General features: G+C 42.5%; 7 protein-coding genes and 1 long non-coding RNA gene across 10 annotated transcripts in view; 3 read left to right on the top strand and 5 right to left on the bottom strand.

The window, feature by feature from the left end:
• The window catches only part of kntc1 (kinetochore associated 1), a 25,322-nt gene extending 2,625 nt beyond the window's left edge, over window positions 1-22,697 (bottom strand). Inside the window, exons 1-53 of one of the 2 annotated variants that reach the window (XM_070437042.1) lie at window positions 22,499-22,697; window positions 21,969-22,113; window positions 20,916-21,036; window positions 20,702-20,817; window positions 20,483-20,561; window positions 20,304-20,381; window positions 20,169-20,203; window positions 19,959-20,069; window positions 19,643-19,736; window positions 19,432-19,484; window positions 19,199-19,311; window positions 19,018-19,072; window positions 18,746-18,844; window positions 18,399-18,442; window positions 18,192-18,254; window positions 18,019-18,094; window positions 17,796-17,921; window positions 17,274-17,440; window positions 15,163-15,274; window positions 14,884-15,027; window positions 14,707-14,763; window positions 14,496-14,567; window positions 14,176-14,295; window positions 13,904-14,047; window positions 13,637-13,732; window positions 13,397-13,500; window positions 13,180-13,282; window positions 12,965-13,099; window positions 12,724-12,843; window positions 10,909-10,981; window positions 10,649-10,716; window positions 10,234-10,535; window positions 9,837-10,009; window positions 9,532-9,632; window positions 9,227-9,371; window positions 9,033-9,089; window positions 8,780-8,943; window positions 8,132-8,236; window positions 7,849-7,977; window positions 7,623-7,739; window positions 7,328-7,431; window positions 6,934-7,159; window positions 6,733-6,822; window positions 6,432-6,597; window positions 2,781-2,839; window positions 2,378-2,594; window positions 2,201-2,274; window positions 1,776-1,986; window positions 1,461-1,573; window positions 1,269-1,324; window positions 1,098-1,176; window positions 98-222; window positions 1-3 (exon numbers count right to left, since the gene is read on the bottom strand). The exon at window positions 1-3 is cut by the window's left edge and continues 133 nt beyond it. In XM_070437042.1, coding sequence (XP_070293143.1) covers window positions 1-3; window positions 98-222; window positions 1,098-1,176; window positions 1,269-1,324; window positions 1,461-1,573; window positions 1,776-1,986; window positions 2,201-2,274; window positions 2,378-2,594; window positions 2,781-2,839; window positions 6,432-6,597; window positions 6,733-6,822; window positions 6,934-7,159; window positions 7,328-7,431; window positions 7,623-7,739; window positions 7,849-7,977; window positions 8,132-8,236; window positions 8,780-8,943; window positions 9,033-9,089; window positions 9,227-9,371; window positions 9,532-9,632; window positions 9,837-10,009; window positions 10,234-10,535; window positions 10,649-10,716; window positions 10,909-10,981; window positions 12,724-12,843; window positions 12,965-13,099; window positions 13,180-13,282; window positions 13,397-13,500; window positions 13,637-13,732; window positions 13,904-14,047; window positions 14,176-14,295; window positions 14,496-14,567; window positions 14,707-14,763; window positions 14,884-15,027; window positions 15,163-15,274; window positions 17,274-17,440; window positions 17,796-17,921; window positions 18,019-18,094; window positions 18,192-18,254; window positions 18,399-18,442; window positions 18,746-18,844; window positions 19,018-19,072; window positions 19,199-19,311; window positions 19,432-19,484; window positions 19,643-19,736; window positions 19,959-20,069; window positions 20,169-20,203; window positions 20,304-20,381; window positions 20,483-20,561; window positions 20,702-20,817; window positions 20,916-21,036; window positions 21,969-22,094 — 5,720 coding nt within the window. In that variant the 5' untranslated portion in view covers window positions 22,095-22,113; window positions 22,499-22,697. The other variant, XM_070437041.1, reaches the window with a different exon arrangement.
• Window positions 22,698-27,528: 4,831 nt separating this feature from the next.
• LOC111957700 (arginine/serine-rich coiled-coil protein 2) lies at window positions 27,529-46,767 on the top strand. The gene is made up of 10 exons (XM_023978644.2): window positions 27,529-27,655; window positions 36,532-36,688; window positions 36,946-36,986; window positions 41,176-41,345; window positions 41,473-41,589; window positions 41,770-41,892; window positions 45,207-45,283; window positions 45,378-45,646; window positions 45,878-45,967; window positions 46,063-46,767. Exons 1-10 carry the CDS (start codon window positions 27,650-27,652, stop codon window positions 46,246-46,248), a joined length of 1,236 nt encoding a protein of 411 aa, XP_023834412.1. The 5' UTR covers window positions 27,529-27,649; the 3' UTR covers window positions 46,249-46,767.
• A 6,811-nt stretch (window positions 46,768-53,578) lies between these two features.
• LOC139023533 (uncharacterized) lies at window positions 53,579-54,976 on the bottom strand. The gene is made up of 2 exons (XR_011474664.1): window positions 54,892-54,976; window positions 53,579-54,840 (listed from the first exon to the last, which is right to left on the bottom strand). It is a non-coding gene; the product is annotated as an uncharacterized lncRNA (long non-coding RNA).
• Window positions 54,977-58,024: 3,048 nt separating this feature from the next.
• Window positions 58,025-60,104, bottom strand: si:ch211-110p13.9 (uncharacterized). The gene is made up of 4 exons (XM_023978850.2): window positions 59,902-60,104; window positions 59,670-59,799; window positions 59,454-59,587; window positions 58,025-59,316 (listed from the first exon to the last, which is right to left on the bottom strand). Exons 1-4 carry the CDS (start codon window positions 60,013-60,015, stop codon window positions 58,450-58,452), a joined length of 1,245 nt encoding a protein of 414 aa, XP_023834618.1. The 5' UTR covers window positions 60,016-60,104; the 3' UTR covers window positions 58,025-58,449.
• Window positions 60,105-60,157: 53 nt separating this feature from the next.
• Window positions 60,158-65,984, top strand: LOC111957827 (zinc finger CCHC domain-containing protein 8). The gene is made up of 14 exons (XM_070437013.1): window positions 60,158-60,368; window positions 62,382-62,423; window positions 62,501-62,575; window positions 62,679-62,784; window positions 62,876-62,953; window positions 63,042-63,145; window positions 63,426-63,491; window positions 63,582-63,642; window positions 63,773-63,906; window positions 64,059-64,201; window positions 64,321-64,433; window positions 64,548-64,634; window positions 64,725-64,830; window positions 65,051-65,984. The coding sequence occupies exons 1-14, from the start codon at window positions 60,196-60,198 to the stop codon at window positions 65,959-65,961; spliced, it is 2,199 nt and encodes a 732-aa protein (XP_070293114.1). The 5' UTR covers window positions 60,158-60,195; the 3' UTR covers window positions 65,962-65,984.
• A 9,101-nt stretch (window positions 65,985-75,085) lies between these two features.
• clip1a (CAP-GLY domain containing linker protein 1a) lies at window positions 75,086-126,554 on the top strand. Of its 2 annotated transcripts, XM_023979204.2 has the most exons (26): window positions 75,086-75,221; window positions 90,213-90,495; window positions 93,322-93,842; window positions 95,806-95,930; window positions 96,114-96,330; window positions 96,499-96,696; window positions 97,084-97,175; window positions 97,420-97,480; window positions 99,982-100,086; window positions 101,267-102,175; window positions 102,432-102,548; window positions 102,884-102,941; window positions 103,718-103,874; window positions 104,159-104,324; window positions 104,547-104,762; window positions 108,181-110,856; window positions 111,472-111,609; window positions 112,203-112,309; window positions 114,406-114,520; window positions 114,658-114,710; window positions 119,931-120,048; window positions 122,306-122,456; window positions 122,544-122,596; window positions 123,319-123,324; window positions 125,168-125,295; window positions 125,538-126,554. In XM_023979204.2, exons 2-26 carry the CDS (start codon window positions 90,405-90,407, stop codon window positions 125,767-125,769), a joined length of 6,810 nt encoding a protein of 2,269 aa, XP_023834972.1. In that variant the 5' UTR covers window positions 75,086-75,221; window positions 90,213-90,404; the 3' UTR covers window positions 125,770-126,554. The 2 variants fall into 2 exon arrangements, with proteins under 2 accessions (XP_023834972.1, XP_023834973.1); XM_023979205.2 differs by lacking the exon at window positions 123,319-123,324.
• A 9,007-nt stretch (window positions 126,555-135,561) lies between these two features.
• On the bottom strand, window positions 135,562-139,516 carry LOC111958228 (N-acetyllactosaminide beta-1,3-N-acetylglucosaminyltransferase 4). Its single transcript, XM_023979440.2, has 2 exons — window positions 139,232-139,516; window positions 135,562-137,132 (listed from the first exon to the last, which is right to left on the bottom strand). The coding sequence occupies exon 2, from the start codon at window positions 137,126-137,128 to the stop codon at window positions 135,992-135,994; it is 1,137 nt and encodes a 378-aa protein (XP_023835208.1). The 5' UTR covers window positions 137,129-137,132; window positions 139,232-139,516; the 3' UTR covers window positions 135,562-135,991.
• A 253-nt stretch (window positions 139,517-139,769) lies between these two features.
• The window catches only part of LOC111958042 (leucine-rich repeat-containing protein 43), a 15,477-nt gene continuing 12,998 nt past the window's right edge, over window positions 139,770-142,248 (bottom strand). Inside the window, exons 10-12 of the mRNA XM_023979221.2 lie at window positions 142,039-142,248; window positions 140,229-140,334; window positions 139,770-140,015 (exon numbers count right to left, since the gene is read on the bottom strand). The exon at window positions 142,039-142,248 is cut by the window's right edge and continues 21 nt beyond it. Of these exons, the coding sequence (XP_023834989.2) occupies window positions 139,858-140,015; window positions 140,229-140,334; window positions 142,039-142,248 (474 nt within the window). The 3' untranslated portion in view covers window positions 139,770-139,857. The remainder of the gene's footprint in view (window positions 140,016-140,228; window positions 140,335-142,038) is intronic.

Raw genomic sequence — 142,248 nt, 5'->3', positions numbered from 1 at the left:
TACCTGCAGGAGAAAAAACAGCAACAGAACAGCAGCAGTCAGGTAGAGACTGAATCAGTCATGGCTACTGGCCTTTATTAGAGCGAGGAGCGCTTACTGGACTTGTGTCTTGGGGATGTGTAGCTGTGTTTCCAGGGTGGTGGGGTCAGCGATGTGGATGAGACAAAGCAGGGCCCGACTCCGGTGGCAGAAAGTAAGACGTGGCCCGGAACTGCTGAGGGGCTAGGAAGATATCAACAATGGGAATTCAACACTTTGACATACACAATGCTGGGTAACACTTTACGTGACACCGAGCATCATAACAGTCATAAACCATGTCATAACCTGTTATATGGTCATAACACTGTCATGACCTATATAATAGACCTGTTGTAACAGAGTTATTTTATGGCTGGTTATAACACCTACAAGTGTCAAAACCCACAAAACCACACAAGGCAAAACATTCCATTACATCATAGCCTATGTGTCAGTGTGTTCATGATATATATATATATATATTTTTTTTATGTACCATGTTAAATTGTCTTTGTAATTGCACACACATTGATGTCAGACATGCATCTACCCCAATGCTCTGTTGCTGATATGAATGCAGGAGCAGGACAAGACACCCTCTTTTTGACTGATGACTGATATAAGGTCATGTATGTGTGTTAGGCCTATCTGGCTTATATGATTATGATGGTCATAATGCTTCTTGACAGTGTCATAAAGTGTATTTTCTACAAATTATTTAAAATATGAAAAAAAAGAGAATTCATTACAACAAAAGGATTTAAGAAAAACTTTCCATGAAAGGAAAATTCTTGGGAGGGAAAATACACTTATTTGAAACGTATGTGTCAACCAACATTTTTAAGTGTCATAACCAGCCATAAAATAACGCAATATGTCACAACAGGTGTAAAAATATGGGTCACGACAAGTTATGTCTGCTGTTATGACATGGCGTTAAGTAAAGTGTTAGCCAATTCTGTAAAGCCCCCTACTGTTTCCCACCAGCCCACCAATTCCAAACTAAATGTGGAACATGTAATGATTAATATAGGAACTTATCGATCAATTCTGACCCATCCCATCTACCAACTCACCCATGTTTCTGCTGAGAGGATAGGGCTCAACAGACAGACTCCCACATCCATGGAATAGATCTGCAGTAGGTACACCACCCTGAGAGTGGGGGACATGGGAGACATCTCTTGTTAATGGTCTATAGTGAAATGTAAGGCTATGATAGTCAAGTGATGAATGCAGGGAGCTACCTCATAAGATCTGAATCCTCCTGAATGTCATTGACACAATCCTGGTTGTTGATGTCCTTCAAAATAAAGAGCCTTCGGTTAGGATGTATCACATACTCCAAAATGTTGTGCAAAATGACTATTTTCCCACCTAGTGATGAGCCCATCCAGTCTACCTGTGGCAGATCAGAGACAGTGTAAGGTTGGACTTACCTTGGCTGCAGCTGGGCCGGTTTTGCAGATCCATTTCTCCAGCAGCATGCTTCGGATCTTCAGAAAATCCACACTATTGATGGCTGCTATTTCTTTGCATACAGCGTGAATGTCTAGTCATACAAAAAAAGAAACTTTAAAAAAATGTTTAATCTGAAAATAGTCTGGTTCCATTTAGCTCTAAAAGGACTATAGTACATATCATCAATACAGTGATTCTGTAGCTCCACTTTGCCCTCCAGACAGGTATATGGAGCCATATGGCAATAAAAGTGGGCCTGCATGTGGTTGGTCTGGTCATGGTGGATGGCTCACCAGGGTGGGTTTGGCCAGCAGAGCCCCTGAAGCGTTGCTCTACACTGCTGTGTTCGTAAAGGATGACGATGAGGCGGGCGGGCTGCCCTGTCAGCTTTAGGTGCTCTGGGCTGTTCAGCTGGCTGGACATCAGGACGTTCTCTGTGGCCGAGCGCTGGAACTGCAGCTTCAGCTTGGACAGGAAGGTCTCCACCCTGGTCCGCGCTGCCTCCTGCTCAGGGGACAAGATGGAGGGGAGAGACAATTTTTATCCTACAAGAATGGACTAGATATAAGAAAAAAAGCATGAAAGGGAAAACAAGACTGGGTATCCTGAATTCAAGCAGCTGACGCAGACATAACTACATCTGTAATAGTTAAACATGGATGAACATTAAGGACCGCAGAGCATCAACACAATGTAAACACAAAACATGTGGTCTAACCTCAAGTTTTGGGTCCTTCAGCCATGCATCACCAAGGGCTAGGCAGAACTTTAATGACTGGGTCTTCTCAGTGCCTACAGCAGAGACAACAAAAACAGTGAATAGGATGAACATTGATGCAGAGGCCATCTCCTCCATGAACAGTGGCATGGCAGTGTGACTGGCTAACGGTCTGACCTGGAGGCAGCTCCTGAGCGATTTTATGGGCTGTGGCAGCGGCCCACTCTGGGTTCTGGATGCAGTGGATGTACCCCATGATGGTCTTAGCCACCTTGAAGGTCTCCTTGCTGGAGGTGTGTTTTTGCCTCCTCTTATGTTGCTCAAGGAGTAAGGGCTTCATACTCCTCTCAAACACATGATTCACTGCTGACATGTACAGCTTGTCAACGCTCACCTGACAGAAGACAGGAAGAAGTAGGGTCAAATTCACACGTGACCAAATTAAAGTCAATAGAAACAACTAATAATACACCGCTAATATTAGTTCAAATTCTGGTAGGCTTACCACTCATATCTAAAAACAAACATAACAGTAATGTACAGTATAAACCACAGCCACCAGTGGAGCTGAGTACTGTACCTTCATCAGCTTGCTTATCAGAAGCAGAGTAGGAAAGGTCTCTTCACTGAGCTCTGGAGCTAAACACAGAAAGACAATCCGTCAAATCCTTATAGGAGCTAGAGTATGCAAAGAGTCCACTCAATCATTTATTTATGAAGTCTTATTGACCACATGAACATTGTAAGCTTAACTTCAAATCAAATTTTATTAGTCACATACACATGGTTAGCAGATGTTAATGCGAGTGTAGCGAAATGCTTGTGCTTCTAGTTCCGACAATGCAGTAATAACCAACAAGTAATCTAACCTAACAATTCCACAACTACTACCTTATACACACACACACAAGTGTAAAGGGATAAAGAGTATGTACATAAAGATATATGAATGAGTGGTGGTACAGAACGGCATGGCAGATGCAGTAGATGGTATAGAGTACGGNTATGTAAACATAAAGTGGCATAGTTTAAAGTGGCTAGTGGTACATGTATTGCATAAAGATGGCAAGATGCAGTAGATGATATAGAGTACAGTATATACATATGAGATGGGTAATGTAGGGTATGTAAACATTGTATTAAGTGGCATTGCTTAAAGTGGCTAGTGGTAAATTTTTACATAATTTCCATCAATTCCCATTTTTAAAGTGGCTGGAGTTGAGTCAGTATGTATCACTAGGGTAGGGGGTCGAGGTCAACCGATTCAACCGATTAATTGGAATGGACGATTAATTAGGGCCGATTTCAAGTTTTCATAACAATCGGAAATCGGTATTTTTGGACACCGATTTGGCAAATACATTTTTTTTTTTTTTTACACCTTTATTTAACTAGGCAAGTCAGTTAAGAACACATTCTTAATTTCAATGACGGCCTAGTAACGGTGGGTTAACTGCCTTGTTCAGGGGCAGAATGACAGATTTTTACCTTGTCAGCTCGGGGATTCAATCTTACAGTTAACTAGTCCAACGCTCTAACCACCTGCCTCTTATTGCACTCCACGAGGAGCCTGCCTGTTACGCGAATGCAGTAAGAAGCCAAGGTAAGTTGCTAGCTAGCATTAAACTTATCTTATAAAAAACAATCAATCAATCATAATCACTAGTTAACTACACATGGTTGATGATATTACCTGTGTCCTGCGTTGCATATAATCGATGCGGTGCGCATTTGCGGAAAAAGGATTGTCGTTGCTCCAACGTGTACCTAACCATAAACATCAATGCCTTTCTTAAAATCAATACACAGAAGTATATATTTTTAAACCTGCATATTTAGCTAAAAGAAATCCAGGTTAGCAGGCAATATTAACCAGTTGAAATTCTGTCACTTCTCTTGCATTCATTGCACGCAGAGTCAGGGTATATGCGATAATAATAAACATTTTGTTTTCGAAATGATCGTTTCCGGATTCGACCATATTAATGACCAAAGGCTCGTATTTCTGTGTGTTATTATGTTATAATTAAGTCTATGATTTGATATTTGATAGAGCAGTCTAACTGAGCGATGGTAGGCAGCAGCATGCTCATAAGCATTCATTCAAACAGCACTTTCGTGCGTTTTGCCAGCAGCTCTTCACAGTGCTTCAAGCATTGCGCTGTTTATGACTTCAAGCCTATCAACTCCCGAGATTAGGCTGGTGTAACCGATGTGAAATGGCTAGCTAGTTAGTGGGGTGCGCGCTAATAGCGTTTCAAACGTCACTCGCTCTGAGACTTGGAGTAGTTGTTCCCCTTGCTCTGCATGGGGAACGCTGCTTCGAGGGTGGCTGTTGTCGATGTGTTCCTCGTTCGAGCCCAGGTAGGAACGAGGAGCGGGACGGAAGCTATACTGTTACACTGGCAATACTAAAGTGCCTATAAGAACATCCAATAGTCAAAGGTATATGGAATACAAATGGTATAGAGAGAAATTGTTCAAAAAATACTATATTAACTACAACCTAAAACCTCTTACCTTGGAATATTGAAGTCTCATGTTAAAAGGAACCACCAGCTTTCATATGTTCATGTTAAATCATATCAAATATTTATAAAGCCCTTCTTACATCAGCTGATATCTCAAAGTGCTGTACAGAAACCCAGCCTAAAACCCCAAACAGCAAGCAATGCAGGTGTAGAAGCACGGTGGCTAGGAAAAACTCCCTAGAAAGCCCAAAACCTAGGAAGAAACCTAGAGAGGAACCAGGCTATGAGGGGTGGCCAGTCCTCTTCTGGCTGTGCCGGGTGGAGATTATAACAGAACATGGCCGAGATGTTCAAATGTTCATAAATGACCAGCATGGTCAAAAAATAATAATCACAGTAGTTGTCGAGGTTGCAGCAAGGAACTTAAACGTTTGCTTTCTTACATGGCACATTTTGCACTTTTACTTTCTTCCCCAACACTGTTTTTGCATTATTTAAACAAAATTGAACATGTTTCATTATTTATTTGAGGCTAAATAGATTTTTATTGATGTATTACCGGTATATTAAGTTAAAATAAGTGTTCATTCAGTATTGTTGTAATTGTCATTATTACAAAAAAATTAAAATTAAAATCAGCCGATTAATCGATATTGTCCTTTTTTGGTCTTCCAATAAATCGGTATCGGCGTTGAAAAATCATAAATCGGTCGACCTCTAGTAGGGGGCACTATTTTCACTTCCGGATGAAAAGCATGCCCAAAATAAACTGCCTGCTACTCAGGCCCATATAATTGGTAGGTTTGGATAGAAAACACTCTAAAGTTTCCAAAACAGTTCAAATAATGTCTGAGTTTTACAGAACTGATTTGGCAGGCGAAAACCTGAGAACAATCCATCCAGGAAGTGAGATTTTTTTTATGTTTGTAGTTTTCTATTGAATGCCATTACAATATCCATTGACTTAGGACTCAAATTGCACTTCCTATGGCTTCCACTAGATGTCAACAGTCTTTAGAAATTGTGTCAGGCTTGTATTCTGAAAAATGAGGAAGTAAGACCACTGAATGAGTGGACCCTAGTGTCCCAGAGCTTTTTCATGCGCACGACCGAGAGCGCGCCTTTCTTGTTTACCTTTTATATGACAAAGTTATTGTCCGGTTGAAATATTATCGATTATTTAGGCTAAAAACAACCTGAGGATTGATTATAAACATCGTGTGTGTTTATAATCAATGAGTAGTAGTCCAATGTTTCTACGAACTTTACAGATACCATTTGGATTTTTCATCTGCCTGTTGTGACTACGTTTGAGCCTGTGGATTACTGAACAAAACGGAGGTAATTGGATATATACAGGGACTTTATCGAACAAAACAAACATTTATTGAGTGAATGGGAGTCTTGTGAGTGCAACCATATGAAGATCAAAGGTAAGTGATTCATTTTCTCTATTTCTGACTTGTGTAACTCCTCTACTTGGCTGGTAACTGTTTGTAATGATTTGTCTGCTGGGCACTGTTCTCAGATATTCGCATGGTATGCTTTCACCGTAAAGCCTTTTTGAAATCTGACACCGTGGTTGGATTAACAAGAAGTTAATCTTCAAACTGATGTTTAACACTTGTTTGTTTTATGAATTTTTATAATGAGTATTTCTGTTTTTGAATTTGGCGCTCTGCAATTTCACTGGATGTTGGCCAGGTGGGACGCTAGCATCCCACGTACCCTAGTGAGGTTAAACTGAGTATGGTACTCACAGATGATCTTCCAGTAGCTGGTGGTCTGCATGAGCAGGTGGAAGGGCAGTCTGATGTTGGCCAGGGCCGAGGGTTCCAGGCCATTCTCCAGAAGGTGGCTGCTCTCCAGGTCTGTAGGGGGAGAGATGCGCTTGTAGGACTTCAGGTGCTGGAGCAGACCTATTGCCTGGAGATGAGAGGGAAATGTATTGCGTGTGGACGAGACTTGATCGTAATGCCGAAGAAAATCTGACATTGAGGATTACACTTATTTAGCAGAGGTATGTAGCACAAAGACACAGTAGAAATCAAGACGCCACACCTGACTGATTGAGATGCTGGTGATCTGCTCATCAGCTGTCTGTATGATCCTGAGCACCCCCTCAATCCTCTCATAGTTATATGGGCTTAGCTGAGGAGGAAAGGGAACACAAGAGTTAGTTAAACACTGCATTTCCTCTACACATCATTACATCCTACCACCAACCCCTAAACGTAGGCTGAGAGTTGCGTATGCTCAGACCTTGAGTATGGCAGCACTGAGGCTGATGGTGAGGTTTCTTGTGCTGTGCAGCATAGGGATGATCTGCAGAGCTCTCTCCAGGGCGTCTGCATGCCCTAGCGGCTGCTCCTCCCCCTGGCCCGCCCCAGGGTCTCCTGCCGCCCCCTCCTCCTCCTCCTGCAGCAGCAGCAGCGTGGTGATGTACTGGTTTATCACTTCGTCTCTGTTCAGACCAAAGGTGCTGCAGGTAGGAGGAACACACAGGACATACATACACTCATTAATTACAGCGTAACATCACAAGACAGTATTAGGCAACTACAAATCATGCAGTAGTATCAGACCCAAAAACTAAAGATTGACGTAGCATGTTGACTTTCTATCATGTTGACTTTCTATAACAGCTCACCTGCAGTACTGGAGGATAATCTCAGGGGTGGTGTTCTTGTTCTTCACCAGGGTAGGGATGAGGTTACTCTTCATCTCTGGACACTGACGAAACACAGACTGGATGGATATCTGGGGAGAGAGAGACATGGCTTTTAAACCGAGTCCTTTCGCAAGGCAGGGAGGGTAGATAACGTTAATGCACCTAATTAGCAGGTATTAACGCAAAGTTTAACATTGTGATTTCTTCAGAAAACCAGCCATATCTGAAAGACTGCAAATGTTAAATAGATAGGGGAAAAAAACATTGAAGATCAACACACCCCTAATTTGCCCAGCTCGATTCCCCACTCTGCGTCGGTGATGACCGAGAGAAACTTCTTCCGCTCCTCCTGCTCGCTGTACAAGTTACAGAGATGGGCCCCCACCATAGCCACAGCCTGAAAATCATGGATATACCGACTTTGTCACATACAACATGAATCAAAACAATGACAAACAATTCAAGAGGGAACAGATAATGACAGTATATAAGTATAATGATCTTACCAAGATCTTATCATAGTTTTGCCAAGTATTGTCGATCACCTTCCACAGTATCTTAAACACCTCGGTTTTGGACAGGAGAGTGCAGAGTCCAATAGCCAGGTCACAATCCACCACTCTCCAGTTAAACACCTTTTGCACAGAGTAAAAACACCAGTTGTTATAGTAATCATGTTAGGTCTATTGTAAATTACACATACAGCATTGCCAAATACAATGTAATTTTATTGAAGAGAAGAATGTCAGACATCCTCCCCTGAAATCCAGGACAATAGTCTCAAATCACCTTGTGCAGGAGGGCAACTGCAACAGCATTGATAGAGGACAGAGTAGTTGTTCTCAAATCACTCAAGCACGCCTTATATTTTTGCAGGGCCTGCGGGCCATAGAGCTGAAAAGGGAACAGGTAAAATGTAAATACTTCCCCTCACAATATAGAGTAGTGGTCCAGAGAACAGACAGAGCTACAGTGAGACAAGTGTAAATCTAGACAGAGATATGTAGGAACATCAACAGAAATGCAAAGACTGATCAAGGGACTGCTTGCTCATGGTTCCAGGTGAGACGCTACAGTACACCCCTCACTTTCCTTAGTTTCATGTGTTAGTGAAGTAGACTATCTGTACAAAACACCAGGCGGGGAGGCATACAGGGGTACCACACTGGATTTTTTCCTGTTTTCTTGAGTCTGGTTTTTTCCTTTACATTTCATACAGTTTTTTTCCCTATTTTGTTCAAATGTGGTAAAACTCTTGCACTGATATCCTACTGTTATACTTCAGGTGTCATTTTTTGTATGTTTGTGATTTACGCAACAAAAAATTGCTCACTCAACAAATGCACATTAGTATACATTTATACCTCTGCTATACAAAACACTTAAAAACACCTGAAAAACAATCTTGACGTTGGTACTGTACTGTAGTCATCATACCTGAATGCCGAGCTTGATGTTCATGATGTTGGAGGTGACGTGCTGCAGACAGCTGCCAAAGGAGTTGACCAGCAGTCTGAGGGCCAGCTCCAATTGACTACACTCCTGCAGCATCTGATGCATGGAGGCCAGGGGCACCAGTAGCGGGTTCAGGAAGTTGGCATCTGCATGTGGACAAGGACACATGAGGGTAAGGCTGCATAAAAACGGCATTTATATCCATCTATTAATTGGAGGAAACTGCAGTAGCTACCTTGTTGGAAAGAGCAGTGAGAAAGACAGGAGCAGTCCAGTGGGTAAAGCTTTCTATCTGCAACATGAATTAACATGAGTTAAATTCAATTCAAATCAATAACTTAATGCTTGGGCATTATAAAGTAGTATAACATCACACGTGATACAATGTTAAAAAGATACCAGACACCTAGTCTGCAGGATTTTAGGTACCTGAGGAGAAGGGCAGCAGACAGTTGGTGATCTCATACTGGACTGGCAGGACAGACACGGGGTCCAGGATAATGCAGTCCTCTTTAAAGACATCCTGGAAGCTCCACTGGGAGTACGGGTCTCTTTCAGCCGCCAGGGACAAATCCTGAACACATGGCAGTGACATTAAAGCCTGATGACCTAACATGAACAAAGACTAAGTGAATGTCTAATATTATAATCTATTGATTAGGGTTGTAATTGAAGACTCTGGTAGGAATCTGGTAGCCTGATGGGGCAAAGTGAAGTGTAGTACTGGCACTCACCTTTGCTATGAAGCCATAGTTGTCTGACAGCTGACACTGGTGGTAGACATCCATGGCAGCCCGTGTGCTCTTACAAAGCTCCACACAGTCCAGGAGCAGGTCTGAGAGAAACAAGAAACAATAGGGAGCACATACTCAAGTCAGAGGTATCACTTACCAGGGTGCTAAAGTCATACAGTGTCACTTTATATGAACTACTTACACTTAAACCATTGGAGGACAAGCTCCTTCTAAAATGAAATGTGTGAGTTCCCATAAAGACTTGGGTTAGCCTCCAGGCTCAGGGTGTTAGTGCTATACAGTACCTGAGTGGCAGACAGTGACGGCCTGGCAGGCCAGCTTGTGGATGACTGCTGGGAGGTCCACGCCTTCAGGGAGGATCATGGGCACATCTGCCTCCAGCATCTGGCACAGCTTCTGGGCAGCACTGAAAAGCACCTTCCCTGTGCTGGTGGTACCATGGTGCTTATACAGCTCACTATGGGGAACAGGGTCATGGGTTTGAAAGGAGTGAGAGACAAAGTTAGGAAGGTACCCAGAGTTCATTTAGTGCAAAGGCCCACACTACCATCAAACACTTCAATGTTGTGGATGAGATATTCAGATTATGGCAAGCCTTCATAAAAATAAAAACAAACTGAGGAACATGGGCATTGCTTTCCTTTATTACCCCCCCTAAACTTGGTTCCCCTTCCCCCTGACCTGAGGATCTTGAGGGCCTTGTCGACCTTGCCGACCCCCAGGGCACGCAGGGCCAAGTCAGCCCACAGCTCCTGCTCCGTGCGCTGGAGCTGCCGTGCCAAGCGGCGGAGGCCAGCCTCAGTGGAGATGTTCTTGGTCTTGCCGTCAGGGTCGTTGGCCACCATAGGGGTGGCTGTGACCTTGCTCTTGGAGGGACCTCGAGCACGGGTGTTCTCATAGGCTGTGATGTGATACTCCTGGAACTGCTTTCGCACCTTGGGGTCCTCATAGTTGTTAGGGGTGAGGAAGATGTCAAAGTCCTCCTGTAAATGTAGATTAGGATCCTTTCAGCACAGGAGGTCAAAGACCAGAAACAGTGAGTCAGGTGAGACCTTCATCTCTCATACTGCAAAATCATTCCATGATTGAACCTTACCTGTAGGTGAGCAATTGCCTTAAACATCATCAGATTGTTCTCGCAATCCACACTTTTAAAGGCATCCCCTAAACGGGAGAGAATTAACATTAACGGGTAAAAGTTTCTTAGCACATCCACACAAACTCTGGTACATTAACAGTTTATCAATACCTCAGACACTGAATGTTAATTTCTTCGAGAGATTATGTCAATATTGGGAGGTTTAGCAATCAGTCTTTTCAAGTACTACATTGATAGAGTTTAAAAGCTGCCACAACCTTTCTGGATCCTCTGTAAGAACGTCAGTGCCTCCACCATCACTTGTGCTATGACCATCTGGTGCTTCTTGTGCTGTTAGAAATTGGCCACAATAAGAACCCAAGTGACTCTGCATGAAGAGTATACTCCTATTGAGAAATGGCATGTACAGAACCTCACTACTAAACACTGTATTTCTAAATGATGTCAAACCTATTAAAAGCAGATGTCAACGCAAATACACTGCTCAAAAAAATAAAGGGAACACTTAAACAACACAATGTAACTCCAAGTCAATCACACTTCTGTGAAATCAAACTGTCCACTTAGGAAGCACCAACTGATGAAATACATTTCACATGCTGTTGTGCAAATGGAATAGACAAAAGGTGGAATTATAGGCAATTAGCAAGACCACAATAAAGTAGTGATTCTGCAGGTGGTGACCACAGACCACTTCTCAGTTCCTATGCTTCCTGGCTGGTGTTTTGGTCACTTTTGAATGCTGGCGGTGCTTTCACTCTAGTGGTAGCATGAGACGGAGTCTACAACCCACACAAGTGGCTCAGGTAGTGCAGCTCATCCAGGATGGCACATCAATGCGAGCTGTGGCAAGAAGGTTTGCTGTGTCTGTCAGCGTAGTGTCCAGAGCATGGAGGCGCTACCAGGAGACAGGCCAGTACATCAGGAGACGTGGAGGAGGCCGTAGGAGGGCAACAACCCAGCAGCAGGACCGCTACCTCCGCTTTGTGCAAGGAGGAGCACTGCCAGAGCCTGCAAAATCACCTCCAGCAGGCACAAATGTGCATGTGTCTGCTCAAACGGTCAGAAACAGACTCCATGAGGGTGGTATGAGGGCCCGACGTCCACAGGTGGGGGTTGTGCTTACAGCCCAACACCGTGCAGGACGTTTGGCATTTGCCAGAGAACACCAAGATTGGCAAATTCGCCACTGGCGCCCTGTGCTCTTCACAGATGAAAGAAGGTTCACACTGAGCACATGTGACAGAGTCTGGAGACGCCGTGGAGAACGTTCTGCTGCCTGCAACATCCTCCAGATGACCGGTTTGGCGGTGGGTCAGTCATGGTGTGGGGTGGCATTTCTTTGTGGGGCCGCACAGCCTCCATGTGCTCGCCAGAGGTAGCCTGACTGCCATTAGGTACCGAGATGAGATCCTCAGACCCTTGTGAGACCATATGCTGACACATGCACATTTGTGGCCTGCTGGAGGTCATTTTGCAGGGCTCTGGCAGTGCTCCTCCTGCTCCTCCTTGCACAAGGCGGGGTAGCGGTCCTGCTGCTGGGTTGTTGCCCTCCTACGGCCTCCTCCACGTCTCTTGATGTACTGGCCTGTCTCTGGTAGCGCCTCCATGCTCTGGACACTACGCTGACAGACACAGCAAACCTTCTTGCCACAGCTCGCATTGATGTGCCATCCTGGTGAGCTGCACTACCTGAGCACTTGTGTGGGTTAGACTCCGTCTCATGCTACCACTAGAGTGAAAGCACCGCAGCCATTCAAAAGTGACCAAAACATCAGCCAGGAAGCATAGGAACTGAGAAGTGGTCTGTGGTCACCACCTGCAGAATCACTCCTTTATTGGGGGTGTCTTGCTAATTGCACAACAGCATGTGAAATGTATTGTCAATCAGTGGTGCTTCCTAAGTGGACAGTTTGATTTCACAGAAGTGTGATTGACTTGGAGTTACATTGTGTTGTTTAAGTGTTCCCTTTATTTTTTTGAGCAGTGTATAAACGTACCATGATAGAACTGGAATAGTCTTAAATCTGCTGAATGCAAATACACCCCTACTGCTCCTGAAAGAGGCTCACCTCCTCAGACACATGGTCTTTGTCCTGCAGCTCCAGTCGTGCCCAGTTAGCCAGCCTCTCGATCACACACTCTGCCTCCTCGGGGGCGAGCTTTTTCAGGAGTGTCACACATGGCTCGCTCTGCAATTACGAAGCAACACACAGACATTACACACATGAAACACACAGAACAAAAGATATTCCCCATCAGAAAGCAACAGCCACCATGGGAGGAGCTATAGGCTGGGCTCACATACTGTACCTTGCTCTGGCTAATCAGCTGGATGAGGTATAAGATGTGTATCTGGGAGGTGGGGAGTTTGTAGGCCCCAGCCAGCTTCAGAGAGTCCTCCAGGGAGGTGGGGAGGTCCTGCTTGAGGATGTACCTCACCAGTGTCTACAAGGGGAGAATCAACATGGATCAGAAATTACATAAATATACACATCTACATACTGTACACACCATGAAACTCCTACCATGATTTGAGTGTTGTTGGAGAGGTTGAAGTTGCGGATCCCGTAGCCTCTGAGCAGCTTCCTCATCTCCATCAGACGGAAGCTTTCCTTCAGAAGCTCCTGCCTGTGGGATGGGATATGGAAGATTAGAACCCAAGCAGTCCACAAGCCTACAACTGTGACAAGTGAGAGTCAGGGCTCTCTGTTACCAGAGGAGGATCAGATCAGTAAGTCTTACTTGGGTCCCACCATCTCCAGGTGCTGTTGGACCAGCCTCTCCACTACCTCAGTCCAGGGCACCACGGCCTTCTGCATGATCTCCAGCACAGCGTCTACCACCAGCTGTACACGGTACAGCACAGATGAATACTATGTGCGCTGTATGTCAATCAAAACGTGTACATAAATCTACAATCCCATTTGGTGGCCAAGCCTTGAAGGGCAAGAAGTGGTTATTAATGAGTGTGTATGAACTCACGTCAGTGTCCGTGATGCAGCCTAGCACAGCCACAGCTTTGGCCTCCCACTCTGTGAACAACGTAGTGGTCTGGGAGCTGCAGCGCTCCAGCAGATCCTAGTGGGATAGAGAAAAATAAGCCAAAAATCACACGCAATGACTCAAATCAGATTATGTCTGACAATCAACAATCCAGAGTGACAACCATTTACAATATGAGCAGCTAAGTTAATTTGCAGCCAAGGAGAATGCATAGTAAAGTGTGTTTCCTGGTAGATAGGTAGACACCTTGATATACTGAAGCAGCAGCTCATCCAGGGGCAGCTGGTGCTCCAGGCTGTAGGGCCTGACACTGCCCTCCACCGTGGCAGGGATCAGCTCTGGGGCAGGCACCTTATCCAGCATGAGGAATGCTACGCTGCGGATACTTGCCTAAACATACCCACAGGCCAGATAAAGAGAGATACCATGTACAATAACATATAGAATTTCAACAAGATATAAAACGACAAGATAAGAACCCAAACCAGACAATCCCCAGATGGCTTTCACACACAGACCTTCTCAAAGACTGACAGGGAGAGCCTGCAGTTGTACTTGTTGTAGAGGTCCAGCAGCTGGCGGAGATTAGAGACCAGGGACTTGAGGTGCTCCACTTCCTCTGAACCATAGTCATCCTCCTGAGACCACCAATCACATTTACAGGAGGATAGGTTACTTCCTGCTAATCAATGACTAAGCATATACATTTTGACATCCAGTGTTTGAAAGTGAGCATGAATTGAGAGCGCAGAGGGGAATAGGAAGTGAGGGGGATGACAGTGAAAGTAACCAAGGGAAAGAGCTGATAAAATGAAGCTGGGGAGAAAATGCAGCTTACAGAAGGTATCCACATCCATAACGAGGGCAACCCAAGTTCTGCCAAGTTCAGTCCATTCTGGGGCCAGTCTCCCTACAGGAACAGAATTGGGTGAAGGGGCAGAAGAAATGTGGAAATGTTTAAGTGTGTAATCACCTACATTAGTCAAGTTATTGACTAGAGCACTCAGAATTATTCCTCAAGTCTAGCAATGAAAAGGTGTTGGCTTTACCTTTTCTGTTAACTCCAGAATCCTGGCCCTCTGCTCCAACCACCTCGCAAGGATTTTCTACAAACACATCATTCAAAAGCCTTGTCAACAAAGATACTGGAAATACAAACTGTTAAAAACATTTGTCATCATGATCTGTTTTCTGCCCTGACAGAATATGGTGAGTGCCCACTGTACCTGTCCTCTAGGTACCACTCTCCTTACAAAGGGAACAATGACACTCCTAAGCCAGAGACAGAGGTCCTGAGATGGAAGGTCTTCTGGAATGGAGCTGAGCAGAGCATCAAGACCTCTCTCATCAAACTGCACTGCAATCTCTCCCTACAGGACAACCACAAAAACAGCAGACAAAGATCCATTATCCTCCAGTAAAAGCCACATATTACAAGAGCAAAATATGAAACTCCATTAGATGTCTTATGGTGCAACAGTTGATTGTGTGATAATTTGTGTTACCTCGTGTCTAAGCCAAAGGTGCTGGGCCCCCTTCAGGTCTCCATCTCTCAAGTGGGACAGCATGTCCCCAACGTAGTCTGTGATGTTCAGAAACTCAATCCAGGAGATCCCACTGGAGGGAAACAACCAGGAGAGGCAATTAAACAGTGTATTATTTGGAAAGTATTCAGACCCCTTTGAATAAATTGCTTTTTTTACTTAATCTACACACAATACCCCATAATGACAAAGCAAAAACTGGTTTTCTGGAAATTTTGCAAAACGTATTAAAAATAACACTGAAATATCACATTAGCATAACTAAGTACTCAGACCCTTCACTCAGTACTTTGTTGATGCACCTTTGGCAGCGATTACAGCCTCGAGTCTTCTTGGGTATGACGCTACAAGTCTGGCACACCTGCATTTGGGGAGTTTCTCCCATTCTTCTCTGTAGAGCTTCTAAAGCTCCGTCAGGTTCGATGGGGAGCGTCGCTGCACAGATATTTTCAGGTCTCTCCAGAGATGTTCGATCGGGTTCAAGTCCGGGCTCTGGCTGGGCCACTCGAGGACATTCCTGCTGGAAGATTAACCTTTGCCCCAGTCGGAGGTCCTGAGCGCTCTGGAACAGGTTTTCATCAAGGATCTCTCTGTACTTTACTCCGTTCATCTTTCCCTCGATCCTGACTAGACCCCTCTTCATCAGACCAGAGAATCTTGTTTCTCAAGATTTTGCCTAAAGGACTTGTCTGAGTCCTTTAGGCAAACTCCAAGCAGGCTGTCATGTACCTTTTACTGAGGAGCAGCTTCCATCTAGCCACTCTACCATAAAGGCCTGATTGGTAGAGTGCTGCAAAGATGGTTGTCCTTCTGGAAGGTTTTCCCATCTCCACAGAGGAACTCTGGAGCTCTGTCAGAGTGACCATTGGGTTCTTAGTCACCTCCCTGACCATGTCCCTTCTCAACCGATTGCACAGTTTGGCCGGGCGACCAGCTCTAGGAAGAGTCTTGTTGGTTCCAAACCTCTTACATTTAAGGATGATGGAGGCCACTATGTTCTTGCTGCAGAAATATTTTGGTACCCTTCCCCAGATCTGTGGCTCGACACAATCCTGTCTCAGAGCTCTAAAGACAATTCCTTCAACCTGCTCTGACATCCACTGTTAACTGTGGGACCTTATATAGACAGGTGTGTGCCTTTCCAAATCATGTCCAATCAATTGAATTTACCACAGGTGGACTACAATCAAGTTGTAGAAACATCTCAAGGACAATCAATGGAAACAGGATGCATCAGAGCTCAATTTCGAGTCTCATAGCAAAGGTTCTGAATACTTATTGTTAGGTGAAAATTATCTGTTAATTGAATGATTAGAATATTCCGCCCTGAAACATATAATTGTATGGAATTGATTGGAATGTATAAAATCATAATCATAATCAATAAATGTGTAGTCCTAGTCAGAATTAGGGTAAAGACAATATGTCTTTATGGTATTATAAACACAGACTGACTGAGCTTGGTGCCGACCTGACTAGAGATTTGGGAGAGAACGGGGAGTACGGCTCAAGGACAAGGTCACTAATCTCTGTCGGCTGGGTAGCAGGACATGTGTGTGCGTATGGTTGTGTGTGTTTGTGCGTGTGCGTATGGTTGTGTGAATGTGTGGGCGTGAGAAGTCAGTATAAAATATATTGTTTTGTATTCTTGACTTTAGAACGTTCCCGTGAATAAACCTTTTTGACTATTTTAGCTGGGCCTCCGTCTGTTTCATTCGACCAGGATCTTACAAATTCTTGTTTGCAGACTGAGGAATAATTAAATTGGGTTATATACCTTGAGAACTAAATTCTCTTATCACTTATGTAAATAAGGTATCAGTTTATTTTTAACACATTTGCAAAACGTATAAAAACTTGTTTTCGCTTTGTCATTGTGGGTTAAATTGTTTTTTCCTCATTTTAGAATAAGGCTGTAATGTAACAAAATTTTGAAAAAGTCAAGGTGTCTGAATACTTTCCGAATGTAAGTACAGGCATGGCACTAATTTACACAGTTACAATACATATACTCTACATACTCAATACCCTTTAGCAAGCAAGGCATAGAATTACAGTCAAATTGAACATACTTGAACTTGTCCAGGCTGTGGAGACAGCAGAAGGTGGCGAGTCTGGCCAGAGCCTCCTGGATCTGTGAGGAGGGGCAGCGGGAGGCAGCATGGTTCAGCATCTTCTCTGCAGTGTCAAAGGTCGGCCACGGAGCCTTGAGGCAGTACTCCACCACATACTGCACATCCTGACACACAAACACACTCGTCAATGAGCACAGTGTACTTATTTGATCTCAACCTTTCAGGAAATGTTTACATTTGAAAATGTAGATGGCTTGTTTAAGAGCACTGGTATAGAACAATTAGGCCTGCACACTGTTAAATAGCACATCTAGCACATCTACTGTAGGTTTGCCAGCTTGTGATTCAAACGTATACCCTTCTCTCCACACCAGTCAGAGTTTGAGAATTATACCATCTCCATTTTCAAGTCTATTTGTTTATAGATTCAATGTTTATGTTCCAGAATATTAAGGAAAGTTAGCTGGCTGACTTATCTTGCTTTGTTATATACACCCCCCCCCCCCCGAAAACACTCACCATGATCTTCATCAGGTTGGTCTTGGCCTCCTCCACCAGGTCAGACCATACGTCCTGCCCATAGCCACCCACAGAGGCTGACGCCAGCTGCTCCAGCACAAAATCCAGCTTCACCTTATAGACAAGCTGGGTGGACAGGGAGGGAGGGTGGCTGGTCAGTCAGGTACATTTATTATTCATTTTAGTTAGAATACATTTTCAATGCCAGAAAAATTACACCAACCTCAACATCAAGCTCAAATGCTATGGCAAACTTTTCTGCCTCCTCAAATTTGTGTTTGTAGAGAAGTCTGCTGAGTCTGGGGACAATAAAGTGCGTTTACTGATACTGACATCTTGTACGTAACTAGTGCAAGGATATGTAAATATGCAGTGTGTGTGATGACACTACTGTACCTGTTCTCAGGCAAAGCCTCTGTGAAGCATCTCATGACGACAGAGGATATATGCTCCTCAGAGCTAGTTGTCAGAAAAAAGAAAGAAAAAAGAATTGGATTTACACACGTCAAATCACTGTTATTCAAAGTTATTTGTGAAACTCCACCACCTGAGTATTTACTCAGGGAAACTCTAGTGTCCTTAAACAACCAAAGAAACACCTACTTTTGTGAATTCTCGTAAATCCCCTCCAGTAAATATATAGTGTCCTGAAATTCAGAAAGATAAAAACAAATGTACTGAGGTTGGATAGTCTGTCAGAGCTTCAGCATCCTTTCATAATCTAAAGTAAAATAACAATGACTTATTGTTCCATTATCCTTCGCTACGTGGGTATTGTAATATGGTGTGATATCTGACGGGGTTGGGAAAGTCAATTCCATTTAAATTCAGGAAGTACACTGAAATTCCATTCATATGCTCTACAATCAGGATTTTTTTTTAAATTTGGTGTACTTTCTGAACCTGATATCTGATGCAATCAGAGTGGATTATAATTGTTTATGGTTTACCGTGCTTATTCTTGTCTGGACCAGGCAGGCTGTAGAGGAGACCTCCAGAGAATAGAGGACAGTCATGGAGGGAAGAGAGCGCACCTGCAGGCTCCTCATCTAAGGATAACAAAACAGGGTGTTGCCATCAACAAACAGACAAACAAACAGTCAGAGAGGACCTCAGATGATTCTTACAACTATTTCAACCAGAGGAGCATTAATGTATGTACATAATGGGACTACTACTAACAAGTAGCTGTCTAGAAACCATAGAGACAGACTGGAGTTACCTGGCTTTTGTCTTGCATGGTCAATGTAATGATTTTTGTGCTGGCACTTTCTTGCCTATGAAGAGGGGAGGTTTTGTTTTCAAAATCATTACAGCACAAGCATTTAAAAATGAAACATTACATTATGTTAATAGAAATAGTATATTTCTAACAATAGTATAGGATTGAAGTGAATACATACGTGGCTATTGAAGCAGAGTCACACTCTGTGATGAGTAGGAAGTCATGGATGGAGAGGTCAGGCCAGCAGCACACCATCACCAGGAAATGCAGGTCCCAAAGACTCAGAATGTTCTAAGACCAATTGAAAGGTAGAGAAAGATTAATGTCCAACTTTACCATTTTGGAATGACCAAAACAGCTAAAGAATAAAATTATAAACTGATTGATGGAGATTCATACAGCTGGACTCACCTCTGCGCTAAGAACATACATGAGATTGTCCACCACCAGAATCTTTCTCACCCCTACAATACAGATAAGGGCAAAATTTGACTGCAACATTACTACACAACAATTCAAAATAATGCTATAGCCTAACTATTGATAACATACATAAGCAATTCAGGGAGAAAAGTAGTGTAGCTTTAACCAAAGCCAGACAGTTAAATGTTATTAAAGCTACCTGGTATTAGGCTGGAGTCCAGGGACTGACAGAGAGACATTGTGCCCTGACTATGATCCAATCTCCAGTGGGTTAGAACAGCTTCCCCGTCCGCCTACGCAAAAAGAATGCATAACCACATCAGTTATGCGAGAAGCTATACAGTTCAAATGTTACAATTGAATAAATATTGTATGAATAGCCTACTTGATGAATAAAAGTCTAACTTCCTATTATCGGCAGCAGTTCTCTCATTATGCTTTCAAGGATTTATCTTTGCATTTTACATACAAATCTTTCGTAACAAAGCAGTGCAGTTACTTGCGCACAACCATACCCCAATCATGAGGTGGATTTCATTGCCAAGGTTACACATCACTGCTGTGTTACATCCCCCTCCATGGATCTCCTTGGTGGAACAGAAGTCTGTCTTAATTAGAGACTGGAGCTGGAGAGAAACAATGTGATGGTTAGGGGTTGATTATTCTGACTTCATATCATTTTAAATCATTATTTTACCATCTCCAACATAGTTAAAGCCAAATACCTCTTTCAAAGCCCCAATGTCCATTTTCTCAATAGCTACAGAGATGAGAGAATATGGTTTAAAATAATTTAAAGTTAAATATAACAGGTCTCAAGTAAAAGAAAACTATCTGAAAACCTAATTAAAATGAAATACCTCTTTGAATCTTCTCCAGGGCAAGGTTTGTGATGTGAAAAAATCCATCTTGAGTAAGAAGGAACAGGTGGTACATCCCTGGCAACAAAGATAAGGATTAACCTTTCACCTCAACACACTGTGCTACAGTATCATGTATCATTTTATTCCAAAGTAATGACAAACTATGAACAACTCACCTAAAGATGTCTTATCCTCCTGTAGGATAAGATGTCGATATGTTTTCTCATTTCCAGAGGGGACATTCTTCAGCATAGCCTAGAAGAGTAAAAAAAAAAGAAGAAGAAAAAGAAAAGTATTGTAGACTCAGCATTCAAGCACTTTTGGGACACTTATGACACCGACACATTTAATCGCTGAAATATCATGGGGGATATGAGATCAGCCCCATCTCTTACTCTGGTGAGAAGAGTGCTCTTTTGAGGCACATAGATAAGATGGAGGTTTCCGTTTCTCTCGCAAACCACCAGAAACTGTCCGTCCAGACAATCATCCACAGTATCCACATCAGAGTCTGAAATAAACATGCTTTTAATTAACATCATCATTCACCATAATGCAACACATCATTCGATTAGACATCTACATACAGAACACAAAAGAGATACTAACCAAAGTCGAGATGCAGCAAGATAGTCTGATAGCTGAGGTCGAACAGGATAACAGTTGAATCAGCAACAACAATGCTGCAGTTTGAACTGCTGGAGGAGTAAAGCTGAGGATCTGACAACACCTGCAGGAAAACAATAATGTGAACAACTTGCACTGAAGAGTCAAGAGCATTAATACCGGTGTTGTGCCGAAAATCTCCCCCCTGACAGAATCCCCCCCTTTCGCGTTCTTCATTGCTGCGACTTGAAAGCTAGTTGAAATTTCTGCTCTTCACTCAGTTGTCAGTTTAGCCTACATTTCACTGATCTTAGTAGCAGAAAGCATTTTTGTCTGCCATTTTCGGTTTTTGTATTTGTTTCAAGTGTATGTGGCGGTTCTAGCTTGTATGGCACCCTGGGCGAATCCCCCCTTCAGCGCCCGCCCGCCCGCACCCGGGGGCGCCCCGAGCCACCTCCGGCAAGATTCCGCCCTGGGCGGCTGTTCATGTCACACGTACCTAAATCTGCTACTGATTTTTTGTATTAGTCTCTAAATAAATCTCTTTGCCAGAATTCGTCATCTCTCCCATGTCTTATTCGACTAGTATTTTTATAAGTGTAAGGATAATAATTCAGCCATAGTTGTTCTGAAATGTTTATTGTGTGCCACAGAAAGTATTTGACTCTAGCCCCAAAAATAAGGAAATTAGAAGGGGGAGATGTTCGGCCCAACACCGGCACTGTATACTGTGTTCACGTAGAAGGTGTTCATAACTGTATAGGTAATCAATCATGTGGTTAGAGAGTCGTTCACTTTTCGTCCTGACGATTAAACTCAACTCCCTACATACGATGGAGTTGAGCGACGACTACTGTGGGTGGAGGTGGACTAGACGTCTGACAGCATATAAAATTACGTTTTTATCAAAAACTATTGATTTCAGGACCGTACAAAATATCGCGCACGGTAGTTTCTATGTGACGTCTGAGCTCCAGCCCGCTACTCTAAAGTAGTTGCCGCTCAACTCCAACGTAAATCGTGGAGCTGAGTTTAATCGGCTACTTTTGGTCTTACCTTTTCAGGTGAGGCAATTTTGACCAAAGTATCCACTTGGTACAAACCACTATTCTCCTCTCGAACATTGCAAAGGCGACCTGTGTTGGTATCCTCATTGGTTAGAAGTTCAACGTCGTTCCACATTGTTTCTCCGTCCACCTACCTAGATGAAAATCGGGACACTAACAGGTCAGTTATAGCTAGGAAGCTAGCTAGATAGTTAGTTACTTAGCGTATACCTATTTACTTGGTATGCTAGTACTATACTGCAGAGCTGTCACCACTCTTTGCTGTCACGTCAGTTAACTACTGAGTACCGTAGCTAACATTAGCTAGGTAAAAATATGTATATACAAAAAGTACTACATACAGGTAAATAGACATGTTATAAAATAATTTTGACTATATTGAGGTAACAAACTCACCAGTTACAGGTACCCTGACAACGGTTTACTGGTAAACTGAGCACAACACCACCCTACTATGCGGGTTCAGAATTTGGCGGTTTAAAACAAAGACCCTAACGAGAGAAGCACAACTCTACTTACTTCCTGTGTAGTTACAGGAGCATAGTTGAACTCAAACTGATAAAGTTCATTTGAAGCATTCAATCAAAATGATAATAGGTTATTATAAAATAGTTAACTGATAGTGTTCTTGTATATTTATTTGCACTCCCCAGATTGAGTTGGTGGAATGGAAGTCGTTCTAAAGCCAAGAGGAAGCTGATTCAAATAGCTATCTTTTTCCTTTCCAACTATCTTTAGTAGGCGTGCGGAATCAGTGATTGGTCATCCGAGTTCTCGCGTGTAACCAAATATTGTCTATTAGGGGTGCGTTCCTAAATTCACACGGGAGTGCCAGAGTGCGCTCGTAAATTCAGAGCAGTGTCAGATTGTCCGTTCGTAAATTCGGAGTGTTCCAAGCTCACACTGGACACTCTGACAGAGAAGTATGGTTGATCCGAGCGTTCCGTCCTCACCATCACAATCAAGCTAACTTGCTAAAGTTGGCTAGCTTGCTAGCTACTACCAGACACACATTAGAGAACACCTCACTCTGACCAATTTACTTGCCCTAGTAGAGCTGGTTAGGCTGTTTTCATATATTGAGCATTGGTGACTGTAATTGTGCAGCTGGCAAAATTTTTTTTTTTAAATCCGACTTTACTGACGCCGGTCATATACAACAGGTGTTGCGAGTTCGTAAAGTCATTAGTTATTCTGCGCTCTAGCAAGCTAGCCAATTTTAGCCAGTTAGCTTGAGTTCCTTTGAGGTCAGAAAGTTCGGATTAACCCTACTCGGCCAGAGCGTCCAGTGACAGTACGCTCTGAATTTAGGAAAGACACAGAGCGATCTCTGACACTGGAGGCAATTTATGAACACACCCTTAATGTTCTGGTCGGTGGATACCTAGCACTCACTCAGTGTTTGCTAGCATTGTAATGAAAAAGGGCATGAGTGAAGCCCTAAAATGTAGTTTTTCTAAGTTGTGCGAACGATAGGGAGCAGGCAATGTTGAAAAGTAATCTTTAGACATTTCTTAAATGTAGTTTTATAATTGACTAAAACAAGCAGACAAGAAAATTGTTTGAAAAATGTCACGTTTTTGCTGTGAGCCAATGGGGTAACCACAGGTTGTTTGTTTCCCCACAGGCCTGCAGGGTCGTGACGTTCTAATACCTACTGTGTCTATAGCGATGAGTCCTCTACTGTATCTATACGATAACAAGCACAACAAAAGTTAAGTTTTAATGTCACATGCACAAGTAGAATGAAATGCCTTTCTTGCAAACTCAAAACCCAACAATGGAATAATAACAATGTATTATTAGAATAAAACACACGATAAATAAAAATAGGAAATATTAAATACACAATAAAGTAAGTAAGTCTACTATATACAGAAAATATTTAAAAAGTCGGTTCCAATACCATATTTACATGTGCAAGGATACTGGAATGATGGTGGTAGATATGTATAGGGATAAGGGGACTAAGCAACAGGATATAAGATAAACAGTGTAGCAGCAGCTTGCATGTGAGTGGGTGTGCAGGTGTATAGAGTCAGTATAAATGTAAAGTGCATTTGGAAAGTATTCAGACCCATTGAATGTATTAAAAAAAACAGAAATATCACATTTACATAAGTATTCAGACCCTTTACTCAATACTTTGTTGAAGCACCTTTGGCAGTGGTTAGAGCCTCGAGTCTTCTTGGGTATGACACTAAAAGCTTGGCACACCTGTATTTGGGGAGTTCCCCCCATTCTTCTCTGCAGATCCTCTCAAGCTCTGTCAGGATGAATGAATGCGTCACTGAACAGCTATTTTCAGAGACTTGTCTCTCTAGAAATGTTCGATCGGGCTGGGCCACTCAAGGACATTCAGAGACTTGTCCCAAAACCACTCCTGCGTTGTCTTGGCTTGTGTGCTTAGGGTTGTTGTCCTGTTGGAAGGTGAAACTTCGCCACAGTATGAGGTCCTGAGCACTCTGGAGCAGATCCTTCTGTACTTTGCTCCGTACATCTTTCCCTCGAACCTGATTAGTGTCACAGTCCCTGCCGCTGAAAAACATCCCCACAGCATAATGCTGCCACCACCATGCTTCACCGTAGAGATGGTGCCACGTTTCCTCCAGACGTTACACTTGGAATTCAGGCCAAAGATTTCAATCTTGGTTTCATCAGACCACAGAATCTGTTTTCTCATGGTATGAGAGTCCTTTAGGTGCCTTTTGGCAAACTCCAAGCGGGCTGTCATGTGCCTTTTACTGAGGAATCGCTTCCGTCTGGCCACTACCATAAAGGCCTGATTGGTGGAGTGCTGCAGAGATGGTTGTCCTTCTGGTTGTCCTTCTGGAAGGTTCTCCCATCTCCACAGAGGAACTCTGGAGCTCTGTCAGAGTGACCGTTGGGTTCTTAGTCACCTCCCTGACCAAGGCCCTTCTCAACCGATTGCTCAATTTTGCCGGGTGGCCAGCTCTAGGAAGAGTCTTGGTGGTTCCAAACTTCTTCCATTAAGGAATGATGGAGGCCACTTTATTATTGGGGACCTTCAATGCTGCAGACATTTTTTGGTACCCTTCCCCAGATCTGTACCTCGACACAATCCTGTCTCGGAGCTCTACGGACAATTCCTTCGACCTCATGGCTTGGTTTTTGCTCTGACATCCACTGTCAACTGTGGGACCTTTTATATAGACCGTTGTGTGCTTTTCCAAATCATGTCCAATCAATTGAATTTACCACAAGTGGACTCCAATAAAGCTGTAGAAACATCTCAAGGATGATCAATGGGAACAGGATGCACCTGAGCTCAATTTCGAGTCTCATAGTGTAACCGGTGTGAAATGGTTTGCGGGGTGAGTGCTAATAGCGTTTCAATCGGTAACGTCACTCGCTCTGAGACCTTGAAGTAGTTGATCCCCTTGCTCTGCAAGAGCCGCGGCTTTTGTGGAGCGATTGGTAATGATACTTTGTGGGAGGCAGTTGTTGATGTGTGCAGAGGGTCCCTGGTTCAAGCCCAGGTAGGGGCGAGGAGAGGGACGGAAGCTATACTGTTACATTGATGCTGTTGAACTGGATCACTGGTTGCTGCGGAAAAAGAGGAGGTCAAAGGGGGGTGAGTGTAACCGGTGTGAAATGGATTGCGGGGTGCGTGCTAATAGCGTTTTAATCGGTGACGTCACTCGCTCTGAGACCTTGAAGTAGTTGATCCCCTTGCTCTGCAAGAGCCGCGGCTTTTTTTGGGACGATGGGTAATGATGCTTCGAGGGTGGCTGTTGTCGATGTGTGCAGAGGGTCCCTGGTTCGAGCCCAGGTAGAGGCGAGGAGAGGGGCGGAAGCAAAACTGTTACAATAGCAAAGGGTCTTAATAGTTAAGTAAATAAGGTATTTCTGTTGTTTTTTATACATTTGGTACAATTTCTAAAAACCTGTTTTCGCTTTGTCATTATAGGATATTGTGTGTAAATTGATGAGGAATTGTTTTTATTTAATCAATTTTAGAATAAGGCTGTAACGTAACAAAATGTGGAAAAAGTCAAGGGGTCTGAATACTTTCCAAATGCACTGTATGTGCATATTATGTGTGAGTAAACAAACAATGGAGTGGGTGTTTGTGTGTGTGTTGGAGTGACAGTGCATAGAGACAGTGCAAATATTGAAATAAAAGATCAATAAAGATACAGGGTAAACAGTTCGTGTATCTATTTTGTTAGTTATTTATCAGTCATATTGCTTGGGGATAGAAGCTGTTCAAGAGCCTGTTGGTTTCAGACTTGATGCACCGGTACCTCTTGCTGTGTGGCAGCAGAGAAAATAGTCTATGACTTGGGTAGTTGGAGTCTTTGACGATTTTCTGGGCCTTCTTTTCACACCGCCTGATATAGAGGTCCTGGATGGCAGGGTGCTCGGCCCCAGTGATGTACTGGGCTATCCGCAAAACCCTTTGTAGCACCATGTGATCGAGGGTGGTGCTATTGCCATACCAAGCAGTAATGCAGCCAGTCAATATGCTGTCAATGGTACAGCTATAGAACCTTTTCAGGATTTAAGAGCCCATGCCCAACTTTGTCAACCTCCTGAGAGGGAAGAGTCACTGTCGCACCTTCTTCACGACTGTGCGTGTGTGTTTGGATCATCTTTAGTGATTTGGTCACCGAGGAACTTGAAGCTGTCTATCTGCTCAACTGCCGCCCTGTTGATGTGGATGGGGCATGCTCGACCCCACCCCACCACACACAATAAACTCCTTGGTCTTGCTGATGTTGAGGGAGAGATTGTTGCTCCGGCACCACACTGCCAGGTCACTGACCTCCTCGCTGTAGGCTGACTCATCATCGCCGGTGATCAAGCCTACCACCATTTTGTCGTTAGCAAACTTGATAATGGTGGTGGAGTCATGTGTGGCCACACGGTCGTGGGTGAACAGGGAGTACAGGAGGGGACTAAGAACACACCCCGGTGGGGACCCTATGTTAAAGGTCAGCGTGGTGGAGGTGATGTTGCCTACCCTCACCACCTGGAGTCAGATCGTCAGGAAGTCCAGGATTCAGTTGCAGAGGGAGGTGTTCAGACCCAGAGTCTTAAGCTTGGTGACGAGCTTGGAGGGGATAATGGTGATGAACAGCATTCTCACATAGGTATTCCTTTTATCTGGGTGGGTGAGGGCCGTGTGGAGAGCAGGAATGATTGTGGTCATCATAAAATATGTGGGGATTACAGAGAGGTTGAAAATTACCAAGAATATGCCTGCCAGTTGATCTGCACATGTGCTGAGATTGCGCCTTGGAATACTGTCAGGGCCCCAGGCCTTGCTGGTGTTGACCTAATTAACTCCAATATAAAGTAGTTTTTCCAAGTGCGTCCACTTATATCTGTGCATTCGTAACAAACTAACCATTACGAAACTTATATTCTATCAAATAAGATTCATCCAGAAAATGTGCAATTATTGTTTGTTGACCAAATTCGACACTCTCATTGACCACCATACAAAAATTACTCACTTCATGGGTTTATTGTCGTGGACAAATTGTGATCGGAGTAAAACCTCTTACTCCGCCACTTCCGCTCTCTGTTGTAACAGAACGGCCTGGAAGTGGGAGGAATTTGCTGGAACACCGAACGAAGCTCAACGACAGCACAGAAAGAACAACTCACATTTATTTTTTACGGGGGTTCTTCAAGTGACTCATGGCGGTAAGTGTTCACCAAATACATTACCATCGAGTTCATATAATCATTTATGCTAGCTGTTTCTATTTTAAAGATGTTTTGTTTAATCAAGATGGCGTCTTTGCCGTGGCAGCCATGTCGACAACCTAGCGAGTTAACGTCAGTAGCTAGTTGCTGTAGTAGTTGGTAGCTTTGTCTTGTTGATTTTGGAAATATATGGAAATTCTACTTTATCGGATTATGTTAGTGTTAACTAGTTACCTAACTAGGTATATCATTTAACGTTCGCTAGTTAACTATGTACCTTGAGTTGCAGGAGTCTTTTGCAAACTAGCAACGTCGTTAGGTAGCAAACGTTTGTGGGTGTTTTTACACTCAGTCCCTTTCAGCCAATTTTTGTGAACTCAGTGCGGTTCTCTTAATTGTTTGTGCAGTGAAAACACTCCAAATGAACTCAGACCCCTCGAGTCCCGAACCGATCTGAAACCATTTCGAGAGGTGATCTGAGTTAGGTTCGGTTCCCTTTTTTTAGGATAATGTAAACACTCAACGCCCTAGATTCGCTTGTCATTATTCCCGCACCACACACTAGATTACTGCAACACCGTTTCCCCTGCCATAGCCCCTCACATTGGTGCTAAAAAAGAGAGACAATTATGATGTGCAGGGTCGCGGAAAAAACGTGTGTTGTTTTGGATATTTTTTAGGGATTGTCAGCAATTCCCCCAAAAAGGTAGGACGCATAGCAATTACAAAATGTGTCGAGTTTTTAGTTCAGATTATTTGTTTGCAATTTTGTGATCTAAAGGCTGAGAGCTTCGTAAAATGTTTATTTGATTGTGGGGTTTGAATAGGAGACAAAGTATTTTATGAATCGCAACAGGGTACAAAATCTATTCTAGCTCTTTTTATTTTTTTATTTAACCAGGTAGGCTAGTCCTCATTTACAACTGCGACCTGGCCAAGATAAAGCAAAGCAGTGTTACACAAGGAATAAACAAGCCAATAACAAACAAGTCAATGACACAGTAGAAAAAAATAAAGTCTATATACAGTGTGTGCAAAAGGCATGAGGAGGTAGGCAATAAATAGGCCATAGGAGCGAATAATTACAATTTAGCAGATTAACACTGGAGTGATAAATGAGCAGATGATGATGTGCAAGTAGAGATACTGGTGTGCAAAAGAGCAGGAAAGAAAATAAAAACAGTATGGGGATGAGGTAGGTAGATTGGGTGGGCTATTTACAGATGGACTGCAGCGATCGGTTAGCTGCTCAAATAGCTGATGTTTTAAAGTTGTTGAGGGAAATAAGTCTCCAACTTCAGCAATTTTTGCAGTTCGTTCCAGTCACTGGCAGCAGAGAACTGGAAGGAAAGCAGGCCAAATGAGGTGTTGGCTTTGGGGATGATCAGTACCTGCTAGAACTTGTGCTACGGGTGGGTGTTGTTATTGTGAAATGAGATAAGGCGGAGCTTTACCTAGCATAGACTTTTATAGATGACCTGGAGCCAGTGGGTCGGGCGACGAATATGTAGCGCGGGCCAGCTGACTAGAGCATACAGGTCGCAGTGGTGGGTGGCATAAGGGGCTTTGGTAACAAAATGGTTGGCCCTGTGATAGACTGCATCCAGTTTGCTGAGTAGAGTATTGGAAGCTATTTTGTAGATGACATCGCCGAAGTCGAGGATCGGTAGGATAGTCAGTTTTACTAGGGTAAGTTTGGCGGCRTGAGTGAAGGAGGCTTTGTTGCGAAATAGAAAGCCGATTCTAGATTTGATTTTGGATTGGAGATGTTTRATATGAGTCTGGAAGGAGAGTTTACAGTCTARCCAGACACCTAGGTATTTRTAGTTGTCCACATATTCTAGGTCRGAACCRTCCAKRGTRGTGATGCTAGTYGGGCGGGCGGGTGYGGGYAGCGAACGGTTGAAAAGCATGCATTTGGTTTTACTAGCGTTTAAGAGCAGTTGGAGGCCACGGAAGGAGAGTTGTATGGCATTGAAGCTCGTTTGGAGGTTAGTTAGCACAGTGTCCAAGGAAGGGCCAGAAGTATACAGAATGGTGTCGTCTGCATAGAGGTGGATCAGGGAATCGCCCGCAGCAAGAGTGACATCATTGATATCTACAGAGAAAAGAGTCGGCCTGAGAATTGAACCCTGTGGTACCCCCATAGAGACTGCCAGAGGTCCGGACAACATGCCCTCCGATTTGACACACTGAACTCTGTCTGCGAAGTAGTTGGTGAACCAGGCGAGGCAGTCATTAGAAAAACCAAGGCTATTGAGTCTGCCGATAAGAATACGGTGATTGACAGAGTCAAAAGGGCCGTAGCCTACATTGGGTGTTCAATTTAAAATTACAGCATGATTTAATCTGCAGTTATTCTTCTGCAATTTATTGTTACTAATAATATTTCATTTTATTAGTATCTTCTGATTACAATTATGTCTCACCATTTAACTAAATGCAATCTATTTGCTTCCAAAATGTAAGTAGGCACACTACATTACCAAAAGTATGTGAACACCTGCTTGTCGAAAAGCTAATTCCAAAATCATGGGCATTAATATGGAGTTGGTCCTACCTTTGCTTCTATAACAGCCTCCACTCTTCTGGGAAGGCTTTCCACTATATGTTGGAATATTGCTGCGGGGATTTGCTTCCATTCAGCCACTAGCATTAGTGAGGTCGGGCATTGATGTTGGGCGATTAGGCCTGGCTCGCAGTCGGCGTTCCAATTCATCCCAAAGGTGTTCACTGGTCAGGGCACTACATTGAGTGAATATTGGAAAAACATCTTGGTTCCTTTCTAATAGCAATGTGAATGCAAAGAGGACTCGGACCAAGAAATAGGTGAAGTGAACTGGCAAAAGAGTTGAGTCCTCATTCAAATTCAAGGGCAGTGTGAATACAAAGAGAACAGAGTTCTTTAGCTTTTTTTTTTTTACCGCGGAGTTCACTTTAAAGAGGACTGAGATCGATTATTTTAAAGAGGACTGACTGTAAAAACACCCGTAGTTAACTTAGCTAGCTAACGTTAGCAATTATGTTGATTTGCCACTTGCAGCCTCCATTTGTATCTAACTAAATGCCCATCGGGTACTTTAATAGGTGTTGGTTTGGTTGACTTAGCGCAAACGCCTGCATACCCAGTAGCTGTCCAGGAGGAGGGTTGGTAACTTTGGAGACAATTAGCTAACGTTAGCGATATAGCTACGACCAGCATTTTATGTTGGGCAATCTGAAGCAAATCAAAGTCTGTAAGGGCCCAGTTGATGTGACTGATGAGTAACCTTGCCTGAGACCTGAAAACTAGTGTTTGCCCTCTGAATTAATGTCTTTAGCTCAGTGGGATAACACAGCCGGTTGAGTCATCGTTCATCTTCCCTAGAACGTAGTGGTGCCGGTCAGTGGTGGAAAAAGTACTCAATTCTCATACTTGAGTAAAAGTAAAGATACCTTAATAGAAAATTACTCAAGTGAAGGTCACCCAGTAAAATACCACTTGACTAAAAGTATTTGATTTTTAAATATACTTAAGTATCAATAGTAAATGTAGTTCAAATATATTTAAGTATCAAAAGTAAAAGTACAAATAATTTAAAAAATCCTTATTAAGCAAACAAGACGGCACAATTTTTTACATTTTTACATCAAATCAAATTTTATTAGTCACATACACATGGTTAGCAGATGTTAATGCGAGTGTAGCGAAATGCTTGAGCTTCTAGTTCCGACAATGCAGTAATAACCAACAGTAATCTAACCTAACAATTCCACACTACTACCTTACACACACACACACAAGTGTAAAGGGATAAAGAATATGTACATAAAGATATATGAATGAGTGGTGGTACAGAACGGCATGGCAGATGCAGTAGATGGTATAGACGGTATATACGTATGAGATGAGTACTGTAGGGTATGTAAACATAAAGTGGCATAGTTTAAAGTGGCTAGTGGTACATGTATTGCATAAAGATGGCAGATGCAGTAGATGATATAGAGTCAGTATATACATATGAGATGGGTAATGTAGGGTATGTAAACTTGTATTAAGTGGCATTGCTTAAAGTGGTAGTGGTACATTTTTTATAATTTCCATCAATTCCATTTTTAAAGTGGCTGGAGTTGAGTCAGTATGTTGCAGCGGCCGCTAATGTTAGTGGTGGCTGTTTAACAGTCTGTGGCCTTGAGATAGAAGCTGTTTTTCAGTCTCTCGGTCCTGCTTTGATGCACTGTACTGACCTCGCTCTGGATGATAGCGGGGTGAACAGGCAGTGGCTTGGGTGGTTGTTGTCCTTGATGATCTTTATGGTTCCTTTTGACATCGGTGGTGTAGGTTCTGGAGGGCAGGTAGTTTGCCCCTGGTGATGCGTTCTGCAGACTCACTACCTCTGGAGAGCCTTACGGTTGTGGCGGAGCAGTTGCCGTACCAGGCGGTGATACAGCCCGACAGGTGCTCTCGATTGTGCATCTGTAGAAGTTTGTGAGTGCTTTTGTGACAAGCGAATTTCTTCAGCTCTGAGGTTGAAGAGGCGCTGCTGCGCCTTCTTCACAACGCTGTCTGTGTGGGTGGACCAATTCAGTTTGTCCGTGATGTGTCACCGAGGAACTTAAATTCACCACTTCTCCACTACTGACCGTCGATGTGGATAGGGGGGTGCTCCCTCTTGCTGTTTCCTGAAGTCCACAATCATCTCCTTGTTTTGTTGACGTTGAGTATAGGTTATTTTCCTTGACACCACACTCCGAGGCCCTCACTCCTCCCTGTAGGCGTCTCGTCGTTTGTTGGTAATCAAGCCTACCACTGTAGTGTCATCCGCAAACTTGATGATTGAGTTGGAGGCGTGCATGGCACGCAGTCGTGGGTGAACAGGGAGTACAGGAGAGGCTCAGAACGCACCTTTGGGGCCCAGTGTTGAGGACAGCGGGTGATGATGTTGTTACCTACCCTCACCACCTGGGGCGGCCCGTCAGGAAGTCCAGGACCCAGTTGCACGAGCGGGGTCGAGACCCAGGGTCTCGAGCTTGATGACGAGTTTGGAGGGTACTATGGTGTTAAATGCTGAGCTGTAATCGATGAACAGCATTCTCACATGGGTATTCCTCTTGTCCAGATGGGTTAGGGCAGTGTGCAGTGTGGTTGCGATTGCGTCGTCTGTGGACCTATTGGGTCGGTAAGCAAATTGGAGTGGGTCTAGCGGTGTCCGGTAGGGTGGAGGTGATATGGTCCTTGACTAGTCTCTCAAAGCACTTCATGATGACGGAAGTGAGTGCTACGGGGCGGTAGTCGTTTAGCTCAGTTACCTTAGCTTTCTTGGGAACAGGAACAACATACAGCCAGGGTCACACTCCAACACTCCAACATTATTTACAAGCAAAGCATTTGTGTTTAGTGAGTCCGCCAGATCAGAGGCAGTAGAGATGACCAGGGATTTTCTCTTCATAAGTGTGTGAATTGGACCACTTTCTGTCCTGCTAAGCATTCAAAATGTAACAAGTACTTTTGTGTCAGGAAAAATGTATGGAGTAAAAAGTTAATAATTTTCTTTAGGAATGTAGTTTAGTAAAAGTTGTCAAATATAAATAGTAAAGTACAGCTACCCCAAAAAACGACTTAAGTAGTACTTTAAAGTAGGGATGCATGATATATCAGCGAACATATCGGAATCGGCCGATATTAGCTAAAAATGCCAACAGCGGTATCGGCCGATGTTAAAAACCGATGTCAAGCTACCATGCATACCTATATAACGTATGTACATGATGTAATAACGGCATGTAAAATTTTGCGCTACAGGTGCAACACAGTATTCCTGACCTAGCCCACACAATGTCTGCTGTGTGGATCGAGCAGTCATTTGGAAGAGTAAGAAAATTCAAAGACAACTCAAAGGCAAAGTCCATTATAGCCAAGATAATGGAATTCATTGTCCTTGACAATCAACCGTTCTCCGTCGTGGGTGATGTTGGCTTTCGCCAACCGGTCGAGCACCGGTACACACTGCCAAGTGCGCTATTTTTCAGATGTTGCCCTACCGGAGTTACACAGTAATAGCGTCACTGCTATTAGCTTCACGACATACATACTAGGGAACGCCGTTTGGGTCTTTGCGTGTATAAAAAGATACAGTAGCACTGTCAAAGCTTTACAATAAAGTCAGCAAACAAGCAAGCACCGGCAACGAACGATGTGTTTACAATACCGCGTTGGTAATAAAGCATCAGTTGTTCGACCGCAACTTCTGGGGGTAGCTAGCTTTAGCTTGGTACCTAGCTATCACCAATACAACCAGCCTGAAAACAATGACCATAGAAACTGCAATCATTTTCATTATTCTTAGCAAGGTTGTAAGTATTGTTGTTCGCCTTTTGAAATTGATCTTCAGTTCATGAAAATAAATAGCTAGCCAGCTACCTAACCCTGTTGCCCAAGCTAATGTTATAAGCAGCCAGCTGGCTTCATCTGGCTAGTGAGTCTCGACCGGACCGGGTTATGTGTTGTGAAGCTAGCCACAATGAGGATTAGGCACAATAGTGGAATTTGCGGTTAGCCTTCAAAATAAAAGTATGTCATTGACAGTGATGCAAATGAATACAAATAGTAGAATTATGCCATTTATTTTGAAGGCTAACCACAAATTCCACTGTTTTGCCTTATCCTTATTGTGGATAGCTTCACATAGATGGGTCCAACCACCATTAAAACTTCTTATGGCTGAGATCCCGTTAACGGGATCGATATGACAACAGCCAGTGAAACTGCAGGGCGCCAAATTCAAAACAACAGAAATCCCATAATAAAAATTCCTCAAACATACAAGTATTTTACACCATTTTAAAGATAAACTTGTAAATCCAGCCACAGTGTCCGATTTTTCAAAAAGGCTTTACGACGAAGCACACCAAACGATTATGTTAGGTCAGTACCTAGTCACAGAAAAACACAGCCATTTTTCCAGCCAAAGAGAGGAGTCACAAAAAGCAGAAATAGAGATAAAATTAATCACTAACCTTTGATGATCTTCATCAGATGACACTCATAGGACTTTGTGTTACACAATACATGTATGTTTTGTTTGATAAAGTTCATATTTATATCCAAAAATCTCAGTTTACATTGGCGCGTTATGTTCAGTAATGTTTTGCCTCAAACATCCGGTGATTTAGCAGAGGGCCACATCAATTTACAGAAATAATCATAATAAACATTGATAAAAGATACAAGTATTATACATGGAACTTTAGATAAACTTCTCCTTAATGCAACCGCTGTGTCAGATTTTGAAAAAGCTTTACCGAAAAAGCACACCATGCTATAATCTGAGTATAGCGCTCAGAGCCCAAACAAGCCATTCAGATATCCGCAATGTTGTGGAGTCAACAGAAGTCAGAAATAGTATTATAAATATTCACTTACCTTTGATCTTCATCAGAATGCACTCCCAGGAATCCCAGTTCCACAATAAATGTCTGTTTTGTTCGATAACGCCCACAATTTGTCCAAATACCTCCCTTTGTTCGCGCGTTTAGTTCCAAAATCCAAATTGATGACGCGCATGTCAGACGAAAAGTCAAAAAATTCCATTGCAGTTCGTAGAAACATGTCAAACAATGTATAGAATCAATCTTTAGGATGTTTTTAACATAACTCTTCAATAATGTTTCAACCGGAGAATTCCTTTGTCTTTAGAAATGCGATGGAACGCAGGTCACTCTCACAGGAGAGCGCGTGGTCAGCTCATGCCAGACACCTGACTCAAAGAGCTCTCCTTCACTCATTCTTCACAGTAGAAGCAGCAAACAAGGTTTTAAAGACTGTTGACATCTAGTGGAAGCCGTAGGAAGTGCAATATGACCCCAAAGACACTGTATATTGGATAGGAAAACCTACAAACCTCAGATTTCCCACTTCCTGGTTGGATTTCTTCTCAGGTTTTTGCCTGCCATATGAGTTCTGTTATACTCACAGACATCATTCAAACAGTTTTAGAAACTTCAGAGTGTTTTCTATCCAAATCTACTAATAATATGCATATCTTAGCTTCTGGGACTGAGTAGCAGGCAGTTTACTCTGGGCATCTTATTCATCCAAGCTACTCAATACTGCCTCCATCCATAAGAAGTTAATCAAATAAGAACTGTCTTATAAAGTAGGGTTATTTTAGAAGATGACACCTAGCTATATAGTTAGCTAGCTAACTATAGCTACTGAAACAGATTATGTCGATTATTATTTGGCATGTATCACACGCAAAGACCCAACGGCGTTCCATAGAAATCCTGGTTGAGAATGAAACGACTGATCAAATGAACAACGAAACAGCACAGCAAGTGAAATAAATGGGTTTTGATTATGTTTTACTGGTAATGGGGACATGTGTAAATGCCAACAAAATAACTTTTTAGTCAGTGTGGTGTGTGTGTGTAACCTTTAACTAGGCAAGACAGTTAAGAACAAATTATTATTTACAATGACGACCTACCCCAGCCAGACCCGGACGACGCTGGGCCAATTGTGTGCCGCCCAATGGGACTCCCAATCACTGCCAGATGTGATACAGCCTGGATTCGAACCAGGGACTGTAGTGACGCCTCTTGCACTGAGATGCAGTGCCTTAGACCGCTGTGTGTAACTATTTAACTGTACTAGAATTCTTAAAAGGCTGCTAAAACTTTGAATTTCGGTTACTGGTATCGTTTTTTTTGGCAAGGAATATATTGGATATTGGTATTGGCCAAAAATGTCATATGGGTACATTTTTACTCATGTACTTTACACCACTGGTCCTGGTTGGGATGCTGTTTTGTGCTGAAACATTGTCTTCCCGAAGTGCTGCTTAAAGAACAAATAAACCGTAAGGTTGATCAGTGTGTTTACTTTAATTTAGGCAAGTGATGCCGACTCGACCAACCTGCTACCCTTGATGGGCTCTCTTTACACGGACAGAAGAAAACACACTATGGAATCATCCAAATCCCCCAGAAGCTCCAAATACCATCCTTCACGATCAAGGTCACACTCCAGGGACCGGAAACGCAAATCAAGTGAGTTAAATGCACTAAATTTGATAACTCGGAATGATGTTTGTAGTTTTGGTAATACATTTTTGTTATGTTCACTTGGTAGGTCACATCCCAGAAACTGGTCATGTTATTTGGATTTGACATAAGCTTAGAGCAGCTGTACCTTGTTGATAGAACAGTCCAAAATAGTCAAGCACTACAGGTGACTCATCGGAGTCAATCCTAATTTAATAGTGCAGTAGAATTTCGTCACTGTTCTCATCGTTTTACTTTTACAGGTGACAAAAAGCACAGACGAAGTCGGAGCAGGAGCAAAGAGGTAACTAATCTTAGTTAATTTTAGTGAACTAAAAGTAGGCTGGAGTACTGTCACCATCTTGAATGTCAATAGTGTCTTTTTTGTTTTTTGTTGACCATGGTAAGTACCAAACAACACTGTAGGCAATGAAACCTGAATCAAAGCATACTAAGAGACTTAATGGAATTATTAAATGGAAAAACTGACATGTTTTAAAACATTTATTTTGATATGTCTCATTAACTTATCCTTGGTCACTTGAGTGTAGCCATAGTAGATGGTGAAGAATATATACAGTACCAGTCAAAAGTTTGGACACCTACTCATTCAAGGTTTTTTATTTTTTATTATTTTCTACATTGTAGAATAATAGTGAAGACATCAAAACTATGACATTTCACATGGAATCATGTAGTAACCAAAAAAGTTTTGAACAAATCAAAATATAATTGAGATTCTTAAAAGTAGCCACCTTTTGCCTTGATGACAGCTTTGCACACACTTCGCATTTTCTCAACCAGCTTCACCTGGAATGCTTTTCCAATAGTCTTGAAGGAGTTCCCAAATATGCTGAGCACTTGTTGGCTGCTTTTCCTTCACTCTGCGGTCCAGCTCATCCCAAGCCATCTCAATTGGGTAGAGGTCGGGTGATTGTGGAGGCCAGGTCATCTGATGCAGCACTCCATCCCTCTCATTCACACATGCGGAGATCATCCGTTCACCTACTCTGCTTCTCACAAAGACACGGCGGTTGGAACCAAACATTTCAAATTTGAATTAATCAGACCAAAGGACAGATTTCCACCGGTCTAATGTCCATTGTTTGTGTTTCCTGGCCCAAGCAAGTCTCTTCTTATTATTGGTGTCCTTTAGTAGTGGTTTCTTTGCAGCAATTTGATCATGAATGCCTGATTCACGCACTCTCTGAAAAGTTGATGTTGAGATGTGTTTGTTACTTGAACTCTGTGAAGCATTTATTTGGGCTGAATTCTGAGGTGCAGTTAACTCTAATTAACTTATCCTCTGCAGCAGAGGTAACACTGGGTCTTCCTTTCCTTTGGGGCTGCAGGTAGCCTAGTGGTTAGAGCGTTGGGTCAGTAACCAGAAGGTTACTGGATCGAATCCCTGAGGTAAAAATCTGTCATTCTGCCCCTGAACAAGGCAGTTACCCCACTGTTCCCCGGTAGACCGTCATTGTAAATAAGAATTTGTTCTTAAACACTTCTTAGGGATAGGCGTCCCGTCAACGGGACAGTTGTAAATCATGCAGCGAAACAACAAATGTCGGTACAAATAAGTGTCTTATATTGGCTGAAAGCTTAAATTCTTGTTAATATAACTGCGCTGTCCAATTTACAGTAGCTATTACTGCGAAAAAATGCCATGCTATTGTATGAGGAGAGCTCTTAACAACAAAACACTTTTTTTTCACCGTGATAAGTTTGATAAATTCACCTCTGAAGGTGAAATGTGTACTTACATTCTGAAATCTTGCTCTGATTTATCATCCAAAGTGTCGTTTTGTTAAATAAAATCATTTTTCATATCCTTAAAAAGGTCCATCTAGCATGCACGATCGATTTTTGTATTTCCACTCGTTCAATTTTCAAAGAAAGGAATCTGAAAATATCACCCTAAATGTTGGTTCAACCAGTCAGATCACGTTTGTATGTATTCCTCAGAGATCCTAGAACGTAACCAGACTTCACTATGTCATTAGGGGTGTAGAAAATTCTATAGGACACTGTATTTGGTCAGAGAGCGATGCCTTCATAGCACGCCGATGACGCGGGCGGTCTTCACTTGATCGACTCTAACTTTGTCAAATAAGCATCAATTGGGGTCATACAAAGCTAGCTAGATAGCCAATGAGCTGGGCTTCGCGGGAACCCTGTGTCTGTCGTAAAATGTAGCTGCTAACCTTGTGCGACAGCATGCCTTTTCTTTTTGGACAAAAATTATAAGAATATTCAGAGTTATGAAAACTGGTTCTTTTGCAAATGTTGAACTTATAATATGGCTACTAATACTGGAAAAGCTGAATCAGTCCAAGTATACAGATTTGACAATATTCTTGCAGAAAAATGTAATATGAATACAAATGTCTCTCACGATTTGCCCAAATGTACCTGGGTGACTGCACACTAAATGTCATGTAGTTCGCTCATACTTCAAGTTATCCGTCAAACTTTGCACATACACTGCTGCCATCTTGTGGACACCATCGGAATTACAACCAGAGTGATGACTAGAACTGGGACCTTTCTGTTGCATTTCAAAGATGGTTGGATTTTCTTCTACCAGATCTATTGTGTTTTTCTCCAACGCTCAATTCACATTTCCACAAACTTCAAAGTGTTTCCTTTCAAATGGTACCAAGAATATGCATATCCTTGCTTCAAGGCCTGAGCTACAGGCTGTTAGATTTGGGTATGTCATTTTAGGCACAAAAAAATTGGAAAAAGGGGGCTATCCCTAAGAAGTTTAACTGGCGTGCCTAGTTAAGTAAAGGTTACATTTTAAAATAAAAATCCTGTGGTGGTCCTCATGAGCCAGTTACATCATAGCGCTTGATGTTTTTTGCGACTTCACTTGAAGAAACTTTAAAAGTTCTTGAAATGTTCCGGATTGACTGACCTTCATGTGTTAAAGAAATTATGGACTGTCGTTTCTCTTTGCTTATTTGAGCTGTTCTTGCCATAATATGGACTTGGTCTTTTACCAATAAGGGCTATCTTCTGTATACCCCCCTACCTTGTCACAACACAACTGATTGGCTCAAACAAATTAACTTTTAACAAGGCACACCTGTTAATTGAAATGCATTCCAGGTGACTACCTCATGAAGCTGGTTGAGACAATGCCAAGAGTGTGCAAAGCTGTCATCAAGGGAACGGGTGGTTACTTTGAAGAATCTCAAATATATATTTTGAATTGTTTAACACTTGGTTACTTTTTTTGGTTACTACATGACTCCATATGTGTTATTTCATAGTTTTGATGTCTTCACTATTATTCTACAATGTAGACAATAGTACAAATAAAGAAAAACCCTTGAATGAGTAGGTGTCCAAACTTTGTACTGGTACTGTATATGAGATTATTTTTTAAATAAATCCTGTGTGTAGATCACATGATAACATTTCTACAATAAATCATACTCAGCGTGCTAAAGCACGAAGAGACACTGAACTGAAGACGCTGCTGACATAGCAAAATTATATGCCTACTACTCGGACAGGTAACTATCAGCCATTCAAACTTATACTTGCCTCCTAGAAAATAATTGCAAATAAAGGAAATTAACATTAGCCTTTTCCTGGGTTCAATTGCCTATTACTGGGTTCAATTCAAGCTCAAGTCAAAGAAGTCTGCTGGCTGTAACCTTATTAATCCAAATTCATTCTGAGCCCACCATTGAAATCTTCCTGGCTGCATGCACTTGTAGATTGGGGAGGGAATAAAGTGCTGAATTAAAACGTATGTATTAAAGCTGTCTCAGAGGTGATGATCCACGATAATCTACATTGAGTTTTGGGTACTATATAAGGTGTTTAATTTATGTGCCTTCCATAATATGATTGAAACAAAACTAAGAAGTGACTGTACTTGGTGCACTTGAGTAGGTGGTAGATTTGACAAAACCTACGTGCTACAAGTTCGAGTATGTGTCTTGGTACATTGGAGGGCATTTCATTATCAAATTTATCTCCAGCTGTCTAAGGCACTGCATCTGTGCTAGAGGTGTCACTACAGACCCTGGTTCGATTCCAGGCTGTATTACAACTGGCCGTGATTGTGCGCCACCCTATGGGACTCCCAATTGGCCCAGCGTCGTCTGGGTTAGGGTTTGGCTGGGGTAGGCCGCCATTGTAAATAAGAATTTGTTCTTAACTGACTTGTTAAATAAGATGAATAAAAAAGTTGCACTCACAAAGTGGGGAAAAACAACATTTAAACAAGCAGTTAAAAAGTGGACTGACAGTGTAGCTCCGTCAAGCTATTTACCCTTCTTACATATCCGGTCATGGTCGGTCATGTTGTAAAGAAATGTTTGGTTTCTGGTGTTCAGTCGTTCTAAATATGAGGGGGATGTATGTCTGAAGTGAGCATGAGTTCTCAACATGCTTTGGTATCTTCTGTATCAAACAGTTGTACTAACTCTTTGTTGCACTATTTTCCTGAAAGAGACACCTTCTTCTTAAAACAGGCACAAAGGAGGGACTCTGAGAAGCCATCAAAATCTCACAGCAAGCAGGATGATCTGCCGGAGCAGACTGAGAGGGGCAGGGAGAGACTTTCTGCAGAGAACGGGGAGGAGCGACACCGGCGCAAAGACAAGAAGGGACGGAGCCACTCCAGGTCACACTCATGCGACAGGTGGGTCTAGGCTCAGTGAGATGCTACATGATGACTTGATGTATTGAGATTGGTCACAGTAAACTGGGTAGAGTGAGTTGCATGTTTTCTTTTATAAGAATAAAACTTGCATTTTGTCTGGTTTTAGGCGTCATCGCAGCAGAAGTCGGGACAAACTGAGATCGCGTTCCCCGCGGGAGAAGAAGAAGAGGGCCAGGTCCCGGTCGGGCTCAAAGACCAAACACCGCCGCAGGAGCAACAGCAGGTGCGTTTCGTTTGCTTCTTTCCCTACCATTTTCTGTGTTTGTCTTTAGTAACCACTCCTGTGTCCCTCACATTTGCCACTCTTCGTCAGTTAGTCACCATGTGTCTCTTAAATTGTGTTGTGTGTGTGACTGAATGCAGATCTTTCTGTGGATCTTGAAATGCTATAATGTCTCTTTAGAGGGCGGAAGAAGAAGAATGAGAAAGTGCACAGAAAAGAGAAGAGTCGTAGCAGGTCTGTGAGCCCCCAGGCTTTTCGGGGCAGAAACACTGCCATGGACGCACAAGAGGCCCTGGCCAGAAGGTACCGCAGCATCTTAGGGTGTTTTCACACTTGGTCCCTTTCAGACAATTTTTGTTAACTCAGTGTGGTTTTGCTTAATATTTTGTGCAGTGTGCTCACCCCAAAGGAACTCGTACCTCTCAAAAGAGCCCCCCCTCCCCCCGATTCAAACCGAACAGAGACCATCTCGAGAGTTGGTCTGAGTTCGGCTTGTTTGAATTCCGTGTTCCGGTTCCATTGTGAACACAAAGCTCCCTAGGTTCGCTTGTCAGTATTCCGGCACCACACTAGACTACTGCAACACCGTTTCCCCTGCCATAAACCCTCACATTGGTGCCAGAAAAGAAAGCTGGTGATGTGCAGCTTCGCAGGAAAAAGTGTCCTGTTTTTGGATATTGATTAGCGATTGTCAAAGATGCACAGAAATTCCAAAATGTCTAGAATTTTTAGTTCAGTTTATTTGTTTGCAATATGTGATCTATAGGCTAAGAGAGCTGTTTATTTATTGTGGGGTTTTAATAGTGTGAGAAGACAACATATTTCGTGAGAATCGCAACATAGGGTACAAATCTATTCTAGCTCTTAAAGGTGCAGTAGTAACAATTTAGGTAACATCATTATTTAGTCTGCAGTTGTTCTCTTGCTATTTATTCTCTCACCAATAATATTTGCATGTTAACCCTTAGCCTACAACTTCTGCGACCCCGTGGAAATCAAATTAACGTAATAGAAAATCCCCATCAAAATCCGTCTGTTTAAGCTAGAGCGATGTTTTTTTGCATGGTCTGTGTCTCAATCAACCGCAACCGCTGATATCGCCCTTCCGCATCTGCGGTGAAAGGTGGCAGAGCTAGAGCGGTGTTTGTCAGACCATAAGACATCTCAAATCGGTCTTGTCACAAAAACGTCTGTAGCGTCCGAACGGTTATGACCACTCTATTGAAAGATGACTCTCACGAACACGATGGCATTCATTTTGCTCTAGGATGTCCACAACCCTCACAGGACTTGTCTGAAGTCAGTACAGCCTCCTCTGCCAATTTCTGTCTGTAGCATCCGAACTGTTTGGGCTACACACTAATCTGCTAATATGACCACTCTGACAGCCAAGACTCAAGAACACAATGGTGTTCTCCGTTTAGCTCTAGGACACTCACAAGATCTGATGGTCCCCGGTACCAGTTTACATAGATATTCAGACCCTTTACTCAGTACTTTGTTCGGGCACCTTTGGCAGGAAATTACAGTGTTGAGTCGTTTTTGTTATGACACTACAAACTTGGCACACCTGTATTTGGCGATTTTTCTCCTTTTCTTCTCTGCAGATCCTCTCAAGCTCTGTCTTGTTGGATGGGACTCTCCAGTGATTTACAATCAGGTTTAAGTCCGGACTCTGGCTGGGCCATTCAAGGACATTCAGAGACTTGTCCCTGAAGCCACTCCTGTGTTGCCCTTTTGGAAGGTGAACCTTCGCCCCAGTCTGAGGTCCTGAGAGCTCTGGAGCAGGTTTTCGTCAAGGATCTCTCTGTACTCTGCTCCGTTCATCTTTACCTCGTTCCTGACTAGTATCCTGCCGCTGAAAAACATTCCCACAGCATGATTCTGCCACCACCATGCTTCACCATAGACATGGTGCCAGGTTTCCTCCAGACGTGAGATGGAACTCTTTGTTCAATCTTGGTTTCATCAGACCAGAGAATCTGGGTTCTCATGGTCTGGAAGTCCTTTAGGTGCCTTTTGGCAAACTCCAAGCTGGCTATCATGTGCCTTTTACTGAGGAATGGCTTCCTTCTGGCCACTCTACCATAAAGGCCTGATTGGTTGAGTTCTGCAGAGATGGGAGAACCTTCCAGAAGGACAACCATCTTCACAGAGGAACTCTGGAACTCTGTCAGAGTAACCATCGGGTTCTTGGTCACCTCCCTGACCCAGAATGATGGAGGCCACTGTGTTCTTGGGGACCTTCAATGCTGCAGACATTTTTTGGTAATCTTCCCCAGATCTGTGCCTGGACACAATCCTGTCTCGGAGCTGCACAGACAATTCCTTCGACCTCTTGGCTTGGTTTTTGCTCTGACATGCACTGTCAACTGTGGAACCTTATATAGACAGGTGTGTGTGCTTTTCCAAATCATGTCCAATCAATTGAATTTACCACAGGTGGACTCCAATCAAGTTGTAGAAACATCTCAAGGATGATCAATGGAAACAGGATGCACCTGAGCTCAATTTCGAGTCTCATAGCAAAGGTTCTGAATACTTATGTAAATAAGGTATCTCTTATACATTTGCAAAAATGTCAAAACCTGTTTACGTTTGTCATTATGGGGTATTGTGTGTAGATTGCTGAGGAATAGTTTAAGTAACTATTTTAGAGTAAGGCTGTAACGTAACAACATGTGGACAATGTCAAGGGGTCTGAATACTTTCTGAAGGCACCTTATGTGGAGATAGTTTAGTCCCTAAAATAGGGGATAAATACATGTTAAAAAATAGAAAGGTCATTAAAAGTTTCCTGAGCTTTCTTATCTCAGATATAGGACAGACACTTCGGAACAAACTTCCGTTTGATATTCTTTTTTGACTGTTCCATGTAGTGAATCTGTTATTCAGTGTGTTTCTATTGGCTAATAGCAGTAATGCCAAATTCAATGTTTCATCCAATATAATTTTTTCCCCCTGGTACCTTTTTAAGGGGTCTTAAAATGTAAAATCAAATAGATAAATGTTCCTTGGTATGACCGTCTTAAAATAATTCCCCCCTCCCCCGGCTTAGACTCTAGACAGGGTTAATAGTATCTTCTAATTACAATTGTCTCATATTTTAACTAAATGCAGTCTATTAGCTTCCAAAATATAAGTGGGTATATTTAGCTGTCCGACAACACATTCTGATTTGAATGGCTTGAGTGTATTGAGTGTGTATTGAGTGACTGTTGGAAAAAGATCTTGGTTCCTTTCTAAACATAGCAATGTTGGAACATTGCTGCGGGGACTTGCTTCCATTCAGCCACGAGCATTAGTGAGGTCGGGCATTGATGTTGGGCGATTAGGCCTGGCTCGCAGTCGGCGTTCCAATTCACCCCAAAGGTGTTCACTGGGGTTATGGTCAGGGCTCTGTGTAGGTCATTCAAGTTCTTCCACACCATTTTTGTATGGACTGAGATCGATTCTTTTAATGGGGACTATATGTGAAAACACCCTTAGAGGAACTGTGGGGTTCATGATTTGTTTCTTGAGTATCTCTATTTGATAGTGGACAATCTATCATTCTGCTCCCAAAGCCTAGCTGACAAATATGAACACCCTTCACTGTCTTTTCTCTATATCTCCAGGTTGGAAAGGGCAAAGAAACTGCAAGAGCAGAAAGAAAAGGAGATGTTGGAGAAACAGCATCAGGAGGTACATGCAGGTGAGACACTTCTCGGCTATCAATTGCACCTAATTCAAAGTGAGTTAAACTGATCACTAACCTCAAACCTTTTTTTTTTTTGTATTGTTTTTAGTGCCAGCCCCCCTGCCGTCTGACACAGTAGTAGTTGCTGCTGCAGCTGCTACCCACCCTGTCCTCAACGTGGCAGCTCTCCTGGCCTCTGGGACACAGGTCACGCCCCAGATCGCCATGGCAGCGCAGATGGCAGCCCTACAAGCCAAAACCTTAGCAGAGACTGGCATTGCTGTGCCCAGCTATTACAATCCCTCAGCTGTCAACCCCCTGAAGTTTGCAGAACAGGAGAAGAAAAGGAAGAAGCTCTGGCAGGGAAAGAAGGAAGGGGTAAGATTTTATTTTTGAATCCCTTGTACGCAATACAGAAAATGTAGTGCAATAAGTCTACGCTGTTTATTATCTGATGGGGCCGATTATCGTTAGTGTGCTTTGTTCTGTCCGGAATGTACAACTAGTGACTTAATGAAAAGAAAACGCTACGAAAAAAACATGCAACTCTGCTCATGGTGGCTCGATTGTTGCAAATTACTAATACATTCAAATTGTTTGGTTTTGAAGGACAAGTCCCAGACAGCTGAGTTGTGGGAGAAGCTGAACTTTGGAAATAAGGACCAAAATGTTAAATTTCGTAAACTGATGGGCATCAAAGTATGTATAACCGAGTCCTTTTATTTTCTCATTTAATTGGGGACCATGCTGCGCAGAGCCTTGTATTTCTAACACTGAGATGTCTGTCCTGTCAGGGGGAAGAGGAAGGTGAGGCCTCAAAGCCACTCAACGACGAAGGCCTGAAGACCCTGCAGCAGCAGGAGGAGATGTTCCATAACCTTGACGTTCAGTACGAGATGGCCAGGTCCCAGACCCACACTCAGAGAGGCATGGGACTAGGCTTTGGCTCTTCATTCTCACGGGGCATGGATGCGATCTAATGCCAAACCATGCACTGGCTTGCCCTTGCTTTCTTCCTCATAGGTCTCTCATCATAGCTAGCACTCAAGCTTGCATGGATGTTGTTGCATTGGATCTGTAATTTATTTAGAAACAATCTCACGTCTTGGAACATTCCCATGTAAATAGATACTGAGTGTTAAGAAATCTGGACATCTTTTCAGAATGATGCAATAGTTTGAGTGATGCTGGCTAGATTTAGACTTCTGTTAGAAATGTGATTGCATATTGTTTTTTACTCAAATTGTATACATTTTTTATGGTAGATCAAGTGAAATAATTCTGTTTACATATATTTACCAGGAGTCTTTACAAATGGCTTCAGATCATAATCTCAAAATGTAGCCGTTATATCATCTTTCCGTTTCCTTTCTACTGAATGGAAATGTAAGAGTGGATCATACTACTAAGATGTTTAGCAGGCATCCGATGGTTTCATGGAAGGAGTGAACAATAGTGTTACATATGTCCTTTAAATAAAAGTCCCTTTGTGTTGAGAAGTGGTGCTTGGTGTTTGTTTTGGCCATGAATGCTTTATACACAGCTACAAAAAAAAATTGTGGGTGTAGCAAACACGTATTTCCGAATGGCTTTTTGCTGAGAGAGGATGCATACAGCATTGACTAAGTACCCATGACTGCATGGCCAAGCACGCCTCCAACTCAATCATCAAGTTTGCAGACGACACAACAGTAGTAGGCTTGATTACCAACAATGATGAGACGCCTCCCTGTAGGCTGAGGGCTCTGGGAGTGGTGCCAGGAAAAAACCTCTCACTCAATGTCAACAAAACAAAGGAGATGATTGTGGACTTCAGGAAACAGCAGAGGGAGCAACCTCCCTATCCACATCGATGTGGCCACAGTGGAGGAGGTGGAAGCTTCAAGTTCCTCAGCGTACACATCACTGACAAACTGAAATGGTCCACCCACACAGACAGCGTGGTGTTGAAGGCGCAACAATGCCTCTTCAACTTCAGGAGGCTAAAGAAAACCCTCACAAACTTTTACAGACGCACAATTGAGAGCATCCTGACGGGCTGTATCACCGCCTGGGTCACACCACTTTTAGAAATGGATCATTAGCCACTAGCCAATGTTCCGTATCTAGCATTCCTCATCTCATATGTATAAAATGCACTCCACACTATTCTATGGTATCTTAGTCACTTTTAAATTGTGTTTACATATTGTATCACCCATTTCATATGTATATACTGTATTGTGTTCAATACTACACCACTGTTAAACAGCCATCTCCAGCACATCAGAGGCTGCTGCCTATAGACATAGATTAGGAATCACTAGCCACTTTGTCTCTGTATCTTGCATTACTCATCTCATATGTGTAAATTGTACTCTATTCTATGGTATATTAGTCACTTTAATTGTTTGTAAATATTGCATCACCCATCTCATATGTATATACTGTACTCTATACTACGCCACTGTATCTTAGTCCAATGCCGCTCTGAATTAATCAATCAGTTTTATGTGTATTTTGGGTATATGTTGTGAAACTTAGATATTACTTGATAGATTTTGCTGCACTGTCGGAGCTAGAAGCACAAGCATTTTGCTACACCCGCAATAACGTCTGCCAAACATGTATGTGACCAATAAGATTTGATTTGAAAACTCGAACATGAATGATAAAATTATTTATTTTTTGGGGGCATAATCTGGCAATGGCTAACTGGCCCAAAGTCAATTAACAACACATTACATGACTGCTACCGGGGACATAAAACACATTAGTCTCAATCACTGACACGCTACAGTAACAGTCAAAAGTTTGGACACCCCTACTCATTCCAGGGTTTTCCTTTATTTTTACTATTTTCTACATTGTAGAATAATAGTGAATAAATCAAAACTATGAAATAACACATATGGAATCATGTAGTAACCGGAAAAAGTGTTAAACATATCAAAATATATTTGAGATTTGAGATTCTTCAAAATAGCCACACTTGGCATTCTCCCAACCAGCTCATGAGGTAGTCACTTAAAAGTTAATTTGTGGAATTTCTTTCCTTCTTAATGCGTTTGAGCCAATCAGATGTGTTGTGACAAGGGAGGGGTGATAGCTCTATTTGGTAAAAGACCAAGTCCATTTTATGGCAAGAACAGCTCAAATAAGCAAAGAGAAATGAGAGTCTATCATTACTTTAAGACATGAAGGTCAGTCAATCCAGAAACATGGGCAATGGACATTAGACCAGTGGAAATCTGTCCTTTGGTCTGATGAGTCCAGATTTGAGATTTTTGGTTCCAACCGTCATGTCTTTGTGAGACGCAGAGTAAGTGAACGGATAATCTCTGTATGTGTGTTCCCACCATGAAGCATGGAGGAGGAGGTTTGATGGTGTGGGGGTGCATTGCTGGTGACACTCGGTTATTTATTTAGAATTCAAGGCACACTTAACCATCATGCCTACCACAGCATTGTGCAGCGATACGCCATCCCATCTGGTTTGCGCTTTGTGGGACTATCATTTGTTTCTCAACAGGGCAATGACCGAAAACACCCCCCCAGGCTGTATAAGGGCAATTTGACCAAAAAGGAGAGTGATGGAGTGCTGCATCAGATGACCTGGCCTCCACAATCACCCGACCTCTACCCAATTGAAATGGTTTGGGATGAGTTGGACCAGGTCATCTGATGCAGCACTCCATCACTCTCCTTTTTGGTCAAATGAAGGAAAAGAAGCCAACAAGTGCTCAGCATATTTGGGAACTCTTTCAAGACTGTTCAAAAAGCATTCCTCATGAAGCTGGTTGGCTACTTTGAAGAATATAAAATCTATTTAGATTTGTTTAACACTTTTTTGGTTACTACATGATTCCACATGTGTTACTTCATGTATTACTTTATAGTGTTGATGTCTTCACTATTATTCTACAATGTAGAAAATAGTCAAAATAAATAAAAACCCTTGAATGAGTAGGTGTGTCCAAACTTTTGACTGGTACTGTATATACAGAGGTATGTGGACGCCCCTTCAAATTAGTGGATAAGCCCCACCCGTTGCTGATTGGTGTATAAAATCAAGCACACAGCCATGCAATCTCCATACAGAAACATAGGCAGTAGAAAGGCCTTACTGAAGAGCTCAGTGACTTTCAATGTGGCACCGTCATAGGATGCCACCTTTCCAACAAGTTAGTTCATAAAATGTTTGCCCTGATATGGCTGCCCCGGTCAACTGTAAGTTCTGTTATTGTGAAGTGGAAACGTCTAGGAGCAACAACGGCTCAGCTGCGAAGTGCTAGGCCACACAAGCTCACAGAACAGGACCGCCGAGTGCTGAAGCGCGTCCTCGGTTGCAACACTCACTAACTAGTTCCAAACTGCTTCTGGAAGCAACGTCAGCACAATAATTTGTTCCTCGGGAGCTTCATGAAATTGGTTTCCATGGCCGAGCAGCCGCACACAAGCCTAAGATCACCATGCGCAATGCCAAGTGTCGGCTGGAGTGGTGTAAAGCTCGCCTCCATTGGACTCTGGAGCAGTGGAAACGCGTTCTCTGGAGTGAGGAATCACGCTTCACCATCTGGCAGTCCGACCGAATCTAGGTTTGGCGGATGCAAGGAGAACACTACCTGCCCCAATGCATAGTGCCAACTGTAAAGTTTGGTGGAGAAGAAATAAGGAGGTCTGGGGGCTGTTTTTCATGGTTCGGGCTAGTCCCCTTAGTTCCAGTGAAGGGAAATCTTAACGCTACAGCATACACAATGACATTCTAGACGATTCTGTGCTTCCAACTTTGTGGCAACAGTTTGGGGAAGGCCCTTTCCTGTTTCCGCATGACAAGGCCCCTGTGCACAAAGTGAGGTCCATATAGAAATGGTTTGTCGAGATCGGTGTGGAAGAACAATGTTTCAACATCTAGTGGAAAGCCTTTCCATAAGAGTGGAGGCTGTTATAGCAGCAAAGGGGGGGACCAACTCCTTATTAATGCCCATGATTTTGGAATGAGATGTTTGACGCGCAGGTGTCCACATTCATTTGGTCGTGTAGTGTAATTTAAATTGCAAATTTGATAATTACATACATTTGGTAAAGGATATCCATCAATTCTCACAATAGCATTGTGAAATATCTGGAGGATAAATTACATTTCATGACTATGTCAAACCCAGTGCTGAAATTCATTCTATTGTCATCAAGCAGTCCCAAATGGTCATTATCGGAATTTCAGGTGCAGGTAGGTCTCTGGAGCCCACTTTTTGTATCAGGCTAAATCCTACTTCCATTTTAGTAAAATGTCATTAAAGTAACAGTACTTCTACTTAAGTAGTGTATTTCAGCGTTCTTTCCACCCCTGCCTGAATCCAACTGCCTGTCTTTATATTGAATAAAAAAACGACCACTTCAGACATCCAGTCAAATCACACACATTTGGTTCTTGTGAGGGGGTCTGTCAAATCAATGAGCATTAGTGATCCAGCAACGACAACACTACAGAATCCACTACAGAGTACACTACAGAGTACACTACAACAGTGTATTACAGACTATTTATTGAGTTGGAGTTGGAACAGATGAAATAGGAACTGACTGGTCTTTTCATAGCCTACATGATCTTGTTATACTGTGTTACTCAATTGAAGAGGTTGACATGTGGAATCATTGAATCTGGAATGGAATATTGGGCAAATGGAATATTATCAATTATTTAGAACTGTCAGAATCAGACCCCACTTAGTTTTCATTATGAAAATAAGTCTGTTGTATGTCCAGCATGTACAGTTATCCATGGTTTTGCCAAATTTCCATGGCTAGTTGATTTAACTGCATTCTAGTGTATTGTACTGTTGTATATACAATGCCTTCAGAAAGTATTCATACTCTTGACTTATTACACATTTTGTTGTTACAGCCTGAATTAAGAACGGTTTAAATATTTTTTTAAATCTCACCCATCTACACAGAATACCCCATAGTGACAAAGTGAAAACATGTTTAGAAATGTTTACAAATCTATAAAAAATGACATACAGAAATAACTCATTTACATAAGTATTCACACCCAAGTCAATACTTTGTAGAAGCACCTTGGCAGCAATTACAGCTTTGAGTCATCTTGGTTATGTCTATCAGCTTTGCACATCTGGATTTGGGGATTTTCTCCCATTCTTTCTTGCAGATTTTCTCAAGCTCTGTTAAATTAGATGGGGAGCGGTAGTGAACAGGCATCTTCAAGTCTTTCCACCGATTTTAAATGGGATTCAAGTCAGGGCTTTGGCTGGGCAACTCAAGGATTTTCACATTCTTGTTCTGAAGCCATTCCGGTGTTGCTTTGGCTGTATGCTTGGGGTCATTGTCCTATTGGAATGTAAATCTTCGCCCCAGGCTAAGGTTGTTTGCACTCTGAATCGGGTCTCATCAAGGATTTGGCTGTATTTGGCTCCATTCATTGTTCTCTCTATCCTTACCAGTCTCCCAGTCCAAGTCACTAAAAAGCATCCCCATAGCATGATGCTGCCCCCACCAAAAATCTATTTAATCTATTTTGAATACAGGCTGTAACACAACAATATGTGGAATTAGATATGGTTCGAAATGTACAGAATGGGCCCTAGAGGAAAATGGGGGAGGGCCATATTTAAACATTTCAGTCAGGGGGAGAGTTTAGTATTTTTGTAGTCTAGTCCAGGGGAGGGTCATGTAATTTGTAATTTATGAAATGTCTATATTTCTCTGTTTTAGAATTAGTTGCTTGTTAGGCTGTATATCGATGTGTGCCTAATGCTGCTACATATCTCTCATTCTCCACTGGGCGGCAATATCAAGTGTGACCATAGGCTGTTGGTCTTCATCAAATTATCGGCAATATCAAGTGTGACCATAGGCTGTTGGTCTTCATCAAATTATCCATAATTTATTTTAATAAAAACTGTTTCATGCCCATGATGTAGCTATTGTTAGGACTTATTGACCTCACAAGCCAGATTTGAGTAACTTACATCGGGTTTCCACCACTTACGAATTCGCAAGACAAAGTTCCGTCCTCATTAATTTTCAACGGGAGCACGAGGACCAATGAGCAGGGGATTGTGGGAAGGTGAGCAGCGCTTTCATTATACTTGTGTCATGACATGGATGATTTTAGCTCACTTCCTGTAAAATACATAGGCCTACATTCACATGAATGGGTAATTGGGGTAAAGGAAATTGTGGCTTTGCAAATCTATCTTTACCCATCATCAACACCAACATCTCTGCAATCCTCCTCCATGTCATTGACCTGTCTCTATATTCTAAAATCATTCTTGGCAAATAAAGGAGGTAGAATTACAATGCTCCCCATGCCACATTATTTTCCTTTTCGACATTTTTAATTAGCCTACATATTGCCAGGTTCTTATTTTCATGTACAGAACTGTACCTGGAATACAAGGGTTGGATTTGCACTAAACAATTTCATGGCAGAAAAATCATGTAGAAAATCTGGCTTATGATTAGCCTCATATACATTATCTACGTCTATCATTTTAAATTGAGAACATATAGCTAGCTCATCAATATGCAAATTATGTGTGAGTTTAGCTATTCTCTGCTTCAGATGTACAATGACAAGGGGCACATTGATTTTACGTGCCCATTAGGCCAGTTATACCATCATACTGTAGGCCTATGGCTGCATTTGTCACACCCTGATTCTTTTCACTTGTCCTCATTATTGTCTCCACCCCCTCCAGGTGTCGCTTATTTTCCCCAGTGTATTTATCCTGTGTTTCCTGTCTCTCTGTGCCAGTTCGTCTTGTATGTTCCAAGTCAACCAGCGGTTTTCGCGTACTCCTGCCTTTGCTATTCTCTTTTTTCTAGTCCTCCTGGTATTGTCCCTTGCCTGTTCTGGACTCTGTACCCGTCTGTCTGACCATTCTGCCTGCCTTGACCACGAGCCTTTCTGCTACTCTGTACCTCCTAAACTCTGATCTGGTTTTGACCTTTTACCTGTCCACAACTATTCTCTTACCAACTCTTTTTGGAATATTAAACACTGTAAGATTCCAACCATCTGCCTCCTGTGTCTGCATCTGGGTCTTGCCTTGTGTCATGATAGCATTGGTGATGCATGTCATTCATTATGATAAGCTGCGAGTGTAGCATTTCGCTACACTCGCATTAACATCTGCTAACCATGTGTATGTGATCAATAAAATTTGATAAATGGGTTCACATGGCTGATATCCTGAGACAGACCGACAATCAAATGAAGCTGATTGTAGAGCTTACAACTGGACAAAAAGGTAATGTTCATTTGAGAAAGCAACACAGAAGCACAGACAAATTAGAGACAGATCCCCTTCACACCTTTTTATTGCAGAATTGTGATCTGTGATGAATGAACATTGCCACTAGTTAATCTTGAATCATGTTAAGTTAACAATTAAAACAAGTTTAAACACTTCAATGAATCAAAATATAATTTCAAAATGTACAAATAATCTAACTTGTTTGTAAATGTTCGACATCTTAGTAATTAGGCTATTATTATTAAAGCATCATTTTGAGTGAACAAAAAAGTTGATACCAGAGGTGGCAAACCTTGCTCCACTCCCTGATCTACTGGGTGAGGATACTTCTATTTCAGCCCAGCAATAATACACATTATTATCAACTTATTAGGTTTGATAAGTTGAATCATGTGTGTTAGTGCTGGGCTGGAACAGAAGCCTGCACACCCAGCATACCTCCAGGAGAAAGATTGGCCTGCTACAGTTGTAATATGTTTGTAGCCTACATTGTGTGCACTTTTTAACTGTATTATTGTATACAACATTTGCTAACATAAGTACACATACAGTGCATTTGTAAAGTATTCAGACCCCTAGACTTTTCCCACATTTTGTTACGTTCCAGCCTTATTCTAAAATTGATTAAATAATTGTTTTTCCTCATCAATGTAACGGTTCTCGTGGGCTGAAGAAAGAGTGGACCAAGGTGCAGCGTTTAAAGTGTTCATGATTAAATTTTTTTTTTGAATCGAACAAAAACAACAAACAGGAGAACGAAAGCGAAACAGTTCTGTCTGGTGCAGACACAAAACAGAAAACAACTACCCACACCACACAGGTGGGAAAAGGCTACCTAAGTATGGTTCTCAATCAGAGACAACGATAGACAGCTGCTCTGGATTGAGAACCACACCCGGCCAAACACATAGAAATAGAAAAAATAGAACAAAAACATATAATGCCCACCCCAACTCACGCCCTGACCAACCAAAATAGAGACATAAAAAGGATCTCTAAGGTCAGGGCGTGACAGTACCCCCCCCCCCAAAGGTGCGGACTCCGGCCGCAAAACCTAAACGGGAGGGTCTGGGTGGGCATCTATCCGCGGTGGCGGCTCTGGTGCGGGACGTGGACCCCGCTCAACCTTAAGCTTGGCCCACTTATGTGGCGCCTCTGGAGCGGGGACCCTCGCAGGCGGACCCGGACGGGAGGGACGACCTGGCAGCTCCGGCCGGGAGGGCGACCCTGGCAGCTCCGGACGGGAGGGCGACCCTGGCAGCTCCGGACGGGAGGGCGACCCTGGCAGCTCCGGACGGGAGGGCGACCCTGGCAGCTCCGGACGGAGGGCGACCCTGGCAGCTCCGACGGGAGGGCGACCCGGCAGCTCCGGACGGGAGGGCGACCTGGCAGCTCTCGGACGGGAGGGCGACCCTGGCAGCTCCGGACGGGAGGGCGACCCTGGGCAGCTTCCGGACGGGAGGCACTCTGGCAGCTGGCAGCTCCGGACGGGAGGGCGACTCTGGCAGCTCCGGACGGGAGGGCGACTCTGGCAGCTCCGGACGGGAGGGCGACTCTGGCAGCTCCGGACAGGCTGCAGGCACAGGACTCAACCCGGCTGTGGAGACCTACTGGAGGCCTGGTCCGTGGAGGAGGCACAGGATAGACCGGGCTGTGGGGGAGCACTGGAGATCTGGTGCGTAGGCACCACTCTTGGCACCACTCTTCCAGGCTGAATGCCCACTCTAGCCCGGCACGTACGAGGAGCTGGAACAGGCCGTACTGGGTCCTCCTGGCGAACTGAAAAACCCTGCCTAGAGCCGGCGCAGGACTCACCGGGCTGCGCACTGGAGGTCTGGAGCGCCAAGCTGGCACAAGACGTGCAGGGCTGGGGAGGTGCACAGGAGGCCTGGTGCGTGGGGCTGGCAGTCTTCACCAGACGACTAGCACGCACCACAGGACGAGTATGGAGAGCTGACTCAGGTGACATCAAATCGAGGAAAGGCTCCGTCGGGTGGATGTCGTGCCTCATGCACCAACACAGCAACTCTCTCATCCAATCTCCCCATCAACTCCTTCACTGTCTCTGCTTCGCTCCCTTCGCTCACCTCCAATTTCAACCCGACTGGCTCTGGTTCCATACTCGGCTCCCTACGGTAAGCACAGGGAGTTGGCTCAGGTCTGAATCCTGACTCTGCCACACTCCCCGTGTTCCCCCCCAAAAGATTTTGGGGGCTGCCTCTCGTGTCTGCTTCGTTGCCGTGACTCCTGGTAGCGAAGTTGTTCCTCCCTCGCTACTTCAGCCTGTTTCCATGGCAGGGTCTTGTCCCCTGCCATCACCTCCTCCCATGTCCACGATGTCCTCCATTCTCTCTTCTTCCGGGCCCAGGATCCCTGCTCCTCCTGGCCACGCTGCTTGGTCCTTTGGTGGTGGGTAGTTCTGTAACGGTTCTCGTGGGCTGAAGGAAGAGTGGACCAAGGTGCAGCGTTTAAAGTGTTCATGATTTAATCCAAAAAACCAAATCGAACAAAAACAACAAACAGGAGAACGAAAGCGAAACAGTTCTGTCTGGTGCAGACACAAAACAGAAAACAACTACCCACACCACACAGGTGGGAAAAGGCTACCTAAGTATGGTTCTCAATCAGAGACAACGATAGACAGCTGCCTCTGATTGAGAACCACACCCGGCCAAACACATAGAAATAGAAAACATAAAACAAAAACATAGGATGCCCTCCCCAACTCACGCCCTGACCAACCAAAACAGAGACATAAAAAGGATCTCTAAGGTCAGGGCGTGACAACCAATCTACACATAATACCCCTTAATGACAAAGCAAACACAGGTTTTCAGAATTTTTTGCAAAAATAAATAAGTTCAAAAATAAATACCTTATTTACATAAGTATTCAGACCCTTTGCTATGAGAATTGAAATTGAGCTCAGGTGCATCCTGTTCCATGGATCATCCTTTAGATGTTTCTCCAAATTGATTGGAGTCCACCTGTGGTAAATTCAATTGATTAGACATGATTTGGAAAGGCACACACCTGTCTATATAAGGTCCCACAGTTGACAGTGCACGTAAGAGCAAAAACCAAGCCATGAGGTTGAAGGAATTGTCCGTAGAGCTCCCAGACAGGATTGTGTCGAGGCACAGATCTGGGGAAGGGTACCAAAAAATGTCTGTAGCCTTGAAGTGTCTCCAAGAACACTGTGGCCTACATCAGAGCTGGCCAATTGGGGGAGAAGGGCCTTAGTCAGGGAGGTGACCAAGAACCCAATGGTCACTCTGACAGAGCTCCAGAGTTCCTCTGTGGAGATGGGAGAACCTTCCAGGACAACCATCTCTGCAGCACTCCACCAATCAGGCCTTTATGGTAGAGTGGCCAGACGGAAGCCATTCCTCAGTAAAAAGCATGACAGCCCGCTTGGAGTTTGCCAAAAGGCATCTAAAGACTCTGACCATGTGAAACAAGATTCTCTGGTCTGATGAAACCATGAGTGAACTTTTTTGGCCTGAATGCCAAATGTCACGCCTGGAGAAAACCTGGCACCATCCCTACGGTGAAGCAAGGTGGTGGCAGCATCATGCTGTGGGAATGTTTTTCAGCAGCAGGGACTAAGGTACTAGTCAGGATAGAGGGAAAGATGAACGGAGCAAAGTACACAGAGATCCTTGATGAAAACCTGCTCTGGAGTGCTCAGGACCTCAGACTAGGACGAAGGTTCACCTTCCAACAGGACAATGACCCTAAGCACACAGCCAAGACAACAGAGGAGTGGTTCGGGTCAAGTCTCTGAATGTCTCCGAGTGGCCCAACCAGAGCCCGGACTTGAACCCGATCTAACATCTCTGGAGACCTGAAAAAAGCTGTGCAGCGACGCTCCCCATCCAACCTGGCAGAGCTTGAGAGGATCTGCAGAGAAGAATGGGAGAAACTCCCCAAATACGGGTGTGCCAAGCTTGTAGCATCATACCCAAGAAGACTCGAGGCTGTAATCACTTCCAAAGGTGCTTCAACAAAGTACTGAGTAAAGGGTCTGATTACATATGTATACATTAGTTGTTTTTTTTCTTTGCAAAAATGTGTAAAAACCTGTTTTTGCTTTGTCCATTTTAGAATAAGGCTCTAACGTAACAAAATGTGGAAAAAGTCAAGGGGTCTGAATACTTTCCGAATGCACTGTATTTGTCAACAATTCTTCCTCCGCAGGACTATTCTATGGACTACATTTTGTGAAAATCCCATAAATCATGGACTTTTTTGTCTGGGTAAATTGCTTGAATAAAACTTGTTCCAGGAATCAGCAATAAGAGTTTATTGAAGCAATTGCAGGGAAAATTACCAGTGTAAAGTACTATTCAATTCAAGCATTTACATAGCATTAGACTAACAAAACCATTTTGCCCCAACAGTGCGATCCTGGCGCTGTCCTTTCAGCACCATGAAGGGTGCTCCAATTGCTTAAAATGACATATAATCAAGATCTATTACCTATGCCTAATAGTCATACTCACATTATTATTATTATTATTACAAATAGAAGATCACTTCTCACAATGGTGCTCAATTAGTAAAGTTAGATCAAAGCTGAATCAATGTCTTGCAAGATCACATTGATAATTTGCATTTTACATAACAGAACCGACTATAATATATACCATAGCATTGTAGGCCTATAACGTTACACCAAAAACAACACATTTCTAATGAGATTTTACATTCAATTCCTCTTTTAAAGTAATTGCATGGAAAAGATAATGTGTAACAAATTAGGAACTAGAATACTAATAATAGAAATTCAACATGATCTCTATGGTAACAACATTCGGGTAGAAAAAAATTGCTAAATATCAATTAGTTCAATGTTTTAATTTTAAAAGTAACTAATTTACTTTTAATCTAAGTACTTTTTAAATGAACTACTTTTTACTTGAGTAGTTTTTTTACAACAGTAGTTTTACTTTCTTCGGTACTTAACTCTTTTGAGTTGGCTAAATCTAAATTCACCTTAAGACTTGAGTAAAGCACATGTGCAACACCAGTGATGAGGTTGTGGTTGGCAAACTCCAGGATTAGGAGCAGGATGGGGTACTCGCTCTGTCTCTTCCACAGGGTTGAGTCATCACTCAGACCCATCCAGTGAAGCAGCAGTGTTCGCATGGCCTCTGGAAAAAGCTCTGAGGCCAATTCCTCTGCGGGTGGCAGATCTGTGATTCGCTCTATGTGCCGCACCTTGAAGCCCTCTACCTGCTGGCTGATACTACTGTTGGCTCCATGGAACTGCTGGCCAAGCCAGCAGCCTATGGAGTGAAGCAGGTGGCTGGAGTACACAGAGCCCCACTTCCGAGCCTCTAGCAGAGCTAGTACAATGTCCGCCACATCCCTCTCCTCCAGGGGCCTGCTCACACAGCGCTCAATGCTCTCCAACAGAAGCAGTATGGTCTCCTGCTGGTCAGTCCCCAGCTGTTTCTCAGAGCTCAGCTTTTCCTCCAAGCCCTGCAGTTTTTGACTTAAGATGGAGGGACATAGATGGACTGGCTGTGCTGGCATACTCTCATTTGGCAGAAAGCAGTAATCGTGGTCTGCTGAAGTGTCACCTGAAGGGCCTGTGTCTACCTCTGGGATTTCCACAGATTGAGATGGGTAACCTTGGGGATTCCGGGACATCAGTTTGAGCTTTAGGTCTTGGTCATACATCTCCACAACGATCTGGGGTGGTGGAGGATCCAGCTGGACACTCAGGTTGTAGTTCATCTTTAGTGGGATGTCATTTAGGCGGGACTTCCATACCTCCTACAGTATGAGTGACCATTAAGTATCAGTACATTACATTGTTGGCCTACTTCAAGTATTCATCAGGTGACATTGAAATTGTAGGTTGTAGCCTCTATGGGTGGATTTGTTATATAACTAGGAGTCTGAAATGTTACCTGAAAGTTCTCCAACACAGAGAGCTGCTCTTGTTTACTATACATTTCAAAGGCCACTCGAAAAACACCTTGGATGCTGTAGAACCACATGCAATTGTTGGCAGTGGGTACCCTCAGTCCATGGAATCTAAAAGCTGTGAATTGCAAACAAGATATGATATCCATAAACCATGCAACTTGCTTTATGATGTTCTGTATCTGGGGATAAAAACTTACCTGAGGAGAAATGTAGTTTAGTTGCCAATCCTTTCTTTGCAAACTTTGCATGATATCTGGGATGGTTCTCTGTGCGGATATCAGTGTTTGAGAAGAGATCAGCCCCTAAAAAGAGAGGAACCATTGGTCCCTAAAGAAGAGCAAAAATAAGTCCCAATTTTAAAATGTACTGAGAGATAGCTGACGCAGGCTCTTCGCTCGCTAACGTTAGCTATGCAGCTATGTAACTCACCTCGATAGAACAGCTCGTCACTTTGAAAGAGCTTCTATTTGACAAGTATATGAAGCGAACTTTCAGCTTGCCACCATCCCAACACGGTAACTGGATAGTTGTGTATGTTGACATTATAAACCAGAAAGTTAGTTACAGCAATTGAACAACATTATTGTAATATTATGCAGGTCCTCTCATGCTTTAATGTTGATGACGACAAGAGAAATGCTGGTGAAAGGAAACATCCTGAACATGTGACATAAAACAACCAATCAACGCTCTTGCGGGAGTACGTTAAGCAACAGAGCGAAGATGGCCGAGGTAGATTTTGGTGACAGTGAACTCTTTGAACAATTGGGAGAGAGTATGCCTACTGCAACTCACATTCGGTTCACGGAGGAAGAGGAGGATGGAGAAGAAGGCTCTGAACTCAAGGGAAGATTGGGGGAGTGTGAGGAAACAATACGGAGTTTGATAGAAGAGAATATCCTTGTGTGTGTGAGAAGCTAGCAGGTGTTCGCTAGCTAGGCACGGTCATAGGTTCTAAATTAGATTGAGTACAGCTAGACCAGTAGTGACTTTCGTAGCAGGTTAGAATGTACGCAACAGGCTAGGATAATTAACGTGGCAGGTTAGGAAAAAGCCAATGCCGTGTTCAAGACAACTGGGAACTCGGGGGGGAAAAAACGAGTGCCAACTGTGAAATCGTTTTGAACGGTCATCCAACTCAGAATGTCAAGTCGGGAACTTGGGCGTCTTTCTATAACAGCGTTTCCCAAACTCGGTATTGGGGTCCCCCCCTGAGTGTACATTTGGTTTTTGCTCTAGTACTACACAGCTGATTCCAATAACCAACTCATCATGCATTGATTCTTTTAAAGATGTACTATACAGAAATCGCTCCCATTTCCTGGTAGCACAAATTCTAATAGTTGTAATTTCAGTTTGACTAAACAAGTACAGTGTAGAGAATCATTGTACCATCTAAAGCGCTATGAAATATATTAACCATCATCCAAAATATTGTATTTTCAGCTGTTTGAAGCTTGTGTACAAAAGCAAGACGCAAAAACGAAACTTAAGACCGGGAAGCATAGTAGTTCACAGGCAGATCTACCGCCTCTTAGACTTGCGTTCAATATGAATGACAGAGCTATAACACATTTCTATTTGAATTTGGTCAGGTTGCCCAAAAAGTTACATATTGCAGCTTAAAAGCTGTGTAGTGTTAGGGCAAAAAACAAATCCTGTTCTAGCGCTTCAACTGACGTCATGATTTGACTGCGTTTTTCCAGAGTTCCCATTTGTCTTGAAAGCACCATTAGGAGGATTGGCTAAAGTGCTCTCCTAAATAGAGCCCCACAGTGGAGGTGTCATAATACCCATAAAACCTAGCGGTAAAACAGGGAAATGGTTCCAATCTTTTTTTCCATTCATTTTCCCCATCAGGGATTTAGAAACACGGAAGGTCTGTGTTTCGTGTAGGCTTACCCTGGCATGACGTTTTGATGTCCAATACGTATTTATATGGTTAAGGTGACTTATCAATATTTGTCTCAATTTACGTTCAGATTCAAAAATGCTAATTAACATCAAAGTAGATATTATGCAAGACTACAAATCCCTCCAAGCTTCTGCATGGAATCTCTAGCTGACACCTTTGCTAAAAGACAGTGTCAATTTAAAGCTTGCACAAGAGAGTTTACAGAATTGCCAATTTATTCATAGTTAATCCAGAGATTCTTACCTTTTGCCTTGATTCGGCATTCTCGTCCAGATCATCATGTCGTTTGTATTTCTAGCATTTAATTTTTGTGGGGTAAATACAGGTGAATATATTGATAGAAGTCACCTTGTCCTAGAGAGATTTACACAGTTATCAAAATGTCACGCCAGGGTAAGCCTATACGAAACACAATGGTAGAAAAACGATTGGAACCATTTCCTTGTTTGACCGCTAGGTTTTATGGGTATTATGACTCATACTTCGGGACTCTATTGCTACGAAAAGTCACTTCTGGTAGTAGCTGTACTCCAAGTCACAACCACCATCAGGTCTGGCCTAACATTAGCTAGGGACCTAGCTAGCAAAAGAGAAAATGTATTGTATGTCATTGGTTGGATGTGCCCCTTGAGAGCATTTAAGATCACTACCTTGCATACTTTTGGTCATTGCAGTTAAATACTATACTAGCTAGAACCCATGCAAAAAGTAATGTTTTCTGTCCTGCCATCTGCCAAGCTGTAGTAACTCCCAAGTCTGGTGGAGTGAATGGTTGCCGAAAAATGTTAGATTTGGTCACACTCTTCAATGAAGCACTGCGGATTTTATGTACATAGCTAGAAATAGAGTCACTTTCCATTCATCCAATTATAAATAGCTTGGTTAGGACTGAACCTTTTCCAAACAAACAAACGTTAGCAGACTGACTTGTTTGATGTCTAGCTATGTTGTTTTGATATGAAGTACCTCTTCTTTCCTTAACCTATTGTCCACACCAAGAGTTGAAGAGAAAATTGAAAGTGTTGACAAGGCCAAGGTAAGTTATTGATACACAACTCACTAGACTAGATACATTTCCACAGTAATGTCCTCATTCAAATGTTTTTCTTCCAGTGGCATTAATGTTGAAAACATCAAGATTGATGGTCCTCTTCTACACATCCTTTTTGCAAACAATAACATCTCAAAGTAGGTATTTTTTGGGCTTTAGAACCATAATTGGAGAAATGTTCTTACTTGATTATATGATCTTTGGGTATTAACATGTGAACTGTTAATCTTCTTTTCCCAGGCAATGCCGTCAAGAAATTGAAGACTACATCTGTAGTATTGTTCAGAAACATCAGCAGCAGGGAGTAGTTGAAAAAGGAAATCCCTACGGAAATGTCAACCCTCAGGTGCATTTCCAGATTTCCTCCTCAAGCTTCAAAGAAGGAACAGTTAATTACAATTAAAATATTTTACATCTCTGTTTTCTTCCCCATGCAGTCTTCAAGTTTCATTATGGAAGAAGATCAGAAGACCAAGACCTCCTGTGGAATCAAAAAGATTAAGGAGGCCTTCAGTGTGAGTTTTTTTGGGAATGGGGACAATCTAAGTGTCCAGACCATGCTTTTTTTGTCTGGATATAATATTTGTCTCTCTCTTTTCACAGATGGTGGGAAGTGTCCTGTATTTCACCAGTTTCTGTCTGGACAAACTTGGACAGCCCCTGCTAAATGATAACCCCCAGCAGACAGAAGGATGGGAGGTTCCAAAGTATCCTCAACACTGCTTTCTCTTCCCTCTGTCCTTCACTCCCATCTTCAACAATGACACATTTCAGTGTAGAGTCAAGCTTTGATTGTTGGAGAAAATCAACTGGAGAGGAATCTCAGTTGCCACTCTTTGAACCTTGAACCATTATCTTCCTTGTCTTTCGTTGTGTGTATATGAATGTATGTTTGAGTCATATATGAGTAAAAAAAAAAGGTGTGTTTTGTTACCCACTTTGAAACTACAGTTGCATCATTTATTGAGTTTCTGAATTGTTGCAAAGATATCAGCAGATCTTCAGCCAGGTCATTGCCTTAGATGGACAAGAAGTACAGATGAAAGAGAAAAGGTATAGCAGACATTCTTATGATATAAAAATTATGCAAGAAATATCTAAATTATAATATATCTTACTGTGCCGTTTGTGCCCACTCTGCAGAGCTAAGCCTTGTTGTTTCAACTGTGGGTTGGATGGTCATCAACTTCGAGACTGTCCTCAGGTAAGTCTTGAATAACTTTTGACTTTAATGTGCATCATGTAACAGGGAAGTTGCTCACTTACTATGGCCAGACAGAAGAGCTTAAAATCAGGTTTGACGTGATCAGCTCTGTTCATGTTTGCTCCTTTAGCCAAAGGACATGGCCAGAATCAACAAGAAGCGGAAGGAGTTTTGTCACGGTAACCAGGGAAACCTGAGCAATCAGCGTTACCATGCTGAGGAAGTGGAGGAGCGATTTGCCAAATACAAACCTGGATTCATAAGGCAAGGCAGATTGAAAATGTCTGATGGCCTTGACATAATAAGATACCAATTTGTTATCAGTTGTTGTTGCAGGGCTAAAGTGAAGTTGTTGTAGAGCTTGGGTTTTTGATATCCCATATCTCTTACCCATTGGGGTTTGTGTTTTCTTACAGTGAGAAGCTGCTGTCTGCACTGGGAGTTGATATGAACACACTACCACCTCACATCTACCGCATGAGGCAGCTAGGCTACCCACCTGGTTGGCTTAAGGAGGCAGAGATGGAGAACTCCGGTCTCATGCTATATGATGGGAAGGGTAAGATTTCACCCAGAGAGACCATAGCCACTTTACCAAACACTGGCCTTTCAGTTTTGGTTGATGCACTGCTCTTTCATGATTCTCATTCATATTGCACTGCTGTGTTCACTATATAGTTTCAAGTGATGAAGAACCAACTGGGGACAATGGACAAAAAATCTCCTATGATGTTTCCAAGCTTGTAGATTTCCCAGGCTTCAATATATCTTCACCCCCTAGTGTGAAGGATGTAAGTCTCCTTGAAAGCAGTTTGATATCTGGCCATCATTAAGGTACAAGCACAGAGGTCTTTGCCACCACTTGTAAACCTTTGCACCGACATTTTCCCCCCCATGATTTTTAGGACTACAGGCTATATGGCTCTATTCCAATGCAGCATAATCACATGAAGCAGAATTTTGCTGCTTATCTGTCTAACAATTTTCCAATGGTAAGTTAAAAATGATCCTATTTAACTTTTTAATCAATTGTTTGCCACTGTATTGTGTGCGCACTATAAATTAATCTATTTTGCCAATAGCCTGGTGCCAACTGCAATAAAAGACCACATGAATCCAACTCAACTCCCCGGCAGACAAAGAAAAGGAGATCTGATGCCAGGAGTTCAGATATGGACTTTGATTCAGGTAGAAGTGTTATAATTCCAGGTGTCTTAACACAAAGAGAAAACAATTACGCTATAGCGACCAGCAGATGAATATATTCTGCTTTACATAACTTTTCACTGTCATTATGACTGGTCGTTCTGTCTGCAAAAACAGGAAAATACTTTTGCGTCACTTATGTTGTATGTGTGCAATGGCCGTGCTCTGGCAGTGCATAACACTTGTCAGTGTCTGTTTCCAGACCAGGATACTACACCCCGCCGCCACCGGAGCTCAGACAGCTTCCAGTTCCAGCCCCCACTGCCCCCTTCCTCACCATCCTTTGGTTCACCCCCTCCCTTACCTCATGGTACTCCGCCAGCTACTCCCACACCACCTCCTCTTCCTAAGGGAACACCTCCCCCCACGCCCACTAATGGCTCAAGGGCACTGCGGGGACGCACTGTGGGAGGGAGTGAGGAGTCTGCAGGCGGGGAGGAGGAAGAGCTGACACTGGAAGAGCTGGAGGAGCAGCAGAGGCTGATCTGGGCAGCATTGGAAAATGCTGACACCGCCACCAACAGTGACTCTGAGACACAAGCTGTTGGAACACCCCTCCCCAGCTCGCCCAGCGTCTCCACACCCGCCCATGTTGACACTGAAACTGAACTGGAGGATGGTGAGGCTGAAGATTATGAGGAAAAGGAGGGATTTATGGAGGCTGCCAGCCACAACAGTGATGAGCAGATCAGTGTTGAGACATCTTCTAGCAAATGTCAGGATTATGAGGAAGATGCTGAAGATAAAGGCAAGGTGGTTGAAGACAAGAGCAGCTTACTGCAATCACCAGATGAAGAAGAGAGCCCTCAGAGCCCTGAAGCTGCCACAGATAGAGGCAATGTGCTTGCACAGAAGGTCAGATTGCTGCAAACGCCAGTGCAACAAGTAAGTCGTCAGTCGGATCCCTCAGGTCAAGATGCTATGGAGGGAGATCTGTCTGACTCTTTGGGGAATGTAATGGCCGTGCCTCACCGGAGTAGGTTTGCACAGGGCATTATTCCCTTTGAGGACACGCCAGAATTCACAGAAGTTGCTGAGGCCACCGGGACATACCTTCGAATCCGAGACTTGCTGAAAGGTTCCCCCCGAAATATGGCGAAAATCAAAAAGTGAGAAAAGACTGGCTTGAATTCAAATCCAGGGATTATTTTGCATAAACTTGTATATTTTTTATTTTTTTTACAAGTCTTGATTTCATACACTTTCCTTTCTGTAAGTGTGCCACAGAAATTGGAGCGGAACAGTTTGGTGACCTCATTCAAACATCCTTTTTAATATTTTATTTTTTGTACTAAACTGAATGTTTTTTCTGTGTATGAGTTAGCTGGGGTCTAAAGATGCAAGGTTTTTCTTTCAGGAAACCCCATTGCTAGTTTAGGTAGTGTCTGTTTTGACATTCACATAATCATTTTTGTAGCAATGACAACATCCATATTGCTCTTTTTAGGTGTAAAGATTTTATAGAATGTTTTTCCTCTTTCTGTTTTTACCATCAATTGATAATTTTACAGTTACATGGTCTCATTGCTGTCTAGGTGCGCCTCCTTTTCTCATGGTTCAAGAAGCCTCCCATTGGCTACTCTTATCAAATAAGGACATTCATTTTGATGTTCTTTTAAAGTTAATTTGAAACTCGTTGATTTTTACAATTCTATCTTGACACAGGAAATGGGTCTCTGCATTCAGAATCTCACTACAGCAATATGGCTGTGCATAATCTCATGTTTATTATATATATTTTTAAAGTATCTATTTTTTTTTCTCCACAATTTCGTGGTGTCCAATTGGTAGTTAGTCTTGTCTCATCGCTGCAACTCCCGTATGGACTCGGGAGAGGCGAAGGCCAAGAGCCGTGCGTCCTCCGAAGCACAACCCAGCCAAGCCGCACTGCTTCTTGACACAATGCCCACTTAACCCGGAAACCAGCCGCACCAATGTGTCGGCGGAAACGCCGTACACCTGGCGACCGTGTCAGTGTGCACTGCGCCCGCCCCGCCACAGGAATCGCTAGTGCGGGATGGGACAAGGACATCCCTGCCGGCCAAATCCTCGCTTAACGCAGACGACACTGGGCCAATTGTGCGCTGCCCCATGGGTCTCCCGGTCGCGGCCGGCTGCGACAGAGCCTGGGCTCGAACCCAGATTCTCTAGATGTTGATTTATTTTTAAGTAACAACCATTGCTGTCAGCATCAAATACATCTATGCTCTAATTGCTACTACAGAATGGCACTAGATGGCAGCAACACTTCATTTGACCACTACATTACATTTGACTATTTGTATTTATTAAGGATCCCCATTCTTCCTGGGGTCCAGCAACATTAAGGCAGTTATATACCATTTAAAATATTGCATGACATAACACTTTTCACAATCCATTAAGTGTGTGCCCTCAGGCCACTAGTCTATCACATATCTACAATACCAAATCCATGTGTACTTGTGTGTTTGTTCTTCACAGTCCCCACGGTTCCATAATGTGTATTTTTATATATTTTTTTATCTGATTCTACTGCTTGTATTAGCTACCTGATGTGGAATGGAGTTCCATGGCTCTATGAAGTAGAGGTCGACCGATTATGATTTTTCAATACCGATACCGATTACTGGAGGACAAAAAAAGCCGATACTGATTAATCGGCCGATTAATTAAAAAAAAAAATATATAATAATATATATTTTTTAATATATATATATCATACACACACACACATTTTTGTAATAATGACAATTGCAACAATACTCAATGAACACTTTTATTTTAACTTAATATAATACATAAATACACACACDCACACAGCTCTGAAGTGACAATGATACTGAAGAGTCTGCTTAGGAGACAAATACTCTCAACTGTTTGAATAAAAAAGAGTTTAAGTTACCTGTGATGAATGTTGAAAACAAAAACTTTAATTTCTATATGCAGGAAATCCTATTTTATTAATGGGCATGGTAAGAATTGACGACCAAAGTGCGAGTCATAATTCCCATGACACCTTCTAGCAAAATCTGAAAAGCGGTTCCTTCATTTATTCCATAGGATATTTTTAGATTCACTTAAAATAAGGTCTGTGTTTCGTGTAGGCTTACACCACCGTGCCAATTTTATAACTGTGTAGATATCCATAGGACAAGGTAACTCTGATCAATATTGGCTAAATATAAGCGAAGACAAAAAATTGTAGAGTGGATTTATGAAAATATGTTGACAAACGTTACCTTATCCTAGTGAGATTTACACGGGTATCAAAACGTTGAGGCGGTTTAAGCCTGCACGAAACACAGACCTTATTTGAAGTAGATCAAGACATTCTCTATGGAAGACATCAACGGTAAAATAACGAAGGAACCCCTTTCAAATTCAGCCGCAAGTTATTACAGGAATTATAACGCGTCGACTATTTCTCTCTAAACCATATACMTTTGACTAATCTGGAAACTATCACCTCGAAAACAAAACGTTTATTCCGTTCCGTATTTTATCTAACGGGTGGCATCCATGAGTCTAAATATTCCTGTTACATTGCACAACCTTCAATGTTATGTCATAATTACGTAAAGTTCTGGCAAATTAGTTCGCAAAGAGCCAGGCGGCCCAAACTGTTGCATATACCCTGACTGCGTGCAATGAACGCAAGAGAAATGACACAATTTCACCTGGTTAATATTGCCTACTAACCTGGATTTCTTTTAGCTAAATATGCAGGTTTAAAAAATATATACTTGTGTATTGATTTTAAGAAAGGCATTGATGTTTATGGTTAGGTACACATTGGAGCAATGACAGTCATTTATTGATTGTTTTTTATAAGATAAGTTTAATGCTAGCTAGCAACTTACCTTAGCTTACTGCATTACAGGCAGGCTCCTCGTGGAGTGCAATGTAATCAATGCAAGATTGGATCCCCCGAGCTGACAAGGTTAAAAATCTGTCGTTCTGCCGTTCCTAGGCCGTCATTGAAAATAAGAATGTGTTCTTAACTGACTTGCCTAGATAAATAAAGATTAAATAAAGGTGTAAAAAAATAAATAATAATAATTGAAATCGGCCATTCCGATTAATCGGTCGACCTCTACTATGTAGTACTGTGCGCCTCCCATAGTCTGTTCTTGACTTTGGGATTGTGAAGAGACCCTTGGTGGCATGTCTTGTGGGGTATGCATGGGTGTCTGTGCTGTGTGCTAGTAGTTTAAACAGACATCTTAGTGCATTCAGCATGTCAACACTTCTTACAAAAACAAGTAGTGATGAAGTCTCCTCCACTTTGAGCCATGAGAGATTTACATGCATATTATGAATGTTTGCTCCCTCTGTACTTAAGGGCCAATCGTGCTACCCTGTTCTGAGCCAATTGTAATTTTCCGAGGTCCCTCTTTCTGGCTCCTGGCCACACGACTGAACAGTAGTCCAGGTGCGACAAAATCAGGGCCTGTAGTCCCTGCCTTGTTGATAGTGTTGTTAAAAGGCAGAGCAGTGCTTTATTATGGACCGACGTCTCCCCATCTTAGCTACTGTTGTTTTGACCATGACAGTTTACAATCCAGGGTTACTCCAAGCAGTTTAGTCACCTCAACTTGCTCAAATTCCACATTATTTATTACAAGATTTAGTTGCGGTTTATGGTTTGGTGAATGATTTGTTGCAAATGCAATGCTGTTAGTTTTTTAGATTTAGGACTTACTTATTCCTTGCCACCCATTCTGAAACTAACTGCAGTGTTGCAGTGATTTCACTCGCTAAAGTAGCTGACGTGTATAGTGTTGAGTCATCCGCATACATCAATAAATCAAATGTATTTATAAAGCCCATTTTACATCAGTAGGTACAGAAACCCAGCCTAAAACCCCAAACAGCAAGCAATGTAGATGTAGAAGCAAAGCCTGTGGAATGTCATTAGTAAAGATTGAAAGGAAGAAGAAAAAAGTAAGGGGCCTAGACAGCTGCCCTGGGGAATTCCTGATTCTACCTGTATTATGTTGGAGAAGTTTCAATTTAAAAAAAAAAAACACTTATGTTAGACAGTGCCTTGCAAAAGTATTAATCTCCCTTGGTGTTTTTCCTATTTTGTTGCATTACAACGTGTGATTTAAATGGATTTTTATTTGGATTTCATATAATGGACATACACAAAATAGTCCAAATTGGTGAAGTGAAATAAAAAAAAATACTTGTTTTGAAAGATTCTCAAAAAAAAAACTGGTGCGTGCATATGTATTCACCCCTTTGCTATGAAGCGCCTAAATAAGATCTGGTGCAACCAATTACCTTCAGAAGTCAAATAATTTGTTAAACAAAGTCCACTTGTGTGCAATCTAAGTGTCACATGATCTCAGTACATATACACCTGTTCTGAAAGGCCCCAGAGTCTGCAACACCATTAAGCAAGGGGCACCACCAAGCAAGTGGCACCATGAAGACCAAGGAGCTCTCCAAACAGGTCAGGGACAAAGTTGTGGAGAAGTACAGGTCAGGGTTGGGTTATAAAAAAAATATCAGGAACTTTGAACATCCCAAGGAGAACCATTTAAATCCATGATTTAAAAAATTGAAAGAATATGGCACCACAACAAACCTGCCAAGAAAGGGCCTGCCCACCAAGCTCACGGAGCAGGCAAAGAGGGCATTAATCGGAGGCAACAAAGAGACCAAAGATAACCCTGAAGGAGCTGCAAAGCTCCACAGTGGAGATTGGAGTGTCTGTCCATAGGACCACTTTAAGCCGTACACCACCGAGCTGGGCTTTATGGATGAGTGGCTAGAAAAAAAGCCATTGCTTAAAGAAAAAAATAAGCAAACACGTTTGGTGTTCTACCAAAAGGCATGTGGTAGACTCCCCAAATATATGGAAGAAGGTACTCTGGTCAGAAGAGACTAAAATTGCGCTTTTTGGACATCAAGGAAAATGCTATGTCTGGCGCAAACCCAACACCTCTCAGCACCCCGAGAACACCATCCCCACAGTGAAGCGTGGTGGTGGCATCATCATGCTGTGGGGATGTTTTTCATTGGCAGGGACTGGGAAACTGGTAAGAATTTAGCGGAATGGTGGATGGCGCTAAATACAGGGAAATTATTGATGGAAATCTGTTTGTCTTCCAGAGATTTGAGACTGGGACGGAGGTTCACCTTCCAGCAGGACAATGACCCTAAGCATACTGCTAAAGCAACACTCGAGTGGTTTAAGGGGAAACATTTAAATGTCTTAGAATGGCCTAGTCAATGCCCAGACCTCAATCCAATTGAGAATCTGTGGTATGACTTAAAGATTGCTGTACATCAGCAGAACCCATCCAACTTGAAGGAGCTGGAGCAGTTTGCCTTGAAGAATGGGCAAAAATCCCAGTGGCTAGATACGCCAAGCTTATAGAGACATATCCCAAGAGATTTGCAGCTGTAATTGCTGCAAAAGGTGGCTCTACAAAGTATTGACTTTGGGGGTGTGAATAGTTATGCACGCTCAAGTTTTCAGTTATTTTTTTTTAACCCCCTATTTCTCCCCAATTTCATGGTATCCAATTGTTAGTAGTTACTGTCTTGTCTCATCGCTACAACTCCCGTACGGGCTCGGGAGAGAGCCATGCGTCCTCCGAAACACAACCTAACCAAGCCGCACTGCTTCTTAACACAGCGCGCATCCAACCCAGCCGCACCAATGTGTCGGAGGAAACACCGTACACCTAGCAACCTGGTCAGTGTGCACTGCGCCCGGCCCGCCACAGGAGTCGCTAGTGCACGATGAGACAAGGATATCCCTACCGGCCAAACCCTCCCTAATCCGGACGACGCTAGGCCAATTGTGTGTCGCCCCATGGACCTCCCAGTTATAGCCGGCTGCGACAGAGCCTGGGCTCGAACCCAGAGTCTCTGGGGGCACAGCTAGCACTGCGATGCAGTGCCTTAGACCACTGCGCCACCCGGGAGGCCGTCCGCTATTATCTTATATTGTCCGCTATTAATTTTCCATCCAAGTTATCAGACCCCGGGGGCTTGTCATTGTTGATAGAGAAAAAAAAATCACCTCTTTCACACTCCACTTTACAGAATTTTAAATTACAATGCTTATCTTTCATAAGTTGATCAGTTATACTTGGATATGTATTGTCAGTGTTTTGATGCTGACATGTCATGCCTGAATTTGCTAATCTTGCCAAAGAAAAAATCATTAAAGTAATTGGCAATATCAGAGGGTTTTGTGATGAATGAGCCATCTGATTCAATGAATGATGGAGCTGAGTTTGCCTTTTTACCCAAAATGTAATTTAAGGTGCTCCAATGCTTTTTACTATCATTATTTTTATAATTTATCTTTGTTTGATAGTATGGTTTATTTTTATTGTTTAGTCACACGATTTCTCAAGTTGCAGTAGTTTGCCAATCGGTTGTGCAGCCAGACATACATTGCATTCGGAAAGTATTCAGACTCCTTGACTTTTTCCAAATTTCGTTACATTACAGCTTTATTCTAAAATGGATTAGATAAAACATTTTCCTCAATCTACACACAATACCCCATAATGACAAACTGAAAACAAATTTTTAGACATTTTTGCAAATGTAATAAAAATAAAAAACCGATACCTTTATTTACATAAGTATTCAGACCCTTTGCTATGAGACTTGAAATTGAGCTCAGGTGCATCATGTTTCCATTGATCATCCTAGATGTTTCTACAACTTGATTGGAGTCCACCTGTGGTAAATTCAATTGATTGTACATGATTTGGAAAGGCACACACCTGTCTATATAAGGTCCCACAGTTGACAGTGCATGTAAGAGCAAAAACCAAGCCATGAGGTTGAAAGAATTGACGCAATCCGAGTCAGGGCGTGTCGAGGCACAGATCTGGGGAAGGGTACCAAAACATTTCTGTAGCATTAAAGGTCCCCAAGAACACAGTGGCCTCCATCATTCTTAATTGGAAGAAGTTTGGAACCACCAAGACTCTTCCTAGAGCTGGCCGCCCGGCCAAACTGAACCATCGGGGGAGCAGGGCCTTGGTCAGGGAGGTGACCAAGAACCCGATGATCACTCTGACAAAGCTCCAGAGTTCCTCTGTGGAGATGTCCTTCTGGAATGTTTGCCCAACCATCTCTTCAGCACTCCACCAATCAGGCCTTTATGGTGGAGTGGCCAGACGGAAAGCCACTCCTCAGTAAAAGGCACATGACAGCCCGCTTGGAGTTTGCCAAAAGGCACCAAAAGGACTTCCAGACCATGAGAAACAAGATGATCTGGTTTGATGAAACCAAGATAGAACTCTTTGGCCTGAATGCCAAGCGTCACGTCTGGAGGAGACCTACACCATCCCTACGGTGAAGCATGGTGGTGGCAGCATTATGCTGTGGGGATGTTTTTCAGCAACGCTCCCCATCCAACCTGACAGAGTTTGAGAGGATCTGCATAGTTGAATGGGAGAAACTCCCCAAATGCAGATGTGCCAAGCTTGCAGCATCATACCCAAGAGACACAAAGCTGAAATCACTGCCAAAGTTGCTTCAACAAAGTACTGAATAAAAGGTCTGAATACTTATGTAAATGTGATATATATATATTTTTTTTAATGTGTAAGTATTTCTAAACCTGTTTTTGCTTAGTCATTATGGTTATTGTGTGTTTATTGACGAGGGGGAAAAAAACGATTGAATAGATCTTAGAATAAGGCTGTAACTTAACAATGTGGAGAAAGTCAAGAGGTCTGAATGCTTTCCCAATGCACTTTATTTGCAATTATTTTTGCCTCAACTCTCAAGCATACAATTTTTCAATTTCTCATCTAGCCACAGGGATTTAACAGTTTTCACTGTCATTAAGAAATGGGTCATTCACCCATTTCTTAATGGGTGCATGCTTATTAGTAAATGGAATAAGCAAATTCAAAAATGTGTCAAGTACAGGGTCTGGTTGTTCATTACAGACCGTAGGCCAACATATTCTTTACATCAACAACATAGGAATCACTACAAAACTTATTTGTATGACCTCTTATACACTATATTAGGCCCAGCCTTTGTAACTTTAGATTTCCTAGATATGGCTACTATATTGTGATCACTACATCCGATTGATTTGGATAGTGTTTCAAAGAAAATTTCTGCAGCATTAGTAAAGATGTGATCAATACATGATGATTTCATTCCTGTGCTGTTTGTAACTACCCTGGTAGGTTGAATGATAACCTGAACCAAATTGCAGGCTTTGGTTACAGTTTGAAGCTTTTTCTTGAGTGGGCAGCTTGATGAAAGCCAGTCAATATTTAAATCACCCAGAAAATATATATCAAGCATTTCACACGTTATCCAGATACTGACTGTTAGCACTGGGTAGTCTATAGCAGCTTCCTACAAGACTAAGAAGTGATAGACCATCATGTCTCTAGAGAAGTGTCACAGGAGATGGACCAACGTTTTACAATGCAATGGTTTGTTTTCGTTATTCCAAATCGGACTGTTTGTCACCGTAGTTGTTTTGCCATTGGAAGTCCATTTAAAAGTACACAGTAAGGCTTCGGTAAATTAATTTCTCGTGTTTTTGTTATTAAATCTAAATATGTGTTCAAGATTATAAACCATTTGGAGGGCTGATGTTTCGGGTGGTGTCATGCTGCTGCTGGATGGAAATTGACTGTTGGTCTGAAGCGTTGTCTGTCCTATTTCGTGACTTTAATTAACTGCCCTGCTCTAATACGTATGCTTTTCGAATACAGCCTCCTTTAACCTCACTTTAATATAATGATTGATCTGTATAGTGTGTTTGGATGCTTTCCAATTTGCCGCCAAACTCCTAATCTCACCATTCAAATCATGTCAGTACCGTATTTGAATTTACCAAAATTTGAATGGTAAAAATAAGCAAGTTCCACAAAGCCGACACACGGTTTCAAAATCTGTTCGGTTAACAGGTACAGGGAAAGGAACAACCGTACCCGGGTGGCAACCTTTTGTCTGTATTGAAGCAATCTTTATTCTTAATCTTTTACAGAAATTGCATGCTGAAAGATACAAATCTGAGCAAATAGTTTCTAATTGAAAGTAATACAATTATCTTTATCCTGAATATAAGTTTGACAGACATAATTCAAGTTTAGTAGATTTTTTTTAGCAAATGCATTTTATGACCTTTGTGTTAATATTATAATTGTGGTAGTTTATTTTTTAATTTGGGTTTTAGACTAGTTTAGTTATTTTTTCCCCCTCTAGTCTATAGGGGCGAGACCATTTTACGTCATTGCTTCGCTCAATCAGCACCTCGTGAACGCGAGTCCGTCGGAACACAAGGCTTCGGTTGGGAAGACAACTCGAAAGAGGGTTGTGCCTGTTTGGGATTGTTTCTAGCTGTTCGTCAAAGAACAATTCATACGAGAGTGCTACAGGTAAGGATTGGTTGAAAAGGCTTGAACCCGGCTATCTCACGTTTGCTTTATAGGTAGCCCTGCGGGCCCTCAGTCAAGGCAGGGAGCCCACAACCCACGGAGAAACAGTTACTAAGCGCCAATTTAGCTCACGTAACGCTAGCTAGCAACTAGTATATACCGCGTTTAGCCAGCCACTACCTGTATGGGCCTTAAGGCTAGATACTGATCTCACATTTTTAACATGGTTTGACTTGGAGATTATATTTTAAATAAAAGATCACAAGCGATCCCAACCGCTAGTTTTCAAGACATGTCATTCAGGGGCGACATTGTGGTACGAGTCGACGTTCGGACCTGTGGAATTCCCTCGACGTTAGCTAGCTTTCCTATACGAGCAACAAAACCTTGTCAGTGTGCTATGTTCCTGTGGCTTCGGAAAGCTCAAATAGTATGAACCATATGGCTACTGGTTAGCGAAGTCCGCGACACCGACCAGTTAGTGTTTTAACACATTTGGATTGTTTCAACTAGACATGAGTTTGTTAACCCAATCGAGTTTTCTTTAAGTTAGTTTTATACAGTAGCTCCATTCGCAACTACTGTCATGATATCCAGATGTGCCACCTCATCGACCACACTGTAAACATCAATGGAATGCAATACGTCAGTAGGAATCTCCCAGGGAACCTTTCGACTGGTCAATCATAAATATGTTCACCTTTGCCTGTCCCATGAAGAACACGGCAAACTCAACAAACCCTATGTCTGTCAGCTTGCTCGCTAACTTAAAGGAAATTATATTTAGTAATTGGCTCTGCTAGATACCTTTCATAAGTGGTTGTCTCTTGCCAAATATCCTAACATGTTAGTGACTGAATTCACTTTATAGTTTTTACCTAAACTCAGGTCAAGGTAATCTATTCTGTGATTTAGCTATGTGTAAACTGTGACCTTGAGTTGGGTTCAGTGTGTTTGACACTGCTCATGCTCAATAGAAATGATTCAGTAGTGGTTAAACAGTTAACCTGTTGGGTTAACATTTGATCATGAACAATCGGCATAGTTTTTGGCCTCATAATTTCTACATTTCAGCAAAACAGAACTTCGGGTTTAGGTGTCTGCACCCTTTTTATGCACAGATCCAACTCCACTAACAAGAAGTTTTGCTTCTCCCTGTAAAGGAAGCAGGGGCACCAAGGATGATTTAACCTACCATTCTCTTGTGTCCTGTGCCAGGCCCTGCTCTGATGGCTCATTTGAATTGCTAGAGTAAGATGTGTAACAGAAAAAGTGGGCAAATAAGAAATTATTTTTGAATGATATCAAGGACATTGCGTCTGGTGTTTGACAACCATCTCCACTGATTTACAGCAAACCCATATCATCAAACACAACAAACCACTACACACGCTTCCAGACACTACAAACAGTTAGCCTATAGTTAATCTTTTGATGATGAATCCGAATTGAGGCTATCCTAAACTGAGCTGTGTGGCTGTTAATGTGTTGATGTGTATGAAGTGTCAGTTAGCAAATTGTCCATTCTCTGAAGGTCAGTTGTCTCTTCTATACCTGCTCTCCCTATCAAAAATACAAGTATTTGTTAGGACAAGTAGGCTAGACAACAATGCTTGCGTTTTAATGTCTTAAAGTTTAGGCTATTTTCTCCTTGCTAAGTTTTTCAAGTAAATTCAGTGTTGGAGGTAAAACGAAACTGTAATGATTATTTCACAAATCTGTGAAATAATCGTAAAGACCCTGGCTTTTTGTTGCACTGCCTGCTACCAGTGCTAGGGGGGCTATATAATGACCCCAGCAGATGTTTCCTCCAAAGAGAAGAACTGGAACATGTCTTTAGTGCACTTAATATGTGAGGGGGCAGCGGGAGTGTTTGTTTTGAATGTGTGATGTGATCACACTTTCTGCAGATGTTGTGTACAAATACTGGTAAGTGATGAGGGAGACTTGAGTGCTGCCAAACAGGGGCATAGTAGACCTTTATGATTAGGCAAATCGCCAAGACAACCAATGAGAGTGCAAAGGGCACACAGCTCAGCTCCTGTCATTGTTTGTGATTAAAGCCACTTGCCAGGGCAGGCTCTAAAAGATATGTGGTGCCAAGACTTTTCTATAGGCTAAACCTGCCCACTGGCTGGTGCACAAGTTGAGACTAGTGAAGTGATATTCAGGAGATGTCTTTTAGACCATGAGCCTTGAGTCCCATGCTGAGAGGGCTGAGTGTCCCAGCATGTCCCTGAATCTCTTTTGCAGCATGCCATTGTTAACCACTCATTGTTAACCATTCATTTTTTCTGCACCTTGATTTCCCACAGCTTCATGTTTGTTAAGTATTAGGGTTAGGGATGCACAATATATCGGTGAACAGCACAATATATCGGTGAACATATCGGAATTGGTCGATATTAGCTAAAAATGCCAAGATCGGTATCAAATTTTATTAGTCACATGCACCAACTACAACACCTTACAGTGAAATGCTTACTTACGAGCCCATAACCAACAATGCTGTTTAAAAAAAAAAATACAGATAAGAATAAGAAATAAAAGTAACAAGTAATTAAATAGCAGCAGTAAAATAACAATAGCGAGACTATATACAGGGGGGTACCTGTACAGTTGAGGTAATATGTGTATGAAGGTAGAGTTATTAAAGTGACTATGCATAGATGATAACAACAGAGAGTAGCAGCGGTGTAAAAGGGGGGGGCAATGCAAATAGGCTGGGTAGCCATTTGATTAGGTGTTCAGGAGTCTTATGGCTTCGGGGTAGAAGCTGTTTAGAAGCCTCTTGGACCTAGACTTGGCGCTCCGGTATCGCTTCCCATGCGGTAGCAGAGAACACTCTATGACTAGGGTGGCTGGAGTCTTTGACAATTTTTAGGGCCTTCCTCTGACACTGCCTGGTATAGAGGTCCTGGATGGCAGGAAGCTTGGCCCCGGTGATGTACTGGGCCGTTCGCACTACCCTCTGTAGTGCCTTGCGGTCGGAGGCCGATCAGTTGCCATACCAGGCAGTGATGCAACCAGTCAGGATGCTCTCGATGATGTAGCTGTAGAACCTTTTGAGAATCTGAGGACACATGCCAAATCTATTCAGTCTCCTGAGGGGGAATAGGTTTTGTCGTGCCCTCTTCACGACTGTCTTGGTGTGCTTGGACCATGTTAGTTTGTTGGTGATGTGGACACCAAGGAATTTGAAGCTCTCAACCAATAGAGATTGCGTCATCTGTGGATCTGTTGGGGGTGTATGCAAATTGGAGTGGGTCTAGGGTTTCTGGGGTAATGGTATTGATGTGAGCCATGACCAGCCTTTCAAAGCACTTCATGGCTACAGACGTGAGTGCTACGCGTCGGTAGTCATTTTGGCAGGTTACCTTAGTGTTTTTGGGCACAGGCACTATGGTGGTCTGCCTGAAATATGTTGGTATTACAGACTCGGACAGGGAGAGGTTGAACATGTCAGTGAGGGCACTTGCCAGTTGGTCAGTGCATGCTTGCAGTACATGTCCTGGTAATCCTTCTGGCCCTGCGGCCTTGTGAATGTTGACCTGTTTAAAGGTCTTACTCATATCGGCTGTGTAGAGTGTGATCAGTCTTCAGGCCCGATGTCTAGTTTAACGCCAATGTGCAAAACCGATGTCAAAGCTGATGTGCATACCTATATAATGTAGGTACATGATGTAATGACGCCACGTAAAACTTTGCGCTACACGTGCAACACAGCATTCCTAACCAAGCCCACAATGTCTTGTGTGGATCAAGCAGTCAACAAGTCAAGTAGTCATTTGAAAGAGTAAGAATTTAAGCGAGACAACTCAAAGGCGAAATCCATTAACGTCAAGATAATGGAATTCATTGCCCTTGACAATCAACCGTTCTCTGTTGTGGGTGATGTTGGCTTTTGCTGACTGGTCGAGCACATGTACACATGTTGCCCTACCGGAGTTGCACAGTAATAGCGGCACTGCTATTAGCTTCACGACATACTATGGAACGCCGTTTGGGTCTTTGCGTGTCAAATAGACACACGTCAAATAACACAATGGCGTGTTAAATAAGCTCTTAATTTGACACGTCAAATAACAGTTATTATAGAATGTTGTGTGTTCTGAATTTGCACTTGCAAGCCAAGTGTAGCACTACTATCAGCACTGTCAAAGCTGTACAAAAAAGTCTGCAAACACTGGCCACGAACAATGTTTACAATTCTGCGTTGGTAATAAAGCATTATTTGTTTGACCGCAACTTCTGGGGTAGCTAGATTTAGCTTGGTACATAGCTAGCATCAATACAACCAGCCTTAAAGCAATGACCAGTAGAAACTGCAGTCATTTTCATTTTTCTTAGCAATGATTTAGGAATCCTTGTGAGTAAGTATTAGCAAGGTAGCCACTTGTTGTTCGCCTATTGAAATTGAACTTCTGTTCATGAAAATAAATAGCTAGCCAGCTACTTAACCCTGTTACCCAAGCTAACGTTATAAGCAGCCAGCTAGCTTCGTCTGGCTAGTGACACTCGACCAGACCGCAGACCGGGTTATGTGTTGTGAGGCTAGCCACGATTAGGCGCAATAGTGGAATTTGTGGTTTGCCTTCAAAATATAAGTACCTCTTTGAAAAAGATGCAGAAGGTTACAATTGGTGGAGTGTCATATTTAGACTAGATAATAGAGGTCGACCGATTATGATTTTTCAACGCCGATACCGATTATTGGAGGACAAAAAAAGACGATAACGATTAATCGGACGATATTTTTATTTTTTTAATGTATTTATATATATACACTGCTCAAAAAAATAAAGGGAATACTAAAATAACACATCCTAGATCTGAATGAATGAAATATTCTTATTAAATACTTTTTTCTTTACATAGTTGAATGTGCTGACAACAAAATCACACAAAAATTATCAATGGAAATAAAATTTATCAACCCATGGAGGTCTGGATTTGGAGTCACACTCAAAATTAAAGTGGAAAACCACACTACAGGCTGATCCAACTTTGATGTAATGTCCTTAAAACAAGTCAAAATGAGGCTCAGTAGTGTGTGTGGCCTCCACGTGCCTGTATGACCTCCCTACAACACCTGGGCATGTTCCTGATGAGGTGGCGGATGGTCTCCTGAGGGATCTCCTCCCAGACCTGGACTAAAGCATCCGCCAACTCCTGGACAGTCTGTGGTGCAACGTGGCGTTGGTGGATGGAGCGAGACATGATGTGCTCAATTGGATTCAGGTCTGGGGAACGGGCGGGCCAGTCCATAGCATCAATGCCTTCCTCTTGCAGGAACTGCTGACACACTCCAGCCACATGAGGTCTAGCATTGACTTGCATTAGAAAGAACCAGGGCCAACCGCACCAGCATATGGTCTCACAAGGGGTCTGAGGATCTCATCCCGGTACCTAATGGCAGTCAGGCTACCTCTGGCGAGCACATGGAGGGCTGTGCGGCCCCCAAAGAAATGTCACCCCACACCATGACTGACCCACCGCTAAACCGGTCATGCTGGAGGATGTTGCAGGCAGCAGAACGTTCTCTGGCAAATGCCAAACGTCCTGCACGGTGTTGGGCTGTAAGCACAACCCCCACCTGTGGACGTCGGGCCCTCATACCACCCTCATGGAGTCTGTTTCTGACCGTTTGAGCAGACACATGCACATTTGTGGCCTGCTGGAGTCATTTTGCAGGGCTCTGGCAGTGCTCCTCCTTGCACAAAGGCGGAGTAGCGGCCTGCTGCTGGGTTGTTGCCCTCCTACGGCCTCCTCCACGTCTCCTGATGTCTCTGGCCTGTCTCCTGGTAGCGTCTCCATGCTCTGGACACTACGCTGACAGACACAGCAACCTTCTTGCACAGCTCGCATTGATGTGCCATCCTGGATGAGCTGCCACTACCTGAGCCACTTGTGTGGGTTGTAGACTCCGTCTCATGCTACCACTAGAGTGAAAGCACCGCCAGCATTCAAAAGTGACCAAAACATCAGCCAAGGAAGCATAGGAACTGAGAAGTGGTCTGTGGTCACCACCTGCAGAACCACTCCTTTATTGGGGGTGTCTTGCTAATTGCCTATCATTTCCACCTGTTGTCTATTCCATTTGCACAACAGCATGTGAAATTTATTGTCAATCAGTGTTGCTTCCTAAGTGGACAGTTTGATTTCACAGAAGTGTGATTGACTTGGAGTTACATTGTGTTGTGTAAGTGTTCCCTTTATTTTTTTGAGCAGTGTATTTAGTGTGCTTGCTGAAAACAAGACCACTCTAGCGCTCTTACATATTAATTATTCCCCTCACTCTAGCGCTTAAGCTATCAACACGAAAACAAATGTAAAACTTGTAGACTGGCTGTCTGCAGGTTGCTTGAGAAATATTTTTTATACTTGACTTTTTGTTCTACAACCATATTTGCATAAAATTCTATGCATTTCAGTGGCTATAGACTTGAATGGTAACATTTTAAAAGTTCTAGATGCTACTTCTTGAACCGTGTAAGCTATCAACTCCAAACCAATGTTGAAATGTGCAGACTGACTCAACTTCGATGTCTTGCATACAGCTTGTTGATAGTATTTATACTTTTTGAATTATAACAATTTTAAATGTGCATAAATAACATGGGTTTGAATGAGAACCATAGGAATACAGTGGTAGCTATTGAAAATGGTCCTGCTCCTCAGCCAATTAAGCTACAAGACCAACTTTAAAACATTCAAGCTATCCTAACTTCAAATGATCCTTTAAAATATACTCAATTTGAATTTTCGTAAATTGGCATAATGCCAACCATAAAAAGTGGTAGACCATTTTAAATGCTACTGATCTTTTACCATCTCAGCTGCAAACATTAACTATCATTTTCAAGTCTATAAATGTAAAACTATTGACATTTGCATAAATTAGCATCATAGACTAACCCACCAACAGTAATAGTAACTCTTGAACCATTCAAGCTAGAAACCAAACCAATTTCGGGAATTGTTTTATTTCTAGTTTGATCTTGTCCTTGGATTTAAAATGTACCCTCGAACGTTATTATTTTCACCTTCAAATAGCAAAATTCTTTAACCTTCCAAAACCAAAGTCTGTAGTACCAAGTGGTACTTATTTATGCCCTTAGACAAATCGACTCTCCTATTTTCCAAGTGCTTCCAACTAGCTGAGAGTGAATTAATATTATTTATTTTTTTGCCCTTAATGAAAGGAATGGGGAAAAGAAAGGGGAAGTCAGAGGGAAGTGTAGGATACAATACATTGCAAATGAGAGATGTCATTTAGTGAGGCTTTTTGCACTACTGACGTCAGCAAAAGTATATTGCACAGTGAAGAATGAAAGGCCTTTTCCCTGCGTTCAGAGAGCTATACAGTCTGTCTGAGCGAAGCTTCCCTACTCTGCATGGCTTAGCTAAACCAGATATGCTGTGGATAAGCTGCTGCCACAAGTAATCGTACATGAAAGTCGATTATCTCCATGGTTTGGGCCCTCAAATCGGTTTCAGAACTAAATCTGTTTTACAGAACACATCCTCGACCAGTCAAATTAAAATTGTATTTGTCACATGCGCTGAATACAACAGGTGTAGACTTTACTGTGATGCTTATTTACAAGCCCTTTCCCAACAATGCAAAGCTTTTAAGTAAGAGAAATTAGCAAAATAGAAAAAGGTAATGGTAACACACTAAATTAATTATAAATAGGCAGTCCCCACCCATTTCATGTATCCCAACAGAGCAGCAAGGTTATATTTCCTTTTACAGTGCGTGCTTTGTTAAACTATTTAGCAATAATATTGAAGGATGGCAGCAAGCTATCGGATTTTATTTCTCCTAAATTTACAGCATGCACTGGTGGAACTGTAATGTTGAGTTCATAGTGCAAATGAGTCATTAGTGCTTTACATTTTGTAGGTGGCATGAACCCAGAGCCATAGGAAACATGTAATTAGACACCAAAATAATTAATGTCTGCACACTACAGGAAGTGGGTCCTGGTTTGTTAAATTGAAACAAGTCAAATTACATTCAAATAATAGGGGTGTTACTCGGTTAGCTGCTGAAAATCCATATGTCCGGTCATGCTTATCGGTCTATGGGTAATTTGCATTATTTTGTGGAATTATTTCTCAATCTCAATTCGTAATTAAAGCGCACCTCCCATTCGCATTTCGGGTGTATAGGCCATAGCCTGCCTACCGTTGACTATCAGCGAGTCACCCACCACTTTGCAATGTGAGCTTGAGGCAGTATAATTGCAACCGGAAAGTTTACTTTACAAATAATGAGGCATGTCTTACCTTGCTTCAAAGTAGCCTTGCAAAAATCCATCTGTAGAAATGTGGAGGCAATTTATTTTATAAAGACTTCCTCATGCCATTAACCAGCATTTCTCCCCCGTTCTAGTGTTTTTCATATCAACTCTCTTTTGTTGTCCAGAAGCCAAATGCACAATCCTAGTCATATTAGCAATCCATCATAGTTGTTGCTATTAGATTCCCCCTCTTTCTAAATTTCTAACGGAAATGTTAATCTCTATCACAACTGCTCGCATTAGGTTTAGAACTGTGTTTTCCACAAATTGCATTTTGGCAAATGTTTGAAAATTATGTTTTATTATCTGCTTGATTACAGGAGTGTTTAATAATAGGCTGTAAGATGATAGGCGTGCTATTGCTACACGTTTCCCTTAAGCTCTTAATGAGAAATGTCCGGTCCTTGTATGCATGCATAGTATAAGAGGAAGAGACAAAAGCAAGTGGTTTCACTCTCGCCAAAATCTGTCCAAAATAAGCCCAATATGTTTCTATGGGTTTATTTTGGGCCTAGTCTTGTCGCCTGCCTTCCCGCCTTGGGCCGACTCCCATTGTTAGGGCGGAAAAATAAGCATCTCATCCTTACATACAGATCTCTAATAGTATTTTCTGTTGGTCATGTCATTCTACTGTTTGGAAACAATTTAACCGTTTGTTGATCTGTTAATAAGGGTCAGTTAGTCGGCAATAAAATTGAACGAAATTTCCATCTCTAACGTGGATGGGAATTATTTTTAGGAAAATATCCTGACTAGTAACATAGTTTAAGATGTTGATATGGTAACTTTCCCGAAATACCATGTCATTGTGCACATTCATCACTGTAGTGTTAACAGAAGTAGGCTAGCCTACAGCTGTAGTACAGTGCATGACAGTGATGGGCATTTGGGTTTGTAAGGATAAGTGAATTGCCCAAAACCTGCATTGACAGAACATTGGTATTTGGCTGTCTTCCTGAATAGAGATTAAAGTGAGAGTCCGGAGCAAAGGATTAGCTTTACCAGTGGGAAACATCTCCTTCTGCATAATTGGATGATCATTTTCAGCTGACTACACCAGTGCTAAACTGAAAGCTGAAAGCTGTCCATAGTTTATAATTATAGATGTAAGGCTCCGGTTTCAAGTCTCGAAATTGCTGGTCTATTTGGGAAAGCCCGCTCTCTTCCCCAAGTTGACTTTAGCCTTTCTCTAAACAATGCCATGGAATCAACAGATGACGTTTGTGAAGCAATGGAGGAAGCATAGTCCTATTTTTTTGTGGCGTTGTTTTTGTTTAAGTCAGCTTTGGAAATATAGTTCTGGACATTTGTTGTAATCGGCTATCTTCTATTTTTTATAGAGTACACCATTAGTGAGAAGAGTGAATTTATCGTAAATAGAACAGGCATGTCAATGGATACCCTCTACTCTACTCTGTATCCTCTGATGATTCACTGCCATGACGATATCAATCATTTCTGTGCTTTTTCCTCGAGGGCCTTTGGTCGTGGTCCTGACCTCAAGGCACTAATTGATGTCATTCAGCCACAGAGGGGGAAAACTGGAGTGCGGCATGTAAATTGGGTCAATGCTGCTGACCCACCCTTTATTCTGTGCTGTTGAGAAACCCCTTTTTGCGTTCAGGTAGATGTGCGTTAGAGAGATCTAGTTTGTTTTATTTAACATAGCGCTTAGGTCTTCAGAGAAATGGAAGGTATGTGTCTGTGACTTAGCAGCAAGATCCATTTAGAATTTCTTTAGTTATCAGTTTTCCGTATTCCAGGGCATCTTGATACTGTTAGGTGCTCTCACTCAGAGCAGGGAGACCTCTCTGTCAATAGCTGGAATGTAATAATACTTATTTTTGCTGGCAGCGTAGTGAGGGGACTGGACGTATGAAGTTGAACTAGCCTATTCCATTACAGATGTTACTTCACCCCTGCCTAAACAGTTGGCCAGATGTAAAACTGAAGCTGTTCAACTTTCAGAACATTCCTCTATACAGTATTGCATAACCCAGGCCCTGCGTGTCGTCATGCACTCATTTGTTGACTTCTGTCATCGAAAAAGACTTGGTTTCATGCATGTTAACATCAGAAGCCTCCTCCCTAAGTTTGTTTTACTCACTGCTTTAGCACACTCCGCCAACCCTGATGTCCTTGCCGTGTCTGAATCCTGGCTTAGACAGGCCACCAAAAATTCTGACATTTCCATCCCCAACTACAACATTTTCCGTCAAGATAGAACTGCCAAAGGGGGAGGAGTTGCAATCTACTGCAGAGATGGCCTGCAAAGTTCTGTCATACTTTCCAGGTCTATGCCAAAACAGTTCGAACTTCTCATTTTTAAAATCAATCTTTCCAGAAATAAGTCTCTCACTGTTGCCGCCTGTTATAGACCCCCCTCAGCTCCCAGCTGTGCCCTGGACACCATATGTGAATTGATTGCCCATCATCTATCTTCAGAGTTCGTTCTGTTAGGTGACCTAAACTGTGATATGCTTAACACCCCGGCAGTCCTACAATCTAAGCTAGATGCCCTCAATCTCACACAAATCATAAAGGAACCCACCAGGTACAACCCTAAATCCGTAAACATGGGCACCCTCATAGATATTATCCTGACCAACTTGCCCTCCAAATACACCTCTGCTGTTTTCAATAAGGATCTCAGCAATCATTGCCTGCATCCGCTATGGGTCCGTGATCAAACGACCACCCCTCATCACTGTCAAACGCTCCTTGCCCGGGTATCCTGGAAGGATATTGACCTCATCCCGCATGCCCCTTTCAAAAAATGTAGAACTAAGAACAGATATAGCCCTTGGTTCACTCCAGACCTGACTGCCCTTGCCCAGCACAAAAACATCCTGTTGCGGACTGCAATAGCATCGAATAGTCCCAGTGATATGCAACTGTTCAGGGAAGTCAGGAACCAATACACGCAGTCAGTCAGGAAAGCAAAGGCTAGCTTTTTCAAACAAATATTTGCATCCTGTAGCTCTAATTCCAAAAAGTTTTGGTACACTAAAGTCCATGGCGAACAAGAGCACCTCCTCCCAGCTGCCCACTGCACTGAGGCTAGGTAACACGGTCACCACCGATAAATCCATGATAATCGAGAATTTCAATAAGCCTTTCTCTATGGCTGGCCATGCTTTCCTCCTGGCTACCGCAACCCTGGCCAACAGCTCTGCCCCCCCCCCCTCCACAGCTACCTGCTGCCTCCCCATCTTCTCCTTCGCCCAAATCCAGATAGCAGATGTTCTGAAAGAGCTGCAAAACCCGGACCTGTACAAATCAGCTGGGCTAGACAATCTGGACCCTCTCTTTCTAATACTATCTGCCGCCATTGTTGCAACCCTTATTACCAGTCTGTTCAACCTCTCTTTCGTATCGTCCGAGATCCCTAAAGATTGGAAAGCTGCCGCGGTCATCCCCCTCTTCAAAGGGGGTGACACTCTAGACCCAAACTGTTAGAGACCTATATGCATCCTGCCCTTGTAAAGTCTTCGAACGCCAAGTTAATAAACAGATCACTGACCATTTCGAATCCCACCGTACCTTCTCCGCTGTGCAATCCTGTTTCCGAGCTGGTCACGGGTGCACATCAGCCACGCTCAAGGTACTAAACGATATCATAACCGCCATCGATAAGAGACAGTACTGTTCAGCCATCTTCATTGACCTGGCCAAGGCTTTCGACTCTGTCAATCACAGTATTCTTATCGGCAGACTCAATAGCCTTGGTTTCTCAAATGACTGCCTTGACTGGTTCACCAACTACTTCTCAGAGTTCAGTGTGTCAAATCGGAGGGCCTGTTGTCCGGACCTCTGGCAGTCTCTATGGGGGTACCACAGGGTTCAATTCTCGGGCCGACTCTTTTCTCTGTATACATCAACGATGTCGCTCTTGCTGCTGGTGATTCCCTGATCCACCGCTACGAGGGACGACACCATTCTGTATACATCTTGCCCTTCTTTGGACACTGTGTTAACTAACCTCCAAACGAGCTTCAATACCCATACAACGCTCCTTACGTGGCCTCCAACTGCTCTTAAATGCTAGTAAAACCAAATGCATGCTTTTCAACCGTTCGCTGCCGGCACCCGCCCGCCCGTCTAGCATCACTACCCTGGATGGTTCTGACCTAGAATATGTGGACAACTACAAATACCTAGGTATCTGGCTAGACTGCAAACTCTCCTTCCAGACTCAAATTAAGCATCTCCAACACAAAATGAAATCTAGAATCGGCTTTCTATTTCGCAACAAAGCCTCTTTCACTCACGCCGCCAAACTTACCCTAGTAAAACTGCCGATCCTCGACTTTGGCGATGTCATCTACAAAATAGCTTCCAATAGACTACATCCAGTTTGCTGAGTAGAGTATCACAGTGCCATCCGTTTTGTTACCAAAGCCCCTCATACCACCCACCACTGCGAACTGTATGCTCTAGTCGGCTGGCCCTCACTACATATTCGTCGCCAGACCCACTGGCTCCAGGTCATCTATAAATCTATGCTAGGTAAAGCTCCGCCTTATCTCAGCTCACTGGTCACGATAACAACACCCACCCGTAGTATGCGCTCCAGCAGAACGAATTGCAAAAATCGCTGAAGCTGGAGACTTATTTCCCTCACCAACTTTAAACATCAGCTATCTGAGCAGCTAACTGATCGCTGCAGCTGTAAATAGCCCACCCAATCGACCTACTTTATCCCCATATTGTTTTTATTTACTTTTCTGCTCTTTTGCACACCTGTATCTCTACTTGCACATCATCATCTGCTCATTTATCACTCCAGTGTTATCTGCTAAATTGTAATTATTTTGCTACTATGACATATTTATTGCCTACCTTCTCACGCCATTTGCACACACTGTATATAGACTCTTTTTTTTTCTATAGTGTTATTGACTGTATGCTTGCTTATTCCATATGTAACTCTGTGTTGTCTGTGTCGCAATGCTTTGCTTTATCTTGGCCAGGTCAAAGTTGTAAATGAGAAGAATTAGTTATTGTTCTCAACTAGCCTACCTGGTTAAATAAATGTGAAATAAATCAAATTTAAAAAATAGTTTGTGTTGTCATAGCAACAGTAGAGTGTGGTTGACCTCCAGGGGTAAGGTGGTAACTTGATGTGAAGGCCTTGCTGTTCACCTGCTGTTCTGGGCTCTCTCAACCACATGCATTATTGCAACACTTGGGAGTCCCTAACATGCTGCAAGTCAGAGCAAAGACTGTCAATACAATTCAGTCTACCTACATTGCTAGCTAACAGTAGAACGCATATGTTGCCACTCCTTGGCCTAAGGCTCCCTTAGTTACTACATTTATTAATGCTATTTCTCAAACATTAATATTAACAGGTAACCTTATTGAGAAGTCTTTGAAGGACAACACAAATGTTGCCGGATTATGCTAAGGCCACCATTTTGTCAGTCTGGTAATAACAGGTAGGCTAGACCCTTGTAGCATATTTAGCTATTAGCTAATCTAGTAGTCTGTCCTGTAGGAGGGCTGCTTAACACTTTAATCCTTTTCTGTTTGTTTACTAATCCCTCCCTCTCTACCTAGAGTTTGTAGCTTCACACGAGCTGGCTCTACGGTTTATGGTGAAGAGGGAGGGCCCAAGACTCTTGACTTGTTTTTGATGAGGACAGAGCTATAGGCTAGGCCTGATTGATTGGTAAACCCTGGCAAAGAATGTGAGGTATTTTTATTTATTTTTAACCTTTATTTAACTAGGCAAGTCAGTTAAGAACTAATTCTTATTTACAATGATGGCCTAGGAACAGTGGGTTAACTGCCTTGTTCAGGGGCAGAACAACAGATTTTTACCTTGTCAGCTCGGGGATACGATCTAGCAACCTTTCGGTTACTGGCCCAACACTAACCACTAGGCTACCTGCCGCCCCGAATTTGGAAACATGTTATTAAATAGAACTGCTTATTAAAGCAGGGAGGGTAGAACGACATGTTATTGAGCAAAACAAAATGATTGTACTCTGACATGCGGGCCTTCGAGTCTTCATGTCTGGGGTTGAAATGTATTTATGCGCAGGTCTTTCGTTAAGAATTCCCTGCCTGTGTTTCTGAATGGTACTAGGTTCGTTGATATCGAAGACTGATCAACTTTGCGTGTGTGAGGGAGAGAAAGGGAAAGCGAGAGTTTGTTTCTGTATGGTGGTGACAAATACATGCACACACAGAGACACTTGAATGTGGCCTGGCTTGTGACAGAATATTTTTAGTATAGGACTCACTGTGATGAGTCAGTCGGGGGAGCACTGCTTGTTGTCATAAGAACACAAGATAATTTGAATGTCAAAGGCAGGCTATTCAGCCCATCTATGCTCACCATTAATCTGTTGTAAACAATAAGCTTTGTCAGTGCCACCCATGATGTTGAGGTGGAACCAATTATACCAAGTGAACAAATCAATATAAGACGCCAGTGTTTGAATAGTCATGTCCACAAAGGAAAAATTGGACCAGTGAAACAACCCTCCCTCCTAATTACCATTTAAGTGAAGACTGAAATATCTGGTTATTCTGTGAAAATCCTGTTCCCTTCAGGATATTATCATTAGTAGTCTTCTATGCAAAGTAAATAATATGAAAAAACTAGGCTAAAGCAAATGCATACTATACAAAGCTGTTTGTTGCACTAATTTGTCTTCCTCTCTCTTAACAGGGTCCTTTTTTGAGGGGCATCTTTTTCTCCCTCACCCCTTTTCCTACATTTTTATTTTTGTTTGATTTATTTTGGTGCTGTGACTTTGTCATCTCAAAGTCTGAGCACAACTACGTCAATGATTTGGGGTCAGCCGGCGCCCACTGACGGACAGAAAGGCCCTGTAGATTTCACAGCACACAGAGAGGAAACATGAGCACAACCAAGCCCAGCGGGCTCAAAGCGCCCAGCAAGATGGGTAGGTCAACGGGGGCGCCAGCCACCAAGACCACCCCTTCCACTGGTAAGAGGTCCTCGTCCCCCTTAGCACCAGCAGTTCTCCTGTCCTTGCTGCTTCTCATTAGGGCTGTGGTAGCTACAGCACCTAACCTCTGACTTTGATGTAATCAATCAGCTTAAGGTTGCAATAAAATGGGCTTTACTGCTTCATCAGTCTGGATCTGCTGATGCGGCTTGACTAGATTTGATGTAGACATGCTGATCGGTCACTGGCCATTTTGATTCCGTAGGCTATAGTATTTACCCCCAAAATCTCTCCAATATGGTGGATTAACTATATTTTTAAGTAGGAGAAATTTGTTGAATTGAGTTCACTAGAGGCTTTAGACACAGCAGGCTTGCTGTGTAAAATGTGATCCCTGTGCTGGTATTTTGTTTCAAAACATTGACAGTCAGGTCATGTGAAAATGCGACTGAAGTTTGGCCTCGTGTAAATGTCATCCAATCAACTATTTCTTTGTGCATTGCTCGGCTGTTAACATATGAGCCAGTTTATTTATATGTAGAAAATCAGGCAACCTTAATTATTGGGCCTGATCAAATGTTGACCAATGTAATGACCTGACTAGATCATAAATGAACAATTGTCCAGACAGAGGCTTGAGTTTGCGAATTGACGGTTTATTAAACCAACTTTACACAGGCTACTGTTTGGGCCGTAGCACACGCCAAATAGATGACAGATAACCCACAAGCCAATCGTGACCTTCTCTTGTGAAGACCAGACGTAAGAGAGTGCCTTCAGAAAGTATTCATACCCCTTGACTTATTCCACATTTTGTTGTGTTACAGCCTGAATATTTCTCACCCATGTTTTTTGTACATAATTTACGTAAGTATTCACACGAGTCAATACATGTTAGAATCACCTTGGGAGCAATTACAGCTGTGAGTCTTAATGGTAAGTCTCTAAGAGCGTTGCACACCTGGCTTGTACAACATTTAGCATATTATTATTATTTTTTAATTCTTCAATCTTTGTCAAGTTGGTTGTTGATCATTGCTAAACAGCGATTTTCAAGTCTGGCCATAGATTTTAAAGCCGTCCAAAAAATATATAGTTTTTCATTTTTGCAGCGGTTTGAAGCTGGTGGACCAAAACCGAAAGTAACTTTTCTTTTGGTCCACCAGCTTCAAAAAGCTGTTAGAAATAATATTTTTTGTAATTAAAAAGATCTTTCCACAACGATTTTGATGGTACAATGATTCCCTACACTATTAGTGCATGTTTTCTCACATAAACAGTGTAGAATTTTAACAACCAGGAAATTACGATTTCCACTAGATAACACGTCCACAAAGTCAGAACAGCTTTCCCAGTTTGACAACAGATGCCACTCCGGCGGGAGAAATCAATAGGTGAATTTCACAGCCAATTACAACACTGACGGGTAAGTAATACTGTGAAACACCATCATTCCACTATTTGCGCCAGATATATTATGGACATTTTCTGAAATAACAATGCAATTATTCTAAGAAATCCTGTGTGTAGCATCTTTAAGTCAAAACTGTAACTAGGCCACTCAGGAACATTCAATGTCGTCTTGGTAAGCAACTCCAGTGTATATTTGGCCTTGTGTTTTTGGTGATTGTCCTGCTGAAAGTTGAATTTGTTTCCCAGTGTCTGTTGGAAAACAGACTGAACCAGGTTTTCCATAAGGTTTTTGCCTATGCTTAGCTCTATTCCGTTTATTTTTATCCAATAACACTCCCTAGTCCTTGCAGATGAACAGCATAACCCATAACATGATGCAGCCACCACCCTGCTTGAAAATATGAAGAGTGGTACTCGGTGATGTTGGTGGATTTGCGCCAAACATAACGCTTTGTATTTAGTACATGAAGTTAATTTCTTTGCCTAATATTTTGCAGTTTTGCTTTAATGCCTTATTGTAAAAAAGATGCATGCTTTGGAATATTTTTCATCTGTACAGGCTTCTTTTTCACTCTGTCATTTAGGTTAGTGTTGTGGAGTAACTACAATGTTGTTGAACCGTCCTCCGTTTTCTCCTATCACAGCCATTAAACTCTAACTGTTTTAGTTACCATTGGACTCATGGTTAAATCCCTGAGCGGTTTCCTTCCTCTCCAGCAACTGAGTTAGGAAGGACAACTGTATCTTTGTAGTGACTGGGTGTATTAATACACCATCCAAAGTGTAATTAATACACCATGCTCAAAGGAATATTCAATGTCTGATTTATTTATTTTTAACAATCTTCCAATAAGTGCCCTTTGCGAGTTATTGGAAAACCTCCCCTGGTCTTTGTGGTTGAATCTGTGCTTGAAATTCACTGCTCAACTGAGGGACCTTCCAATTATCTGTATGTGTGGGGTACAGAGATGAGGTAGTCAAAAAAATGTTAAACACTATTATTGCACACAGAGTGAGTCCATGCAACTTATGTGACTTGTAAGCAATGTTTTACTCCTGAACTTATTTAGGCTTGCCATAACAAAGGGGTTGAATACTTATTGACTTGACATTTCAGCTTTTCATTTTTAATGAATTTGTAAAAATGTCTAACATAATTCCACTTTGACATTATGGGCTATTGTGTGAAGGCCAGTGACACAATTTCAAATGAATACATGATACATTCAGGCTAATAACAAAATGTGGAAAAAGTCAAGGGGTGTGAACTTTCTGTAGGCACTGTACGTAACATATTTCACTCTTGGAACTATTGAATAGCAGGGTAAAGGTGTCATGTTCTGTGAGCTAACTCCTTCATGTTAGCCCTGTTAGCTCAGCTCGCCATGGACCAACTTTAGTGGAGTTGGCACACTGGCAGTAATTGGATGATTTCCACCTGTTTCCATGCAGCCGGATCCAAAGTAGCTGCAGCCGACAAGTCCACTCCAGGTAGCGGTGCAGCTGGGACACAAGATGGCGGGGAGAACTTCCAGGTTGGGGAGCGAGTGTGGGTGAATGGGAACAAACCTGGCGTGGTGCAGTTCCTGGGGGAGGCTCAGTTTGCACCAGGACAGTGGGCCGGCATAGTGTTGGATGAGCCCATTGGGAAGAACGATGGCTCGGTGGCAGGGGTGCGCTATTTCCAGTGCGAGGCCATGAAAGGGATATTCACCCGTCCCTCCAAGCTGTCCTACACAGAGGGCGAGGCCAACGGGACTCAGACAGCACCTCCGTCCCGGGCTGGGTCGCCCACCCCCTCCACCGCCAGCCTGGCCTCTCACACCCCCTCTGTCAAAAAAGCCTCAACTGCAACGCCAGTCACTCCAGCCTCCAACCTGGCACGCACAAACAGCGAGTCCATCTCCAACCTCTCAGACACCAGCTCGGTCAAAAAGGGGGAGAGGGAGCTGAAGAATGGAGACCGTGTTTTGGTAAGGCTTAGTTCATTTACACTTTGAATGAAGCTGTTATTTTGGATCAGGTAGCTTTTATCCTGAAGCACCTGCCTGCTCGTCCAGTTATGCAAGTTTGTCTCAAATGTTCCTCCTCGCCTCCTACCCCTGTTCCAGGTTAGAGAGGGCTAAGCCCCCGCCCCATCCCCACCCCCTCCTCTTGCCCCTTGTGTGACCACAAATGCTGTAAATACAGGCTGGTCTCAGAGTCACACGACTGACCACTCCTCCCTCTCACCATGGTAATCTCTCAGGAATGTGTCTGCGGAACACAACCTCCTCCCACCTCCTTCCCAACTTCTCATTGACCAATGAGAACATCCGTTCTAACACTCCTCAGTGAGCTCAGTTTCTGTGTATAGTCCCTCTGTTCACAGCCAAGCTCTGTCCTCGTATGAGCACCTTCCGTCCTGAGTGTGTTGTCCAAGGCCCCTCTTTCTCTCTCTCCGTCAGCCTCGGGCTGTGTAACACATTGTGTTAAGAGGAAGTGTCACCCACGCTCAGAGGAAGGGAGGGTGCTTTTCTCACCACAGTATTCCTCACTTCTCCCTTTAGAGCAGTGGTCAAAAACCGGTAGATCGCGATACTGGTCGATCTCCCAAGGCGTTACTAGTTGATCACCAAACGTTTCTGTAAAAAAACGAAGGATAAAGCGTTCCGTTGCTATTTTCTTAATTTGTTTTGCGCTGTTGTTGCTAGGTGCACTTGATTCAGCAGCTCTAGTGCCAGGATGGCAAAGTGTTCCCATTTTTAACAGTTTCATTTGTGTAAAGGTAGAGAACTCCACCTACCCGGCAGGGCCAGAGAGCAAATCAAGTGCACCTATAGGCCTACCACTGGCCAATCAGGTAGCTCAGATCACCGTGTTTGCACAATTCCCTCAAGCCATAGACTGTAAAAAGAAGCCTCAATCACAGCAAAGTTGACACTGACATTTCAAAACTTCTAAACCCATGACAAGAGAGAGACTCAACGAGTACAGCAAAGAGCTGCTGTTTTTAATGAGTAAGTCATGTTTAAATTGTTATTCAACACTGCCAACACTTTGTTCAAAGATTTTATAAGCCATAAAGTGTGCGTTCTTCCTACTTCCACTCACGCTACAATCATCATTGCAGCTACAATGAATTAGTATAGCAAAGTGTTCCGATAAGCTTGGGTTATTATTAGTGGCTTGTCTTTTTTAATATTGATGAATATTTAACTGTCTCTGGTCATAGGAGTAACCATATGAATTTGTGCATGAGGCAGAAATAATGCAGTGTGACTTGTTTCACCATCAGCTGGAAGACTGTCCCCCTTTCTCAGCAAATGGAGAGAGAGCGGCGGGACGGTGAGTCGGTTGAGAGGCAGCCTCACCGCTGCTCCTTCCCCCCCTCAGACAGGCCATCAGTCCCCCAAAAATAATAACGCTAATTATTATGCTCACTTAGCTGTGCCTCACAAGTAATACAACAAATGATCTATTACCAAATATTTTCTAAATGGTCTGAGAAGAACAACAGGGTAATTCAAGCATATCCAATATGCAGTGATAATGTATTGGGCCTATAGCCTACTGCACAAACCTAATTGTTACAGAACTGTTTTTAATAGGTTAATGTTGCATAGGCTTACGTTTTTTTTGGCCTTGTTTAAAACAAATTTGAGCGGTAGATGTCAGCTTGCATTTTGACTTAGAAAGTGATCACTGCTTTAGAGCATTGTAAAAGGAAATGCTGACGATGCATTTATCAGCCCTGTGATGTTGAAAGGTTGACAGGTTGCATGTATTGATTATAATGATGATGATTCTTATTGTTATGTACTGTTGCCTTGGTGGTTTTATCTCATGCCAAGCTAGTTACCCTCTAGGTGCTTTGAGATTCTTTCAGTAATGAAAGCGCTCTAAAATAAATATATATTTTTTTTTATTAGGCTTTTCTTTGCACATTCTCTGCAGGTTGGTGGCACAAAAGCTGGTGTGGTTCGCTTTCTTGGTGAAACAGACTTTGCCAAGGGAGAGTGGTGTGGTGTGGAACTGGATGAGCCCCTGGGAAAGAACGATGGGGCAGTGGCAGGAACCAGGTAATCAGACCAGAGAGGATTATCACACAGGCTTGAGAAACATGCCACTCTGGCAACCAGTTTGTTTAAAAGAGAGTTAAGTACCGCCAAGTCTTATGGGTGTTATTTGTATATAAGACTTTTTTTTGGGGGGGCGCAATGACATCTGTTTTTTTCTTATCCCCTTCATTTGTATTTCCTCAGATACTTTCAATGCCAACCCAAGTATGGCCTGTTTGCCCCAGTCCACAAGGTCACGCGCATTGGCTTCCCCTCCACCACGCCGGCCAAGGCAAAGACCACGGTGCGGAAGTTGGTGGCCACTCCCTCGAGCCTGAAACGCAGCCCCAGTGCCTCATCCATCAGCTCCATGAGCTCTGTGGCCTCCTCCGTCAGCGCCAAGCCCAGCCGCACAGGCCTGGTGAGGCGCGCACACACACTCATAAGTGCATCCACATACACAACTGCAGAGCAACAAGATGTCTGTTCTTTAATTGGTCTTGTCTTTTGCTGTCCTGAGTAGAACTCACCCCCCCCCCCCCGCCCATTAACCAGTCTAAACACTCTTCTACCCACCCCCCCACCACAGCTGACAGAAACGTCATCACGGTACTCGAGAAAGATCTCTGGCACCACAGCAGTTCAGGAGGTGCTGAAGGAAAAGCAGCAGCACATCGAGCAGCTGATGGCAGAGCGTGACATGGAGAGGGCAGAGGTGGCCAAGGCAACCACCCATGTGGGCGAGGTGGAGCAGGAACTGACCCTGCTGAGAGAGGACCAGGATCAGGTCAATACACACAGAGTTCCTCCTCATGGTTTACACACACACGAACATTCGCCCTCAGGATTATTTACACACACATTTCCCCACAGATAAGTCTCAGGACGTTCGAGTTTTGGAACTTGTACTCTCATCTGCAAAGGTGTGTTATGTCATACATGACCATGACCAACCTAATGTGAGGAGGACCCATGAAAACACCTTAATGCTGTACCTCACATACTCATGTCACAAAAACCTCTGCACTGCCATCTGCTGTCAATGAGAAAACACTTGTTTTTACAGCCAACTGCCGGATGCATAGCGGCCTTCCATAATGTTGTTTTTTCATGAGTGTCTCTCAACTTATATTCATGATCTGTTTTAATGAATGCATATTCATGTGTTGTGAAGATGGAGGCCAAGATGGACCAATTACGCACCCTGGTGGAGGCTGCTGACAAGGAGAAGGTTGAGCTGCTCAATCAGCTGGAGGAGGAGAAGAGGTGAGGCTTCAGAGGGGTGTGGGGTGAAGGGAGTCCAGGGGGTATGGGGTCTAACTATGGGTATAACTAACTATGTTCTGATGGTGTGTTATAAGGTTATCAGTACAGTATCACAGGGGGAAAAGACATGAATTATGCAGGTCAGATTGAAACCCTGTTTCAAACCCTTGATCCATGATTCCTTTTCAGACCTCTTATGTTAAATGTTCCTGAACTATAATCTGAAGTGTGCTCTGTGTGATAGGAAAGTGGAAGACCTCCAGTTCCGTGTGGAGGAAGCTTGCATTACCAAAGGAGACCTGGAGGTAAACACACACACACTTCTACACAAACTCAAAAATATGTATACAGTTTTCCTTTCTAATGCTATGGAGCATCTTTGATTTACATGTCCGTATCTCAAGTTAAAATCGCCCCCTAAGTGACTGGAATTAATCCATTTGATGCTGAGGTGAATCAGAAATCCACCAACACTGCAACTCATCAGGACTGCCGTTGAAACTCCTTGTCTTGTCAAACTGAGACATTTTGATGTAAAAGCATCCTGTTCTGATGAGAGTGCAGACTAGAGTCCATCTCTGGAATTAAAAGTCACTCCGCAACATCCCTGCTCCCGATCCCTGAGATTAAAGTGGTAGGGTATACATTAGATTCTAACATAATGAATGAATAAATCTTATTGAAGGTCCCTATTTGGCTACTCTGTATACATTTCATCAACAGGTTGGCCACCGGCTTGTGATTTTAAGTTGGCAAGTGAGTGATTGGTGTCCTTGTCAGTGACATGTCCTTAATCTAGTATGCCAAGTACTGAGCATGAATATTCTCTGCAGTCTGTCTACACCAGAGATCTGTCCTGCCCAGTGCCCACAGTCCTATTAGGTTTGTTGCATGGCATGATCGATGCCATCTCATATGCCCAGTAAAATGAGACACAAGACTGAAATCTCATTCTCTCTATCGTGTGACAGTAAGATCCTCCATGGAGCAGAGCTGTCAGAATCAGACCTGACTGAGCCTGGCTCTGATGTTCTTTTAGTGTCCATGAAGTCATGCTTTTGTAGAGGATCTGCCTGAGCACGGCACTGTGCAGACTCGCTGATCTACAAATAACTAAACTATTATCCGTGTATTGTCATTCTTCCAAATATGCGCAGTGCCTTGCTTAGACCGATCTTCACAAACCTGGAGGTCTTCCTCATTTCATGATTATGTAGCATGTGGATATTAACACAGCTTGAATGTTCCCAACGTGTTTTTGGAACACTGTTTGCTTGAAATAAACACAGGAGCCTAGGATCATTTTAGGAATTAGTTGGTGTTTATTTCTTTCCTGCTACCCTCTTGCTAAGAAATGTCAGTGGCACATCAGACTGTAAGGTTTGCATACTGTTTTTCACCATCACTCTAGTGCTATTTGATGGAAATGTGGGCTATTTCTTGGAAAACAACTTACCTTTTCTGCCTCTCCCTTGGCTAACCATATCTTTGTTTACGGAGCAGAGACTGGGAAGCAAGTGGACCCGGGGCTGTTTAATATGTACACGTCTGATCAAAGGATTTGTGTCATTATCTATCCCACAGTGCAACTCCAATCAGGGGACCATCCCAATTACCCTGATGGCGTCCCACATCAAATGTTATCTTTAAAAATGAGTGCTACAGGGTTAGAAGTAATACCCCTTTTTTATCTTCCTTTGATTGCATACTAACGGTCTCTGTACTACTTACTGCAAAAAATGTATTTTTCACATGCATGCAGCTTTAAAAAAACACAAAAAAAACAAATCAACACAGCAAATGTTTTCTGTTGATTTCAAGCAATTGACAGTGTACTAATGTTGTCCTGTAACTGCTTCAGTCAGTGACGTTACTGCTTCTTTTTCTTCTCCTCTTGTTCATGTTGGCCCAGTGCTAAGCATGGAACCACTGGAGATGCTCCCCTCCACCATCTCACAGCCTAGTCACGGTCTTGAGCTCCAACCTTCCTATTGCCATCTGTTGAAACCAGAAGTAAATGTTCTGCACTTGGTAGCAATTCAATTAGGTGCATTTTAATGTTAAACTTAATGAATCGGTCCGGGGGGTGAACTAGTATATTTTTTAAAATATCTTTTGCCCCATTCTACAGTTATTATATATTTATTTTTACTGATTTCTGTTCTAAGTAGTTTAATGAATGTACATGGTTTCTGATATTGTTTTATCAGCTGATCAGTGATCTTATACTCACTAAACAAATGGGCGTGATCACAAAAGAGAGCGAGCGCAGTGTTGCTGTTACAACCTGCCACGGCATTGCCATTTCATGTAAATAGTTAAGTTTCATCTCCCTTTCCTGTTCACATGAATGTGCAGAAAGGACCTCAAAATCATAGAGTAAAGCAGGAGATGGGGGGGGGGGGGGCAAAAACATGCCAACAGTGCTTTCTCTTTTTATGTGCAGTCACGTCCATTTCGATTTGCACTCATTTGCTGGCTCACTCACTCAGTAGTTCACACATACTTCTATGCATTCCTTCCTAGTCTTTCCCTTTGGTTGTTCACAAGGTAATTCTGCATGGATTCCTCTAATCACAACCAACAACTGCACATCTATAAGCATAGCACATCTCCCCTGCTGCTTCTATCATATCCTCTTATCACCACCTCCAGCTACATCCCCAATGCTCACCTGTGCTAGGCATGGGATCTGCATGGGGTACCCTTTTCCTTCCCCTCCCTCCCTCTTCCTCTGTATGCGTTGGGCTGGCATGTGATGGTGGCACTGGTTTTGTTCTCTTCCTCTCCCCTTCTTTACTAACAGACGCAGACCAAACTGGAGCATGCCCACATTAAGGAGCTTGAACAGAGCCTGCTCTTTGAAAAGACCAAAGCTGAGAAACTCCAGAGAGAGTTAGAAGACACTAGGGTAATGGATCTTGCTCTGCACAGTGGTGCGTTTGGAAAGAGGGGTGGAGTGTGGATGGTACCAGGGGTAATGGTGCAACTCTTGGGAGGGTGTACAATGGGTTACAGAGGATCTCCAAATACCTGTTGCACTGGCTTCCATATGCTGTTTTTCTGCCCATTTCTGCCATAGAGGCTTGTGGATGGGGAGTTGGTATTTAACTGCATTTGAATGTCTCTAAGCAAACATTGAATGGTGTAGTTGACTAATCTTTTTACTTGCTAGCAAGTAGCAATTAAGAATATTAATTGCTATTAATTGTATTTAGAATACAATCCTGTTCTTTTTAGATTTGCCGTTTTCTGGGTAAAACCTAGACTTACACTTTGGCCATGTCAGGGCCCCACTACATATAGGATCATTAGGGTTCTCCATCGTGGGGTTATTCACTTGCCTCTTTCTCCATGTTTTCTTCTGCCCACTGTCTCCACAGCTTTTGTGGTGCAACATGGTAGCCAGACAGCACCCCTATACCCAACCATCCGTTGCTCCCAGTTGGCCTTTGTCCCCCCCAATCCTACCAGCCCCAATTGTCCTGCCCATCTGGGATCCCCCACCTCTTGCGAGTCTATTTCCTGCTCCCACCCCTTAACAATGCTTTTATGCGTCTGTCAGGGGTTTCACAGCCAATGATGGAGTATTGAACTGCCATCCTCAAGGGCCATAGTCTCTGCTGGTTTAGTTTTTCCCCTGGTTCTTAATTAATAATTTGACGTCATTAGTTGGGGGAGAGAGTCTTAACTATCAAGTTTCTCTGGCCTAAATTGACCCCTGATATAAACGTAAGGATGAAAACCAGTAGAAGCTGCAGCATTTGGGGACAGTAGTTCAATACACAATAATTATGTGTGATGACTGATATGGTTCCAGCTTATATCCACTAGAGGGCGGTGTAGTACTTCAACTGTAGGCATTTTATGCTAATGTGGGTCTGCACTGTTACTTTCATTGCGCTACTACTGCAACTATGAAGGACGTGTGTAAAGGACTTTCTTAGAAAAATATTGACCCATGTAAACCTGTCTGATGACAAGGGGCTTCAACAGCTACCCTCTTGTCCTGCCAGTACACACACAATCACAATGTTTCCATAGGTTGAAGAACATGGTTTTGTTTGAGACAGAGTTGTGCCATCCCATAGGTGGCCACGGTGTCAGAGAAGTCCCGCATCATGGAACTGGAGAGGGACTTGGTGCTGAGGACCAGGGAGGTGGCTGACCTGCGGCTGCGTCTGGAGGTCCAGCAAAGCACGGAGGGCTCCGACTCCACCACCCCCCCTCTCCTGGAAGAGGTGAGCTCTCTGAGGGCTCAGCTGGCCTCTCAAGCAGACCAGCAACGGGTTGAGCTGGCTGGGCTGAAGGAGACGCTGGCAGCGGAGGAGAAGGCCCTCAGTGAGGCAGTGTCTCAGTTCCAAGTCTCTTCCACCAAGATCTCCACAGACAACGAGCAGTTGAAGCTGCGCCTCAGCCAGAACGAGAAGGAGAAAGCAGACGTCATAGAGCTGTGGCGCTCCAAGCTGGAATCTGCCATCGCCTCACACCAGCAGGCCATGGAGGAGCTGAAGGTGTCCTTCAGTAAAGGGGCCGGTTCCAAGACGACAGAGCTGGTGGAGACCAGGAGTGCCCTGGAGAGGCTGAAGGTGGAGCACAAGCAGGCACTGGAGGAGGCGGGAGCCAGGTGTGAGGCAGAGGCTGCAGCTCGGGCACGGGAGACAGGGGAGCTCAACAAACAGCTGCTGGTCGTGTCGGAGGAGAAGGAGTGCCTGGAGGAGAGCCTGCGGTCCAGTGTGGAGAGTGCTGAGGAGCAGCACCTGGTGGAGATGGAGGATGTGCTGGGCAAACTGCACACTGCTGAGCTGAAGGTAAATGAGCTGGAGGAGCATGAAGCTAAGCTTGTCCAGCAGACCCAGGACAGTGCCAAGGAGGTCCAGGAGCAGGTGGCAGCTATGGAGGCCCTGCAGTCCCAGGCAGGCCAAGGTAACCAAGCTCTCCAGAACCTGAGGACCCAGCTGGATGAGGCCCAGAGCCAAGCTCGCTCACAGGGCAACAGGGTAGGTCCATACCCACGCCATACTACCATTGTCCATGACAATATTCAGTTTCTATTTTGTGAGTTTCCAGAAAAATAAGCGTGAGACACACCTGTGGTATTTGATGTTGTAATAATTGAACCCTACCTTCAAAGCAATTTACTTTTGTTTCATTTTATTCATTATTAGCTTTTCCTTCATTTTGTCACTCATCATTTTTCCCCCCTTCAAAATGTTCTCCATGTCCATGGTGTCGCCCCCTGGACTGTGGCTGTAGGTCAGTGAGTTGAACTCTGAGCTGGAGGGTAAGCAGCAGGAGCTCCTCTCCTTGCAGCAGAGCCTGACCTCTGTGCTGCAGGACAAGGTCTCCTTGGAGCAAGAGCTGGGCAACCTGGTGAGTACTAGGACTTACGACTGGTGTTGTGGCGCCAGGGGTTGGGAATGGGTGGCCTTGCATGACTGATGGGACTGTAGAGCTCAAGGTAAGCTCAGGTATGGAAGAGCATAGCATTGAAATTCTTGCTTTTTGTTTTCATGGGAATGATAAAAAGTATCTACCTTCTATTACACACTTACGATACCATCAAAGATATAATCCTTAAATACAAATGTTGGTTAAATAACTTGTGTAGAACATTATTATTAGTTGTCAATCATTTTGAGGTTTGTCATGGAAAACTCTTGACTTAAGCATGCACAAATGTATTCAATAAAGTTTTATTTCCTCAGAAACAAAAACTGTCAGAAAGCACAGACAATCAGGCTAAGTCAACACAAACTATTCAAGGTAAATATATTAACTTTTTTCATGTATCAACGTTACAGAATGTATGATCAACGTTACAGGATGTTTGACCTGTAACAACGTTAGTCTTTGTTTTCTTATTACTTGGGTTACGTGGGTTTTTATCTGCAAGACATATTTTCCTAGAAAGAAAATGTTGACTTCAAGCTAATCTAATGATGAGCAACGATGTGGTTTTCTGCAAATAATTCATTATATTGGTCCACATGGCCAAGCAGTAGACAGTAGATTAGTGCTAAGAACTTGAATGATGCAAGCTGATAGTGTCAGTCTAAATTCCCTCATTCTGTCAGAGTTGCTTCAGAAGCTTAGCAAAAAAAAAGAGCAGTGCACACCCCACTCAGAGGCCCTTAGAAGCCAACTTGCAGGTTAGAACACTGGCCAGCACTACCCTTCAGTACACACAGCTCAATATGACCATTCTCCCTACGTACATTCAGTAATGTAACTTTGCAACCTACACCAGGGGTTTCCAAACCTGATTGTTTTTGTAGTCTTGAGTTTCTGCTAGATAAACCAGGTTGTGATTACTGAATCAATGTCTGAATCAAAAGGGCAACCACAACCTGTTTTGAGAAAGTTATCCCTGACCAACACCACAAAATATCACCAATGTTTTACAAAAATAATCACTATAGAGTCTGAGTTAGTCATGATGTTTATATTGTGTAACAAATTGGCTGTGTACAGTATGTGTGCTTGTGTATGTGGATTGAGGCTTGTTACCCATGACTGAATTATGTTTTCCTCTCACTCAGGGCTGGAGAGGAAGCTAAAGGTTGGAGAGGAGAGGCTTGATCAGCTCGCAAACGAAAAGGCCAAGCTCCAAAGTGACATCTCAGACATGATGAAGTCATCAGGCGACAGTTCAGCACAGCTTACCAAAATGAATGAAGACATCACTCAGAAAGAAAGGTACACAATGAAATGTCACAAACAAAGGTGTTCTCAAACATATTAAAGTAGTTAAATGGCTTACTCTCATCTGAGAAGTCCACAATCCGGTTTCCTCCAGTGCCAATATTTAATGAGAGTATGACAACAATGCACAAAACCTGTCCATCGCCCTGGTTTATCAGTTCTTCAGTTTCAGTCTAAAACGGTTTGAATCTGTCCTCTACAATGAAGCCACAGTTTGTTTGAATGCCACCCGTCTCATTTGGTCAGAGATTGATCTCCCCCTCCTTCCCCTTTACCAGGAGGCTGGAACAGTTACAGACCCAACTCGCAGAGGAGAAGGAGCGGGCTGCATGTTCTGAGGAGCAACAACAGCAGGAAGTTGCCCAGAAGGAGCAGGAGCTGAAGGGGGCCAGAGACGAGCATCAGGGCCAGCTAAGCAACCTGCAGGGGAAAATCACACAACTGGTGATTGAAAATCCAGAGATGGCTTTGAGATGTTGATGATTGGGATAAAGTAGATGATTAGATGTAAAGAGAAGAGGTTTGTTGTAAAACGGCCTACATTTTTCAGGAATAGACGTTTTACTGTCTCTAACCCAAACACTGAAATAATCTACCACTGTCCCCCTACCAAACAGCAAATGATTGCTGTTAGTTACTGTCTCCTTCATTTTATGTTGTGTGTAGGAGAAGAGTTTGCAGCAGGGTGAGGCCCAGGCCAAGGATCTTCAAACCTCCCAGCAGAATGCCCTGTCTGAGGCCTCAGAGCACCATGCCAAGCAGCTCCAGGAGCTGCAGGGTCAGGCTGACAAGACCAAGCAGGAGCTGAGTGTCTCCAGGGAGAAGGCCCAGGAGCTGGAGAGGCTGGTGACTGAGCTGCAGCCTTACAAAGAGAAGGCTCAGGTGAGCACCCACCATATAATTATCAGGACCACCATGTTTAATGTTCTCAGGAGGAGCTGCCTTTTTGTACAAAAAAATCGTGCTGCTTCGCGTTAGGTTTCTTTAGGTTGACTGAAGTATTAAGTGAGAGAATTTTTCCAGTGTAGTCCTATCCACTTTCTGTAAGAGATGTCAGTAGCACCTTATTTTACAGTACAGAAATGACTTGGCTATTATTATGTCGTTACCATTTGACTATGTTGTTTCCAAGTCAAATAAAGTGTTTCCTGAAGTGGTCTATGGTTAGGTTTGATATTCACTTGATGGTAATTAGACCACCTCACTTTTAATGTCTGGGTAGTAATCATACTGTAGGAAGGAGGAAGGAAGGTAAGAAGTAGCTGAAGTCCGTATTACTTTCATGAAAGGTTGACTGTTAGAACAATTATGGCATAGCACAGTGACCTCATTCTTTGAATTCATTAAAACAAATTGAATCATAAAAAAAAAACACTAAGCCCAAGATTCATGTTAGTGTTTTATCTGCTCATATTATTGCTTTTTGATAATAACTGTTTATTCAAGCCCATTGCACCATGTAATATATCATATTTGTTGTCATATATGCACCATCTTCATTTCAGCATTGACTGTGTGGCTATGTTGTGGTGTGGTTTTAGGGCCTACTTTGAAAGCAGAGGCACACCTTAGATATAAAAAAAACTGATGTTGACATTTTAATTCATGCTTCAATAATCTTGATTAACTGGATGTAGTAACCACATAATTGTTAGTGGTTTAATTAGTGTCGTTTCACGATGAGTAGCCGGTATGTAAAGTGTAGGGCTTCAGTCTGTGCTCACCATTTATGGGTTGTTCCACAATTTCAATCCCTTTTTGGTAGCGTAATTTGTTGAAAAAAAGCTTTTTATTTCACCTAATTTTAACATTCTGTCATGAAGAACACATCTTCAACTCAATAAAAAAAACATGTTTTCCACTTTTACTATAATAAGTGTATTTTTAAGTGCCAAGTAAAGTAACAGAGTTGACCGTAACGGGGTTGACGATTTAATCTTAAATCAGCCATAAACCCCTTGTGACAGGGGGAATGGTATCTTCTTGTGTGCAACAAGGAGGGGCAATTGAATACAAGCTTCACAATGTACAGTTGAAGTCGGAAGTTTACATATACCTTAGCCAAATACATTTAAACTCAGTTTTCCCAATTCCTGACATTTTAATCCTAAATGGCATGTCCCTGTTTTAGGTCAGTTAGGATCACCACTTTATTTTAAGAATGTGAAATGTCAGAATAATAGTAGAGAGAATGGTTTATTTTAGCTTTTATTTCTTTCATCACATTCCCAGTGGGTCAGAAGTTTACACACACTCAATTAGTATTTGGTAGCATTGCCTTTAAATTGTTTAACTTGGGTCAAACGTTTCAGGTAGCCTTCCACAAGCTTCCCACAATAAGTTGGGTGAATTTTGGCCAATACTCCTGACAGAGCTGGTGTAACTGAGTCAGGTTTGTGGGCCTCCTTGCTCGCACATGCTTCTTCAGTTCTGCCCACAAATTTTCTATGGGATTGAGGTCAGGGCTTTGTGATGGCAACTCTAATACCTTGACTTTGTTGTTCTTAAGCCATTTTGTCACAACTTTGGAAGTATGCTTGGGGTCATTGTCTATTTGGAAGACCCATTTGTGACCAAGCTTTAACTTCCTGACTGATGTCTTGAGATGTTGCTTCAATATATCCACAATTTTCTTTCCTCAAGATGCCATCTATTTTGTGAAGTGCACCAGTCCCTCCTGCAGCAAAGCACCCCCACAACATGATGCTGCCACCCCCGTGCTTCACGGTTGGGATGGTGTTCTTCGGATTGCAAGCCTCCCCATTTTTCCTCCAAACATAAGGATGGTCATTATGGCCAAACAGTTCTATTTTTGTTTCATCAGACCAGAGGACATTTCTCCAAAAAGTACGGTATTTTTCTCCATGTGCAGTTGCAAACCGCAGTCTAGCTTTTTTATGCTGGTTTTGGAGTAGTGGCTTCTTCCTTGCTGAGCGGCCTTTCAGGTTCTGACGATATAGGACTCGTTTTACTGTGGATATAGATACTTTTGTACCTGTTTCCTCCAGCATCTTCACAAGGTCCTTTGCTGTTGTTCTGGGATTGATTAGCATGTTTCGCACCAAAGTACGTTCATCTCTAGGAGACAGAACACGTCTCCTTCCTGAGTAGTATGACGGCTGCGTGGTCCCACGGTGTTTATACTTGCTTACTATTGTTTGTACAGATGAACGTGGTACCTCCAGGCGTTTGGAAATTGCTTCCAAGGATGAACCAGACTTGTGGAGGTCTACAATTTGTTTTTTCTGAGGTCTTGACTGATTTCTTTTGATTTTCCCATGATGTCAAGCAAAGAGGCACTGAGTTTGAACGTAGGCCTTGAAATACATCCACAGGTACACCTCCAGTTGACTCAAATTATGTCAATTAGCCTATGAGAAGCTTTTAAAGCCGTGACATAATTTTCTGGAATTTTCCAAGCTGTTTAAAGGCACAGTCAACTTAGTGTATGTAAACTTCTGATCCACTGGAATTGTGATACAGTGAAATAATCTTTCTGTAAACAATTGTTGAAAAAATTACTTGTGTCATGCACAAAGTAGATGTCCTAACCGACTTGCCAAAACTATAGTTTGTTAACAAGAAATTTGTGGAGTGGTTGAAAATCAAGTTTTAATGACTCCAACCTAAGTGTATGTAAACTTCCGACTTACACTGTATATATATTTTTTTAAATTGCCTGTCTATGGGTAACAGGGTTGACGTGTTATGCTCGACACACTGTTTTACACCACAAAACAACAGAAAATTGCCAAAAAGTGTAGAACCAGCTCACCTGCTTTTGCACTAGTTTGACCATAATAAACGAGTTCTGGTCACATAACGGATTTTAAAATGCAATATTGGTGCACAATTTCTACTTAATATCAAAGGGATGCAAAAGGGCAGAATTTTGTGGCACAAACATTATAAGACAATTAAAACAGGGTTATCTACTTGTAAAAAAAATATATATATATATATTCTCAATGGAAAGTACTCAATTACGCACACACTCCTCCTCACCTGGTGCACACTGATTGAAAACCTGAATCATTATTAGAGCCCACTTAGAAGGCACACACACACACACCTACATACACATGCAATCATAAGCACTCCATTGGTATACCTCTGTTTTCAATGTTTTCTCAAGTTTTCATGGTGTCAGCTTTAAGTTTCTTTTTCTCCCAACTGTCTTTTATGCTTGCACCAGCTTAACTTTTCCAATTGCATTTTATAACTTTTGTAATAAAATGCTTGACTTATTTTGTTTTCCCTTTTATATGCCCATTTTTTTCTTTCAACTTTTTTCCCTCAGTTTCTTTCTGATGAGCTCGACTCGTCCGGGCAGCATATTGAGCGATTGTCCACAGACCTGGAGAAGCAAATCTCAGTGCTGGCGCACATGTCTAAGGAAAGCTCAGATTTCAAAGCTCAGAAAGGAAGTCTCAAAAATCAACTCTCCGAACTCGAGGCCAAGCTCTCAGCCTCGGAGGCTAGTCACCACGAGCTCTCAGGTAAGACTGAAGAACTTCTGACACTGAGGGACAAGCTCACAAAAGAGCAGGAGGAACTTTGCACCACCAACCGGAAGCTAGATGGAGAGAATGCCTCACTATCCAGAGAGGTGGAAAAGCTTAGAGTTGCTGTTGAGGAGGCACAGGCTAATAACAAATCCCTCAGTCAATCTGAAGCGGAGCATCAGTCCCAAATTGAGGAGCTTCAAAAGGCAAATGCAGAGAAGCATGAGGTCCTTTTGAAGTACCAACAGGAGATCCTGCAGCAGGAAACTAAGAGGAAGCTGCTTGCAGAGGTCTATGAGAAGACCTGTGAGGAGAGGAACGAGCTCCAGGAGGAGCTCAAGCAAAGCAGGGAGAAGCTGACCTCTGAGAAGGATAGCCTTTTGTTGGAGAGGGATGCAGCCAGAAATGCTAAGAAATCCCTTGATGCAAAGAATGTGGAGTTGCAGGCAAGGTGTCAGTCTTTAAGCTTGGAAAAAGAAGACTTCTATCTGAAAAACACTCAGCTGCAGGCACAGACAGAGACCTTGGGCAAAGATAAAGTGGAGATGTTTACTCAAATTAATGCTGCCATTTTTGACAAAGAGGCCCTCCAAGCCTTGAATGCAGAGCTTCAAAATCAGCTGAATATCACTAAGAAGGATCTTGAGAAGTCTGTCCGTGACAAGGTCGAGCTACATGCTTCAAAAATGAGCCTGGCCAAAATGCTGGACCAGTCCAAGACCAGCAGTGAGGTTACCGACTCTGAGAGGCTTCACCTCCTGCAGGAGAAAGAGGACCTGCTTGCTACCCAGCGAAAGGTGTGTTCTGAGAAAGATGAACTTATCAAGGAGAGAGAAGAGTTAAAGGAGAAGTTCAGACTTTCTACAGAGGAAGTGGCAACCTCTAAGGAGAAAGTCAAAGAGCTGTTGTCATCTTTTGGTGAGGAGAAGGAAGCACTTTGTCTCCAGAATGCAGAGACTGAGAAGGCGCTACACTCCATACGCAAAGAGAAGATGGCTATGGAATTAACACTGGAAAAGCAGAACATGGAGAGTGACCGTTTGGTACATGAAAAGGAAGAGCTGGAAGAAAAGCACACAAAGGAGATCTCTGAAAAGTGTACTCTAACAAAAGAGCGTGACAAGCTAGCAGGTGAGATCCGCAGTATGAAGGACCAGCTGGACAGCTCCTCTACGGCCAATGATGACCTGAAGCAAGCCAACTCCAACCTCACGTCCTTGCTGGAGGAATTAAAACAGAAGATAGAAAAGGTGGAGACTGAGGGAGCTTCCTTGAAAAAAGAAATGGTTGATCTACAGGCACAGTTACAGAAGCTTTGCTCAGAGAGGGAGGCCCTTGAAAAAAGCAAAACTGAACTTGCAGAGGAGCATCATGAACTAAAAGGCAACTCTGAGCAGCTGCGTTTGGAACTCATTCAGCAGAACGATACCCTAACAAAAAAGAGGGATCTCCTGCTTTCCAAGCAGACTGAGCTTAACAAGAGCCTGCAGAAGGACAAAGAGGATCTGCTTCTGCAGGTCCAGGAGTTCAAAGTGAAAGTGATTCTGTTTGAAAAGGCAAAAATGCTTCTTGAATCGCAGCAGCAGACTGAAGCAAGTGACCGAAGTAAACTGTCCTCTGCAAAGGATGACCTCTCCAGAGAGAGAGAGGACTTACGGACACAGTTGTTCACTCTGACACAGGAAAAAATTACTCTCCTGCAGTCTGAATCCAACCTGAAGGCAGAGGTTGCCTCTGTTTGTGTTGAAAGAGACACAATGGCCTCTGAGAGAAATAGTTTGCGTTGTGATTTAGGGCAACTTAAGACAACCCACACTGGATTGTTAGGTGAGAGACAGGGTCTGCTTGAGGAGAATGCCCAGATGCAAGTCAAAGTGCAGGACCTCACTCAACAATCTGTCACCAGAGAGAAGGCCATGGATGAGTTGTCTGCCAACCTTAAGCATATTGGAGTGGAGAGAAAAGCCTTGGCTGGGGAGGTTGAGAACTTAAAGGCACAGCTGAAGGAGAGGGACCAAGAAAAGGGTGACTTGGCTGGAGAACAAGTATGCCTGTCTGCCAGACTGAAGAAGCTTGTCAACGAGGTCTCCTCCCTGGCTAAGGAGAAGGTAGACCTCCTAGCTATACAATCCCACCTGGAGCAAGACCTTTCCTCCCTCCACAGCAGCCAAGAGAGTAGGGATGGGGAATACTCAAGGCTCATGGGGGAGGTAGAGAAGCTGCAAGTTACCCAGACACAGCTTGAAGCAGATGCCCAGGCCCTACGTGCTGAGAAGGCAGTGATGGAGGGACAGCACAAAGCCTCTGTGGAGGAGGCATCTGTGTCTACCAAGGTCAGAGAAGAAATGGCCACCAACCTGGAAGACCTGAAGGTCCAGAAGGATGCCTTTCTCAAGGAGAGGGACAAAGCCACCCAGCAGGTCACCCAGCTTGAGGCTCAACAAAAAAATGCTCTTTCCAAGCAGCTTGAGGTACTCCATTACTAACAAACCCCGTAACTAACCCTCACGTTGAGCTGGCTGTGGTCATGTTTCAACCTCACTGCATGCTACTCCGGTCTTCTATTTACCTTAATTTTTGTTTAATCTCCTTTACTAACTGCTCTCTTGCTTCTAGTCCATTGCGAAAAGTTTATTTATGAAATGTAAATTCCTTTGGGCTTAGAACGTGATTTGAGAAGTTCCTTGGTTGGGGTAGATGGTTACATCCGCTCCCTTAGAATTTGGTTTGAAAATAGTAAGTAGTAGTAGTAGATGTGGGCATTCCAATGATTCCTGAGGATTACACTAATTGCATAGGAGAAAAAATCATTCTAACCCACTAGAGCTTCAAAATCCGGTTTGGAATGATTTGGATGACTGACATGCAAAGCATGCAAATTAATTCTGCATAATATGAGAAAATTGAGTGATCCTTTAGTGATCCTCTGGTTAGAGTTGATTTGGGCTGTGTAAAATAAGGCTCCATCGAATGATGATATCTCAGGACATAGTGGTTCACCTCAACCAACCCCTGGATCCAAGTAAGTTACAGGTATTTCATTAAATATGTCTGGTTGACATGCTCCCCTCTTCCTCACTACCTAGGCAGCGGAGTCCTCAGGGAAGACTGCTGAGGTCGTGGAGTTGCTGACACAAGAGAAGGGCCTTCTGCAGCAGGAGAAGATTGAGGCCCAGTCTCTGCTGGAGGAGTTCAGGAGTGCCAAGCAGGAAATTACCAATCAGGTATATGGAGTATGTAATGTCTCCGATGGGGTATACTATAGTGGTTGAGCAGCATGGATTTTCAATAAGGTATGGAGATTGTTGAAATTGTATGGGTGAGGAATGATGGCTTTGTCACTGTCATATAGGGCTCTCACTAAGGACTGTGGAAGGGGCTCCTTGTAAACTTAACAGAAGTTTGCTTTCGGGGTGTAATGTTTGCAAACCACTTTTATAAGTTAGTATTCACAGTATAATACAGTGATGCATGTAAACAGAATTTTAGCTACAGATGCTGGCATGCTCACACTCCAAGATCACATAGCCAATTCCACGTTAAACATGATTTTTCAGCCCCATATTTTTTATTTTTTTTATTTGATCATTTCAAATTGTATTTCTTTTTTTTGTTCATTTCATTGCTCAACATAAAATAAGAAATTGCATCAGTCCTTTATGTACTCTCAATACTCATACCGGCACAAGTAAAGTTCACTAGGGACTGAAAGCTATAGTGAGAAAAATGCGCTCAACTTCAACTTTCACAGGATTCAAACAATCTGTATTATATACAGTACATTAGAAGTGATCTATGTTTTTTTGTTATTGCACAGCTGGATTCCTTGAAGCAACAGAATTCCAAATACAAAGAGGAGCTCAACCTTTCTAAAGAGCAGCTCAGCTCAGAGAACCAGAAAATCAGCGGCCTGTGCCAGGAGATGTGAGTATACTGTGGTGTGTGTGTGTTTGCCTACAGTGTCTTCAGAAAGTATTCATACCCCTTGATTTTCCACATTACACATTTTGGTGTGTTACAGCCTGAATTAAAATTATTAATTTGATTTACACACAATACCTCATAATGACAGTGAAAACATTTTTTGAAATTTTAGCTATTTTATTGAAAATGAAATAAAGAAATATCGCATTTACATAGGTATTCACATCCCTGAGTCAATCATTTGTAGAAGCACTGTTGGTGGCGATTACAGCTTTGGATTGTCTTGGGTATGTCTGTATCAGCTATGCACATCGGGATTTGTGGATTTTCTTCCTTGCCGATTTTCCCAAGCTCTTAAATTAGATGGGGAGCGGCGGAGAACAGCAATCTTCAAGTCTTTCCACAGATTTTCAGTGTGATTCAAGTCTGGGCTTTGGCTGGGCCACTCAAAGGCTTTCACATTCTTGTTCTGAATGACAAACTTTGTCCCATGACAAACTTTTTCAACCTCCTGTCGTGCCTTCTTCACGACTGTGCGCGTGTGTTTGGACCATTCATTGTTCCCTCTATCCTTACCAGTCCCCATTGCTGAAAAGCATCCCCATTGCATGATGCTGCCACCACCATGCGTTATGGTAGGGATGGTGTTAGATGGGTGATGAGCTGTGCCTAGTTTTCTCCAGACATAACGCTTTGCATTCAGGCCAACGGGTTACATTTTTGTGTTTATTATGGATCCCCATGCAGCAGCTACACTTCCTGGGATCCAGCAACATATGTCATGTAGTATTTTAAACTGTATGTATGTAACTGTCATAACACCTTACCCAACACATTCAATGTGTTCACTCAGGCCACCACTCCACCACCACATATTTACAATACAATGTGCACGTGTGTGTCTTATGTGTGTGTGTCTTATCTGATTCTACTGCATGCATCATTCCCCCATGTAGCCATGGCTCTATGTAGTACAATGCGCCTCCCATAGTCTGTTCTTGACTTGGGGATTGTGAAGAGACCCTTGGTGGCATGTCTTGTGGGGTATGCATGGGTGTCCAAGCTGTGTGCTAGTAGTTTAAACAGACACCTCGGTGCTTTCAGCATGTTAACACTTCTAACAAAAACAAGTAATGATGAAGTCAATATCTCCTCCACTTTGAGCCATGAGAGATTTACATTCATATTGTTAATATTAGCTCTCCCTGTACATTTAAGGGCCAGCCGTGCTGCCCTGTTCAAATGAATTTATGAATTTACCACAAGTGGACTCCAATCAAGTTGTAGAAACATCTCAAGGATTATCAATGGAAACAGAATGCAACTGAGCTCAATTTCGAGTCTTATCGCAAAGGGTCTGAATACTTATGTAAATAAGGTATTTCACAAAACCTGTTTTCGCTTAGTCATTATGGGGTATTGTGTGTAGATTTGATCAGGGCAACAAAAAAATATATACATGCATACATACATACATACATACATTTAGGATAAGGTTGTAACTTAACAAAATGTGGAGAAAATGAAGGTCTGAATACTTTCGGAATGCACTGTATGTGTGAAGACCATCACAGCAGCCCAGATAATTTTCTTACTAGCCCTACCTTCCATTTGTCATCAATGGAATATCCCTGTTGAATATTTTCTCAATGTTTGTCAGATGGGCCTTGATAGTCAGCTGTGTATCTATCTGGCAGGTCCTGGCTCAGTGCCAACATCCGACAGCGGGGTTGGGGCAGAGGGGGTACTATCGCGGTAATTAACCCTTGATGCAGGGAGCAGTTAAATGCAGTTGATCGCTAGGATAATTATTGAACCTGTCTTGATTTATTTATTTTTCTTAATAGATTTACTTAAAAGAAATGCAAACTTGCTTTCTTTACTCCATGCTTTTAATTGTCCTCGCTCTGACATTCTTATTCTGGGTGAAAATACATTACACACATGCACACACTGGGTAGCTCATTGCTCTCAACAGTCTTCAGACTTTAAATATTCAGACATTGAAGTGTCAGACATTGTCTTCATACCCAACCTCAAGACCCAAATATCTGAGATAAGAATTTTTACTGAACTATAATAATGTGTGTGTTTAGTGATGAGCTGAAGCAAGCTGCCTCTGTGAAGTCCCTGGTGGCCTTACAGGAGGAGAACAACAAGCTGACCAAGGAGCTTGGCAGCAGCAAGAAGGAGACCAGTGGCCAGCAGAAGGTACCACCACTGGACTACTGATGTGTTACCTCCTCCCTCAAACTGCCTCTAGATTTTAAGAATGTAACATTTACATTGAATTACTACAACTTTCCAACCAAGCAATTCATCCTATAATGTATGTTCTTTTTTCTTAGCTGGAAGCTCAGCGGTCCAAGCTCAATAAACAGTTGCAAGAAATGAAGCAGAGGTGAGAAACTGTGTAGGAACATGGTGTATTTAGCTAGCCGTGTCTATAATGCTGTTTTCATTTCCATCCAAATCAAGTGTCCGAAAATTGTTTGCCGTTTCTAGTCGAAAATAGACACTCCCAACAGTTCTGCAATTAAGCATGGATGTTTGCATCACTTTTCCATTCATCAACGTGGCATGTAATGTTTGTGCTCTGTCTACATACTCTGTCTGCTAACATCCTCTTTTGCCTTTTTTTACACATTAATTAAAAATGAGAAGCTGAAATGTCTTGGGTCAATAAGTATTCAACCCCTTTATGGCGTGCCTAAATATGTTAAGGACAAACAAATTGCTTAAGTTGCATGGACTCTCTTGTGTGCAATAATAGTGTTTACATGATTTTGGAACGTCTACTTCGTCGCTGTACCCCACACATACAATTATCTGTAAGGTCGAGCAGTGAATTTCAAACAAAAGATTCAACCACATAGACCAGGGAGGTATTCGAATGCCTCGCAAAGAAGGGCACATATGGGTAAAACACATTTTTAAAGCATATATTGAATATCCCTTTGAGCATGTTTAAGTTATTAATTACACTTTGGATGGTGATTCAATACACCCAATCACTACAAAGATACAGGCGTCCTTCCTAACTCAGTTGCCGGAGAGGAAGGAAACCGCTCAGGGATTTCACCATGAGGCCATCGGGGACTTTAAAACCGTTAGAGTTTTTAATGGCTGTGATGGGAGGTAACTGAGGATGGCTCAACAACATTGTGAACATGAAAAAAAGGAAGCCTGTACACAATAAAAAGGTGCTAAAGTAATACTACAAAAAATGTGTCAAAGCCATTAACTTTTTGTGCTGAATACGTTTTATGTTCGAGGCAAATCTAATACAACACATTACTGAGTACCACTCTCTATTTTCAAGCATAGTGATGGCTGCATGTAATTGCTAAGGACTGAATGTTCAGGATAAAAAAGAAACGGAATGGAGTGAAGCACAGATATCTTAGAGGGAAAACCTGGTTGTCTGCGTTCCACCAGAAACTGGGAGATTAATTCACCTTTCAGCAGGACAATAACTTAAAACACAAGACCAAATATACACTGGAGTTGCTGACCAAGAAGACAGTGAATGTTCCTGCGTGGCCAAGTTAGTTTTAACTGAAATCTGCGTGAAAATCTTTGGCAAGATCTGAAAATGGTTGTCTAGCAATGATAAACAACCAATTTGACAAATCTTGAAGAATTTTGAGAAGAATGGGCAAATATTGCACAATCCAGGTGTGGAAAGCTATTATAGACTTTCCCAGAAAGACTCACAGCTGTAATCTCTCCCAAAGGTGATTCTAACATGTTTTGACTCTGTTACCATAGAGAGGTTGCTGTTCAATGAGTAATCCCTCTAATTCACTTGCTTTTTGTCATCACAGTATATTTACAGTGCCTTCAAATTATTTATACCCCTTGACTTATTCCACATTTTGTTGTTTGAGCCTGAATTCAAAATGGATTACATTTTTTTTTTCTTTTCACAAGTGTATTGAAAATGAAGTTTATAATTGACATAAGTATTCACAACCCTAAGTCAATACTTTGTAGAAGCAACTTTGGTGGCGATTTACAGCTTTCCATCGTCTTGGGTATGTCTGTTATCTTTGCGCATCTGGATTTGGGGATTTTCTCAAGCTCTGTTAAATAAGATGGGGAGTGGCAGTGAAGAGCAATATTCAAGTATTTCCACGTATTTTCAATGGGATTCATGTCTGAGCTTTGGCTAGGCCACTCAACGACTTTCACATTCTTGTTCTGAAACCATTCCAGCATTGCTTTGGCTGTATGCGTGGGGTCATTGTCCTGTTGGAATGTAAATCTTTGCCCCCAGTCTATGGTCGTTTTCACTCTGAAGCAGGTTCTCATCAACGATTTGCCTGTATTTGTCTCCATTCATTGTTCCCTCTATCCTTACCGGTCTCCCAGTCCATGCCACTGAAAAGTATCCACATAGCATGATACTGCTACCACCATGCTTCACGGTAGGGATGGTGTTTGACGGGTGATGAATTGTGCCTGGTTTTCTCCAGACATACCGATTTCCTTTCAGGCCAAAGAGTTAGTTTTGTCTCATCAGACTATCTTTCACGTGCCTTTTTGCAAACTCCAGGCGCTCTGTCGTGTGCCATTCTCTCAGGAGTGGCTTCTGTCTGGCCACTCTCCCATAAAGCCCAGATTGGTGAAGTGCTACAGACTGTTGTCCTCCTGGCAGGTTCTCCCATCTCAGCTAAGGATCTCTGTAGTTCTGGTGGTCATTGAGTTCTTGGTCACCTCCCTGACCAAGGTCATTCTTGCCCGGTTGTTAAGTTTGGTCAGACAACCAGCTCTAGGCAGAGTCTGGGTAGTTCCATATTATTCCAATTTCCCAATGATGGAAACGACTGTGCTCTTGGAAACTTTCAACACTCTAGAAGTTGTTTTATACCCTTCCCCAGATATACAGTGCATTCGGAAAGTATTCAGACCCCTTGACTTTTTCCACATTTTGGTACGTTAAAGCCTTATTCTAAAATTGATGATTTTGTTTTTTCCCCTCATCAATCTACATACAACGCAACAAAAACAGGATTTAAAAAATGTTAGCTAATTTTATTAAAATAAATGTCACATTTACATAAGTATTCAGACATTTTACTCAGTACTTTCTTCAAGCATCTTTATCAGCGATTACAGCCTCATGTCTAATTGGGTAGGACGCTACAAGCTTGGCACACCTGTATTTGGGGAGTTTCTTCCATTCTTCTCTGCAGATACTCTCAAGCTCTGTCAGGTTTGATGGGGAGCGTTCATTTTCCCCTCGATCCTGACTAGTATCTCAGTCCCTGCCGCTGAAAAACATCCCCACAGCATGATGCTGCCACCACCGCGCTTCACCATAGGGATGGTACCAGGTTTCCTCCAGACGTGAAGCTTGGCATTCAGGCCAAAGAGTTCGATCTTGGTTTCATCAGACCAGAGAATCTTGTTTCTCATGGTCTGAGAGCCGTTTAGGTGCCTTTTGGCAGAATTCAAGGGGGTGGCGTAGCTTTTTACAATTTAATCAATTTTGAATAAGACTAACGTAACAAAATGTGGGAAAAGTAGAGGGGTCTGAATGCATTCCGAATGCACTGTATGCCTCATCACAAATCTCCCTGAGATCTACGGATAGTTCCTCGGACTTCATGGTATAGTTTCTGCTCTGACATGCACTGTCAACTGTGGGACCTTTATAATGACCGGTGTTTTTCCTTCTAAATCATGTCTAAACAATTGAATTGGCCGCAAGTAGACTCTAATCAAGTTGTAGTGACATCTCGATGATGATCAAAGGAAATTATATGCACCTGAGCACATTTTTTAGTAGCCTAGTCAATGGGTGTGAATACTTATGTCAATGTGATTTTGTATTTCTTTTTCAATAAATTTGCTAAAATTTCTTTTAAAAGAATCACTGTCATTATGGGGAATTGTGTGTAGATGGGTGAGAAAATACATTTTGAGTTCAGGCTGTAACAACAAAATGTGGAGTAAGTCAAGGGGTATGAATACTTTCTAAGGGAACTGTATTTATATATATTTTCAAGCTAAACGGTAGACTCCAAACCACTTCAAATTTGATTTGTCACATGCGCCGAATACAACAGCAACAATACAACCTTACAGTGGAAATGTTTCTTACAAGCCCTTAAAACCTCTTTGGGCTAGGGGGCAGTATTTTCACGTTCGGATGAAAGCGTGCCCAAAGTAAACTGCCTGTTACTCAGGCCCAGAAGCTAGGATATGCATGGTAGTATTTGATAGAAAACACTCTGAAGTTTCTAAAACTGTTAAAATAATGTCTGTGAGTATAACAGAACTGATTTGGCAGGTGAAACACAATCCATCCAGGGAATTTTTATTTTTGAGGTCATTGTGTTTTCCAATGCTTTTCTATGGGAAACCTGATTTTTAGGGCTCAGATTGCAGTTCCTATGGCATCCACTAGATGTCAACAGTCTCTAGAAATTGTTCGATGTTTTTCTTTGAGAAATAAAGAAGTAGTCCTATTCTTTCCATGTGTCACTCAGACAGTCTTTTGTTATTTTTCTCCGGTTTTAGGGTACCTGAGGTTGCATTAGAAACGTTGTTTGAAATGTTTGGACCAAGTTTACAGGTAACTTATTAGATACTTTGTAGTCATGTTGGGCGAGTTGGAACCTGTGTATTTCTGAATCAAACACGCCAAATAAATTGACATTTTGGGGATATAAAGAAGGAATTTATCAAACAAAATGACCATTCATTGTCACATTTGGGATTGTGAGACATTTGGGATTGCAAAAAGATAAATCTTCAAAGGTAAGGCATTTATTATATTGCTATTTCTGACTTTAGTGTCGCACCTGCCTGGTTGCAAAATGGTTTTCATGTTTTTGTATGCGGGGCGCTGTCCTCAGATAATCGCATGGTGTGCTTTCGCAGTAAAGCCTTTTTGAAATCTGACACAGCGGCTGGATTAACAAGAAGTTAAGCTTTATTTTGATGTATTACACTTGTATTTATATGAATGTTAAATATTCATATTTCTGTAGTTTGAATTTGGTGCGCTGCAATTTCACCGGATGTTGTCAAATCTATCCCGGTAACAGGATTCGAGCGGGATTCGAGCTTAAGGGATCCCTAAGAGGTTAACCAACGATGCAGTTCAAGAAATAGTTAAGAAAATATTTACGAAATGAAATAAAAAATGAAATAAAAAGTAACAATAATGAGGCTAAATACAGGGGGTACCGGTACTGAATTAAAGTTTCAAAAGCACCATTCTATGTGTATATATAAAGATGGAGTTTTTAAAGCAGCAACGTTTTGGGCGACCCGACCAAATTCACATAGAAATGTGAGTTATAGATCTGTCATTCTCTTTGAAAGCAAGTCTAAGAAGTGGTAACTGTTCTATGTGCACTATTACTATGCTTCCCATTGTCACATAAACTGAAATTAAGCAAACTATTAGAATTTTTACAACCAGGAAATGGCGGAGGGATTTCTTCATAGTGCACCTTTTAACCGAACTTAAGAAACCAGTCGGCTGCTGGTGGTACTCCAGTAGACATTAGGGTTCACTCAGATTATGCATGGTCAATGCTTCACTATTCCCTTTTGGAGTGGTTAAACTCATGACTATATCATAATTTTGTTTTGCTCTTGACAGAGAGACCACAATGAAGAAACAGTTAGATGAGGAGAAAGCCTCCCTCCAGAAGTCCATCCATAAAAGCAGCGCCTTGATCTCTGAGAAGGATCAGGAGCTGGAGACCCTGATGAGTGAGGTAAGAATTGGTGCTCTTCCCTATTTCTAGACATTTTAATTCCCTAGCCTCATGGCAGGCTCCCTGGCACTAATTCTAAGCCAAAAAGCATTGGACTAGTCTTATTAGAACTTGAGTTCATTTTCAGTACATTGTTTTTCATCATTTGCATACTACACTGAACAAAAATATAAACGCAACATGTATAGTGTTGGTCTAATGTTTGAAATTAAAGATCCCCAAAATGTTCCATACACACGCAAAGCTTATTTCTCTCAAATTCTGTGCACTAATTTGTTTACATCCCTGTTAGTGAGCAGTTCTCTTTTGCCAAGATAATCCATCCACCTGATAGGTGTGGCATATCAAGAAGCTGATTAAACAGCATGATCATTACACAGGTGCACCTTGTGCTGGGGCCAAGAAAAGGTACTCTAAAATGTGCAGTTTTGTCACACAATGCCACAGATGTCAAGTTTTGAGGGAGCGTTCAATTGGCATGCTGACTACAGGAATGTCCACCGGAGCTATTGCCAGAGAATTGAATGTTCATTTCTGTACCATAATCTGCCTCAATATCATTTTAGAGAATAGATTAGGGCCAAAACAAAATTGAAGTTGTTGCATTTTGCGTTTATATTTTTCGTCTGAAGTTTACATACACCTTAGCCAAATACATTTAAACTCAGTTTTTCACAATTCCTGACATTTTAATCCTAGTAAAAAGTCCCTGTCTTTAGGTCAGTTAGGATCACCACTTTATTTTAAGAATAATAGTAGAGAGAATGATTTATATCAGCTTTTATTTCTTTCATCACATTCCCAGTGGGTCACAAGTTTACATACACTCAATTAGTATTTGGTAGCATTGCCTTTAAACGGTTTAACTTGGGTTGAATGTTTCGGGTAGCCCACAATAAGTTGAGTGAATTTTGGCCCATTGCTCCTGACGGAGCTGGTGTAACTGAGTCAGGTTTGTAGGCCTCCTTGCTCGCACATGCTTTTTCAGTTCTGCCCAAAATGTTCTATAGGATTGAGGTCAGGGCTTTGTGATGGCCACTCCAATACCTTGACTTTGTTGTACTTAAGCCATTTTGCCACAACTTTGGAAGAATGCTTGGGGTCATTGTCCATTTGGAAGACCCATTTGCGACAAAGCTTTAACTTCCTGACTGATGTCTTGAGATGTTGCTTCAATATATCCACATCATTTTCCATCCTCATGATGCCATCTATTTTGTGAAGTGCACCAGACCCTCCTGCAGCAAAGCACCCCCACAACATGATACTGCCACACCCGTGCTTCACGGTTGAGATGGTGTTCTTCGACTTGCAAGCCTCCCCCTTTTTTCTCCAAACATAAGGATGGTCATTATGGCCAAACAGTTCTATTTTTGTTTCATCAGACCAGAGGACATTTCTCCAAAAAGTACGGTATTTTTCTCCATGTGCAGTTGCAAACCGTAGTCTGGCTTTTTTAATGGCGGTTTTGGAGCAGTGGCTTCCTTGCTGAGCGGCCTTTCAGGTTATGTCGATATAGGACTCGTTTTACTGTGGATATAGATACTTTTGTATCTGTTTCCTCCAGCATCTTCACAAGGTCCTTTGCTGTTGTTCTGGGATTGATTCGCAATTATCGCACCCAAGTACGTTCATCTCTAGGAGACAGAACCTTACTAAGCGGTATGATGGCTGCGTGGTCCAATGGTGTTTTATACTTGCATACTATTGTTTGTACAGACGAACGAAATTGCTCCCAAGCATGAACCAGACTTGTGGAGGTCTACAATTTCTTTCCTGAGGTTTTGGCTGATTTCTTTAGATTTTCCCATGATGTCAAGCAGAGGCACTGAGTTTGAGGATAGGCCTTGAAATACATCCACAGGTACACCTCCAATTGACTCAAATTATGTCAATTAGCCTATCAGAAGCTTCTAAAGCCATGACATCATTATCTGCAATTTTCCAAGCTGTTTAAAGGCACAGTCAACGTAGTGTATGTAAACTTCTGACCCACTGGAATTGTGACACAGTGAATTATAAGTGAAATAATATGTTTGTAAACAATTTTTGGAAAAATGACTTGTGTCATGCACAAAGTAGATGTCCTAACCGACTTGCCAAAACTATAGTTTGTTAACAAGAAATCTGTGGAGTGGTTGAAAAATGAGTTTTAATGACTCCAACCTAAGTGTATGTAAACTTCCGACTTCAACTGTATATCCATTGTCTAATGTATATGACATATTTTTTTATTTTATTTTTAACCTCTGAGCAGTTATCAGTGCTGCGTGGGGAGAGCGCCACAGCGAAGACACTGAAGTTTACTGTCCAGTTACTGGAGAAGGACAAGGCGCGGCTACAGGAGCATGTTCAGAGCCTGGAGAAGAGCATTTCAGGAGGACAGGATACTGTTACCAGCTCCTCAGGTATGACTGGGTAGTTGAAGCTTAACTCATGTCTACAGATTGAACTTCACTGTCACTGAATGCTTTATATGCATGTTTTCCCTTCAGGTGACGCAGCTCTGAATCAACTAAGGGAGAACAAGGAGACTGCAGAAAGCCAGGTATACATTCCTTTTATAATGGACCAATTTAGAAAAAACGGGTGAATAAGAGACCGCTTGGGTATGTCATTCAGTGGGTTATTTATTGATATGTACAGTGTTTCATTGTGTGTTTGGCAAGATTGTGTAAGAAGTACCTAACCTAAGTCGTACTTGTGCATTAATTTAAGATATGTTTCCATACTATTGCCATATGACATGCTGTGGTTGCTTAGCATACTACGACAATGGCAACTTTCATACTATCAGTGTTATGGAAATTCCCTCTAAATTAATGCAATTTTGCTCATGTCAATGTCTGCAAAGTCCATGACTGGCAGTGTACAGAATTTATTTCAACTCACAGGAGAACCTCTGACAATTGATTTAGGAAGCTGTTTTATCACAGGTGTGCTGAGATGCCTCAAACAGCTTTAACCAAAAACAATAATGAGCTTGGAAGTTGCTTACCATGTAGACCTGTCTTTATCCCTTAACTTACTGTCACAGGCTTTGAATAGGTTTGTCAGAGGTTGTACAGTGATGAAGCTGTAATGCTTGCCTACCCACTATTATCTCTTAGGTTGTTTTAGTATTTTTACAGCTGTCAGTGATGACTTGAATCTATTGTCTGCCATTAGGTGGGTCCTAATTTTGATCTGTTTTGTCTCCTCCATCTCCACTTCCTCATTTACCTCCTTCCTCCTCTGTCACTGATGTTGGCCATGCTACCCGGAAATCAGGCAGCGGTTTGTTACTGTTTTTCATCAGCTCCACTCATGCATGTCTATTTGTCTGTAGATTTCCCCTCGGTTCCTGTTCTGTCTGTGCTGTTCTATGTTCTGAAAAATAATTCCTGAACGTTCCTGTTGATTTACATTTCTGGTCGTCTCCTAAAGGCGTCCCATTCGAAACAGTTTCAAGCCTCAATTCGTCAGGGCATGGACTCGAGTTGTCAAGTGTTCCACAGGGATACTGGCCCATGTTGACTCGAATGCTTCCCACAGTTGTCAAGTTGGCCAGATGTCCTTTGGGTATTGGACCATTCTTGATACACAAAGGGAACTGTTGAGCGTGAGAAACCCAGCAGCTTTACAGTTCTTGACACACTCAAACCGGTGCACCTGGCACCTACTACCATACCCTGTTCAAAGGCACTCTTTCCTAGTTGAATGACACATGCACAATCCATGTTTTAATTGTCCTTCTTTACCCGTACCGTAAAAAATCCTTCTTTACCCGTCTCCTATCTTTCATCTACACTGTTTTGAAGTGGATTTAACAGATGACATTAATAAGGGATCATAGCTTTCACCTGGTCATTTTGTGTCATGGTGTTAAAGGAATTTAATTCCTATGTTTATCAACCAATTCAATTAAAACACTCTGCCCATAAATAAGAATTTGTAGGATAATTATCAGCATTAAATGGACAGAAACCAGTCTTAAAATCAATCAATCAATAGCGTTTATTCTCGAGAGTACTGAATCATAGTACAATTTACATCAGGTTATATAATAAAGATGATGTCATAGGTTTTAATGTCCATCCTCCTCTAGAATACAATGGCAATACAGTTAGAGTTCTCATTACTGTCTGCCACCTGTTAAACTATCTGCAACCAACCCAAGGTCTTTCCCCTCCCTGTGTAGAGACATCATTCTAGCCTGTCTGAAGATAAACCCATTCTTTCTAACAAGGAACACATAACATTCAACATTATGATTATAATAAGATTCATTCTTACAGTAATATAGTAGTATTCTGTTTGGTTATAATTCTAAGTCAAATGTATACATATTTTAGTCATTAAACACAAAAATCCCGTAACACATGGAAAGAGCAGGTGTTTTGTACACTCCAGTGTATGTTATGACAACATTTTGTGACATTTTTGTTTGTTTTGGTCTTCGGCAAAGAGTTTTTTTTTTGCTGTTTGTGTTATTTTCTTGAGGAAAGCAGAAGTTCTGAAGCCGACGTATATGCCCCTTCGTTGGTGATTGGTCAACATTAGGCATTCTTTAATTGTTTGTTTTCATTCAACGAGAGACTACTCGTTTCTATGCAAATGTTTTCACTTGAGAAATACTGCACCAAACATCTAAGTTGGATGTAAAATTGCGCGACTAAAACCTCTGCAAAAACTTCAAAGGATTTATTTACAATAGCTTTCAGGGGTTACATTTTTTTCTCATATCCTATTCATAAAGGACATTTATCAGAGTATGCTTTCCAGCAAATTGACATGCCTTGATGCCACAATTTCTCATGGTGGATGATCCAGAGTTGTACTGTTCAGTGTCGCCCTCATTACCCTTTCCCATGCTCAAGCCAGGATGTGGGGTTTGTTTTCACAACATAGGAACTGGCCAAGCACATTGGTGAAGGTTGTGGTTCACTGTTCTTGTAGCATGGTGGGTTGGGGAAAGGGGTGAATTTACTAACTGCTTGTGTGATATTGGCACTCAATGAAATGTGGATAAAGTTGGATGACCTGTTGTTCATGTGTCCAATAGTTGTAAGTTACATGTCACATTTATTTTTTACTGAACTGTGGCAATGTCTGTGATATCCCGTCTTGTCTGGGACAGATTGAGTTCCTGAACTCGGTTATCGTGGACCTGCAGAAGAAGAATGAGGAACTTACAGGCAAGCTGGAGAAGATGGCAGAGGCTGCCCTCAATGGGAATAATGCAAGCGAGCTTGACAACTATGACGGGTCAGCCTTCTCCGATGCTCTTAAACTGTAACCCTGAGTCAGACAAGTTAAAGCCCAAACTAACCTCATGCTTTTTTTTGGGGTTAATTTCATGAAGCTAGTTCAGAGCATGAAGCATTATTTCTATCTTAACATTTCATCAGTCTTAGTTTGTCCCCTCCCCTGTAAAGTACTTTTCCATTTGTCTAGTTTAATGTACATGCTGACACCCTGACCCTGTATGTCTCCCACCATCTTCTCAGCGGTTTTAACAAAGGCCCCTCAAAAAAGAAGGTCCCACCAAGGCTCTTCTGTGACATCTGTGACTGCTTCGACCTCCATGATACAGAAGACTGTCCCACTCAGATGCAGATGCCGGACTCCCCACCCCACACCACCTACCACGGCAGTAAGGATGAGGAGAGAGCTTATTGTGACATCTGTGAGGCCTTTGGCCACTGGACTGACTCCTGTAACGACGACCAGACCTTCTAATCTAAAGCCTTCGAGAACCATCTTTGGCACAATCTCAACTTTTGCACATGAATCAAATTCACATGGAGTTCTCTACTGTATGGGTTTGTCCACATGTTTGTTTGTGGAGAAAGTCCCTTACTCAAGCCCCTAAGCGCTCTTATGGGAGAATGTTTTCTCAAAACAATAAACGTAATTATCCCTACCCACACTATGTTCACATCATTGACTGGTAAAAGGTGCAGGAGTGCATATGTATTGTGATAAAAGGTTTTAATTGGGAATTGTAAAGGACTTGTGTTGAAATAAAATCCACGGTTTGTTTGCTATCCTCTTCAGTGTGCATAAGATGAGAGGCTATAGTTTATTTTTTTAAGCTTGAGCATACTTTATACTTTGAAAAAGGTTGCCTTGTCGGTGTGATAATTGTGTGGTGGAAAGGTATGCAGAGGGGCATGGCTGGCTCCTGCTGACTGGAAGTGTTGGAACAGTGAAACCCAACGCTGGTTGACTTTCAGTAAAAAACACCCGACCTCGGCAGAATGGGACAGTGGGATCGTGGTCAAGGTTGAAACCGCTAAACAAACCTAAAGGACTGCACACACTCTCTTTCTCCTCAGTTTAAAATCCTTGGTTCTTTTTTAAGTGGCCTTGACAAGAACATTGCTTAATTAAATCATTTAAGAGAATAAAATATTGTAAACAGATGGTATAATGCTTATGAATTTCTGTACCTAACTTTTTGAATGTTGAATATCTGTACAAAATAAATTAAATTTATGGATGAATTAAAGTTTTTTGCAGGAGCTCATGTGAAAGGACCTTACTTTTGACCATTCATAAGGATAATTTCTCTATGAAAGGAATGCTTATTTTACAGTAGCGAGACCGACAAGTACAGAAAGATACACACAACACCTGATGCCTCATATCCTTAATCTAAAGCACTTCAGCTTTGTGTCCTGCAGTAGAGACCACATTGTCCACATCTCAGTGGGATTCAGTTTGTGATTTTGATCAAATCAAATTTAATTATATAGCCCTTCTTACATCAGCTGATATCTCAAAGTGCTGTACAGAAACCCAGCCTAAAACCCCAAACAGCAAGCAATGCAGGTGTAGAAGCGGGGTGGCATTTCTTTGTGGGGCCGCACAGCCCTCCATGCCCTCCATGTGCTCGCCAGAGGTAGCCTGACTGCCATTAGGTACCGAGATGAGATCCTCAGACCCCTTGTGAGACCATATGCTGACACATGCACATTTGTGGCCTGCTGGAGGTCATTTTGCAGGGCTCTGGCAGTGCTCCTCCTTGCACAAAGGCGGAGGTAGCGGTCCTGCTGCTGGGTTGTTGCCCTCCTACGGCCTCCTCCACGTCTCCTGATGTACTGGCCTGTCTCCTGGTAGCGCCTCCATGCTCTGCACACTACGCTGACAGACACAGCAAACCTTCTTGCCACAGCTCGCATTGATGTGCCATCCTGGATGAGCTGCACTACCTGAGCCACTTGTGTGGGTTGTAGACTCCGTTTCATGCTACCACTAGAGTGTAAGCACCGCCAGCATTCAAAAGTGACCAAAACATCAGCCAGGAAGCATAGGAACTGAGAAGTGGTCTGTGGTCACCACCTGCAGAAYCACTCCTTTATTGGGGGTKTCTTGCTAATTGCCTATAATTTCCACCTTTTGTCTATTCCATTTGCACAACAGCATGTGAAATTTATTGTCAATCAGTGTTGCTTCCTAAGTGGACAGTTTGATTTCACAGAAGTGTGATTGACTTGGAGTTACATTGTGTTGTTTAAGTGTTCCCTTTATTTTTTTGAGCAGTGTATATAGTGGTCCTAAAACAGAACCTTGAGGAACACCGAAATTTACAGTTGATTTGTCAGAGGACAAACCATCCACAGAGACAAACTGATATCTTTCCGACAGATAAGATCTAAACCAGGCCAGAACTTGTCCGTGTAGACCAATTTCAGTTTCCAATCTCTCCAAAAGAATGTGGTGATCGATGGTATCAAAAGCAGCACTACGGTCTAGGAGCACGAAGACAGATGCAGAGCCTCGGTCTGACGCCATTAAAAGGTAATTTACCACCTTCACAAGTGCAGTCTCAGTGCTATGATGGGGTCTAAAACCAGACTGAAGCATTTCGTATACATTGTTTGTCTTCTGGAAGGCAGTGAGTTGCAACAGCTTTTTCTAAAATATTTGAGAGGAATGGGAGATTCGATATAGACTGATAGTTTTCTATATTTTCTGGGTCAAGATTTGGCTTTTTCAAGAGAGGCTTTATTACTATTCATTTTATTATTATTTACTTTTTAGTGGGGTGGCAGCGTAGCTGACAAGGTACAAATCTGTCGTTCTGCCCCTGAACAAGGCAGTTAACCCACTGTTCCTAGGCCGTCATTGAAAATAAGAATTTGTTCTTAACTGACTTGCCTAGGTAAAGAAAATAAAAACTTCCGCTTTTAGTGAGTTTGGTACACATCCGGTGGATAGAGAGCCGTTTATTATGTTCAACATAGGAGGGCCAAGCACAGGAAGCAGCTCTTTCAGTAGTTTAGTTGGAATAGGGTCCCTTATGCAGCTTGAAGGTTTAGAGGCCATGATTATTTTCATCATTGTGTCAAGAGATATAGTACTAAAACACTTGAGTGTCTCCCTTGATCCTAGATCCTGGCAGAGTTGTGCAGACTCAGGACAACTGAGCTTTGGAGGAATACTCAGATTTAAAGAGGAGTCCGTAATTTGCTTTCTAATGATCATGATCTTTTCCTCAAAGAAGTTCATGAATTTATGACTGCTGAAGTGAAAGCCATCCTCTCTTGGGGAATGCTGCTTTTTAGTTAGCTTTGCGACAGTATAAAAAATAAATTTTGGATTGCTCTTGTTTTCCTCAATTAAGTTGGAAAAATTGGATGATCGAGCAACAGTGAGGGCTCTTCGATACTGCACGGTACTGTCTTTCCAAGCTAGTCGGAAGACTTCCAGTTTAGTGTGGCGCCATTTCCGTTCCAATTTTCTGGAAGCTTGCTTCAGAGCTCGGGTATTTTCTGTATACCAGGGAGCTAGTTTCTTATGACAAATGTTTTTTGTTTTTAGTGGTGCGACTGCATCTAGGGTATTGCGCAAGGTTAAATTGAGTTCCTCAGTTAGGTGGTTAACTGATTTTTGTCCTCTGACGTCCTTGGGTAGGCAGAGGGAGTCTGGAAGGGCATCAAGGTATCTTTGGGTTGTCTGAGAATTTATAGCACGACTTTTGATGATCCTTGGTTGGGGTCTGAGCAGATTATTTGTTGCAATTGCAAAGTAATAAAATGGTGGTCCGATAGTCCAGGATTATGAGGAAAAACATTAAGATCCACAACATTTATTCCATGGGACAAAACTAGGTCCAGAGTATGACTGTGGCAGTGAGTAGGTCCGGAGACATGTCGGACAAAACCCACTGAGTCGATGATGGCTCCGAAAGCCTTATGGAGTGGGTCTGTGAACTTTTGCATGTGAATATTAATGTCACCAAAAAGTAGAATATTATCTGCTATGACTACAAGGTCTGATAGGAATTCAGGGAACTCAGTGAGGAATGCTGTATATGGCCCAGAAGGCCTGTAAGCAGTAGCTATAAAAAGGGATTGAGTAGGCTGCATAGATTTCATGACTAGAAGCTCAAAAGACGAAAACGTTGTTTGTTTTTTTGTAAATTGAAAGTTGCTATCGTAAATGTTAGCAACACCTCCGCCTTTGCGGGATGCGCGGGCGATATGGTCACTAGTGTAACCAGGAGGTGAGGCCTCATTTAACACAGTAAATTCATCAGGCTTAAGCCATGTTTCAGTCAGGCCAATCACATCAAGATTATGATCAGTGATTAGTTCATTGACTATAACTGCCTTGGAAGTGAGGGATCTAACATTAAGTAGCCCTATTTTGAGATGTGAGGTATCACAATCTCTTTCAGTAATGGCAGGAATGGAGGAGGACTTTTTTCCAGTGTGATTGCTAAGGCGAACACCGCCATGTTTAGTTTTGCCCAACCTAGGTTGAGGCACAAACACGGTCTCAATGGTGATAGCTGAGCTGACTACACTGACTGTGCTAGTGGCAGACTCCACTAAGCTGGCAGGCTGGCTAACAGCCTGCTGCCTGGCCTGCACCCTATTTCATTGTGGAGCTAGGGGAGTTAGAGCCCTGTCTATGTTCGTAGATAAGATGAGAGCACCCCTCCAGCTAGGATGGAGTCCGTCACTCCTCAACAGGCCAGGCTTGGTCCTGTTTGTGGGTGAGTCCCAGAAAGAGGGCCAATTATCTACAAATTCTATCTTTTGGGAGGGGCAGAAAGCAGTTTTCAACCAGCTATTGAATTGTGAGACTCTGCTGTAGAGCTCATCACTCCCCCTAACTGGGAGGGGGCCAGAGACAATTACTCGATCCCGACACATCTTTCTAGCTGATTTACACGCTGAAGCTATGTTGTGCTTGGTGACCTCTGACTGTTTCATCCTAACATCGTTGGTGCCGACGTGGATAACTCTCTACACTCGCCAGTTTTAGCTTTAGCCAGCACCATCTTCAGATTAGCTTTAACGTCGGTAGCCCTGCCATCTGGTAAACAGTGTATGATCGCTGGATGATTCATTTTAAGTCTAATACTGCGGGTAATGGAGTCGCCAATGACTAGGGTTTTCAATTTGTCAGAGCTAATGGTGGGAAGCTTCGGCGTCTCAGACCCCGTAACGGGAGGAGTAGAGACCAGAGAAGGCTCGGCCTCTGACTCCGAATCGCTGCTTAATGGGGAGAACTGGTTGAAAGTTTCTGTCGGCTGTTCTTCAAGTAGATGTGTTTTTGTAAAGTTTGTTGAAATTGTTAAAAGTATGGTTTGTTTAACTTTGCAATCACTGATTTTTGTTCATTATGTATCTTAAAACAAAAATTTGGAGTCTGCTAATTAGTTAATTAAATGTTTACCGTGACTATCCGTATTGACCCTATCTTGCACTGACTGCACACTCACAAGACTATATATACACACTATATACAGTACCAGTCAAAGGTTTAAACACACCTACTCATTCAAGGGTTTTTCTCTATTTTCACAATTTTCTACATTGTAGAATAATAGTGAAGGCATCAAAACTATGAAATAACAAATGGAATCTTGTAGTAACCAAAAAAGTGTTAAATCAAAATATATGTTATATTTGAGATTCTTCAAAGTAACCACCCTTGCCTTGATGACAGCTTTGCACACGCTTGGCATTCTCTCAACCGCCTTCACCTGGAATGCTTTTCCAACAGTCTTGAAGGAGTTCCCACATATGCTGGGCACTTGTTGGCTGCTTTTCCTTCACTATGAGGTCCAACTCATCCCAAACCATCTCAATTGGGTTGAGGTTGGGTGATTGTGGAGGATGGGTCATCTGATGGTCAAATACCCCTTACACGGCCTGGAGGTATGTTGGGTCATTGTCCTGTTGAAAAACAAATGATAGTCCCACTAAGCCCAAGTATCACTGCAGAATGCTGTGGTAGCCATGCTGGTTAAGTGTGCCTTGAATTCTAAATAAATCACAGACATTGTCACCAGCAAAGCACCCCCACACCACCTCCTCCATGCATCACGGTGGGATCCACACATGCGGAGATCATCCGTTCACCTACACTGCATCCCACAAAGACACGGTGGTTGGAACCAAAAATTTCTAATTTCGAATCATCGGACCAAAGGACAGATTTCCACCGGTCTAATGTACGTTTCTCGTAAAAAAGAAAGAAAACCCCTTGAATGAGTAGGTGTGTCCAAACCTTTGACTGGTACTGTAAGTATTCACATCCCTGAGTCAATACTTTGTAGAAGCACCTTTGGCATTGATTACAGCTGTCAGTCTCTAAGAGGTATCCACACCTGAGTTGTTCAACATTTGCCCATTATTCTTTTCAAAATTCTTCAAGCACTCTCAAATTGGTTGTTGATCATTGCTAGACAATCATTTTCAGGTCTTGCCATAGATTTTCAAGTAGATTTAAGGCATAACTGCAAAACTGGCCACTCAGGAACATTCACTGTTTTCTTGGTAAGCAACTCCAGTGTAGATTTGGTCTTGTGTTTTAGGTTAAAGGTGAATTCATCTCCCAGTGTTTGGTGGAAAGCAGACTGAACCAGGTTTTTCTCTAGGATTTTGCCTGTGCTTAGCTCCATTCCATTTCTTTATTATCCTGAAAAACTCCCCAGTCCTAAACAATTACAAGCATACTCTTAACATGATGCAGCTACTGTACCACTATGCTTGAAAATATGGAGAATGGTACTCAGTAATGTGTTGGATTGGATTTGCACCAAACACAACACTTTGTATTCAGGACAGAAAGTTAATTGCTTTGCCACATTATTTGCAGTATTACTTCCTTGTGCGTTGTTGCTGTACAGGCTTGCTTCTTTTCATCTGTCAATTAGGTTAGTATTGTGGAGTAACTACAATGTTGTTGATCCATCCTCAGTTTTCTCCTATCACTCTGTAACTGTTTTAAAGTCACCATTGACCGCATGGTGAACACCTGAGCGGTTTACTTCCTCTCGAGCAACTGATATAGGAAGGACGCCTGTATCTTTGTAGTGACTGGGTGTATTGATACACCATCCAAAGTGTAATTAATAACTTCACCATGCTCAAAGGGATATTCAATGTCTACTCTTTAAATGTTTTACCCATCTATCAATATGTGCCCTTCTTTGCGAGACATTGGAAAACCTCCCTGGTCTTTGTGGTTGTATCTGTGTTTGAAATTCACTGCTCGACTGAGGGACCTTACAGATAATTGTATGTGTGGAGTACAGAGATGAGGTAGTCATTCAAAAATCATGTTAAACACTAAATTGCACACAGAGTAAGTCCATGCAACATTTCATTTTTAAAATTTTTGTCATTTAGCAGATGCTCTTGTCCAGAGCGACTTACAGTTAGTGCATTCATCTTAAGATAGCTAGGTGGGTCAAAAACATGTCACTGTCACAGTAACTGACTTGTTAAGCTAATTTATACTCCTGAACTTATTTAGGCTTGAATACTTATTGACTCAAGACATTTCAGCTTTTCATTTGTAATTAACTTGTAAAATTTTTGAAAAAACGTAAATCCAGTTTGACATTATGGGGTATATTTTGTGTAGGCCAGTGACCAATTTAATCAATTTTAAATTCAGACTGTAACACAACAAAGTCTGTAAAAAGTCAAGTAGTGTAAAAACTTTCTGAAGGCACTGTATCTCCCCCAAATAACTAATACGCCTGCACATTGATCTGGTACTGGTACTCCCTGTATATTCTGTAGCTTCCTTCGTATTTTCTTCCTCGTGTTACAATTTTTTTTAAATCATATTATTTTCACTCTGCATTGTTGGGAAGGGCTGTTTCACAAGCATTTCACGGTAAAGTCTACACCCGTTGTATTCAGCGCATGTGGTAAATAACATTTTATTTGAGTCAGTGTCACTCTTTTACTGTGAAATTGCTCGTATATGAAATAGGCCTACAATAGGCTTCAAGCGGCAAACTTATTTTGTCTCATACCAAAAGTATGCAGGTCACACATAATTGTGCCTCTGGGGTGCCAGATATGTTTGTGCTATCATGTCAGCTGTTTGGCATGACAAGGGGTGGCATGATGGCACAAACAGACTGGTGCCCAGTCTACCTCTGGGGCTTTCTCCACCACAGAATAATACACCATGTTTGTGGAGAATGTAATTCTGCATTCATAACCAAGTGGAATTGTGGTAATTACCAGTTGTGACATCGGATATACTTGTTTTCCACTTATGTTACAGCCTGAATTTAAAATTGATAACATTTAGATTTTGTGTCATGGATCTACACACAATACCTCATAATGTGAAAGTGGAATTATGTTTTCAGAAATGTTTACAAATTAATAAAAAATGAAAATCTGAAATGTCTTTAGTCAATAAGTATTCAAACCTTTTCTTATGGCAAGCCTAAATAAGTTCAAGAATAAAAATTCCACCTCCAACATTGTTTTAGAGAATTTGGCAGTATGTCCAACCGGCTTCACAACCGCAGACCACATATATGGCGTCGTGTGGGCGAGCATGATAATGCACGGCCCCATGTCGCAAGGATCTGTACACAATTCCTGGTAGCTGAAAAATGTCCCAGTTCTTCCATGGCCTGCATACTCACCAGACATGTCACCCATTGAGCATGTTTGGGATGCTCTGGCTCGATGTGTATGTAACGGATGTGAAATGGCTAGCTAGTTAGCGGGTACGCGCTAATAGCGTTTCAATCGGTTACGTCACTTGCTCTGAGACTTGAAGTAGGGTTTCCCCTTGCTCTGCAAGGGCCGCGGCTTTTGTGGAGCGATGGGTAACGACGCTTCGTGGGTGACTGTTGTTGATGTGTGCAGAGGGTCCCTGGTTCGCGCGAGGGGACGTACTAAAGTTATACTGTTAGATTGATGCTGTTGACCCGGATCACTGGTTGCTGCGGAAAAGGAGGAGGTNGATCACTGGTTGCTGCGGAAAAGGAGGAGGTCGAAAGGGGGGTGAGTGTAACGGATGTGAAATGGCTAGCTAGTTAGCGGGTACGCGCTAATAGCGTTTCAATCGGTTCCAGTTCCCGCCAATATCCACCAACTTCACACAGCCATTGAAGAGGAGTGGAACAATATTCCACAGGCCACAATCAAAAGCCTGATCAACTCTATGCCAAGGAGATGTGTCACGCTGCATGAGGCAAATGGTCACACCAGATACTGACTGGTTTTCTGATCCACGCCCCTACTTTTTTTTTAAAGGTATTGGTGACCAACAGATTCATATCTGTATTCCCAGTCATGTGAAATCCATAGATTAGGGCCTAATGAATTTATTTAAATTGACTTACTTCCTTATATGAACTGTAACGCAGTAAAATCGTTTAAATTGTTACATGTTGCATTTAGATTTTTGTTCAGTATACAAACAGATAACAGCCACCTTTTCAACCACATACAGTACATTCTATCACATTTTGCATGACTGCTGAAAAACAGGTGCCACCCACAAGGAAGTGGTGAGGTGCACAAATTTACATGCCTCTTCAGAGTGCAAAGTTGAGAGGCTATAGTTATCTTTTTTACGATTGGACACACTTTGAAAAAGGTTGCCTTGTCAACCTGTCGGTGTGATAATTGTGTGGTGGAAAGGTATGCAGAGGGGCATGGCTGGTTCCTGCTTACTGGAAGTGTTGGAACAGTGAAACCCAACGCTGGTTGACTTTCAGTAAAAAACACCCGACCTCGGGCTCATAGGACAGTGGGATCGTGGTCAAGGTTGAAACCGCTAAACAAACCTAAAGGACTGCACACACTTTATTTATCTCCTATCTTAAAATCCTTGGTTCTTTTTTAAATGGCCTTTACAAGAACATTGCATAATTCAATTATAATTTAAGAGCATACAATATTGTAAAGATATGGTATAATGCTCATGCATTTTTGTACCTAACTTTTTAAACGTTGAATATCTGTACAAAAATAAATGAAATTTATGGATGCATTTTAAAAGTTTGTGTCTCAAAACATTTGCAGGAGCTCACATGAAATTACCCTTCAAACACATTTCATATTACAGTATTTCTTTTAATTTTGTTCTCTTATATTTTCTTTACACAATCTACTTCCTCATAAGAAAGTACTGGCTCTGCTATGCAATAAAGTTCATCTGAACAGAAGCTGACAAAACCCTGGAAATGACCACATGTTTCAGAAAGCATTATGACATCACATTTAAATATACATTTACAATCCACAGATTTCAGCTATAGTAGACAAGTTTTAAACACTGCTCCCTCAAACAATTTATTGTTTCTAATAATTCTACACCACAGCTCCCCTCCCCCCACAGCACACTAGACCTGTTAAGTTTGTTACCCATCAGTACCTCTGTAACTCACTAGACCTGTTTTTAAAGTTTCTGTTCGACCTTCCTAGAACCCAAGAAACATTCTAGAAACTTCCTTGTCATAAGTGTCAAATCTCAGTAGGGCTCGTACACCATCTTTGCTGAACTGAATACACAGTAAAGCCAATATGTCAGAATACTTCAAATATTAATATGGATGAAGGAAAGGAAGCTATTTTTGACAACTTATAAAAGGATAATTTCTCTATGAAAGGAATGCTTCTTTTACAGTAGTGAGACAGACAAGTACAGAAAGATACACACAACACCTGATGCCTCATATCCTTAATCTAAAGCACTTCAGCTTTGTGTCCTGCAGTAGAGACCACATGGTCCACATCTCGGTGGGATTCAGTTTGTGCACCAGCATGATCTCCCTGTAAATGCAGGGGTTGAAATGTGACACCACCTGATGGAACCCAAAGGTCCTGAAGCCAGAGTGGTGTGTCAGCGTGACATTAATCTTCTGCAGGCACATGCCCACAAAGACATCATCAATGGGGAAGAGGTCAGTGCTGGACACTGCCACTCCCAGGCTCAGCACAGTCTGACGTGACATCAGGTAGCCCCCACCGCCAGCGTATGGAGGATATGGCTTGTTGGGGTACATCTCCTCTGGTATGAAGTACTTCCATTGGTTCTGCCGGATTGGATAGGCTCTTGAAATTATGTCACCAGCGAAGAGTTGCTCAGACGGCTTGTGGCCTTTAACATATTCAACCAGATTGCTGGTGTGAACAAAAACGTCATCGTCCCCTTTGAACACAAAGTGGGCCCACTGGCACTCACAGGTGAACCAGTTCAGGAAGTGGACCTCCTTCAGGGTCAGGTTGAAAAAACTGTCCTCAAAATCCCACTGCAGGATGTCCCCAAACTGCCTGCTCTCCCACTCCAGTAGCTGCTGCAGCAGGAATCCCTGTATTCTGTCTAACGACTTACCTACCAAGAACAACAGTTTCACCCTTTTACCCTGAACATATCCCCTCTTCCCCCAAGTGCTCCGGAGCGCAATCCTGCGATCCACCTGGATGGCTGTGGACTTAATGGCCAGCAGGAGAAAAAGGTCATTCTCACAGGGTGTTGGAGACAGCAGGCGGGGGAATGTCCTGCAGTGTTTATACATGAGGAAGTTACGGTGGGGAGGTGGGACAGAGGACGGAATATTCTGCATGCTGTCATTGAGGGAACACTTGAAAACATCCACAGTGGGCTGTGACAGCGGTGGTGTGGTGGAGGCAGAGGTGTTCCAATGCCAATCTGTGTGGTTCTTACGCCACACTCTGAGCTCTCCCCTATATGTTAGTGAGACATTGACGTCCATCGTCATAAAGATGACACCAATCAATGACACCAATGCAGTCCCAATGACAATGGACCATCTACTGAGGCGTAGGTTTCTGAAGAGGATCCTCATGGTTCTGAAAAGAATTGAAAGCACAATACGTTTTAGCAACAAGGAGACATAATTGGCACTGGTAGCCTATGGGCAATTCCACTGTAACAGAGTGACACTGAGACTAAGATGTTTCACTTTAAAATGTAAGTCAAACAAATGATTGCAAAGTTAAGCAAACCATACAACTCTATGCACAAGGACTACTTTTAACAATTTCCACTGAACTTTACAAAAACACCTTTTCTTGAAGAACAGTGCAGATGCAAAGTTTGGTAACAGAATGACTGTTTGTGCCGTCATTCAGTATGTACTGTATCTACCGGTATATGTAGTAAGCCTACAATAGACTACAAGCGGCAAACTTATATTGTCTCATACCAAAAGTATGCAGGTCACACATAATTGTGCCTCTGCGGTAGCCTGGTCCCAGATACAGTATGTTCGTGCTATCATGTCAGCTGTTTGGCATGACAAGGGGTGGCATGATGACACAAACAGGCTGGTGCCCAGTCTACCTCTGGGACTTTCTCCACCACAGAATAATAAACCATGTTTGTGGAATATGTAATGCTGCATTCATAATCAAGTGGAAAGGTGGTAATTACCAGTTGTGATGTCGGAAATACCAGTTGGATGCTAATTGACCACAAGCTGTGTCAACCATAAACTACAATTACAGCTATTATGCTTGTAAACAAATCATAGTGTTCAAAAGCCATATTCTTAAATTGCTTTTTATAAATAATGTTTTGTTTTTTAATTTAACTGCCAAAAATGCTGTTATCAAGGTAATTTCCTTAGTGGGTGATGTCAGAGGTCAGAGAATTTAGATGATAGAAGAGTTTGCCACTTGGTTATGAACGCAACATTAGACCTAGGCTATGCTTAACAAGTGGGTGTCTAGACAGGTAAATTAGAGGCTCTATTCAATCCGCATCACAGAAGTTCAGCTTTACATCGTAATTGAAATTTAAAGGCAATGTTCCCGCTTTAGCTGAGACTGCATTTGTTAAAAGCTGCATATGTCGGCCCTATTCTATCCTGTTGCAACACAATCTCACACTCAATTAGTGCAAATATCTACAAAAAGTATTTCAGCAGATTTTGTGCATTTTTGTGCGGCTTAGCACCATTATACCCAAGTATTAAGCAAAAACAAGCATAGAAAACAGCATTGGTATTAATAAAACCTGGTTGATTAACAATATTGGGTTGTTAACACGTTTGTTTTATGTGGGACACATAAAAAGGCTGCGTAAAAGATAATTTGCCAAAATGCATTGCTCTAATAACTTTAAAAAGATTGCTTGGAAGTTTGCCCCCCAAAAAGGTATTTTCCAAAAATGAAGTCACACAAAAGTGTCTTTTCCTACGAATTAAGTCGCACAAAAAATGTGTGTATTTTCACACAAAAATGCACGAAATCTGCTGAAATACTTTTTGTACATATTTGCACGAATTGAATGTGAGATTGTGTTGCTTATTTCGTAAAGCAATAACAGGGTGCTTGAATGAAGCCAACAAGCAATTCCCATCAGTGGAGCCTGCAGAGGGGAGGACTGCTCATAATAATAGCTGGAATGGAGCAAATGGAATGGTATTTGAAACCATTCCACCAATTCCGCTCCAGCCATTACCACGAGCCAGTCCTCCCCAATTAAGGTGCGACCAACCTCCTGTGATTCCCATAGGCCTACAAAAAGGAAACAGGGTCCAAAACTCACTTGATTTAGTTACAATTTAAGTTTTGTTTAATTCTGATTTTCTTTTAAGAGCAAGATGTCTTGTGTGTTTTATAAACAGAAACTGAAAAACCTCAATAATGTTCCAGCACTCAGGTGAAGCCTAAAGAACCTTATGATAATAGTTGATAATAGTTTAGGCTACACCACAAAACTATTTGTCAATTATATACTAGTTACACTAGTTATTTTATACTAGACTGTATTTACTTATTATAAAACAAGGAAATACAATATAATGCGTGATTGATTAACAATTGATCATTTATCCTATCAAGCCCAAGATATTTGGTTTATTTTCATTTTTTATGCGCCTATTCAAACATTTTTATTCTTAGCCATTAAAAAAAGAGTTTCAATACAACACTAATTCACTTACTTGATATTAAAAACAAAGACGAAGAGACCATCAAAATAGTTGTAGCCTACTTAGGAAGTGAGTTTCGGGGGGGAACTGAAGTGTTGTTCGACAATTACCGCCATACAATCCTTAGCGGGAAGGATGCACAATCAATGTTTGCGCACCTGTTGCTGAAATACTCCGTTTATAATTTGCTTGATCCAGTTATAATTCTTTAGAAATACTACCATACCCGCGTTTTTAAGAAGTTATGATATTCGTCTAGAGAATCGTTGCGAATTGACTCGACTATGGTTACTAAATGCAAGTTACCTCGCTTCCCTGAAGGGAAGTTGCATTAAATGTATTGTCACCGATTGATCCTATAACCTTGAAGGGCGTGCCTTGCGCTTTGTCATTTGGATATTCTTCATTCCTTGTGACTTTCGTAGACTATGTCCAGTTCCTGCTATTAGATCCATTAACTTTTGAAAATTGAATTTCACAATATTTTGATATAGCTACTAGGAACATGAGGGACAAAAAGGGTGCATTGTATTATCATAAACTTGACCAATTTGAGTTCGTAATTGGTTTTAATACCCAAATTTTGTCATGACAACTTTTTGTTTTTCTTCATTACAAATAGCTAGGCTGATGGCGCATCATGGGTGAACCAGGTGATGAGCTTCTGAGGCTGAATGCCATTTATCCAGATGCACAGTGAACTCCACAGTCATTGACTCGAACTGGTTTGGACTGGGAGCAGAGTTGTCGTCCATGCGGAAATCTGCCTGGCTTTCCTTCCATCCTTTTCCTTTACCTATAAGTATGAAGGGAAATATTTAATCTTCTGAACAACTTATTTGGTACCATTTTACATGGAATTGTAAATGTTTTCCCGTACATTGTGTACCTTACACAAATATATTATTCTCTAGAAACTAGGAAGGCTAAGGGATTCTATTTTTCATCTAGGTAAAACTGGCCTAAGAACTGATCAACGCCTACACAGTTGCTATGTATTTTTGCTCACTTTTAGAGGGTGGTGCAACATTCTTCTGCCCCCCTGCACTGTCAGCACTTGACTTAGTTTTCTTGTCCTCCTTCTTCTTGTCATGTTTGGCTTTCTTACTTGGGTCCTGTAGAAAATTACAAAGCATGTCAGACATGTACAGTGCATTCGGAAACTATTCAGACCGCTTGACTTTTCCACATTTTGTTACGCTACATCCTTATTCTAAAATGGATTTAAGAGATTTTTTTCTTCATCAATCTACACAAAATACCCCATAATGACAAAGTAAAAACAGGTGTTTAGAAGTGTTTGCAAATGTATACATTTCTTTACTGAAATATGACATTTACATAAATATTCAGACCCTTTACTCAGTACTTTGTTGTAGCACCTTTGGCAGCGATTACAGCTTTGAGTCTTCTTGGGTATGATGCTACAAGCTTGGCACCTATATTTGGGGAGTTTTTCCCATTCTTCTTTGCAGATCCTCTCAAGCTGTCAGGTTGGATGGGGAGCATTGCTGCACAGCTATTTTCAGGTCTCTCCAGAGATGTTCAACAGGGTTCAAGACCGGCCTCTGGCTGGGCCACTCAAGGACATTCAGAGATTTGTCCCAAAGCCACTCCTGCGTTGTCTTGGCTGTGTGCTTAGGGTTGTAGTCCTGTTGGAAGGTGAACCTGCGCTCTGGAGCAGGTTTTCATCATGGATCTCTCTGTACTTTGCTCCATTCATCTTTCCCTCAATCCTGACTAGTCTCCCTGCCGCTGAAAAACATCCCCACAGCATGATGCTACCACCACCATGCTTCACCGTAGGGATGGTTTTGGCCAGGTGATGAGCGGTGCCTGGTTTCCTCCAGACGTGATGCTTTGCATTCAGGCCAAAGAGTTCAATCTTGGCTTCACCAGACCAGAGAATTGTGTTTCTCATGGTCTAAGAGTCCTTTAGGTGCCTTTTGGCAAACTCCAAGCGGGCTATCGTGTGCCTTTTACTGAGCAGTGGCTTCCGTCTGGCCATTCTACCATAAAGGCCTGATTGGTGGAGTGCTGCAGAGATGGTTGTCCTTCTGGAAGGTTCTCCCATCTCCACAGAGGAACTCTGGAGTTCTGTCAGAGTGAGCATCGGTTCTTGGTCACCTCCATGACCAAGGCCCCTCTCCCCCGATTGCTCAGTTTGGCCGGGCGGCCAGCTCTAGGAAGAGTCTTGTTGGTTCCAAACCTCTTCCATTTAAGAATGATGTAGGCCACTGTGATCTTGGTGACCTTCAATGCTGCAGACATTTTTTGGTAGCCTTCCCCAGATCTGTGCCTCGACACAATCCTGTCTCAGAACTCTACGGACAATTCCTTTGACCTCATGGCTTGGTTTTTGCTCTGACATGCACTGTCAACCCACAGTTGCGACCAAACTGTGCTCAGTTTCTCTAGGCAGAGTCTGGGTAGTTCCACATTTTTTCAATTTCCTAATGATGGAGATCACTGTGTTCTTGGAAACTTTCAACACTCTAGAAATTGTTGAAATAAAACTATAAAACTGAAGGAGATTTTACCGTAATTCTGTTACCATACTTTGCATCTGCACAGTTTTTCCAGTAGACCTACATGTTTCATTTATTTACTGTGTAAATTGTTCAAAGTAGTCATTGTTCTATTGTTTTTGTTTAAGTGAAAAATAAGTCTCATAATTCCAGTACTGTGGCATTTCCCCAATACTTTAATATAGATAATGTAGAGCAAAGGGCCTCTGGTGTCAACTTTGGCACATATTTTCACTTTGATAGTTGTACTTTGCTTGCAGAGAAAGAGGAGAGTCACAAGCTACAGAGTACCTTATCTCGGGGTGGCATGGCCCTGGTGCTTTGCTCTGTGAGCAGCACCCCAAGGTTGCACAGGGCATCAACTCTCTGATCACCAGACACCAGGTCCTGTAGTGGCACATGGATCGAGCCCAGGGTTCTTCTGATGGGAGTGTCCTGGACCAGGTCCATTATTGAGTCTTTCTTCTTCTTCTTGTCTTTTGATTTTTGGTTGGAACAAGT

The sequence above is a fragment of the Salvelinus sp. IW2-2015 genome, linkage group LG33 (genome assembly GCF_002910315.2).
Source record: "Salvelinus sp. IW2-2015 linkage group LG33, ASM291031v2, whole genome shotgun sequence".
NCBI classification, from domain to species: domain Eukaryota; kingdom Metazoa; phylum Chordata; class Actinopteri; order Salmoniformes; family Salmonidae; genus Salvelinus; species Salvelinus sp. IW2-2015.
The sequence above is the reverse complement of the archived record's forward strand: the minus strand, read 5'-3'. Positions and strand labels throughout refer to the sequence as shown.

Coding starts and splice junctions, on each gene's coding strand:
- LOC111957700 (XM_023978644.2), top strand. Junction 41,346..41,472: donor AGGTCACACTCATGCGACAG/GTGGGTCTAGGC, acceptor GTCTGGTTTTAG/GCGTCATCGCAGCAGAAGTC. Junction 41,590..41,769: donor CGCCGCAGGAGCAACAGCAG/GTGCGTTTCGTT, acceptor ATGTCTCTTTAG/AGGGCGGAAGAAGAAGAATG.
- LOC111957827 (XM_070437013.1), top strand. CDS start 60,196: ATGGCCGAGGTAGATTTTGGTGACAGTGAACTCTTTGAACAATTGGGA. Junction 62,576..62,678: donor GCAAACAATAACATCTCAAA/GTAGGTATTTTT, acceptor TTCTTTTCCCAG/GCAATGCCGTCAAGAAATTG. Junction 64,635..64,724: donor TGTCTAACAATTTTCCAATG/GTAAGTTAAAAA, acceptor TTTTGCCAATAG/CCTGGTGCCAACTGCAATAA.
- clip1a (XM_023979204.2), top strand. CDS start 90,405: ATGAGCACAACCAAGCCCAGCGGGCTCAAAGCGCCCAGCAAGATGGGT. Junction 103,875..104,158: donor GACATCACTCAGAAAGAAAG/GTACACAATGAA, acceptor CCCCTTTACCAG/GAGGCTGGAACAGTTACAGA. Junction 110,857..111,471: donor CTCTTTCCAAGCAGCTTGAG/GTACTCCATTAC, acceptor CTCACTACCTAG/GCAGCGGAGTCCTCAGGGAA.
- si:ch211-110p13.9 (XM_023978850.2), bottom strand. CDS start 60,015: ATGTCAACATACACAACTATCCAGTTACCGTGTTGGGATGGTGGCAAG. Junction 59,588..59,669: donor TAAACTACATTTCTCCTCAG/GTAAGTTTTTAT, acceptor TGCAATTCACAG/CTTTTAGATTCCATGGACTG. Junction 59,317..59,453: donor CTGTGTTGGAGAACTTTCAG/GTAACATTTCAG, acceptor CTCATACTGTAG/GAGGTATGGAAGTCCCGCCT.
- LOC111958228 (XM_023979440.2), bottom strand. CDS start 137,128: ATGAGGATCCTCTTCAGAAACCTACGCCTCAGTAGATGGTCCATTGTC.